Consider the following 139,237-nt stretch of genomic DNA (forward strand, 5'->3'; position numbering starts at 1 on the left):
GGGCCCATAACTTGACGAACGCCATGAGCCTTTGTCGGTGGTTAATGGCGAAGCAATAACTAGCAATAATTTCGGATATCCCTGACATGTGGGTCCCATACCCACGGGGCCCACACGTCAGTGGGAGATTCACCCGGTTTGATCAGGGCAGTACATGAACAGGATCGCCAATTGTTAGCACACACCTACCACGAGACGACGACATTATTATCGGCATTTTCTTCGCTGATGAATTGATAGTACTCCGGTCCGGGACGCTCGCAACTCGCAAGAACAACGTACACGAGTGCCAAGGCCAAGAAAGCATGGCACCCCCTACCGCCGCCGCCGCCCATTGCCAAGACCTCCATGGCCGCGAGCTGCCTCACGTCGCCGTCTTCCCGCTCATGGCGAAAGGCCACACCATCCCGCTCCTGGACCTCGCCTGCCTCCTCCGCCGCCGGGGGCTCGCCGCCGTCACGCTCCTCACCACCCCGGGCAACGCGGCGTTCGCCCGCGCCGCGCTGCTGGCCGGCGGCGTAGGCGCCGGTGGTGACGCGGCCGTCGTCGAGCTCCCGTTCCCGGCCGGCCACGCGCCCGCGGGCGGGGAGAGCGCCGAGGGCGTCGCGTCGGCGTCCTCCTTCGCCGCGTTCGCGGAGGCCACGTCGCCGCTGCGCCCGCGGTTCGAGGACGCGCTCGAGGCCATGCGCCCGCCGGCGGGCCTCCTCGTCGCCGACGGCTTCCTGTACTGGGCGCACGCGTCGGCCGCCGCGCTCGGCGTCCCGAGCGTGTCGTTCCTCGGCACGTCCGCGTTCGCGCACGTCGTCAGGGATGCGTGCGTGCGAGACAAGCCGGGAGCCTCGGCGCAGGGTCACGACGACGCGTCGACCACCGGTGGTACGTACACGGTGCCTGAGTTCCCCGACCTCCGGTTCTCGCTCGCCGACCTCGTCCCGCCGCCGCCGCCGCCGCTGATGGAGCTGGACGCCAAGATGGCGGTGGCCGTCGCTGCGAGCCACGGCGTCATCATGAACACCTTCCATGACCTGGAGGGCCGCTACATAGAGCATTGGAACCGGCAGATTGGACCCAGAGCCTGGCCCATCGGCCCACAACTATGCTTGGCCCGTCAATCTACCTCCGACGCTCATGCCAGCAGGCCCCCATGGATGCTCTGGTTGGACGAGAAGGCAGCTGCTGGAAGGACTGTACTGTACATCTCGCTTGGGACACTAGCAGTCATCCCTGAAGTGCAGCTGAAACAAGTGGCTGACGGGCTGGAACGGGCTGGAGTGGACTTCCTATGGGCTGTGCGGCCCAACAACGCCGACCTCGGCATGGGGTTCGAGGAGCGTGTGGAAGGGAGGGGAAACGTGGTGAGAGAATGGGTGGACCAACGAGACATACTTGGCCACTCATGTGTTCGCGGGTTTTTAAGCCACTGCGGGTGGAACTCGGTGTTAGAAAGTGTTGCTGCGGGTGGAACTCGGTGTTAGAAAGTGTTGCTGCGGGTGTCCCTATAGTGGCATGGCCAATTGAGTTTGAACAACCTGTGAACGCAAAGTTCATCGTCGATGAGCTAGGAATTGGTGTTAGGGTCCATAGTAGTGATCGAACAATTCGGGGTTTGGTAAAGAGTAACGAGATCACAAGGGTGGTGAGAGAGTTGATGTTCGGGGAGGATGGAATGGCGATGGCATCAAAGGCGGCAAAGTTAGCAAGACAAGCTCAATTAGCGGTGTCCGAAGTCGGATCATCGTGGAAAGCAATCGAGGACATGATTAGAGAGCTCTGTGCGACGAGCAAAGCAAGGAAATCAGTGGATGGGTAAGTTGTGTACGTGATATGGTAAATAGATTGCATTGTGCCTTTGAAAACCATTTAGGGACAAATAAAATTCTATGTGTGGACCTTGGATGATCTTTGCATTCGTAATTTCATATCCAGAACTATGTTGTAGAAGTATTAGAATTGCGGTGGGTCGATTGACACCCATTATGTTTAATGGAATTTATGGTTTAAATTTTCCTTTGTTGGGATCCATTGCGTACTTCTTTTTTCTCGATACAAGGGACCTCACATTGTTTCCGGGCTGATCAAGTTAGTTACTACTATCTTGGGTCACAAAAACTTGACAACCTGATCAAAATTTCGTTATCAGAATATTAGTCTGTGAATATATAAACAACATATGCATAGATTTCTTCCTGCAAAGTATTTTTCATAATCTAGTATATTCATTAGATATTTTATTTATATTTAATGCAAATTAGTGGGATAAACTAGGTTAAAGATAAACTGTCGGATTGGGTTCGTGCTCTAAAATCACCATATTATCGATCTTTATCCATTCTTTTTGCTTACCTCTTTTCTAAAGAGAAGTCCAATCTGACAGATCCAGTCATCCTCTTTTCAAAGAGAAGTCCAATCTTACATATCTAGTCACCTTGGTAAATCTTTTTTTATGAAACAGTAGGGGTAATCCCCTAGTGATTATGCATTAAAAGGTAAATAAATATAAACCAGTAGCAAGTTCATGAAACAAAGAAAGAGACGAAGAAAATAAACAAAATTACACATGGGCTGCGAGCCATGAAGACATAGAATCTTTAAATCGGATCTTTGCTCTTAGTATAACTAAGGCAAACTCTTTCTTGAAATGCTGGAAGCAATTGACAGTAGTCTGTTGAATCCCTTTGAATATAAAGTCATTCCGTTGCATCCAAATACTCCAACTCATTAGGACAATGATTTCCATGAAAAATGGAATAACAAGCTGATGCTTAAATTGATCCAGGTTGTCAAAAGGGTCATCTGTGCTCACGTTAAGACCAATCGAAGCCCAGCAAGCCTGAGAGAAAGGGCAGTGAATAAAGAGATGGGTTAATGATTCCTCAACTGTAGAAGGGCAGAGAACACAGTTGTAGTCCGGGAGGATCATATTTTTCCTTTTATACAGTTCTCTCGTGCTTAATCTGTCTTTCATAACTAACCAAAAAAAGACCTTATGTTTATTTTGGCAAGCTGATTTCCAGAGCCAATTGAATGCAGCATGTATGACTATATCCCGTGAGATGTACATATGCTTTTGTAGATGAGAAAAATGGAGTTCCCCAAATGTAAGTCCACAAGTCATGTTCCTCAGAAATCTGTAAGCTATTCAGGTCACCAACAAGATCAATTAGTTGTTGCAGGGCAATATCCGAAATTGGCATATGAAATAAGTCTTAGGGCCCATTGCATCTAGAACTGTTTTAATTGAGAGTCCTTTTTTCTTGGCAAATGAGAAGAGTTCAGGAAAATATTGCTCAGGCACTTTGTTAAGCCAGAGATCCTCCCAAAATAGACAAGTGACTCTATCTTTAATCTGGACCATGGCTAAACCTTTGTAAGAAACTAGCAGCTTTAGGATGTCCCTCCACCAAAAGGAACCTATTTTTCTGGCGCTGGGCAGGGTTCCAGAGCTATAATGTTTTTCCCAGATTAGCTATACCCAAGGCAAATCTTAACGGTTGAAGAATTTATGAAGGTGTTTCATATATATGTCTAAAAGGCCCGAGGCACAACAGCCCGGCCCAAGACCCGATTTTTTAGCCCGGTCCAAGCATGGCACGGCCCGATGGTTACCGTGCCCGGGCCGGCCCAGCCCGGTATGGCGTGCCGTGCTTGGGCCGCAAGTACAGCACGGCAGGCGGCCCGGCCCGGCCCGATATTTAGGACCGGCCCGTTAACAGCCCCTATCACTTCAATCCCACTAGCCAGCAAATATCTTCTCCCCAAACTTCTCTTTTTTCTCTCTCTCTCTTTCCGACTCCCCCATATCCTGTTCGTCGCATCACATACGCTCCGCCATTGCTGCCTCGGCCGATCGGCCCCCTGCTCACCGGCCCGGTCCGCCCCTCCCCTCAGAGGCTCCGAGCTTTGGCCTTAGGCGCGACACGGAGGAGGCAGGCGGCGGCCAGCGAGCGTGCCCCGGCGGCGGCGGCAGGTGGGGGCCAGCAGGCACGAAGGAGTGGGGGACGGCGATGAGCGGGCGTGGGGGCACGACGAGCACAGGCATCCGGCAGCGAGCGGGCGCCACAGGCGGTCGGCAGTGGGCCCGGAGGAGCGCAGGCGCAGGCTGCCGGCAGCGGGCGCCGAGGTGCGGCCTACGACGGGTGTAGCTGGCCGGCGGAGGTCGTCGGTGGGCGCGGCGGCGTCGACTGGCGCGGCCGGTGTAGGCAGGGACCTGCAGGCGCGGCCGGCCGGCGGCATCGGCCTAGGCGGCTGGTGCAGGCGGGGGTCGGTGGGCCCGACGGTGACGGCTGCCTAGAACGAGCGGGCAACGGACAACCCGAGCACGATGGAGACGCCGTGCTTTTCGGGTCGACCCGACATGAAATGGTCTATGGGTTCGTGCTTGGGCCGAGAGCGCGGCACGACGGGTAGCCCAGCCCGCCCGATAGCCTGGTCGTGCCGGGCCAGGCCCGACCAGTTCGTGCTTGGGCTAGCCCGGGTCCGGGCCGGGCCGGGCCGGACGGCCGGAATGGCCATCTATAGTGTTTTAGTAGTAGAGCTTCATTCTGTGTTCTTAAATTAAAAAACTTGACCTGCAGGGGGTAAGACCGCCCCACGGCATTGTTTTGAGAGGTAGAATGACCTTCTCACAGCAGGCCAAGAAAACCCCCGAACCCCTGCCCCACCCGTACACGGGGGCCCGTCGCCTTGTGAGTTAGGCCGGGCTCCACAGTGCTTTGGACATGAGGCAGGCGAGGGGATTTTTTTAACCTCAACCTGAAATTCGCTCCCATGAGGAGTCGAACTCAGGATCTGAGGAGTGCTGCTGGTTCTCCTAACCAAGTCAGCTAGAGGTCCTTTGGCCTGTGTTCTTAAATTAAGAACCCCCAAACCTCCTTCCTTCTTTGGCAAGCAAACCATGCTCCATGCAGCTTTAGGAGGCACCTTGGTAAATCTGGATGCCATCTTGGATTCTTGGGACTAAAACTTGTCTCGTCATATCAGATATTTGGACACCACTTAGGAATATTGAATATAAATTAATTATAAAACTAATTGTATAAATGGAGTCTAATTGATGAGACAATCCATTAAATCTAATTAACCCATAATTTGACCATGTTGTGTTATAGTAAATATGTGCTAATGATGGATTAATTAGATTCAATAGATTTATCTTGTAAATTAATATCTATTCATGCAATTGGTTTTATAATTAGCATATATTTAATTCTTCTAATTATTGTCCAAATATCTAATGTGACATGACTAAATTTTAGTCCCACGGATCAAGGTTCCTAACATTTGTTATGGCCTTATGGGCCATCCCGGCCCAACTTTTGACCATCATTGAAAGACACTGCAGAGTGCAGGCACTTCTAATGTGAGACTTAGAAATGGTCACTTATTCTCAAAAAAGAAAAAGAAGAAATGTTCACTTTCAGCTGGGTAGAAATGTGATCGTGAACAGTGTAATAAAGCTTCAATTTATCATCAGAAGATACAGTATCAATACCAAAAATACGCGAAGCCCAAATTTATACAGTACAATGCAACACTAGCTAGGTTAATACTGCTGCTCGTTCCACAGCCATGCCCAGTTGCTGAGCTGCGCCCCGTCCTCTTGGGCAGCCGCGGCGAGCAACGTGTCCGGGTCGGGGAGGTAGAAGGCGCCGCCGTCACCATCGCCGCCACCGCAATCGTCCTCTGATGACGACGGTGGTGAGCGCGCGCCAGCCAAGTAGGACTCCGGGCTGTCGCCGGCTCCCCCCGTGTCGTAGCCCGCCGGCGGCGCCGCGCCGGCCGTGGTCGCGGTCTCGGTGCAGAGCTGATCTTGTTCGAAAGGAGCGTAGGGTGCTGCCTGCAGAGCAGCGGCTGGCACCGACGACTCCTTGGCTTGCAGCTTGTCAGCCAGCGTGATTACCTGACATGAATGCTGATGTGTATCTGTAAATCTGACGTATATGATTACATAAAAAGATTTGTAAGGTTCGTATTTCTTTGGCCTGGTCAGGCCAGGCCATGATACTGAAACGTACAGTACATCAACAACAACTGCTAGTGACATGTGAATTAACGCAGTGTCTGCCTCTGCCAGAACACGCAGTAGTAGTGGCCCTACTAATCAATGTTGGGTTCTCTTCTGCGATCGATTATTTTTGGCGGCTATTATGATTAGCGAGGTTGACTAGAGCTCTTATCATCGTGGAATCTGCTAGCATATTTGTTAACTACCCCTCCTAGAGCCTAGATGCTAGCCTGCGACCCTACTATGTCACCACGAGAATAAACTTGCGCGCGTAATTAAGTCGTGGGCACTACAAAAGCAGGCAAATAGTCCATTTTTTGCGGCGTCCCTAGTTGGCATCATCCAAACCACGTTCTAATATCATATTTTTATTCGAGGGATTCAAAAGAATATATAAATCTAAGCCATTTTTAGTTTAAACAAATAAGCCTAGTTCTTTGATTTTCATACATAATTAAGTATATAAGAAATTTAACCCCCCCCTCCCCCCAAGTCTCCCCCAATTCTATCCTCTATTACACAATTGCAATGCAACGAGAACTCGTACAATGGTGTGCGAGGGTAGCTCTAAATTAGATTATATGTGGTTGTTGTTTTAGAAAACAACTATTTTTTTTCTCCCATCTCATTCTCTTTCTAATGAAACAATCAATAAGACTATTACAATATACTTGTTCTAAGATGGGTTGTTTACCTATCACTCACGTATTGGCTTATATACAAAAGCCACATCCGAATTATGTGAACATACGTTTTTTTAAAAAAGAAGTTACATGTACCTAGATCATAGGTGTTTTAAAATTAAGGTATTTTAGAGAAGTTCAGCACAACTTTTAATGATATCAATTCTCTCTAGAAGTTACAACAAAAGGAATTTCCATAAATTTAATATAACTTAACCACAACCCTAAGAATAAATTAATGAAAAATTCCAGTTTACACCCTCAAACTATCACAAAAGTCCAATTTTCAACATTCAATTACGAAACCGGATAACAAAGGCCATTCAACTGTTGGACCAGACAAATTAAACCCCTTAGGTGGTTTTCTATTTTGTGAGAATTAAAAATATTCAAATTTAAACTAAAAATAAAACCCATAAATATTCATTTTAAATAAAAAATACGGAATGAGTATCAAATGTTTTCTAAAAATATAACCTATCTATTGATATGATACTTATCAGTTATTCAAATCCATTTTTCCCATGTTCATAATATTTGGTTGCTTGTAGTTATGCCTATTATTTTTTAATAACTCACATTCAAATAGAGCAATAATAGATGGATAGATTACATTTTTAGAAAAATTTGATACTAGTTTCATATTTTTATAATTTAACTAAATCATTTTTGATTTTTTAATTCTAATTAGATTTTTAAAAATATTTTCTATAAATAGAAAACCACATTTGAAACCACCTAAGGGCCAAATTTGCCGAGTTTCGATATTTGGATAATCTATGTTATCCGTTTTTATAGTTAAAAGGTTGAAAATCGGACTTTTTCAATCGAACAAGACTTTTCCTATAAACTAACTGTAACTAACTAGAGATTCAAGTGCTAGGCCCTGAACACATCTGAAATTTATTTCCTTTCCTTCCGTTCATGCTACTACTCAGGAAGAGGAAAGAAGAAGAAAAGAGCAAGGAAAATTTCTTGTGCCGGCAGTCATATAACAATCAATCCTGTTCCAAAAGTTTATTTATTTTTCCAAAGAATTCCTGAAACTGGTCGTTAAATTACCTGCATGAGAGTGCCTAACAACGGAGTAAGTGCAGGTTAAAACGATGGCCCGCCGGATTGATGACCTCACCTGTGACCGGAGGCGATCGTTGTCGGCCAGGAGCGCGTCGCGGCCCGCGAGGAGCTCGTCGTGGGCGGCCCTGAGGCGGTCGAAGTCCTGCTCGAGCTGCTTGGCCTTCCAGCGCGCGCGGCGGTTCTGGAACCACACGGCCACCTGCCGCGGCGCGATCCCGAGCCTCCGCGCCAGCTCGCTCTTGCGCTCGGGCTCCAGCTTCCGCTTCTCCTCCTCGAAGCTCAGCTCCAGCTCCCGCACCTGCTCCGCCGTCAGCCGGCGCTTCGTCCGCTCCTGCGCCCCACCGCCGTGCAGCTCGAAGTCGAAGCCGGCCAGGTCATCGTCTCCGAGCTCGAGCTGGAGCTGCAGCTCCTCGTGCGCCGCCGTTAGCTGGAACGGCCGCTTGCCGCGCCGCCAGCCGTTCGCCGCCCCGGCGGCCCCCACCACCGGCGCGCCTGCAGACCAAGACATGAGCAACGGGTATATTCCACGAACTAGCTAGAAGGAGAAGCCGTCACGATCACTGACCTCGAAGGAAGCCCCCGCCGCCGCCGCCGCCGCCGCCGAAGAGAAACACCTGCCCGCCGTCTTCGCCGGCGGCGCGGAATGGCACCGCGGAGCTGATCATGTTGCGGCCGGAATCCATGTTTGTGCCAATTTACTACTAACAACGAAGTAAAAAAACAACAACGTATCTTTGTACGCGCACACTCACGTGAATCGGTGCACGTATGTATGCTCCTCCACCTCCTCTAGAAACACGGAGGTGTGTCGCCGGCGGCCGGAGCTAGCCTGATCAGAAGGAGGCCGCGGTGGCCGGGAACTTGTGGCGGAAGAAGCTGGTGCTCCACGGCGCGCGCGTCGACGACTTGGTGGGGTACAGCAGCGTGAACGCCATGGCGCCGCCGCCGGGGAAGGACGCAGCAGGCTTCGCCACCGCAAGTTTTGTGCGACGACACACACGGTGACCGGAGAAGCTGGCCGCGGCGGTGTCGTCCACGAGTCTGATGGGACGCGGACCCAGTGGGTTGAGGACCGGAAGAAGGGGAATCGTCTTCAATGGAGGGAATTTGTAAGGAAACCGGGTAAACTCTGAAGCTTGGAGGAGGATGGAATTTATAGGAGTAAAGGGCATTTGGAGGGTGGGGCGTAGTGACAGAAATACCCCCTTAATTTTGGGTTAGTAAGGTTCTTTGCCCCTTGATTCCGGGGATTAAAGGCTATACGTCTCCTTCTTTATTTGGTGAAATATGTTTTTTAGCTGGTTGATTTGGAGCTCGTAAAATTCGTGAATTGTGCAGACAGTAGTTTGAAATCCTGGGAGACATTTTCATAAGATGTCATTGTCATGTGCTACGACAAAGACCAATCAACTACATCGATTTCATAAAAAAATATTTAAAAATAGCAGCATAAACTGCAAGCTGTTGACAGTTTACTGCTGGTCCTATTGTGTTCTGTATATATGAGCATATCCATCTTTTTTGTGACACCGTTTCGTGCAAGTAGAAGGACAAGACACCCGCTCAAAAAAAAAGGACAAGACACCCGCTCAAAGAAAAGAAAAAAGGACAAGACACAAGCTCCACACATCATAGCACCCTTTGGAAACCTAAAAAGCTAGCTTACAAATGTGGTTCTGGTAATGGTACACCACACACTGAATTTTTCATGCATTATTTTAACAAGTTAACGAGCTTACAAAACACAGTTATGCCAGCTTCATGACTGGGCGACACGTATAATTAAGCAGCTAAGGATTCAGTTGCGGTGGCATGACCATGACTATCATTTGAGGGCGTGATGGGATCATGCGACATGGTATTTGTGGCAAGTAGCTGATGAATTTGTTGGCCCAATTTTGAACACGTACTGGACCAATATGCAATTTGAGAATAAGTTTATCTTATTCTTGATTCGCTCTTATGCCTTTTCACCTACAATTGGGAAAACAAAGGTTGAATATGCTAGGAAGTCAGCTCAAGATGACATGAGAGAAGCAACAAGTTCTCCTTTTCATCTCCTTCTCCAGTTGCGTGTGTTTGGCGATTATATATAATAAGACACGTGAAATTCATCTTAGTTCGGCCAATAAACTGTTTCTGAAAATTTTCTCCAAAAGTTCATATGAATTTCAGAGTCTTACGCAGGTAGCAGGGGTGGATCCAGTTGTGGGTGAGCCCCTCCTATTTCTGAAAATCCCATGAAGCCCCCCCCCCCCCCCCCCCCCCAAGCCCCCTACAAATTTGAGGATGATGATGTAGGGAAGGATAGGCGCGAGGAGGAAGAAGAATAGAAGCCCCCCACCCCAGGCTCAATCCAGCCTCCGCTATTGGTAGGTAGTTACGTGTGTTGTTGAGTGTTGGTGATGAACGGGGCTACGAGCACAGGATATGGGTAAGTCTATTGGTGTATGTTGATCTGGCTCCGTATAAAACTCCTATGGTATATTCGTGTTTTTAGGAAAGTTGTGTATTCTTGTGTAAGATGATTTTATCAACAAAAGCTGAACACGAAACCATATATTTCCTATATTAACTTTAAACTAGAATGATACCGATATAATTTAATCGCACTTTTGATCATTAGGTAGATAGATTAATGGAACATCTAATACTTAGCTTTTCTAGCTCATAAATATGAGAATGGGAGAAACATTGTAGTAACTTGTAAAAGGAAAAAAATTCATTTTGTGACTCAATTTCCTTTCTAATTACGTGTTGCCACCATTTTGTGATTGAATTAACATATAAGCTTCAAGCAAAAGAACATGGATATATCTCGAATAAGCTCAATCTCTTCACCAACTGGTGAAGATAATTGTGCACTTCTCCAGAGTATTCGCATCTAATATGCTTTCTCCGTGATAATTAGCAATAACAGCAGTACAGTGCAGAGTATCACAAGACATATTCTGCAAGCATTTCCGTACAAGATTAGAACCAACGCTTATGTTCACATTTAGTGCAAAACATAGCATCTCAACAAGTTTTTAGATGAAGGAATGTTAATAACAAAGTTCCAGCCTATGTACTAAACTTGTACACGTAGCCCTTACTACGATAAAAAGAGAGAAGAAATAAAGATAATGTGACTCGGAATAAATATAGACTATTCATAAACTTTAGTCTTGTCACATCGGATGTTTTGACACCAATTAGAAATATTAATATAGACTAATTATGAAACCAATTGCATAGATATGGACTAATTCACGAGACAAATCTATTAAGTCTAATTAATTCATAATTTGACCATGTTGTGCTGCCTTAAATGTGTGTTAGTGATGGATTAATTAAGCTTAATAATAGATTCAGCTTGTGAATCAGCTCCGGCTTATACAATTAGTTTTATAGTTAGCTCTTATTTAGTCCTCCTAATTGGCATCCAAACATCCGATGTGATCCGGACTGAAATTTCCCTGGATCCAAACATCTTCTATGTTCCGTAGTATATGCTTCTGCTGCAGTGGAAATAGACCTAGACGACAAATCAACGATGCGGTTATTCCCATCGTTCACCTCTTAATATCAGATACCCTAGATAGGAATTTGATCCTTACCAATCTCAGTTAAACAATGCAAGCACAAATGCTTCTGTATTCCTATCTGATCTCACTTTAGCATTTGCGGGCGTATGTCCTCCCATAAGGAACCAAGAAAGAATAACTTCACTCTTATCTGAAGAAAAAAGAATATAATCCAGATGTGTAGGTGTGAGGAAATGTAGCTTTCAGCTAGTACTCAAATATGCCCTTTAGTTGCATTGCTTTGTGCCATGTTTCACATGGCGCTAGCTAGGAATCCCGTTAGTCTAACCCTCAGCTGCCGCCTGATGCTGCCACTCAGGTGTCAGGAACACTCGTGATCTGACCTTTTATATCATATATTCTTCAGGCCAGATTCAGAGAATTAGATGGACAAATGTAATGTTCTTGGCCAACCACTTGTTCCATGCGGGCTGCAGGCTAGCAGCTGCAGGTGGCGTTGCAGTCAATTCTGATCCCCACTATATTATCCTGAAGCTCAGAGATACCATATTTTTTCTATATTTTCTTGCTGCTTTTTAATTTCTCGTTGATTCTCATTGAGTGAAGTTTCTGTTCTTAGCAGGGCGGCATTTTGATGAGACTAGAGGATGCTCAACACCTGTGCAAGTACGTGTTGCCCTCACAGGAACTGGTCTGACTTTCTATAGTTTTCTGCTGCCTGATCAACGACCTAATGAAATGATGTGTCACAATTAGCTGGTTAATTAAACTTATCTGTTTGTCATAGTTTTTGGGTTCTTTTGCGCCATTTGTCTGCTTACCCAGTGGGAAGTAGGCAGCTGGGTGTCGCATATAAACTGGGAGAGAGAAAAAAAAACTCAGGATAAAAGAATCATGACATAACTTTTTTTTAAAAAAAAACTCGACCGGGTGAACGGACCCCACCATTTTTCATTAAGAGGAAGTAACCCGGCTTCTCCCAGCCGACAAACCCTCCGAACCCTGGCCCATACCCGGGAGGGCCAAGCCTCGCGGCGAGCACAGCGATGTAGTTTTTTTTATCCACGGGCGGAAATTCGCCTCAGCTGGGGTTCAAACCCCAGATCTGTGGGGTGCCGCCAGAGTGACTTGACCAACGGTCTAGCATTTTACATTAAAAGAATTGATCTGACATCATGGTTCCTGAGAGACTCATCTAATTTGTGGGAGTGCTACACTACCGGAATCTAGATGTTTGCCGTGTGCCTGGGACACACGGCAAAAGCCCAAAATGCACACTGCGAAATTTTCGCCGTCGGCCGCCCACGGCGAAGCCCCGACGGCAAGCAGGCTGACAGTCAAATGAGCTCAAATAAAAAAGTTGTATACTAGAACATTTTAGATCTCATCGAGCACTATAACTTTCATATATAACTTATTTACATCCGAAGTAATTTGAACATTTTAAAATTTAAAATTGGAAATGGGAAAGATTATAATGATATTTTAAAGAACAAAACAATTTCAAATAGAAAAGTTTATAACTCTAAAGTTTAAATTCTTGTCGATCTCTACAACTTTGGTATGGAACTTATTTACATCCGAAGTCAATTGAACGTATATAGCTCAATTTCAACGTATATTACTTTATACGGGTTTGTTTAATTTTTTTTTTAAAATTTCAAAAAGTTCCAAAAAATTAACTCAAATTTGGGATAGAACAATTCTGGTTATCTGATGCACATACAAAAAAAAATTGATGTATAACATAAATTATAGAAAAATTCAACTAGAAATGTGAAGGACTCATTCTCAACTCTACTTATCTTCTCCGGAGATTCTTCAGTTTGTAAGCAGCCTGCGTGACAATTTGTGCGAAACCTTCTCAAATTTTTACCACAACATCCACATTTGAAATCAAGATATCATGACAAAAATTATAATTTTCAGACTTCGTTTGCTTTTTCTAGAATTTTAAAATGATTAGAACACACGGTCATGTTCACGGTTCCTGACTAAGATATTCAAAATTGCTTACCATTTCCTTGAAACAAACTCAAAATGAACTCACTAACGTAAATATCATTTTCCAATTCATTTTATTTCACTATTCGAAACACTTACAGTTCAAATTTGCCTTATCGGTAAAAAATCTGTTTAATGAAATAAAATGACTAAATATACTAAACGAATAGAGTAAAATACGAAAACTTGACACGGAACAGCTATAATAGTGTATGTGTAGAAGAAAATGTTAGGAAAGGTAGAATTGAAGTTTTGTGCAAAAATTTGCCGTGTGTCGACCATATTACACACGGCAAAATGGCATGTTTGCTGTGTGCCAAGGAAGGCACACGGCAAAGCACCACCTTTGCCGTGTGCTAGTAGGGGCACACAGCAAACCATGACGGCTGACCAACGTCCGTTGGGTTGTCAGTTGTTTGTCGTGTGCTTGGGTTAGGCACACGGCAAACAAGACTTTTTTGCCGTGTGTGAGTGTAAGCCGTGTGTTTCATTTCTTAGCACACGGCAAAAAGGTTCTTTAGCTTCCACTGGCAGAGTGGGTTTGCCGTGTGCCCGTGAATTTGCACACGGCAAAATCGCAGGCACACGGCAAACTATCGATTTCGGGTAGTGCTAATCCTTGTGTTTCTCATTTTAGTCTCGTTTTCTGTTCAAACAGGAGGGAGGGCTGTAACGACAACACAATAAAGGAAACGCCACGAAAATTAAAAGTTCATCAGCGGCATTTTTCAGACTTTCGCGGTGTACCTGGCAGGCTGAGGTCCCAATTCTCCTGTAAAGCCTTATATTCTTCTTTCTTCTGCTGTAAGATATCGTCGTAGGGTTCAAAATAAAAACAAAAAGATAAAAGCAATATCGCCTCTCTCTCAGACCACTGAAACGCATGTGCATCTCACGATCATCAGAAACAGACTAGATAAGTCACATTCCTGTGATTGGTTGTTGTCAGTGCGACTCTTTCAATTCATAATCCGCTGAGGTTCTAATCCTATCCGTGCACCAAACAGCGACCATTTTTTTTCCGTGTGTTGCAAATTGCAGTGTCATCCATGACATGATCTGACGTTCATGTCAACATGACTACAGGAATGTGACAGGTGCAGTGGTAGCTAATTGCCTAATTTCTGCTGCATGTTGATTTAATGAGGCATGTAACACAGACAGTCACTTATTTTTGACATGCGTGAGCCAAGGCTGATCCGTCTCCTCACATGGTTAGTCGTAATTCATTAACCTAAAGGAAGATACGAGAAGCTAAGCTTCTGCCGGAAAAGAAGACCGGGGAAAGATCCACCACGGAAAACCTGCAGCCACACACGGCCGCTTTAGACCTCAGCCCATCCCGTTTAACCCCTTTTTCTCCTCCAACCGGCTCCCCACTACGCCCTGCATCACAAGCTCGCAACCGAACGAGAGGTTAAGGCAGCTCATACATGCCACGCACACTCCACCATCTTCTTTGGCATGGCATGTGAGGAACAAGGCGAAGTGGCCGTGGTTGTTGTTGCATGCCCTGGTGGAAAACGTCGCCATTAGCTAGCTCGGAGGTTCAGTCAATTAATCAGATAGCACACCAAGGAAACTAATGGCTAGACAGATCGATTAGATGGCACAGCAAACTAAGATTGTTACTACTCCACCAAAGTGCGTGGCGTTTACAATTGGCAATGGTTCACGCACAAAGAAACGGCGCCGCTTTGTGGCTTCCACTGGCAGTTTGACAGCAGAGTGCGGAACGCAACGGGTGCAGGTGTGGACTGTGCTTTGCACTAGGGGTCGATACAGGATCGAAGGCCGGCCGGAAAGAAAGAAAGAAACTGGTAGCCTGGTGCGGAGAAGATCATGATCGATCTGGATTCTGGACGATCTGAGGGAAAAAAGGAGGGCGCAGCGCTCAAGACGATTAGACGAACATGACATGTTGGGACTAGACAAGACGGACAGGCTAGCTACTGAATCTCGCTAGTGCTTGAGGCTGATTCAGGGGGTACGTTCGGTGTCGACCGTCGAGGTCAAACAGGAGTTGCTCTGATCCTTTTCTTGGGAGCTTTATTTTGTGTCCATGGAGAAAAGAGATGGCTAGAGAGTCAGCTCTTGGTGGTGGTACGAGATGCTGGTGGTGCTGTAGCTTCTGCCCCAAAGGAAAACATGCTTAAGTTTCTGCAGAAATTATTCTGAGGCAAGAAGAGTGTCCTCGTGCAGGCAACTGATTGTTTTCGCTCTTAACACTTTGTGTAGCAGTGCATACTAAGAACCCTTTTATGATGTAAACCATACTTGGGTACTAAGTTCAATCTCTCTCTAGATATGGTTTGTTTATACATGGTAGCTCCTGAGGTTTGCAGAAAGCAACTTTGTACTTAAAGCTAGAGAGTGACCGGATTGCACAGCGCTGAGGCTGATCAGTTACAAACCAACCTCTCCGTGCAAACCGTGCAAACTCTAATCTGAACCATCAGATCAACATCCAAGGAGGGGGCGCATAGGAGTGGGAGGGGGAATTTGCAAAAGTGTGATTACCCAATTCAAGGGTGGGCGGCTAGTTGTAAAATTATTCAATCCCCTTATACCCCTTGGATGTTGATCCGGTGGTTCAAATTAGAGTTTGCACGGTTTGCACGAAGAGGTTGGTTTGCACCTGATATGTTTCCAAACTGAAAAGCTACTGCCTTGCCAGATTGCGTGATTAACGACAGTGCTAGCAACAATGGAAAGAGATCCACAAAGAAGGTTTGCTTTATTTTTGGAGCCTGGTAATGATAAATTTACCATTAGTCCATCATGGCTTCCAGGGGTGTCTTGATAACGAAACAGCACAACTTTCTTGATAGAAACTCTTATCTCCATGTGAAGATATCTATTAATATATTATTAATTGGAGGCTCCTTTTCAAACCTCCACCTCAAACCACCTAAGATCCTAGGTTGATACTTTAAAGAAATAGAGAAATTCTAGAAATTCTCGTAAAAATTAGGAACATCTGGTCATCAATCTGTAACTCTAATCATAATAGCTATTGGACTTGTTATCTTTTGTAATGAATTACCCACATCTGGCATTATAAAAATAGACCAAAATAACCTCTAAACATGCATCTAAATTTTCCACCTCTGCCATTTTTTTTAAAAAAAACCTAAAGTAACCTCCTAATCTTCGTGTCAATTACCCACCTATTCCATTATAAAAAATAATACAAATAATCCTCTAAATTTGTATATAAATTATCCATTTCTACCATTATTAAAAGTTAAGGTAACCCGTAATTATAAATATAAATTATAAATCATAACAAAATATTAAAGTGCACCAATATGAAATTCTAAATTAATATTTATCATTATTATATTATTTATATTATTATTTACATAAAAATATTGCTCACGGTATGTGTCGCCATGTATTCATGTATTATATAAGAGATAAGAATACTAATTCATAAATAAATAGTTCAACTAAATATATATCAAACACACATGGAGGTGTGATGCAAAATTAAATCTATTGCAACTAGTCAACGATAAATATAATTTTTGAGTATGTGTTAGAATATTTAATAGATGAAAGAAAGCATGAGATAGATAATTATGATTATTAGCTATAAGTTTTATTTTTATATTAGTTCTAATTAGCCTATGCGGGAGCAAAGGGTTGATAGGCTAGTATACACTTAATTTAATTAGATTCTTAGTTCGAGATACCACTATGCTTGTGTCGTATTTTAGGGACATACTCCTATATAGAACTGCAAGTTAATAATTGAGAGACTTCAATAACAACTCCAAACAAGGATAGACGCTGTTGAACATTTTACACGTGTCAAAATTATGAAGTGCATAAAGTACTTAAATATGGAATTAAGAGGATGTAGAATGCAGATTTAATTTGGCACTGCGACCAAAATTGCCAATGAAATGCTAGACTGAAAGAACAAAATCGGACCTCTATTCTGCTAATTTTAGCTTATTCTCTCTGGAATTCTAGCTTATTTTAGCTTATTCTCTCTCATATAATTCTATTGAATCAGCCGAACAGAGGGCTCAGCGGAATCCAACTCAGCCCGGCTTGCTATACCCATGAGCCGGCTCCAGTCTAGGTCCACCGGAGCCCAACTAACCAAGATCTCAGACATAGTTCAACTCAAAAAACTAGCATGATGGATGAGGGCTACCCCACCTCATATGTTGTGCTTCCCCAGCATCAACCCCATGTGACCCTCCGGGAACATTCACGGGCTGCCCCTGTTACTATATGATTCCGGAGATATTTCAAATTTTCTTACCTTCAGCTTTGATATCACTTGCTAGAGTGGCGGTAAACTAGGCGTTGGTCCACTGAAGCCCTACCAACCAAAGCCTCAGGCCAAAAATACTAGCATTGATGAGGGTTGACCCACCTTATGTGTTGTGCTCCTCCATTATCAATTTCCAATATGAGACTAAATCTAGCCCTACCAACCAAAGCCTCAGGCCAAAAATACTAGCATTGATGAGGGTTGACCCACCTTATGTGTTGTGCTCCTCCATTATCAATTTCCAATATGAGACTAAATCTACACCTGAGGTGTGGAGATGCAATGGTGAGATGATGCGTGCAGTGCTGGCGGTATGTGGTGGTAGCATGGACAGAGGACTAAACCCAAATTTGGTTTTGCGGTCAACCACGCGCAGCACTCACAACGGTCGAAACGTTGTTGGAGCGCATGTGGGTGGACCCCAAGGCAACTTCATTCCCACTATTTTCTCCTTCAGGCTCCTATTTTCCTCATTCCTTTCCCTTCCTTCTCCTTTCTCTTTTTTTCTCCGAGCAGATCTACAATCGTGCCAGCGGGAGCAGAGGTTACGATGGAGCACGTCACTGACGTGGTGGAGCTCATGGGGGGGGGGCAGGGAGGGGGGGGGGGGGGGGTACGATCTGCGAGCTTCGCTTCCCATGGGAACAGATAGTAAGGTGAGTGCTGCCCACGGCCCCTGGCAAGGTCTGTTGGACCGAATCGCCTCAGGAGAGTGCGGCGGCGGCCCCTGGCGAGCTCTAATATTAGCTCTCCATTTTTTCCATGAAATTTTATTCTCCTTTTTTCATTCTAAATTTTGCTGAAACGATTCATTTTTGAAATTTTGTTCACAATTTTTTTCTTCCAAAATATTGCTGCCAAATTTCCCAATTTTTCCCTATTTTTTCTCTAATATTTTTATTTTGATTTTTCTTGCAACTTTTTTGTTCTTTAATTTTTATTTGCTTGATTTTATGTTTCTAAACATTTTTGTTACATAATTTTGTTTCATTTTCATCGAAGACTAGATAATTTACTAGATAGTTTTTTTTTGCAAGTTTATATTCTTTTATATTTTTCATTTTTTTCTTAAAATGATTCTTTTTTAAAATATTTTCATTAAGTTCAAGCAGAAATCTATAATTTTTTTGCATCTTGTTTTTTAGATGCCATTTTTTTTTTGGAATTTCAAGAAATTAAATATTTTTTCATGTTGTAAAAGTTTCTCTATGTACAATTTTTTAAAAAGAAATCAGGAACCTAAAAAGGTTTTATATATCTATTAATTTTTTATTTACATAATTTTTTAATTTAGGTTTTTTGTTTTTATGGGCAGAGTTTGAAACTTACTTTTATTTTCACTCCCCCACCCCTATTTTACTCCCAACTTTTCCACACCGCGAAAAAATAGTAGGTGTCTGAAAGAAAAAGAAAGGCGGGTGTTAGCAGGGATTTTGTCCGGGGTGGCAGCGGAAATCAAAATCCTAATCGCGGCTCACACGTTTGTGGTTTTCGAAAAGAGAATGCGTGGGAATCTACAGATATGCTAAAAGAGGGAAATTGATGGTTGTCATCGACCGTGCGGACTGAACTAATGGGCCACCGTAAACTAGAATTGCCCAAGACTAGATCATATGGGGATTAGAAGAGAGTCAGAGGGTAAATAAAGTGTATGGACAAGGTTAGACGCACCATTGTTGTTTACGAGGGATCAACAAATAACGAATGACACTAAGGCACCTAACTGAAGTTAAATATCACGGGTGACGTTGCAGCGCTAGCCCGTCACTATTGTTTTGGCCAGGGAGATCCGTCAGCTATGAACGAAGTTCAGGTAATAAGGTTCATCGCTTGTAGTTGTTAGTGACGGGTCATGGCAAAACTAGGCGGCAAGAGAAGCAAAACCCAGCTAGTCGGACAGATCCTCGCTTAACATTATTACTTGTGTACTCATTGTATATTTACTAGACTCTTCTTCCTTGACCTTGTATGCATCCTTCGAGGGGTGAGTTTGCTTCTCTCCATATCATCTACTCCTACGGATCTACTCATAAAAAAAAAAACTACCATTCACGGACAAAATCTTATACACTAGTAACGGACCCCGTCATTCTTACTCACTATACTAACTTATTAACAAGTAGTAAAACCGCATGATTAAAAGAGACCTAGCAGCAGCAACCTCGTACTGCACAACCGCATTGTACGTATTATTGCTCTCGCCAAGGATGGACAACGGGAAAAGAAGGGGCGGAGGGCGGCCCCACGCAGCACGACCGAGCTCAGGGTGAAAGAAAGAAAGAAAAAAAGAAAGTAAGAAAGAATCTGCGAGGGTGCGAAGAAAATTATGATCTTGAGATTCTGGACAGAAAAAAAAGGTTGTGTAGTGCGACGACTCACCGGCTCACCGCACATGGAGAGTTGGAGACGGAGTGGACCAAGCCAAGAAATCGGGTTTCTTAAAGACAGGTTGCTCCTTCTTGCTCGAGAGCGATTCACGCTACAGCAGATTCCTTTTCCTGGCTCGGGAGCGATTCACGCTACGGCCTCCGAGCGGATCCCAGAAGGCTGCCTCATCTCATCAGCTACTGAATGGTCTGGTCAGCTCCTCGATTCACGCTTCCAATCAACCATGAGAGCGGTGAAGGGGGAAAGGGTGTCGTCAACTCTGTAGATGCTAGAACGAGCTACTGACTGGTGGACCTCCCGTTACTATTGCCCCACTGTCAGCTGCTATGACTCAAGTAACATATACCATGCGCTGGATTTGTGGAAAGGGACAGAGGACGGTGGATAGGGTCATCGCCCTCTCCACCTCCTAGCTGGTCGATCTGTCATCTCCCTCGCCGTTGTGTTCCATCCGGTCCGACCAGACCACACAGCGTGCCGCGCCGCTCCATTGCAGCAGGCGCGTGCGCTCCCTCCTCTGTCTACTGTGCGGCGATGCCCCGCTCCCATACAAGCGTGCGCCCCCTCCCTCTCTGTCAACGCCATGATGTTGAGGCCGTCTCATTGGAGCAATTGGCGGAGCTCGTGCCATCCCGTCGGCGCCTACCATCCTCGTCCTAGTCCTACGACGGTCACCGAGATAACCCCTCCCTCTACTGCTTCGTCCATCTCGTCTCAACCCCAAACCCTAGCAGCAGCTTTGATTTTTTCTCTTCTTCCCTCTGCTTCCTCCGCCTCCCAAGACTGAAACATGGAGATTTGTGAGCTCCGTATCTTTCTTGTGCTTTTTCCTCTCTCATACAGTCCTACCCTATGGTGTTTTTGGTTCCAATTTTGCCTTAACCTAATCTACAACTTCTTCAATTTTCGCCTTGGCCCAATCTGCAGCTTTTCGATGTGGCTGACTGTAGGCACCACGATGGCCTCAGGTGACCTAGGAGGGCACGGGTTAGATAGCAGCAGTTGGATTCAAGCCTTTTGAGGTGGGTTCATCTCATCTTCTTTGATCCAGTTTTTTTCCTGTCCAGGTGCTGCAGCCCTTTACTGAGCGTGATTATTGTGTATTTCCCTTTGCTTACAGGTTCAGCTAGCCATGCAGAAAAAAGGATGAGCCCTTACTGAATCAGGTTCTTTTTTTCCCTTTAATGAGTTCGCAGTTTCTAGCTTCTTTGTTTCATTTCCCCCCTACAGATGCTCTATTTCTTACCTTAGTCAGGTTGATATGTTAGTAATTTTTAGTTGCAGCCTACAAGGCAATTGTTTATAACTTTATATATCATAAATGTATGATTTGGCTACCTTACTTATATTGCCTCATGTTTTACGATATCAGTAGGTTTGGAAAATTAGCTCTTCAATAAAAAAAACAAGTTGAGTTTGCCATGAAAGCTCTGCTTAGTTTAGCATCACACATCTGGTATTATAAAGTTACAGTAACCATATTCTTGAAAAGAAATGTTTATTTGCATGAAAAGAGACATTGACCATAATTATATGAAAGATAGCTTGGTTAGCTTGAAAAGGACTGCTGCTTCGAATTGACCTGTCTGGAACATGTGTTCCTAGAATTTGGCGGGTCTGAAATAAGTTCCTTTGCTTTAACTCGGTATGTTTGTTTGCTCTAGCTGAACTGCAGTTATATAATCTTTATTCCTGTTGCAAGGTAAAGAGTTTATGTCTGTTGTTGCCTGAATTTTCGTGTGGTTGTTGTCTTGGCATTGCAAAGGTGAATTTTTGCTACTTACCACAGAGTAGTGACCAAATATTCTATTTTTTCGGTTATTGGCATGAGTAATCATCCAGTCAAAATGTGCAAACTCTTAGAAAAATAATAGTGCCATATGGCTGGCAGTTTTTATATGTTTTACCTATGATTTTTTCAAACATTTTCTTTAATTCTGCACAAGCGTCTAGGTTTATAGCTTTTGGGGTCACAATCTCATAATGTCACCAACTTAGTTCTATTAGTTTGTGTTAGTTGTGGACTTGTTCATACTGCTGCTATCATATTTTACTGAGATTGTTTTTATCACACCTTACCATGAAAATTCCTTCATTGAGATTTGTAAAGTGACTGTTTCAGTTTAGAACCAACAGAGGAGCAACATACAAGGTCCGTCAATGCTCCAGCTATCCTTATTCAAACTGCAGTTGTAGCACCAACAGATACACCACACAAGAATGATGACACCATTTTGGCTAAGATAAACTATAATCGCTTAATTTGATTTCTCTCCTTCACTTATCACACTGCAAATAGTATTGACCTGATAAAATAACAGCACTTCCCTTTTCAATAAACCAATTTATCCATGTCCAACTATATTCCACCTATATGATATTTTGCATCATCTTGCTGCTCCATCCTGCAGTCTACTATTAATCCAAAAGAGTCTAAGGATGCAGTTGGTAGTTCTGCAACTAAGATACAAAAGACTATCGTAAGAAAAAGGTCTGTATTGCTAACACAGATTTATTTTTTTAATATCACATCAAATAAAAATCTCATATCTAACATGTCTAATTTTTAGGTCCCGCCCCTCACCTAGCAAAAAAATTGCTAAAAAACTGTTGTTTGATGAACACGCTGAAAATGAAGATGATGGATGTGTCCATGACATAGCCAAGCCTAGGTATGCTCTTGCTACAAACTTCAAATGAAACAAATAGATCAGCTATAAATAGCTATACTTGAGCCAAAAGTAATATCTTTATTAGTCTTCCCCAATTTATGAGTTTGCTACGTCACAATATTTATTAAATTAAATTTGAATATAAATTTTCTTATTAATCCAAGAATCTTTCTGCGCTTGACCTTGCAAAAACATTTTTGGTTTAGGTACTCCAGCCATGTCTACATGTCCTCCTACTTATAAAGTAGATATCATCGTTGCTATTTTCTTCATATATGATCTTTGGATATCATACTTGCTATTTTCTTTACATATGATCTTTACTATTCTATATGCCTTGTCATTACACCTGTGCGAGGTAGCCACTGGTCACGTACACATGCTTCTAATCACTTTTTTTTTATCATCATCAGATTCTCATCCAAACATACCAACCTCCTAAAAAAATATTATAATCACCGTAAACATATTGAATTGTTGTTTCATGTTATCTTCAACTATTTTATAACTAACAATTGTTCTTGATAACTACATTTGCAGCGCCGATGATTAGAATGAAGATGCAGATCAGCTCATTTTGTGTTTTCCCAGCTGCAGGCATGCCTAGACCTACATTTGATGAATTACTATTACACGCAGTGTATTCAACTATTTTAACCTAATGCTCGGCATTAGTTAACTCTCTTTTGGATATTTTATGGCTGCAAACTGTGCTATTTCTAAGTCCTCTGTAATTTATTAGTAATCGTTTTTATTTGGATTAGTATTTTGAGCTACCTACAAAAATGTTTGGTAGCTACTAATGCTGATCCTCAATTATAATATATGGCTTCACAGAACCTATCGGCTGCACATGCCATTCAATTGCTGCTGGTGTTAAGATATATATTTTCCTGAGACAATTGCTATTAGTTTGTTTGTCGTTCAAATCATTGTTGTACTATATTCCTAATATCTGAATATCTAGACCTTATTATCTATTATGCAAAGCTACTATGTCCAGTTCCAATATTTCTATTTTTATATTTGCTATCTTATGCTATGTTTACTCATGTATATATATGTGTTATATTTCTAATGAAGAAACTGATGCTAGAGCGCGCAACACGCGCGTTATGTTCTAGTTTGGTGAAAAGCCGAGTGCAGTTGCAGAAAGGAACACCAATCGTATAGTAGTTGCAGAATGGAGCACGCCGCTGCCGCATGATGAACATGGCATGTCGTCCCCGCCTTCATGATTCTTCGTCCTTGGGGACTGATGGACAGCCGCCGTGCGTCGTGCAACTGATCCGGAGTAGTGGATGGCCACAATGCGTTCGATCAGAAAGGAGTTTCACTTGGCTAGGTCCCACTATCCTTGCTTACCACTTCAACAATATACATTGCTCATGCCTTAAGCCAAGTGCTACCAGACATAACAGGGCCGTCCCGACAAAAATGGAGGCCCTGTACAAATGTCTAGAGTGGGGCCTACTTACTTGACTAGCAAAATATAACATAAAATTAACGTATACATTGTAATATGAAATAGCATCAGGAAACATCAAGTCATACCTATTTAATCTTGCCTGCATAATCTTTACTTGAATAGCATCATTCTTTTCGTATTTCTTGAAATGAAATTTTCAATGATAGACTCATAATCAATCTTTTCCAATATATCACTCTCAAGTGCTATCATGGCCAAATCATTAAGCCTTTCTTGCGTCATTGTAGAACACAAGTAAGACTTCAGTAGCTTCAATTTTGAAAAGCTTTGTTCTGCTGATGCAACAGTCACAGGAATGGTCAATAGAACTCTATAAGCGATAGTTGTATTGGGAAAGCAACCATGTCGCTTCAAAAACTTCAAAATTTCAACAGGGCCCATACTTTCTCTAGGAATGAAATCTTGAAGAAACTTTAACTCCAAATACAGTTCATTAGCATCAATATCAGATTTTCCATCACTTGTAAGGACAGTCTCAAGATTTTCACAAGAAGATTTCAAACTATTGTTATCCAATGACTGCAATGTGTCAGAAGTAAATAGGAAGCCAAAATTTTTCTGATACCCCTGATATTGTTCAAATCTTGTTGTAAGGGAGGTAATAGCTTGATCAACAATGGATAGAAAATAGTTGATTCTAAATGATTCCTCTGCAGACTGAGTGGAAGCTGCATTTGTTTCATCTGGGTTCTCATCAAATTGCCTCTTTCTTTTAATTTCACGTTTCTTACGAAAGGTTGTACCAATATCCATGTCAAAGGCAATTCCTTTAGCTACCTCCAGTGCCTCTAAGAAACCTGTTTCTCTGTACCTTTTGAAGAAAGAAATTTGCCCTTGCACTTTCTCGATAGCAACATCTATAAGCATATCCTTTGTTTGTAAACTTTTGCTTACTAAATTAATAGCATATAATACTTCATACCAAATGACCATTGCCACTATAAATTCATACTCCCCAAGTTCATTATTTGCTAAACCTTTAGCCTCACTGCTTGTTTTCACATCATTCTCAACATCAGATACCTGAAATTAGAAGAAACAATGTGTGTGTTAAAACTAGATATTACCGAAGGAATTATGTCATTAACAATAAAACATTATCAATAGCAAATACTTGAAGTAGAGCTTCTCGAATGTCTGCACACTGAAATCTAATAGCTTTAACACTTTCAACACAACTCTCCCAACGTGTAGCTGATACTGATTTGAGAGTCCATCTTGTTATGTTATCTTTTAGAATTTGCCATTTCTTAGTAGAATTAGCAAAGGTTGTGTAGATGCGCTGGATGATCCCAAAAAAATCTTTAGCTCTACCACAATTCTTGGCCATGTCACAAAGTGCTAGATTAAGGCTATGACAACCACAAGCAAAATAGAAAGCTCTTGGATTTACCTCCAAGAATTTTGTTTTTACCCCTTTATTGCATCCTTTCATATTTGATCCATTATCATAGCCTTGTCCTCTCACATTATCTATATCAAGATCAAGTTGCTTTAGCTCATTCTGTATTGCATCAAAAAGTCCTTGTCCAGTCGTATCATTTACTTCTAAGAATCCTAGAAAAGATTCTTCAATGCAAACACGACTTGAAGATACATCCACATATCTTATAATTAAAGACATTTGTTCTTGGTGGCTTGCATCAGGGGTACAATCAAGTATGACAGAGAAGTACTTTGCACTCTTTATTTTCTTAATAATTTCAGACTTAATAGCAGCAGCAAGCATGTGTATCAACTCATTTTGAATCCTAGGACCAAGATAATGAACCTGAGTTTCTTCATTTGTAATACGACGAACATGCTCTTGAATAACTGGGTCAAATTCAGCCAACATCTCTATCAAACCCAAAAAAATCCCATTGCTATCATCGTACAGTTTACTGTTACTACCATGAAATGCTAGATTATGCTTGGCAAGAAATTTTACAATGCCAACAATTCTGAACAAAACTTTTCTCCAATGGTCCTTTTCTTTCTCAAGTTGCCGCTGAGCAGTTTTATCAATAGTTTGATTCTTTTGCAATCTACTACGCAACTCATACCAATTGGTCATATTCAAAACATGATCTGCACTTGTCTCATGCTCCTTAAGTCTAATACCAAGATGTATCCAATCATTGAACCCCTCATTTGCTAACTGGCCTTTACGGTACCCTTTTGTAAATAATTTACAACCAAAGCAAAATACTCTATCGAGTTTCTTAGAATAGACAAGCCAATCCCTATCACAATGCTCTCTATTTGGAAGAATTCTTGTATAGAAACGTGCAGAAAACCTTCTCCCATACCTATCCTTAGGACCTTTTTGAAATAATGGGTCTCTTTTAGGGCCTTCTTTTGCTAAAATGTCAACTTGTTTAGAATCAAGGGAATCCCTATATCTTGGATCAAATATATCAGGCTGAAAAGAATCATCATCATCTGCAATGGGAGAAGTATTCAAATTATCACCGTCATTATCCGTTTGCATGTTTGTGTTATCAGCAGGAGCTTCCTGACCCGCAATATTATTTTCAGTCTCTGCTGCATGACCATCTACTATAATATCATTGTCAACCGTACTAGCGGGTGCAGGACCTTGATCAATAGTTGGATTATCGAGGACCACTTGCGATTCTTTTATAATAAACCTATCCATAGCTCCTTTCTGAGATTGAGTTAAATCTTCAATTCTTTGCTTTCTTTTACGCTTTTGAGAACCCAAATCATATTTTCTAGACCGATTTGCGGAAGACATGATTTGGTCTTGAGACAATAAACACCTAGATCAATTGGTGCACACATATACAAAACATCAATCAATTATCGATTCATTCATAAATCATAATCATCATTTATCCATTAAACAAAACTACAAAAGAAGTATAATGACGTGTGGTTGTGGAAGACTAGCATTAGTAGCAGTAACCAGAAAGTAGCAGTGACTTACGTTACGTAGAGTTAGAGCCTGCGGGCATGCGGTCGTGCGGACTGCGGAGTCAGCCGGTCAAGTCGTCGAGATGGTGTGCCGTCGTTGCGTCGCGGCGATTCCCAATTACCCTACGGCCTGCGCTGCGGAGCCGGCGGCAGCCGGCCCTAATCGCGACGATGCGACGATGTGCGAGCTGCCGAGCTGTGTGATCGAAGGCGAGACGTCGCTGCGGCCGCGGAAAAGGCCAATCGGCAATCGAGCACCAGCAACAAGGAAACATGGGCTGATTGTCTAATACCAAGAACCTGCTGACCTAATGGGCTGTTGCCTGAGAATTTGGGGGCCCCTTGGAATTGGGGGCCCTGTTCGGTCGAACCTGCTGCACACCCACAGGGACGGGCCTGAGACGTAAGGCATATTGTTGATAAACAAGGGTGGAACCTAGCCAAGTAGTAAATAATTAAGTGAAACTTCACAATGATTATGTTTTGGTGCCGTAAGCAAGGTGGGTCCTGCTGAGCTAAAAAAACATCCTTCTCCAAGCTTCATGGTATTTTTTTATTCTAGATGTACAAAGCTACAACAAATATATTATATTTTAATCTTTTGTTGCCGTCAATAGTAAGAGCATCTCCAACAGTTTCCAATGTCTCTTCCCCATCTTTGTTTTTTTGTGAAAAGAGAAAAATATATCCTCCAATAGTTTCTCATTCTAGTTTTCCATCTTCTAATAATTGGTAAATTAGTCTTTCTTGTGCGTAAAAATAGGCACCACTTCTTCCCTCCCAATCACCCCTCCCCCGCGGTGTTTTCCGAGGAATAATCCTTATGGGACCATAACTTCTCATTTTTAGAGTAAAAATGAGAAATTATTGGAGATGAATTCTTTTTTGCATCTCTATACTTATTTGGGGAGTTGGCAAACAACAAATTTTGAGAAAAAAAATTAAAAAATATGGGTCTGTCTACACATCTGTCGACAGATATTTGAACCTCAAATCCATCAGATTTTTGGGCCAATCAAAAGAAGACAGCTCAGCTGGAAAAAACTGATAGATACTATACAAAAAAAATCTGTCAAACAATATAAACAGAAAACAACCCATAACGAGTTTTCCAAACCCAAGATCCACTAGCAGAACACACTACACGGTTGTGAACCCTGCATCATAGACGATCTTCTCCTCAGGCTTGTGATCAGCCTCTGATTGGGGGACCTGCCCGGATTGGGGACTTGGTGCTCTTCTCCTTCGTCAGCACCCAAGGGAAATCCATGCTTCAAATGAAACTCTTTCCTCAGTGGCCTCAACTTTGCTTCCTCCTCCTTCAGTTTCTTCTGCTGTTGCCTCAACTTCCTTTGCGCTCCTCTGTCAACTGCATGAGACAGGTTCCTTTGCTCCTTCAACAACTGAATGAGATGGGCTCCATTCTCTCCTTTCTCCTTCAGCTTTGTTTCCTGCCCCCTCAAGCTTTGCGAGCACCTCTCTCAACCTGACCAGCTCAACCAACATGAAGATTATGATTGCACACAAAGAGTTTAAGCAAATTAGCAAAAAAAAATCACACACACCAGAATTACATACGAGATATGTAGATGAAAACTTTAAAAGCAAAGACATCATATATAGCGAAGAACTCAGAAAATAACAGCTAAAAAATTCAACTCAACTAACTTCAACTCCAAACCACAACCCCCCCACCAAAAAAAACCGCGTCAAACTTTAAAAGCAAAGGACAACATACACAGAGAAACACAGACAAATAGCAGCTACATATACACTCAGCTCAACTAAAATAGACAAATCAAAATTCTAAAAAAAGAAAAATAAAAAATACAGCTACAAAAAACTAAATAGACAATCACAACTAAGAAAAATAAAGCCAATGGCAAAAGAAAAAGAGAAAAAATAAAATACACTCACATATACCACAAAAAATATAACTGAACAAAAGAGAGAGAGAGAGAGAGAACTCACATACACAGACACAAAGGCATCAGCGGTTTGACATACCTGGACAAACCCAAACGCATTAAGAAAATTATGTTAGAGACCAAGAAGGAGCATGATTCTTTAAAGCGGTTTGAAAGTAAGTATTAGTTTTGGAGATAGAATAACTTAAATGAAATATCTGAAGGGCTGTCCCATGCACAACTCTTTTTAGTAGCAGCAAATTCAGGTTCATTCCTGTATGTATTAAACTAGTTGGCAAAAAGACCGAATTTAGACATGACACTGTACTACCAGAATTGTAGGATTTTTTTTAGTTTCAACAGCAAACCGTACTCTAATAGAAGTTCAGTACCATAAAAAAGAAAAATTAAAACTCACCAATTTATCGGATAACTCCCTGTAAATCAGAAGTAGCATCTAATATCTAAAATGAACAAAAAGGAATGGATGACAACCCATACATGAACTTGTAATTGCAAACTACTTCTAGTTGGCGACCCATAGGCAGTGCTACACTAACAAATACAATATTACTGCAGGCCTAAGCAATGGGCACCAAATAAGAACATGTTGTGTATACCGGGAAAGAAAGCACAACAATCTGACAGTCCAGTGTTTTAGACACCGGGCAACAAGGAAATAACAGGAATATCCATTTGTTCATCATCTGAATGTTGTATATCCTAGATAGAATACACCACAACTTATATCATGTGGTCTCCGGTATGAGCACAAATAGAGCACACACTCAAACATATGCACAGACCAAGCAGCACGAGTAATCAGTGCATACTGCTGAATTTTTCTACTGGTGCTCCCCTCTCACTGACAGGATTTTTAGGACCCTAAGGTCTAAACTAACTTCATTCTTTTAGCTTGATCAAAATAAAATGCAATGCTACCATAGTCACAGTGGTACCAGTATTCCAATGTCTGGACCTGTAGATGTTAAGACCAACCAAGCATACTAGCAGACAGCAGATAACAAGCTACAACTGATGGCATACAAACATTGACAAACCTGTGCCTCCTACACACACAAACACACAAGCAAATAATTGTGCTTTGCGCTCGCTGCATCATCAGCGCTCTCAGACAACTACCAACAGCTAGCACATCTGCAGAGCCATATCTACAGAACAACAAAAAACTGAAGCAGCAAACGACCTCAACCTTAACATCACCTGAGCAAGCACCATTAGTCAGCTTAGCTACGAATCAAGTTCTTATAGCATCCCAATCTGAAAACCCCCAAAACAAAATCAAATAGCACCCAATGATCTAGCTATGAATCAACTTAACTGTGGTTGGAGAGTCCTCTGTGGCCGTCGGCACGGGGAAGCGACCCTGAAAATCCTGCTTCCGCTCCAACCACCGTGGCCGCGGCACAACTCAGTGGACGGCATAGCTCGATAGGAGGCTCCAACAACAGATCACTCACTGCGGCAGAGCCCACCCATAGCCTGGCGCCGAAGGCTCCGCCCATGCTCAGAGGAAGGGGCAGCGGCAGCAGCAGCGACTTGGGCACCGCGAGGGGCCTTGCTGCACGGAACCCACCGCCAGCGCCACCGCGTGTCGAGCTGAAGACGGAAGAAGATTGGGGAAAGTGTGCGGTCCATGGGAGGTTGAAAGGCCCTTGTTTGGTTTTGGTAATTGAGTGACAACTTAGGTGGACTAATAAGTGTTTATGTCGAGATACACAGGAGATTAGTCCACACAAAGACACTAGTATGAGCGACATGTGCCATGGAGGAGAAATGGCTAAGGGTTGATGCTATACTCATATAGTGTGATGGAGGAACTCATTGCATATGAGACATGACATGAAGTTATGTGACCAAAGTGGAGAAGATCAAGACAATGCTTGACTTGATGGACCGGTTGCAATGGAGAAGGGCAAGTCAAGACTTTGAAGCGAGGGACCGCGAGGCGGTGAAGCTTGGGCAAGATTTGGCGCCGATGGACCGAGACAACGGTGAAGAGCGAGCAAGGTCAAGATCGATGGACCAAAGAGGTCATGTGATGATATGGAGTGGATCATATCATTCAAGGAAGATCAAGCCAAGTGTTGACTCATGAAGATGATCAAAAGGCTTGATGGAGTTTGGTGTTTGTGTGGCATCAACATTTGGGAAGATGAAATGGAATGCGCAAGGCAAAGGTATGACTTGTAGGGCATTTCATTTCACCGGTCAAAGGTTGTGTAGAGAAGTGCTGACCGGATTTAGGATAGATGGCCGTACTATCAAGAGGGGCAAACTTGTTTGCATATCGGTCATCTAGTGCCACTTGAGCGATCTAACATTGCGATGTTGCTAGGATCGAGTGGCGTTGTGAGATCAAGTGAAAATCCTTTGAAAATGATTGTGAAATGCTAACACACATGCACATGGTGTTGTTCACGTGGTGGTGTTGGCACATTTGCAAAGGAGAAAGAGTTGGAGTTGATGTTGATCAACTTGAGGGAAAAAGAATTGACGGGCGGACGGTCCGGCCCTGTTGTGCGGACGGTCCGCTAGCTTAATTCTTTTTGTCCAGAGAGGTTGCAGCTCTGTTTGGACTTGAAGGCCGTACTGCGGACAGTCCGAAGGTGTTTTAGAGAAATCGTCCAGAGAGGTTGTTTCTCTGGCTTGGGCTGAAAGGTTGGACTGCGGACGGTCCGGCCCATGGACGCAGATGGTCCGCAGGTCACTTAACTTTTTTACCAGAGACGTGTTGGGTCCCTGGTGGGATTTAAGAGTGAAGGGCGGACGGTCCGCTATTGGGGAGCGGACGGTCCGCCGGTCAATTGAGAAAATGACCAGAGACGTTTTTGCTCCTAGTGGGTTGCACGATTGTGAAGGGCGGACGGTCCGCTCAAGGGATGCGGACGGTCCGCCCATCAAACTTTAAGTTTGTCCAGAGACGCTGTCTCTCTGAGTGCTCGGAGTATCTGAACGGCGGACGGTCCGCAAATATGGCGCGGACAGTCCGCGAAGGGCTCTAACGGTCGACTCTGACACATTATCATTACAGATCTAGCCGTTGGGTTTGAATGGCAGACAGTCCGGTTTTTGTGAGACGGACAGTCCGCGAAAACTCAGTTTTCACGGGATTTGAGTGTAACGGCTAGTTTGGGGCCTCACTCTATAAATAGAGGGTGTGACCAGCCATTTGAGGTGGCTGAGCACCTTGGGGACTTGGTGTCCATGTGTGAGAGTGCTTGAGAGCCCTCTACTCACTCTAACTTGATAGTAATCATCCGATCGAGTGAGAGAGCGATTCTAGTGCGATTGCTTTGAGAGATTGCATCGAGTGGCACTAGGTGATCGTGTTGGAAGCCGGTGTGCTTGTTACTCTTGGAGGTTGCCACCTCCTAGACGGCTTGGTGGCAAGAGGCTCCGTTGAAGCCCGCAAGAGGATTGTGCGGTGCTCCGGAGAAGAAATTGTGAGGGGTATTGTGCTCACCCCGCGGGAGCCGCAAAGAGCAACTCTAGTTGAGCGAGACGTGAAGAGCAACAAGTGGTTCGGCCGGATCATGTGCTAGAGCTCGGTGTGAGCACTCCACGTGGGAGAGTGTGACTTGAGAGTCACCACTAGCAAGAGGATCGGCGGCAACCTTGGAGCTTGTCTCAACGGGGATTAGCTTGGTGGCAACCAAGTGAACCTCGGGATAAAAATCACCGTGTCAATCTTGTCTACTCTTCTCGGTGGTTTGCATTCTCCAAATCACAAGCCTTGTATTTACATTTATCTATTTCTTGTGCTTGTGTAGTTGCTCTCTAGTGATTAGTTAGCTTGTGTAGCTTGCTAATCATCTTTTTGCTTGTGTAGCTAGAAGTAGAGATCTTAGTGTAACTAGTTAGCTTGTGTAGCTTAATTAGTTGCTCTTGCTTAGATTGTGTAGCTAAGCAAGTTGAGCTCTTGGATTTGGATTGTGTATCCTTGTCCTTGAGCATCTAGTGAGCTTAGGTTTGGCTTTGTGCTTTTGCTCATTAGAATTGTGTAGGAGCTCCCCCGGTTTGTGAAGTACTAGTGCTTAGGCATGTATGACTTGGCATTAGAATTGTTAGGAGAGCTCTTACTAGCTTGGCACTTCATTTGCTTTGTGTAGGATATTTTTGGAGGTGCCTTAGAGTCATAGTTAGAGGGGTGAAGTCTTGGCTAAGCGAATAGTTTCAATTCCGCATAATTTTCGGTTAGCCGGCGCAATTAGTTTTAGAAAGGACTATTCACCCCCCTCTAGTCCGCCATCTCGACCCTACAGAGGTGAAAGAAAATAATGGCTTGTTTGGATGCGCGCTAGAATCCCAGCGCTAGAAGAGAATCTTTCCCGCATGAAGGACTGAACGAAGTCTATTTGCAAAATCTTTTTAGGGATGGGTGTAACTTTTCGCGACGAATCTAATAATGGTAATTAATCAATGATTTGCTACAGTGATACTACAGTAACCATCCTCTAATCGCGCGGTCAAAGGCCTCATTAGATTCTTCAGGTCACTAACGTGGGGTTCTGGAGTTGGTTTTGTAAACTGACTTTGTTTGACACCGTAATAAGCGGTCAAAGTGTCACTATTCACTAGCGCGCTACAAAACCAAACGGGGCCAATAGATGGGTACGGAAATGTCGGGTTGCGGGTTTCGCAGAAGCCACCCGTTAGCTGTTTTATACGCCCAATAGATAGCACAAATCTCAAAGCAAAATCAAAGGTCCAAAAATCGACAGATAAATAAATGGCAAAGAAATCTGTTGACAGATAAATAGCAAAACTCAAAAAATATTGAAGACGCTCTAAGCTAGTATTTGTTGCTTACTATCTGGTTTTTATTGCATCGTGGGTGCCGGTCAGAAGTGGTGGTTCTGGTCGGATGTGTGCTTGCCTGGGCATCGGCTGGCTATGGTGTTGTTTGGTTCGATTTTTTTTAAGTCCCTGAAACTTTTTAGTATTTAGAAGTATTAAATAAATATTAATTATAAAACTAACTGCAGAACCCTGGGGCTAAACTGCGAGACGAATCTAATGAGGTATTTTAATCTATGATTAGCGAACGGTTAATGTAGCATCACTGTAGCAAATTATGAATTAATTATACTCATTAGATTCGTCTCGCGAAAAAGCACTCAGCTGTCAAAAAATATTTATAAACAGATTTTATTTAATACTATAAAATAGTAATATTTCTTTTGATGTGATAGGGACTTCTGAAAAAAGTTTGGTTCCAAACAGTGCCATAATGTTTTTCAGCTCCCTTCGTAGGGAATGTAATGTCGATTCTATTTTTTTTTCGGAATGTTTGAGTTCCTCGTGCAGGCCATGCTGAATGCGGGGCGACTATCCATCACTTGAGGTGATATTTCGCGGAATCATCGCCTCCAGAGCATGATTATAGTTTGGGTTGGCCCATTTAAATTGGATTACTACGCTTATTGATAGGTAATATGTGTATGCATGCAGAAATGGACAAACATGATGACATCACCACATGCATGTAAATCTAAAACTAAAAAAATCTATAACTATTAAACCAAACACTTGGATTAAATTTGAAATGCACCATTATTTTTCTTACGACAAGATCTTTAAAACAAGACCACACTTGCCTATGTTTGCACGATATTTTTTAAAAATATTTTTTAATACTAAATAGTGAATTTTAGATTTTGGGAACAAATATTTTAGAACACAAACAAATGATTATTTTCTACGAACAATAAATTAAATGTAATGAACAAATGATAATGTACAACGAACAAAATATTACACACCGCGAATATTTAGTTGTATAGAGTAAATAACATCGTGAACAAATGGGTCAACATCACGGAACAATTTAATCTACACAGCGAACAAATAATTTAGCATTGCGAACAAATTAGTTACACGCAGACAAATAATTTTACGTGAAGACAAATTAGCATATAAAAAAGAACTAATTTTTTTTTCACATACTAATGTATGAATCTACAATATATATAAATTAGTCTACATTGAGTATGAATCGCTTTTAAATGTGAACAAAAGAATATGCAGGCTTATTTATATATTAAAATAAATCTTTATATGCAGGCTTAGAGTAAAAAAGGAAAAAGAAAAAAGAATGAAGGAAAGAAATAGAAAGAGAAAAGAAAAGGAAACAATTGGAGCAGTATAGTGAAAAAATAATAAACTAAAAAGAAGATAATGTTCTGCCATGCGTATGTGCATGTTGCATGCAACTGGCCAACTAAATTGTATGCGGATGCAATTGAAAGAGAAAGTAAAACCTGGGCATAATACCTGCATGTGATGTTATTGGGCCATGAAATTAAAAACGGCCCAATATGTGCTTCGGGCGATGGATCTGATATCTGTAGCCTAGGCGATATATAGCATTTCCGGCTGAATGCTGCGGCTGCGGAGATGCTAGTACCCGTACCTCCCCGCCCAAGATGGTAGGCGGCCCATCAACACATGTTGTCAGCCCACTTACGCCCGCGCAGGCCGTCTGGCGACAGAAATCTTATACAAAACAACCAAACAGGGCCCATCTTCCGCTAGATTTTTAGTCTATATACGTCTTCTACTGTTTGAGATCCGTGCGGCAGCTCTAATTATACCAGAATAGCCTAGCACGTGTGCAGAATGGGACGTGCACACACAGAGGCCCTGTTTGGTTTTCTTTGCTAGGGAGTACTAGAAAACTTTGACTACTAATTACGGTGTTAAACAAAGTCAATTTACAAAATCAACTCCAGAACACCTACGCTAGGAACCCTGAAAAATCTAATGAGGCCTTTGATCGCGTGATTAGAGAATGGTTACTGTAGCATCAATGTAGCCAATCATCAATTAATTACCGTCATTAGATTCGTCGTGAAAAGTTATACACATCCCTAAAAAGATTTTACAAATAAACTTTATTTAGTACTTCATGCATGCGAGATTCCTTTCTCGACTTATGTGCACTAGGGTTCCTTTATTATTTTTTTGGCGGTACCTTTATTGTTCGAATAAAAGCGATTTAAGCCAAGCATCGTGATGGTCGCGCAACAGCCTCCGCTGCAACCATTTCGCAAGCAGCAAGATACTGGCGCTTTTTGTACCATCGCAACACGCGTTTTTTCCTATAATCCTATGCATTGCACGCATCGCCAACAACTCAACTCACGGCAGTATAATGACTTTTATTTCAAATATAAAAGTGTGTACCATCGTGATGCGTGCGTGGACACAGCATCGTATGACTTTTCAACGTATCCAACACTCTCCTCAGTCTCTCTCTCTGCTCCACGGACCACCACAACGGGCATGCAGAGCAGGCAACGGTCACCCGCTGGCCCTCAGCCACCGGTCAGATGTCAGTGGCAGTACTGGCGGTACCAGCAGCAGCGTCGGAAGCCGTCGCCTCCGTCCCCGACGACGCTGCCGCGGCTGTGGAGCCACCAGAGCAGGTTGGTGAGCGAGTTGCCGTCGTCGTGCCCCGTGAGCGCCCGCGTCTTGGCCAGCGCGGCGTCCCGGTCGTAGACCCCCTCCAGCGCGTACACGAACCCCTTCCACCCTTCCCCGACGCCGTCCCGCGCCAGCGCCGGCTCCGTCCACGCCACCAGGTCCCGGACGAACGCCGCGTCCGGGAACAGCGCCTCGCTCACGGGCAGCAGCGGCAGCAGCTGGATCCCCAGCCGGCACTCCCTCCACTCGGGCGGCGCGAACCACAGCCCGCTGTCGCGCTTGTTCGCCCACAGCACCCCGACCACGCGGTTCGCCGCCGCGAAGTCCTCCTCGTAGATGCCCTCGCCGGCGCGCACGTGCCACCACGTCTGCGCCGCCAGCGCCTCCAGCGCCGCCAGCGTCGCGCCCAGCGACACCAGGTGCGCGTCCCCGTAGCTGAGCCCCACCAGCGCCGCCGAGTAGTAGGCGCCCACGGCCTCGCTGGTGCTCTCCTGGTTGCGCCCGTCCGCGAACTCCGTCAGCCCGCCCGCCCACGAGTGCAGCTTCCACAGGTCGAACATCCGGAGCCGGGTGAAGCTGCCGCCGGCCCGGTTCCGCGACAGCGTCATGAAGTCGGCCACCATGGCGTAGGCCTGGGGCATGTGCTTGCGGCCCCAGCACGGGTCGATCTTGGCCAGCACCGCGATGGCGTAGAGGAAGTAGCCCAGGTGGTAGTGGTGGTCGTTGTAGATGCCGAACCCGAAGTCGGCGCCGGAGTCCCGGAGCCCCTGCAGCGTCACCAGCCCGCCCCACTTGGCGTCGTAGAAGAAGCCGTTGCCCTGGAAGCTGCCGTCCAGCCACGGCGTGACGGTGGCCCGAAGGAAGCTCTGCACCGCGGGGATCAAGTCGGGGCACCCGACCTCCTCCGCGATCAGCGCCAGCCGCGCCGCGCGCGCCACCGCCTTGCCGTAGAAGTAGGACGACGTGGTGGTGATCGGGGCGGACGCGAGGCCGGCCACGTCGCCGCGGAGCGCGGCGGCCACCTCGGCCACGCCGTCCTCGGCCACGCCTCGCGTCGAGTGCCACGTGGGCGACACCGGGTCGGCGCGCAGCGCCCACGCGTCGCCGACCACGCCCACCAGGTCGCCGTCGATGCTCCGGTACCGGAAGTCGCCGAGCACGCGGGCGCCGCAGTCGTCGGAGAGCAGCCGCAGGTGGAGCGGGTGCGCGAGCATCAGCAGCTCCCCGTGCCCGGCCGTGCGCCACGAGTAGTCGACGCAGAAGGGCCGGTCCAGCGCGGCGTGCCCCGCCGTCGGGAAGCAGCCGCTGTAGCGGTCGAGGACGGGCTCCATGGACGCGTCGGGGAGGTAGGCGACCCGGATGGCGCCGGCGAACCCGGGCGCCGAGAGCCGCGTCGTGGTGCCGGCGTCCTGCGCGAGGCGGATCGGCGCCGACGCGTAGAGGAGGAACGTCTGGCCGCTGTTCATCCCGAGGCGCCACTTGGTGCCGGCGCCGTCGCAGGCGGCGACGTCGACGAAGGCGTGGACGGACGCGACGGAGACGTCGACGGGCCCCGCCGTGGTGACGACGGTCACGTAGGGGCACCCGCGGACGAGGTGCGCGCGGAGCGCCGGGGAGACGTCGAGCGTGACGGAGAGGTCGTCGAAGGCCGCGACGCGGTGGCGCTCGCCGCCGCTCCCCGCGGCGTCGGAGACGGTGAGGTCGGCGACGAAGGTCTGGATGTCGAAGGACGGCGAGTGGTTCCGCGACGGGTAGCAGACGTCGAGCGCCGCCCCGCCGGGGGAGCGCACGGAGTAGGGGTGGAGGTACTCCGGCTGGTCCCCGTTCTTGAGGACGAAGTTCTGGAAGAAGGAGTTGGTGGGCAGCGGCGCGGCGAGCAGCTGCGGCGCGAAGAAGCGGGACGGGTCCGGGAGGACCGTGGAGGCGGCGCGCGGGAACACGTGGCCCCCCGGGGCGTGCTGCAGCGGGCGGTGGCTGCCGTGGTGCGGCATGGTGGGGGAGGGGGAGGGGAGGAGCCCCGGCGGCGGCGGCTGGATCGGAGGCGGAGGGGGGAGAGGAGGAGGAGGAGCGGGAGGGGTGGGCCTGGGCCGGGAGAAAGCGAAGGGGGGCCTGGAGGTGAGGAGGCGGGAGAGGGTGTGGCCCAGCTTCTTCGTCCACTTCCGCATCTCGCTCGCTGGTGGTTATATAGCGCTGCTGGATTGGGCGGGCTGGGCTTGATCTGGCAATTTTTATTTTTCTTCTTCCTGATGTTTTTGCTGTATTTTCCCTTTGGTTTTGTGCCGGTTTTCCTGGTATTTTTGGATCTTTTTCGTGCTGTATAGTTTGTCTAAGCTTTGACAGGGCCACAGCGGTGATCTGTCTGACAATATCCGCCGGATGGATGCGAGGCGACACGTCGGCGCGCGTCGTGGAGATCGTGCAGTTCCTGCGTGCAAGAATAAACAAACACTAAAAATCTTGTGATGGATCGGTTGATGGACAGACAGAGACGGCTAATCACAATTCACAGCGGGCGAGTGCTTGGGTGCTAAGCATGGAAACCACGAGGAACGGGAGGCGGTTTCAGTCTCGGCCAGATCACTGCGCATGCGTGGACACGGAGGAATTTAACGCGGCATGGAGGCGGAGACCGCGTACCTTCATGGGCCGGGGGTCGGGATCCTATCGCCGGCGGTGGTGCGGCGGCCGCGCGTGAAGAGCGTGTCGTCGTCGTCCGGTCGGTCCCTGCGTGCGGGCACACCAAACAACAATAAAGATAATAATAATGCGACGATATATACTAGTCCATCCATTTTTATTTATACACTGTGTTATATTTATCCTAAAACAGATTTAGCTAACTTTAATCAGATCTATAGAAAAACAGGGCAACACTATACTAACCGACAGATTCACTATCAACATATATTTCATGGTGGATCCAGTGTAATAAATTTAGTATCGTAAATGTTATTATTTTTCTATAAATAGTCAAAGTTGATCAGATTTGATTTAGAACAAACCTAATGTGACATGTAAGTAAAAATTAGAGTAAGTAACTGTATATGTATAATGTTAAATTTGATTGATGGGCACGGCATGGAGAGGCGATGAATTAGCGGCTAAGCGTTGAAAATGCGCGCAATAATGACACACGCGGCCGTTTGCAATATAATACAGATCCGGAGGGGCGGAGGGACGATGGAGAAAAATGGGTTTTCTCTGCACAATCATTGTACTACTAAGAGGTTTCTATAGTTTGCAATATAATACAGATTGAAGATTTATAGTTTGCATGAAAAGATTGGTTTGCACCTGATATGTTAAAAAAAATACTAACTAGCTGATTTAAATCAAAGCGGGGAGAGGAGACGACGACTGGGAACAGGCAAAGAGATCGCCGGCCGGCCGGCCGGAGCAACCAAGCGGTTCCGGCGGTCTATTACTAACTGTTCCGGCGGTCTATTACTAACTTTGTTTACCGTCTGAGATGGATCAGGGACGCCGTCCGCCGTCCGGCAGGCCGTCCGGGCCGGCTCGAAGCGGAGGTGGTGGACGTCGTCGATGGTGGAGCGGTTGCGCTCGAGCTGGGGGCTGGCCGATTGATTGTCCTGGCAAGTGCCCAGAGCCAGAGGGATTACCCGCGGGCGGGCAGGTAGTTCGGTGCCCGGCAGGCGTCCGTGTGTCGATCACTCGACGCCCGTCCCGTCGGGCATGGAGGGCGCACGCAACTGCCGAGAATAAGGGACAAGGAAGGCCATGTATGGCAAGTTGTCCCGCGTCGTAAGATTGGCACCACCGGGCCCGGGAGACCGGGAGGGTGATTCCCGGCCGGGGGAAGCAAGCAAGGCATGATGGGCGTTGGCGCGTTGCCGTGGCGGCGACGGCTTGCCGGCGAAGCGATGGAGGGGGGCATTGGCAAGGCAAAGCCGGCCGGCCGGCCGGCCGGGAACGCCAGGGGACCTGCTGCTTCCCGCGATGAAGGGAGCAGCTTAATTAGTTTTCATCTACCAACACCAATGGACAGAAACAGATTAGCGCCAAACAGCACGCATAGCTTAGCTTCATTCCCGCGGCGTTTGCTTGCTCGCAAAGCGAGCGCAAAGCCAGCCTGCCACGGCAAGGCCCGTTGGTAACTTGGTCTTGGATGCTAGTATTGCTTCGTTTACCTCGGTCGGACACAACTGCACGGAGGAAATTAGTCTTTTGAAAGACCAAGGGAGGGAATTATTCGTTTGAAAAAAAAATCGTTTCAAAAAAAAGGGAGGGAATTATTTAGGCAACGTTACCCTCTCTGGGCTCAATTAGTGAGCTAGGTCTTTCCCTTAGCACACGCTCTCACGGGCTGCTGGCAAGTGGAGCTCGCTCTCAGCCAGCAGACCAGGGATCGAGCCCTACTACATACTTCTGCTAAGCGCAACGCGGAAGGCGGTCTGCCCCTTCCTGTCTCATTTTTTTAAGGTCTTCCCCCTGTTCATGTCTACAACACTGTGAGAAAAACTAATTATTTGTGATTTGTTGGCACACCCTTGAAGTTTGTATTTCTTAGTAGTAATAAAAAATCTTCGTTCATCAAAGAAAAGCTCAGATATATTGTTTGGGCATGTATCTTTGTTTGGGTAGGCCTAGGGGCGGATGCACACCCCGGGCCACCCGGGCCGTGGCCCGGGGTTCGGCCCAAATTTTTTTTATTTTACAGTAGCTTTTACCTCTGGATTTGGATCAATTGATGAATAAGAACTTGGATCAATTGTTGAAGAAGAATAAATATATTACTTCGCAATGACGCTTTTTGTATGTTATCTATCTTTCCATTTATATTTTCATGTATCTTTTGAACTGTGAGTTTGTGGACGTCTATACTTAAAACTCGGCCCGGGTTCGACTCAATCCTGGTTCCGCCACTGGGTAGGCCTACCGCCCCGCCACCGGGCGGCGGGTACTTGCCGCCCGGCTGCCGGGCGGTAGGCTCCCCCAGAGGCCAAAATGTGATTAAAAATAAATTTTATTTACATTAAGGTCCCTACCACCCTGTAGGAGGGCGGCAGGGGCCGGCCGCCCCGCAGCCGGGCGGTAGGGGTATAAATCTGTAAATTATGAAAAACGCGGAAGGCGGTCTGCCCCTTCCTGTCTCATTTTTTTAAGGTCTTCCCCCTGTTCATGTCTACAACACTGTGAGAAAAACTAATTATTTGTGATTTGTTGGCACACCCTTGAAGTTTGTATTTCTTAGTAGTAATAAAAAATCTTCGTTCATGAAAGAAAAGCTCAGATATATTGTTTGGGCATGTATCTTTGTTTGGGTAGGCCTAGGGGCGGATGCACACCCCGGGCCACCCGGGCCGTGGCCCGGGGTTCGGCCCAAATTTTTTTTATTTTACAGTAGCTTTTACCTCTGGATTTGGATCAATTGCTGAATAAGAACTTGGATCAATTGTTGAAGAAGAATAAATATATTACTTCGCAATGACGCTTTTTGTATGTTATCTATCTTTCCATTTATATTTTCATGTATCTTTTGAACTGTGAGTTTGTGGACGTCTATACTTAAAACTCGGCCCGGGTTCGACTCAATCCTGGTTCCGCCACTGGGTAGGCCTACCGCCCCGCCACCGGGCGGCGGGTACTTGCCGCCCGGCTGCCGGGCGGTAGGCTCCCCCAGAGGCCAAAATGTGATTAAAAATAAATTTTATTTACATTAAGGTCCCTACCACCCTGTAGGAGGGCGGCAGGGGCCGGCCGCCCCGCAGCCGGGCGGTAGGGGTATAAATCTGTAAATTATGAAATCGAAAATATATTTCTGTAAAAAATGATTTTGAAAAATATAAAAATAAAAAATGCACTATTTCAATTTTGCAAATGGGGCCGGGTTTACACAGTTGGGCTAAATGGTTATGCCTATATAAAACAAACACGAACAAGAATCGACCCCACAACTCTACTGAATCCCCGAAAGAAGATGAGCAACAGAAGCGCGGGGTTCATACAAGGCCTCCAAAGGCACCTCTTTCGGCAAGGTTAGGCCAGAGGCCCAGAGCCCTCAGCCATGTCCACAAGATCCTCCCCAACTCTTTCCCAATCGAAGCACTGGATCATAGTTCCAAGAGCAAGGCCGACCATCTGCATTCACAAGTTCTCTGCCGGACATCGTCGCCTTCCCATGCCAAACGGGATGAACATCTTGCCTTCATCACTCTTCACATTCTGAAACCTACGAAAGTGAAAGGCACATTATGCTACATGGCACCAAAATAGCATTTCTATAATATATTGTTAGCAACTCTCACGGATCTGGGAGAGGAAGGGATCGGAGGGAGAACGGAGGAGGAGTTCGGAGGACAGGTTCATCCATTCATCCGAGTGTTCATGTTCTTGTTTTCCCAGTTGAACCCCTCGTCGCCATCTACTTGTACTCAAGCAACAGACAACGCACGCACACACGCCGCTTACACGGGCCGGCTCCACTCCGGGCCCGACACACGCACGCTTGGCTCTCTGGGCCGAGAAGACCGACGAGGCCCAACTGATGGGGTACCTGGGGTAGTAACATCCCCCCTGATGAGGAACCGCTTGTCCCCAAGCGGGTGCTGCTGGGAAACGCTGGCGCAGAGCTTCCAAGTCCTCCCATGTAGCCAGCGATGGAGGCCACCCCGACCATTTGATCAAGGCTTGCTGAACTTGGTGAACGCCCTTGGTGAGGAGACGCTTGGAGAGTATCTGTTCAGGGAACTGTAAAGCAACATCTGGGTCAGGTAGAGAAGGGGAAACCTGGGTGTCGGCAGAGAGCGCCTTCTTGAGCTGGGAAACGTGGAACACGTCGTGGATAGCAGCTGACTGGGGCAGCAGTAAACGATAGGCCACAGGACCAACTTTACCGATGATGGAGAAAGGGCCGAAGTACTTGAAGGCCAGCTTCTGGTTAGCACGAGGGGCCAACGAGGACTGTACATACGGCTGTAGCTTGAGGTACACAGAATCACCCATGGCAAAAGAACGTTCAGACCTTTTCTTATCCGCCTGCATCTTCATGCGGTTCTGCGCGTGGAACAAGTGTTGCTGGAGGAGACGGTTCATGAGCTGCCGATGCTGAACCCAATCTGCAACATCTGGTGATGTGGGCTGACCAGGAATGGTCAAGCCCAAGCTCCGGGGAGTGTATCCATATAGGGCCTCGAAAGGAGAGCAACCAATGGCGGAGTGAGCAGAGGTATTGTACCAAAATTCTGCAGAGCTGAGCCAATCGCACCACTTGGATGGGCAAGAGTGAACAAAACAACGAAGGAAGGTCTCAAGACATTGGTTGACCCGTTCGGTCTGGCCGTCGGTCTGGGGGTGGTAACTTGTGCTCATGCGCAGAGAGACCCAGGTCAACCTGAAAAGCTCTTGCCAAAAAGCGCTGGTGAAGACCCGATCGCGATCAGAGACAATAGACTCAGGCAGGCCGTGCAGCTTGTATATGTGATCAAAAAAGATCCTAGCAATGCTGGCAGCTGTAAAGGGATGAGAAAGAGCGATGAAGTGGCTATACTTTGTGAACTTGTCGACGACTACAAGGACACAAGAGTGGCCCTGAGACTTGGGGAGCCCTTCGATGAAATCGAGTGATATGATTTGCCATGCCTGAGAAGGGACTGGTAAGGGTTGGAGAAGGCCCGGGTACTTAGCACGATCGGGTTTTGCCTGTTGGCAGATGGAACACTGAGCCACAAATGACTTGACCGCAGACTTCATTGCAGGCCATGCAAATAGCTATTTGATTCTTCGATAAGTCACGGGGAACCCGGAATGGCCGCCAGCTGGTGAGGCGTGCAAGGCAGACAGGATCTGAAGCTGTAACTCCTTGTTATTGCCCAGCCAAATTCTCTTTTTATAGCGGAGGAGACCATCTTGTAGAGAAAAATGGGGAACGGAAACCGGATCAACTGTCAGCTTGGACAGTAAGGTTTGTGACGCTGAATCCAGGTCATAACCTTGAACAATTGCAGAAGTCCACGAAGGAATAGCAGAGGAAGCGGCTAGGTAGACCTGGGCAGAAACATGTGGCCGCCGGGACAGGGCGTCGGCTGCACGATTATCAGAGCCCCGCTTGTACACAATCTTGTATTGGAGGCCCAGTAATTTAGTGAAAACCCGCTGCTGCCACGGAGTGTTCAGTCGCTGATCAGATAGATGAGTCAAGCTGTGCTGGTCGGTATAGATGGTGAACTCTACGTGTTGCAGGAAGGATCGCCACTGCTCCACCGCGAGTAAAATTGCCAGGTATTCCTTTTCGTAGGTGGAGAGGCCAGCAGACTTGGGGCCGAGAGGTTTGCTAATGTAGGCAATGGGGTGGCCAGCTTGTAACAGAACTGCACCCACTCCGTTGCCACAAGCATCAGTCTCCAAGGCAAAGGGTTTATTGAAATCTGGCGCGGCCAAGACCGGAGCTGAACTCAAGGCGGCTTTCAGAGCATCAAAAGCTGCTTGGTGAGCAGGGGTCCAAACATACAACACATGTTTCTTGAGTAAGTCCGTGAGGGGACGGGCAATAACAGCAAAATGACGAACGAACTTCCGGTAGTAACCGGCCAGGCCCAGAAAGCTGCGAAGGTCCTTGACATTGGTTTGGGGGGGGGGGCAGGAAACCATGTCCTGCACCTTCCTAGAATCTGTGGAAATGCCCTCTGCGCTGATAATATGGCCCAGGTAGGATATTTGACGCTGGGCAAAAGAGCACTTAGATAACTTGACACACCAATGATCCTGAGAGAGCAGCTGAAGGACCTCCCTGAGATGGACCAGATGTTGGGCAAATGAGTGACTGTAAACTAGAATATCATCGAAGAAAACCAAGACACATTTACGAAGCAATGGCTTGAGGGTACAGTTCATAGCCCCTTGGAAGGATGCAGGAGCTCCACATAAACCGAATGACATGACCCTGAACTCGAAATGGCCAAAGTGTGTCTGAAAGGCCGTCTTGAACTCTTCACCGGCCTTCATGCGAATCTGATGGAAACCGGAGTTAAGGTCGAGTGTGCAAAACCAGGAAGCGCCAGCAAGTTCGTCCACCAGTTCGTCAAAAATGGGTATAGGAAACTTGCCACGGATGGTCAGGGCGTTAAGGTGCCGGTAGTCAACACAAGGGCGCCAGGAACTGTCCTTCTTCTTAACCAACAAGAGTGGAGAGGAAAACGGATTGCTGCTCGGTTGGATGAGTCCTTTGTCCAGCATATCTTGCACCTGATGCTCGATTTCATCCTTGAGAGCCGGAGGATAACGATAGGGGCGTGTATAAACCGGCTTGGCGCCCGCAACCAAAGGAATAGCATGATCACAAGCTCGCTGGGGAGGAAGGCCATCAACTGGAGCAAACACAGAAGCAAATTCAGACATAACCTCGAATACCTCAGGCTGAATGGAAGAGGACATGTTTGCCAACTGATCAGCCACTGATACGGTGAAGATCTGCACCAATGTGAGAGGGGGAACTTGATGGAGAATGCCCTGCAGCAGGATGGTAGAATTTTGATATGGAATAGATAACCATTTCAATTTCCAATGTACCTTCATCGGGCTAAAAGATTCTAGCCAATCCATCCCCAAAATCAAATCGAAGTGCTGGAGCGGCAGGATCCGCAGGTCTGAAGAAAAGTGGTAGTTCTGAATCTTCCAAACAACAGCAGGTAAATGAGTAGAGCAGAGCATAACATTGCCATTGGCCACTTGTACTGAAATTGCATCAGATAACTTTTGAACCCCCGGCAACTGAGCAGCGACAGCAAAACTGAGAAAGGAATGTGAACTGCCCGAATCCACTAAAATCAGCAAAGGAATATCCAGAATAGTGCCCTCAAAATGCATTGTGTGGGGACCATCAGAACCGGCCAACGCTTCTGCAAATAAAGCAACGAACAACTGCCCCTCGGCTAGAGAACCCCCATGATCTGAAACAGCCTCTGTATGTGGCGGGGAGAGGTCAGCGTCAAGATTTGATACCTGGAGCAAGTCGATGAGTTCCTGCACCACGTGGAGCTGAACGGACGGGGCACACTTGTGGCCGGGCCGCCAACGCTCAGCACACCGATCGCAGAGACCGCGGGCGCGGCGGTATGCCTTAAGCGCCGCAAATTTGTCAGCCGCTGGCTTGTCCGAGTCGATTGGATTGCCGGCCTCCGGCGCAGCGAGAGCTGACGACGGCTGCTTGTCAACGCGGGGCGGAGCCGGGAGAGGTAGTGGCATCCGAGGAGGCGGCGGTTTCCACTGAAATCCGGCCACGGGACGACGAGGGTCGCGCGGCCGTGCAGGGGAAGCCACCTCTTCCTGTAACAGGGCAAGGGAACAAGCAGTATCGAGTGTAGAAGGACGCTGAACAAGTATAGTAGCACAGATATCAGGGCGTAAACCATCTATGAAGCGAATTGTGTAGTACATGGGATCAGTAGTGTATTCATATGCTATGAGTTGATCGACCAATTCCGAGAAACTATCCACGTAATCGGCAACGGTAGTGGTTTGTTTGATGTGGTAAAGTTGACGGATCAAGGACTCTTGTTCATCACGGCCAAAGCGCTCTAAGAGCAGAGAACAGAACTCAGACCAACCCGATTGTTTCAGACGCTTGGACACTGATTGGGACCAACGTGCCGCAGGACCATCCAATTGGTTTAGCGCCAATCGGACCCAGAAATTGGAATCTACCGAGTACATCTCGAAGTAGTCCTCACATCTAGAGATCCAAAGTTTGGGATTATCGCCATCAAAGCGGTGGAAATGCAACTTGGGAAGTTTACCGAGTGAGGGATTATCGCGGGAAAAACCAGATGAGGTGGGAGGAGGGGTAGATCGAGAGCACGCACCCTTGGCCGGGATGTGGGTATGGATCAGTACCGACCCGAACCCATCATCCCGTGTAGTCGGAGCAATGCGGTGCCCAACGGGGCCGTCGGCGCCATGAGGAGCAGATGGGCGCTCCGTCGCCGACTGCGGAGATGGGAAGATGGGAGGCTCCTGGACCACGCGCTCGCGGAGGGAGCGGTCCCAGAAGCGGGTGACCTTGCCGAGCTCGAGCTTCACGTCGTCGACAGTGGCCTCGATGCGGGGACGCCATTCATCGAACACCTGAGCCGCGTCCTCCAAACGGTCAAGCCGGGTGCCCTAAGAGTGCTCGAGGTCGAGGAACCGACGGTCCCACTTCTCGTCGTGCTCGGAGAAGCCCTTGCGGAGCTCGTCGGAGAACCGCTGCTGCATCTCGTCGAGGATGATCTTGACAGCAGGATCCATGGCGCCCTGGCGACGCTGAAGCGATATATGTCTACAAACCAAGAGGAAATAAGGAATAGTTTGATGACCCAAGCAATACCTTTCAGGGATGAAGCTTTCTGGTTCATCCCATAGCTCAGGATCCCTATGGATTGCAAACGTATTCACTAACAGCATCGTCCCCTTGGTGACATGGAACCCGGCCACTGTGCAGTCCGTGGAGGATTCGTGAGGAACGAGGAGTGGTGCTGGTGGGTACAGACGAAAGGTCTCCATGATGATGCACCGAAGGTAGTGCAGCTTCGGCAGATCAGTCGCCTCGATCAGGCGTGCTGGTTGCCCTATGCATGCGTCGATCTCTTGCCGAGCTTTTTCCAGCACCGGAGGGTTGTTTAGCAAGAGCGACATAGTCCATTCGACTGTGTCTGCTGAAGTACTTGTTCCAGCTTCCAGGGAGCTCTTTAAAGAAACATAGGAAAAAGGCAGGTTGAGTACCTCCATTTGTATTTTCATTCGCTAAAACTAGAAACACACAACAATGCATGTAAAAGTTTCAAAGAAAACAAAAGGTGGAAGAGTATAAAGATCAGCGTGCAGGAAATTCTCCAAGGATGACATTTTTGCTAGAAATTCTTAAATTGTAAAGATGTGTACTATAAATCACAAAAGAAATATGTTACTCTTTCACAAAATCGGCATCTGTGATTTTTAGCAAGTAGAACTTCTTCAGAAAAAAAAAACTCTAGCAAAGCTTCTACTCTCTCCGTTCCAAATTATAAGACATCTCAAGAATCTCGGAGAGTCAAAGTAATATCAAGTTTGACCAAAATTATAGAGAAAAATATAAAAATTTATGATATCAAATTGATGTACTATGAAAATATAACTAGTAACAAATCTAATGGTACTTAGTTTATATAATTAATATCATTATTCTATTATATAAATTTGGTCAAATATAAAAAACTTTGACTCTCCAAAATTGTTGGAATGCCTTATAATTTGGAACGGAGGGAGTAACATATAGCCAAGAATTTGCTGAAGGAACAGGAAATCAACAAATAACTGTAAGTTGCAACATCTGCACACCCAACCATACTCAGCTAGTCTGCATTACTGCAAGTCTATTACATTCCATCAGAGGCAAATGTGCATTTCTGACATTGATATGGCTCGTTTCTTTTTTAACTCCAAAACCCCGGCAAAATATTGGTTTTAGCTTCCAGGACATTTGTGAGTGATAACCAGATTTTTCCACCAGATTTTGATCCCGACAAGTGGCACAAGGCATGCTTTCTATAAAGAGTCCACGTGTGACCTAGTACGACAAATATTAGTTCGGTTTTGATAAACATCAGCTGGATAAAACTCCAAAGTCTGACATGGATCCAGAGCATGATTCCAGGCAAGTTGGCTGCCATGCCGTACGTGCACGTGAGAGAGCGGCTCAGCAGGATGCATTGGAAATGAAACTACTGCATTCGAGTTAATCAGATGTAGAATTTTAATTCCAAAATCCCCGTGCACGCATTCAAATTTCAAACGAGATCGAATTTTATTCAGAAATTTCCTCAAAAAAAATTGTTTTCTGGTAGAAATGGAGTGATTATTACTCATACTCACAATGCACAAGGTACGGATGAGCTGGTCCGGGCAGGCCTCGGGGTCCTCGTTCTGCAGCGTCAGCAGCACCCCGATCATGGTCCTCCTGGCCGGCGCGCCCTTCTCCATCTCCTTCCTCTGCTCCTCGATCAGCCCCTGCAAGAACCTCGTGCGGCCCTCGCGCAGCCGCCACAGCCGCCGCCCCACCCCGCCCACGTCCAGCCACCGCGCCCACGCCGGGAGGAAGTCCCACACCGTCGACGCGCCGCCGCTCAGCTCCATCGTCTCCTCCACCATCTCCCGGAAAAACCGCGCCTCCTCGCTCACCTCCGCCGCCGCCGCCGCCTCCTCGCCGTAGTACGTCCGCGCGCACATCATCCCCATCATGGCGTTCATGAGCAGCTCGAACAGGCGCGACTTGAGCTCCACCCGCGCGCGGCCGCCCGCGGCGGCGCGGTAGACGACGAGGCCCCGCGCCATGGCCCGCGCCTCGCGCTCGTGGACGTCGGCGAACTGCTGCACCCGGAGCACGGAGAGGATGTCGGTGACGGCGATGCGGCGGACGTGGCGCCAGTAGGGCCCGTAGCTGGCGGTGCCCATGGTGGTCCAGTCGTAGGAGAGGATCCGCCCCGACGGCAGCCGCGGGCGGTCGGCGAACGCGACGTCGCGCGGGCCCAGGCACTCCTCGGCCGCCTGCGCCGACGACACGACGGCGACGCGGCGGGAGCCGAACCGGAGCCGGAAGACGGCGCCGTGGCGGGCGGCGAGGCGCGACAGGGTGCGGTGGAGGGGTTTCTTGAAGAGGTGCAGGTGGCCGACGACGGGGAGAGCGACCGGACCCGGCGGGTTCCGGCGGCGAGACCCGCGTCGTGAGGCTTGCGACGCCAACGCGAGCAGCGGTGGTAGCAGGAGGACAGCGATGACGGCGGCGGTGGTCAAGGTATCCATGGTGGATTGGGCTCAGTCACTCCGATCGGACGATCGGTCTGCTGCTTGCCTGGTGGTGCGGTTCGGACTGTGGTTGCGAAGCATCTATAGGGCTCGACATCTTATTTATTGTACGGTGGACGCTCTAATTGATTTATTTTTCTTCAAAAATCCATCGTAAGTGTTATAAAAGGGCGAACCAGAGGAAATTTGAATATGAAATGATCTGGTTTACGAAATTAGGGTTGGATAGATTATGATCTTACTCAAAAAAGAAGAAATTTTATAGGGGGGAAAAGAAAATCAATTCATTCGGGCGAGCGAGGTATGAATTTTGGAAATTCGAATATGTTGGGTTCGAAAATAAAAAACAAGGGCAATCTTGTCTTGGGCTTAATTTCCTGAACAGCTGGGCTGTTAGGAAGATAGTGGGGCCGAGAAGAGAAAGAATTTGACCTAGTTTGGTCTAGTTAGCAGGCCCAACATGTTATTCTATCGAGATAAAATACCGGCCCAAAATATCAATGTTTGGGAACAATCGGAGGTGGCTTAAATCGTTTTCGTTTCTGTGTTTCTTTACCATTTCCGTTTAGCCCCCAAACTGATAAAATCTCAAAAGGCACACTTTGTCTACTATAAAGAGTTCACTAAATCGTCAAGTGCTAATTAGCGGCTAGCAGCCAAGGTAATCAAGTTTTCTTAGCTCTATATTTTTGGCGAATTTTGCTTGGCGACCTACCGCCAAAAAACTTCTCCTTCACGGTTTTGGTGCATTTCTTGGCGGTTTTTGGCCGCCAAGGCAATTCCATTTTTGTTTAATGTAAGAGCATCTCCAAAAGTCTTCGTGTCCTTGATGAGTTAGCTAAAAAAAAAGAAACCCCATCAAAAACTGGATCCGACAGAGTTTGCATTTTCCTTAGATGGCTATCCTACTCGGTATCACCCCTCTCGCTTGACAAAGATGCCTAGCCTTTTCCGATCGCCATCACATCCTCCGTGCTCCCGACCCCACCCTCTCGCGTCGGGCCCCACCCTCGTAATTTTTTTACAGTAATACTTAGGCTCTGGTGTCCAACGCGTAAGCTAGCCATCGGACGCTACGAAGGCCACGTGACGATATCCCTTGTCCGCGCGCGGCGCACCATGCTTCTTGCATTTAGCACCACTCATCTTTGACCTCTTAACTCATGCTGCTTTCTCATCATGCTCAAGCGAACGAGCCCCAATTAGCAGAGGCGCTTTCTCATGGGGGAGCCTACTCCTCATTGAGCTCAAGCAGAGCAGACAGAAGTTGACGGCTTCGGTGGAGCCCAGGGTTAACCATTTCGGTTTCCGGTCAAATCCCGGTGTTTAACGGAAACGGAATTCCGTTCCGAAATTTCGGTAAATTTCGGCGAATTTCGTTGAATTTCGGTCGAAATTTGTTGAATTTTGAATTTGAAAACGAAATATACCGAAAAATACCAAAATTTCGGATCCCGGTAACTAGCGGAAACGAAAAATTTTCCGAAATTTCGGCTAACCCTGGTGGAGCCTCGCTCGACATATGCGAGTTGAGCACGGTGATGCCAGAGGACCGCCTGGTGATGAGAAGTGCTGGGGCATGTTGAGCAGGCGTCGTGACGCGTCGGTAACATGATGTGTACTCCAGATCCGAGGAAAACCAAGCATCGACATACACTTATCCATATCAGCATGAGTCGCACAAGGAGATGATTGCCGCATGGTCGCCAGCTGAATAGGACCGGAGGTCAACGAGGAGGGGGGAAGGTGGAGGAGGACGCAATGACAGCAGCAGGAGGATAGGTCGGCAGCGGTTTCCTGCTGGCGACGTACAACGCCATTAGCACCTTTGATGCCTTCTTGTGCATGTTGCAGAAGCATTTATACTGACGCTGCAATACTTTCAAAATTTTGTTTCACAACTTTTCTGATTTGTTGCATAAATTTTGGTGGCATGTTGCAATGCTTGGATAATTTATTCAAGTAGTTAATCATGTCAATAGTTTTTGCAAGTCTAGGAATTTGTTGCAGTAAGAATTCTTATTGAAATACGTCGGACTATATGTTTGTATTAGATGACCTTGGTATTGCAGGGTTGATTTATTGTTTCATCTATTTATTTTCAATGTTGCAACAATTGGTTTTTGATGTTATGCTTAGTGAATAGAGATGTTGCAAGTTGTTTTGTGTCATGTTATGTGTTTTTGTTTCAATTTTGCTGTTTGGAGTCGGAACGTCTGTTCCTGATCTTCACACGGCCTCTCTACTGCCCAGCGCACAATATTTAATCTGATAAGAATCGAGAAGGAAAACTGATCTGATAAGAATCGTGAAAGAAAATGAATCAGAAAGGAGAAGACCGAATGGTGGATGGTATGTCCGATGCTAGGCCCAGACTTCGGACTTCTAGGTGCTAGCAGTTTCAAAAATAATATACTACAAAATATCGAGACATGTGATTGTGCAGAATTGTGTGCAAATTTGAATGTACTCCCTAAGTTTGCCCTTATTCTAAGTTATAGTTCTTTAATTTTAACTATGTCTATAGAGAAATTTACAAAAATCCACAGGGACCATATCTTGTGAAAATCAAGGTAGCTGTATAAACGTGCAAACTTTGGATTCAGACCACACACACTTGCAAACTACTAGTAAATATGTCCGTGCGTCGCTACGGAAACCCATAAAATATAATTAGCATATGAAAATTTATATGTTATATACCATATATGTTTTATAATAACATCGTACGAGAATTGTATAATCCATATATTTTTATATATGAACCAATATATTTATATGGCTTTCCGTAGAAATACACATGCATATTTACTAGTAAGTAGATTAAGCTAAGGTTCTACCTCTAGTCAATTAGATCTAACAAGAAGTATTCCCCTTCATCAAGACCTCTAATCGTCGAACTCTCACCTAACCTTCATCTTGCCACGGAGGAGTCGTATTTAACCAAGTACAATCCAACTATCCTCACGGTTTCATTATTGAAATCTCAGTAAAGGATATTAGTTTTTTTTTTACAGATTGAAATTTCGTTACTCGTCAATCGACGACGTGGTTCGTACGATCTGAAGCGGACGTCGATCCTGGATCCTGTGTTATTTTGTTTTCGGGCCCTCACCAAAGGCTCCCACGTGCCTGTTACTTTTGTTAGCGGGTCCAAATTTGTGGTCGGTGAGACCCGTGATGGATGCTGCATTAATTATCCGGGCAACAACGTTCTCATCATTTCCCCCACCCACCCCACCCTTTCGACTTCTCAGTCAGAGCCCCCCCCAGCCCACTCTTGCGTCTGATAGAATGAAGCCAAGGGGCGGCAATGGTTCCTGGGCGGGCGCCTGCGTGATTCTGTGCCCAGATCGCCGGAGCCCCCATCGGCGACAACAACTAGTGCGAGGAGGAGGCAGCGGCTCCCTTGATTGTAAGTTACTCATCCGCGAGCTTGTCCTCTGCGATTTTCTTAGGTTTTCCACCTAGATCCCCCATGATTTTTGTGTGTGTTTCATTTATACTCCATTTCATGGATGGAGGGGGAGGGATTTGAAGGGGCACAAGGAACGCAGTGTGTGTGAGGGTTGGGGTGAGGGGATCAGCACATGCTTGTCTAGGTTTCTTCACACGACGAACTTTTTGAGATGTATTTTCATGTTTCTGTTTAGGGATTTGGGGAAGGACTCTGTGGGGGGAAGGGATTATGACTGCACGCACTTGAGGGTAAGCGCCGACCCGAAGCCTGTGTGTTGGCCGGTGAGAGCTCAGGTGAGCACGCTGCCGCGAGTCCCGCGCCGATGGGGGTGTGTGGAGCCGGCGCTAGCCAGGTAGGATGCAAGGGCTGCAAGCCACGGATTGAGACACCAGCAGGCTACGAAGGGGATGTTTTTTTGTGAACGTGTGTGAGGGAGGGGGTTGGGATTGTTTTGTGAAGGTGTGGTCGATCCTTTTGATTTGGCACACAGTTTACAGTTTTAAATTGGCTGTTGTGTGCGGATCTACTATATAGGTGTTAGGGTTTTTAGTTCATTTTTGCTTGCTCCATTTTTTTTGCAGAAGTCAGATGCATATCTAGCACCGAAAAAAAACTACCTTTTTCCCATGTTTTGGTTGTTCGTATGGAATACAGACCACAGATCGTGAACTCAGTGTATTTTAAGTCATGGATAAATGGTAATCTAGGACCTTATAGGTACTAAAAGAATAAAATATTTATGGCTCATTTTATTGTTGATGTCAGGTTCTATTTGTGTTGGCTCACCATTTCCCTCTAACCAACTCACTTTGATACAGTTTGCTTGGTGCTTCTGACTTTTTGTAACCACACATGATTTTTATTGTCTATTATATGTTTCTGTCTGTGTACACAACACGATTAGTTTTAGGTATGTTATGAATGATATCCAGTAGGGCTACTAAAGTTGGGTCATTTTGATTTCAGCCCATTGGTTGGTGGGTTACCATCGTCTAGTGTTTTAGTAGACCTTGTTTTTTTGCCTTACCATATTAAACCATTTGTCAATTATAACTTGGGTATTCTTTTCAATTAATGATCTACTTTAAGTTACAGTTCATAACTATATAACTTACATTATAAAATTTGATTATTTTTGTCATATGGGTTACTATTTGCTTCTGTCATATAGTTTGATGATTTCTAACCCTTTTATTATTCATTTTTGTTGTATGTTCATGTTGAAGAAAGATTTCTCCAACAGCTAGTGCTTCTAGTTATGCTTCTCGCTTGCCACCTAGTGCTAGCAGGTATTTGCTTTTTCATTTTTTTTCTTTTTATGATTTTTGGACAGTTGCTCTGAACTGGATATGAAATGGTGGTGGGGTGTGTGTAACAGCCCACGGGCCAAATGGGTCGGGCCGAATCCCGGGTTACTGTAGCTCGGCTACTGTAGCGACAAAAAAAACTGTGGTGCCGGAGGTTTAGTCAGGAGAGAAGGAAGCCCAGACCAGCTTAAATACCAGGCCCAGGGTAGTTGAATAACTCCGGTTGCAACCTTTTGCGCGAAGCGAGGACGAAAGCGCAAGAGAGTTATTTAGTAGGTGTGATTTACTCAATGTGCAGAGTAGATCTTAGCCGTTATCCCGGGTCGGGTCGTTACAGTGGTATCAGAGCCGATTCTCGCGGTTTCACGCCACATATGGGCATAAGTGTGCGGGCATGAGCACGGGTGCGTGGTCGCAGATGCCACCGGCATGTGGGCGGGCGCGTGTGGGCACAGATGCGCGGGCATCGAGGATGCGCCGGCACTGGACGCACGGACGTGGCACAGGGACCGTTGGCACTGGACGCACGGACGTGATACATGGGACCGTTAGCACTAGACGTATGTGACGTGGCCAAGAGAGGAGATCCTGGTGGTATTTAGGTTGGTCTGGTACTCGACGAGGACGTCGAGTCCTAAGGGGGGGTGATTGTAACAGCCCACGGGCTAGATGGGCCGGGCCGAATCCCGGGGGGGTTACTGTAGCTCGGCTACTGTAGCACCGAAAAAATACTGTGGCGTCGGAGGTTTAGTCCCATACTGAGGAGAGAAGGAAACCCAGACCAGCTTAAATACCAGGCCCAGGGTAGTTGAATAGCTCTGGTTGCAACCTTTTGCGCGAAGCGAGGATGAAAGCGCAAGAGAGTTATTTAGCAGGTGTGATTTACTCAACGTGCAGAGTAGATCTTAGTCGTTATCTCGGGTCGGGTCGTTACAGTGTGTCTGTGGGAGGAGGGTGTTGGGGGATCCTAAATGATTTTATGATATCTTTTATGTTATACTCACTCCGTTCCAAATTATAGGTCGTATGACTTTTTCAACCCCAAGTTTGACCACTCGTCTTATTCAAAAAATTGTGCGAAATATCACTTCTTTCATTGTGGCTTGCTTTATCAATATAAGTATTTCAAGAAGGAATTAAATTTGATTATGTTTGCACAAATTTTTTGAATAAGACGAGTGGTCAAACTTGATGTCAAAAAAGTCAAACGACCTATAATTTAGAACGGAGGGAGTAACTTTTAGCACCTTATCATAAGATGGACATCTGATTCTTGTGTTTGTTGCCTCATGGGTGGCATTAGTTGAACTCAATGTTAAAAAAAAGCGCTAGTCGGTTTCTAGGCGGTGACCCACAGCCTAGAGCTTAGGCGAGCCTAGGCGAGTCTAGCCGTTTTTCTAGGTGTTTTGCCAAATATGCAAATTATATAAACATAGTAGCTGAATAACAATATTAGCTGAATAATCATAGTAGCTGATCCAGGACATACCTTAGTTGATGCAAAAGTGATGTTCCTACATACCAATTCAAGTGGTCTGCAACCATAGCAACTAAAATATGAACCATATGAACAGTTCTGCAGTTAGATATCAGTAATACAAGGGATAGAAAAACTGAAAAACATACTAGCAAGCAAGGAAGATACTTATCTAAATTATCTCAGCCATCTCCCATCCATGAGACCATATCAGCAGCAAGGAATAAACAAGATGGACAGCAGTACAAATTTTACCACACAAGTTGGACATCAGTGCATTAAAAAAACAGTCACACAACAGGTCATAAGTTTAAGACACATAGTTCACATGAATGCATCAGAAATCAGAAAACATAAAACATGAAATGATAAAGCCCCAGTGCCATATCTTCTTCAATAGGGTTCCACATCATCATCCTCATCATCTTGAAACTCTTCTTCTTGAAACTCTTCTTCTTCGGAGTCAAATTCTTCTCCTTCATACAACTCTCTCACTCTTGCACTTCTGCGCAGCTCAAGTTGTTCCTCTGCTCCCACTGCCTCTCCAATAACAGACCAAGGTACCCCTGTACCTTCCATCTCCTCATCTTCTTCATCTCTATAGATAACAAGTGCACACTCATCTCCATCCTCATACAGAAAACCTTGAGCTTCTGTTGTTTCACTAGACAAGAGAACATCACTGATCCTCTTTGCCTTAATCTTTTCTTTCTTATTAATCAGCTTGGTGTTGAATTGAATAAATGCCAATTTGTTGAGGCGAGTTGTAGTAAGCCTATTTCTCTTCTTAGTGTGTATCTATAAATTCAAAATGAGAGCATTTTCAGTTCTGCATATTAATTGTAATGTTGCTGAAATGTTGACACTAGATAGGTTCATAGGTACTAACCATTTCAAACCCGCTCCAATTTCTTTCACAACCAGAAGAGCTTGATGTCAAAGATAAAAACCTTGTAGCCATCTTCTGTAAAGCTGGTGTTTCAGTTCCATACAACCGCCACCAAGATGCTGAAATAAATGAAAACAACTCTTTTAGTTAGCAGTTAAAGCAATCTTGTTAGATGACAAGTCCTTGCAAGCTTTACCTGGGTTGTAATCAAAGTTTTGACAAGTCCTTGCAAGCTTCTTACTAAATGATCCTTCTCTATTCTGAAGCTTCCTTAGTTCAATGTTGACAGCCCGATCTTGCTTATCCTCATCATGATGATAAAAAGTCTCCACACAATTGATAAATCCTTCTATTATTGTGGCATCATCAAAGATTGATGGGTCACCATAACTATAGTATGTATTGAGCAAATAAGGAGTCAAATGCAATGGAGAATCAAGTCTTCCTTTCATCTTCTTCTCAATAATAGCAATGACATCCTTGTAATGGGATTCAACATTTCCAAAGGCCTCTTTGATCTCTCTCTTTGGCTTTAGTAGTTCTCCAAATAAGAAACCCATGGATGGCTTCACATCCCCATCAACCAAACGGAGAATTTTGACCAATGGCTCAAAAACACTAATTGTTAGCTTGACATCCTTCCAAAAGGTTGGATTCAATATAATAGCAGTGGCATCTTTTCCTTTCTTTGATTTCACTTCCATCAATGTGTCCCACCTACTATGAACCACCATCTTTCTTAGCTGGTCCTTCTTCTCTTGCATGCTGTTCAAAGTGAGGAAGGCTGAAGCAAACCTAGTCACTCCTGGCCTAATTATCTCTTTCCCCTCTGTGAAGTGTCTCAAGCACTCCAATGTTCTTGTGTGTCCATAGACAAATATGGTGAATGCCTTTGCTCGGTCAATCACCTTCTTGAACCGAGCCATGTTGCTAATTCCTTGGAGCATCAAGTTGATTGTGTGAGTTGCACAAGAGGTCCAAAAGATCTGTGGTCTCTTCTCAAGCAATAGCTTCTTTGCTCCCATGTTGTTAGAAGCATTATCTGTCACTACTTGCACCACATTATCCGGACCAATATCTTCAATTGCTTTGTCCACTAGTTCAAAGATGACTTCACTTGTGTGTGACACATCTGACATCTCTTTTGAGCTGATAAAACTGGTTCCATCAGCACAATTAGTGCACAGGTTCATTATGCTTCTCCTCTTCCTATCTGACCAAGCATCAGTCATAATAGAGCACCCACTCTTCACCTTCTCAGCTTCACGTTCTTGCAGCAAACTCTTGGTTCTTGCATATTCTTCTTCCAGCAATTTCTCTCGCAGATCATACTGAGATGGAGGTTCAAATCCAGCTCCAAACTGTCCAATTGCTTCACACATTTGCTTGAACTCATCATTGTCACATGCATTGAATGGTATTGCTGCCAATGTTACAAAAAAAAAGAGGCATCAGTGTTCAATACAGGCATAATAGCATCTAATGAATTCTGAAATGTAATTATAGAATAGTAAACTTGAAAATTACCATGTGTATAGACCCATCTTGCAATATATTTATGCACCTCATGTGTTCTTTCTTTCAAAAGTTCCTTGTTCAGCTTCTGTTGCTTCAAAGATTCACTTTTTGTTGCTTTAGGGTCAATGGCACGTACCCATTTGTCCATGGGTCCTAATTTGTGAGGCTCTGAACTTCCAACACAAGTCACTTCCTCTTCCTCTCTACCTCCAACCCGAGAAATATTCACCTCCTCTCTAAGTTCTAGCTCACGGATAGTTTTCTCCTCCCTCTTCCTTTTTGCTTCATCTAGTGATTTTTTGCAATTGGCTTTAGCCTCATCTATGTTGTCCCTGTATTTCCTCACATTCTTTCCTTCATGGGCCACATGTTGCTTCAACCGATAAATCCCTCCTTGAAAGACCCTGTCACAAAATTTGCACTTCACCTTGTCCTTGTTGTTAGCATCAACAAGAACCCCATATTCCCATCCCACATCATCTGAATTCCTTCGCAAGACATTGGCTCCCTCAGTTTCAGTTGCAGCTGCAGCCTCCTCTGGTGTCGACATCCTACTAGTATACAAGCCAAGAATATAATTTCAGGGTTGAATGACCGCATGAGCAAGTAACAAGTGACATCTACAAGCCTAGAATATAGGGATTCATGAACTTAATCTATGCTGCATATATACTAATACTAGTATACTCAGTTTCAGAAAGACTGTAAATTAATATTAGAAAAATAACTAGTCGCATTTTTGCAAATTGCAGTAATATGCTTTTGTAATATTTTTACTTATTTTAGAAAAATAACTAGTCGCATTGAATATATTAATATTATTGAAGAATTTATATCTTTTTATTTCCTTCTTTTTGTTAGATGAGTCAATCAGGACGTGGAGGTAGCTGTGATGTCCAAGACAAGCCTGAAGAATTGGTTGAATCTGAGAGCGAAACCGAAGATGAAGCTTATGAGCCCCCTCAAAATGAGAAACCACCCAATGAAAGATTTGGCCAGGGGCACCTGGGTTCACTTGATGATGTTGCACTTATTGATATGCTAAAGAAATCAGTAAGTTTTCTTTTCCTTGGGGTTTTCATGACTATGTTCTCTTCATTAAACCTTTGTTTTTAAGTTTTCTTTTATTCTTGTGAGTAAGTCTGTTTCTCTATTTTTTTAAATTAGGTTTGCACAACAACAACAACAACAACAACAACATAGCCTTTTGTCCCAAGCGAGTTGGGGTAGGCTAGAGATGAAACCCAAAAGACACAAATGTCATAGTTCAGGCACGTTGATAGCTAGTCTCCAAGCACTCCTATCCAAAGCTAACTTCTCAGAGATATCCCAATCTTTAAGGTCTCTCTTAACCGACTCCTTCCAAGTTAGTTTAGGTCTACCTCTACCCCTCTTTACCTTATCAACACGCTTTAGCACCCCATTACGCACCGGTGCCTCCGGAGGCCACTGTTGGACATGTCCAAACCATCTCAACCGATGTTGAGTAAGCTTCTCCTCAATTGGTGCCACCCCTACCCTTTCCCGAATACCTTCGTTCCGGACTCTATCCCTCCTTGTGTGCCCGCAAAACCACTGTAACATCCGCATCTCTACTACACTCAGTTGCTGGATATGTCGCCTTTTTGTATGCCAACATTCAGCACCGTATAACATCGCCGGGCGAATCGCTGTCCTATAGAACTTACCTTTTAACTTTTGTGGCACCCTCTTGTCACAGAGGACACCAGAAGCTTGATGCCATTTCAACTAGCCAGCTGAGATTCTATGCCTAACATCTTCATCAATGTCGCCATCCTTTTGTAGCATCGAACCTAAATACCGAAAAGTGTCCTTATGGGCCACCACTTGCCCATCGAGACTAACGTCACCACCCTCATGCCTAGATGCGCTAAAATCGCACCTCATGTACTCGGTCTTGGTCCTACTAAGTCTGAACCCTTTTGAATCTAACGTGCGTCTCCACAGCTCTAACTTCCTATTTACCCCTTCTCTACTCTCATCCACTAGCACCAAATCATCAGCAAAGAGCATACACCAAGGGATATCACATTGTATGTCCCTTGTGACCTCATCCATCACCAAAGCAAATAAATAAGGGCTCAATACCGACCCCTGATGTAGGCCTATGTTAATAGGAAAGTCAGTGGTGTCGCTACCACATGTCCGGACAAACGTCATCGCATCCTTGTACATATCCTTAATGAGGGTAATGTACTTAGTTGGGACTTTGTGCTTCTCCAAGGCCCACCACATGACATTTCTAGGTACTTTGTCATACGCCTTCTCAAGGTCAATAAAAACCATGTGCAAGTCCTTCTTCTGCTCCCTATATCTCTCCATCAATTGTCGTATTAGGAAAATCGCCTCCATGGTCGACCTTTCAGGCATGAACCCAAACTGGTTTTGGGTCACACTTGTCACTCTTCTTAGGCGGTGCTCGATAACCCTCTCCCAGAGCTTCATCGTATGGCTCATCAGCTTAATCCCACGGTAGTTAGTATAACTCTGAAGATCTCCTTTGTTTTTGAAGATCGGTACTAATATACTTCTTCTTCATTCTTCAGGCATCTTGTTTGACCGAAAAATAAGGTTAAAAAGCTTAGTTAACCATACTATCACTCTGTCACCTAGGCATCTCCACACCTCAATGGGGATACCATCAGGGCCCATCGCTTTACCGCCCTTCATCCTCTTCACAGCCTCCCCAATCTCTGCCTCCTGAAATCTCCTCACAAAACGTCTGTTGGTATTGTCAAAAGAGTCATCTAGCTCAAAGGTAATGCCCTCATTCTCCCCATTAAACAGCTTGTCGAAGTACTCTCGCCATCTGCCCTTGATCTCGTCATCCTTCACTAGAAGTCGATCCATCCCATCCTTGATGCATTTGATTTGGTTGATGTCCTGTGTCTTCCTCTCGCGGATCCTAGCCATCCTATAAATGTCCTTCTCCCCTTCCTTCGTGCCTAGTCGCTGGTACAGGTCATCGTACGTCTTACCCTTTGCTACACTCACAGCTCGCTTTGCAGTCCTTTTCGCTAATTTATAGCTCTCGATGTTGGCTGCACTCTTGTCAAGGTGGAGGCGCTTGAAATATTCCTTCTTCTCCTTAATAACCCTTTGCACCTCGTCGTTCCACCACCAGGTGTCTTTCCCTTCTTGTTTGCCTCCCCTACTCACACCAAGCACCTCTGAGGCCACCTTCCGGACACATGTTGCCATCTTTTGCCACATGTCGTTAGCATCTTATCCTTCTTCCCAAGGCTCCTCACCTAGCATCCTCTCCTTAAACGCTTGCGCCGCTTCCCCTCTAAGCTTCCACCATTTCGTTCTCATAATCTTGGCACGTTTGTCCCAGTGGACACGTACCCGAAAATGAAAGTCCGCCACCACAAGCTTGTGTTGAGGGACAACACACTCCCCAGGTATCACCCTACTATCTAAGCAATCCCGTCTATCCTCCCTCCTCACAAGGATAAAGTCGATCTGGCTCGAGTGTTGTCCACTACGAAAGGTCACAAGATGGGATTCTCTCTTCCTAAAAAGGGTATTCGCTATCAACAAGTCGTAGGCCAACGCGAAGTTCAAAACATCCTCCCCCTCTTGACTCCTGCTACCATAACCAAAACCCCTGTGCACCAGCTCGAACCCTACATTAGTCGCACCCATATGACTGTTGAGATCTCCTCCTATGAGAAGTTTCTCACTGACAGGCACGGTACTGACCATACTATCCATATCTTCCTAGAACTGCTTCTTGGTGCTCTCACTAAGGCCTACCTGAGGGGCATAGGCACTGATCACATTCACAGCCGAATCTCCAACTACTATCCGGACCAGGATAATCCGGTCGCCTTGCCTTCTAACATCTACGACTCCATCCTTAAGACTGAAGCATCTGGTTGTGTTGGTACGAGCTCCAGTTTTCCACCTGGTGTTAAAAAACAAGACATCATAACAGTCAGGGTGCTGCTTTGAAGGCTACCACAAAGCTTAGTATTCCCTATTTCTCCGAGGTTCTTGATTCATTAACCCCACAAAAGTGTAGTGTTATTGAATCCTATGGGTTCGGATCACTTCTGCTTTTTGATAAGTGTGCAATACCCCTTCCATTTGCTCGCTGGGTAGTAGACCGTATTCGTGTCAGTAGTTGGGACATTGTGTTGAAGAACAAATCCATTCTTATCACCCCACAAACTGTCCATGATGTCCTAGGCATCCCGATTGGTGGGAAAACAATCTCAAAATCAAGCCAAGAGTGTGGAAAGTTTGCATTCCTAAGGTGTATGAACATGTCTAGCTTGCCATCTGTGAAGGTTTGCAGTGGCAATCTGCAGAAAGATAACATTTCCGATGATGACCTTGTTCGTAATTTTCTCACTGTTGCTCTAGCTACTTTCCTATGCCCAAACTCCTGTGTTTACCCTAGCACAGAGTACCTCAAACCCCTTGTTGATATTAAGAAAGCCAAAGGGTGGGACTGGGGCAAATTTGTGCATTACTGGATGTTCAAGCAAATCAAGAAGTACCACGGGGACATTAAGAAAAAGAACCAACCAGCATCACTATGGAAGGATGTTTGTATATCACTTCTGTAAGCTCACTGTATTCATGTATTCTTTTTGCACTATTAGCTATTTATATCCAAATTTGTGTTTGTATGATATTTTCATTTAATGAACGTGTTCCAACTATTTTTTATATGTAATTTTTTTGTTTTTTATTTACAGGTTGTGTATCTTGATTTCTTGAATACTGGCTTGCAACAATTACCCCCTAGGCTACCACGCATTTCTGTTTGGAAAGGGGACATGATCAAGGAGAGGTCTAAGGCTGATTGCGTACAAGGTTGCACGTATGGAAAATGTCAAGTAAGGTTTTTCTACATCCTTTTTTGTGGTAAATTTGTTGCTTTCTCCTTTTATTTAGTGTTCATTTCTGTTCACTTTTTACATATCAACACAGAGGTGGTGGTTACTCATTTTTGGTCTTTTGTGTCTTAGTTTAATATTTATTATGTGCAGGTTTTACCTCTGAAATCAACTTGCTATTACAAAAAATCTGAGTCAAGAACACCATCCCCAACTTGTGTTATAGATGGTGCCACTTTTAAGAAGACACTGTCAGAAACTGTTGATGGGACTATGTCATCTAAGGTATCCCCCTTTTTTTCATTTGATGCCGACATTTTCTTTTCAATGTTCCGGCTCACTTATGTTCACACAGTAAGCTTTTTTTTTGTTTTTTCCACAGACGATCAATGATATCACTGAACTGTATATGAAGCATTCAGCTGGGCACAATGAGTCTGCTTCAAAATCTGCTCAAAATATTATTGTGGATGTCATTGGTTATTTTTATCAGCGAGCTCAGCATGATAAGAGATCTAGTGGTAGTGATTGTGGATGATAAGAGTCGTAATGCAGATGGAAATAATGATCACATCCCAAACATTCAGGAGGATACTGGCTGTGAAAATGATGGCAGTGTCCCTACAGGAGAAGAGCTGCCTGCTGATAATGCTCATGATGATGCTGATGGTAATAGGGAGACTTTAGAGGCACATGATGATGGTAGTGGCAATACTATGATTATTCCACGCAGCAGCGGTGATTGTAGCTCTGCCCCACAGAGCATCACAGAGACCGTCAAAGTATCAGATCAATTCGACTCGTCCCAAAGTAATGTATCAACTTTTCTCAACATTCTATTTTTTCTTTGTGTTAATCCTTTTTTTCATCTATATTGTGTATTTTTTGTGTTTACATATAAGTCTTTAATATTTTAGTTAAATTTCTTTCTTCTTATTTCTTTTTAAAATGGCCCCAAAGCTTCTGGGCCATGGGGGGAGATAGTTGTATCAATTTTTTTTCAACAGTAGAGCAGCTTCATGTTTATTTTTTTATGTTTACTATTTTGCTCCTTTACAATTTTGTCATTTTTTTGTGTGTGGGTGGGTGTGGGGGGGGGATAGGTGCTGGTTCTCAAGCAAAAAGGAGGTTATCCACATCCTCCGCAAGTGCCAACAATGAAGGTGGCTGTTCTACTATCGCTGAACGCACGCGGTCCCGCCGTGCATCATTTTCACCAGAATCAGCAGCTCACGCGCTAGGTCAGCATGATTTTGTCAAAAATCCAAAGGTATTGTTTCTTTCCTTTTTTTTACCTCAAAATTGTTACAGATATCTTTTTTCCTGCTTAAACATTTTTTATGTCATGCCATGTCTAGTCAATATTGAGGAAAAAGAATACAAAGCGTTTGGCTTCACGTTTTTCACCCAGAAGCTGGCAAAAATGATGATGATATTTTTTGCGGGGAGTTCTTCACAACAGGCGTGCTCCAAGTCATTGCCTTTTTTGCGGCGGGATGGGGCTTCTGAACACGACAAACAGAGACATGAGTCTTTACAGGTATCAAATATTTTCCATTTGTTCAAATTGCACACACATACTATACAGAACACACACATATTTCTGCCTTAATATATTGTGTCTTTTCTTTTCTTTTTGACCATCGGGTTGTAAACAAATCTCTGAAGGATCGACTGTCCAAACATGGAAAGAAGACTCTAGCTGACAGCAATATAGATGGCCAGGGTGTTCATGATGACAAGCTGCAACTTGGGGCAAATGTTTTTGACAGCAGTCCAGATGATGCCTTGCAAAAGGTTCAGCAACAACTTTTGGAGGCACTATCAAATGTATGCATTATATGCAATGTTCTTAAGGCGTCGCCTAGGCGACGCCAAGGCTTCAAGGCGCTCAGGGAGGCCAAGGCGTCGCCGACGCCCAACTAGAAGAGAGGAAGAGCAAGGGGAAGGAGCGACTGGGAGATGAAAGGAGGAGCAAGAAGGTTACCAGAACTAGCAGGCGACGACCTCCGCCTTCCTCATCCTCGACGGCACCAGCGCCGGCGAGATCTGGCCCCCAAGAAACTGGGGAGGTGCGAGGACTTGAAGGGGGAGCGGCTGCGGTTCTCCATTTGAGCAGCTGGAGGGGACGCGGGGGTTCATTGCTGCACGGGTCTGCTACGGCTGCAGTCGATGTGCAGGGGAGCGCCGGCGGAAGGGAGGAGAGGCATGCGGGGCGGAAGGGAGAAGCAGCGGCATTGCTGCGAGGGAGGAAGAGAGGAGTGGCGCTGCTGCGAGGGAGAAGCGGCGGTAGTTTTGGACGTAGGGTTACGGGGAGGATGGGGTAAACATAGATAAGGTGGTCATGGGCTTGTTAGTGGGCTGGGCCTTACCTTCTCCTTGCCCTTTTCTCCCTTTTCTTTTTCTTTTCTCATTTGTTTTCCCTGACTATGGCGTCCCCTAGGCGAGGTGAGGCGTCGCCTAGGCGTTGTGGCGGGGGTAGAGCGCCACAGCTCGCCTCAATGCCTTAAGAACATTGATTATATGCTTCTTTTCTAAAGCCACTATTAAATATTTGTTAATTTATTTTTTCTATTTTTCATTTTTTTTCACTGTTCAGGCCCCTGGTTCTTCTGGGAGTTTTCATGACAAGGCAGCGAGAGATGGTAACATTGCTGCTCAACAATGTTCGGAGAAGAGCGCTAGCTTCAATCATATGCTGGTTCAGATATATCCAGTCACAAATCGAGGAACCTTGATCCCCATCTGTATGTATTTTTTGTTCAATCTAATTTGATTATAGTGGTTTTCATGTATAGTTTATTTCTATTTTGCGACATGTGCCTCATTTTTCTGGATGTAGGTTAATCTGAGATCTAAACGTTCTAAACCTATCAGTATGATGGACGCCTCTCCTCCATCATTTCATCTGCTTGAAGAATTCGATGACAATAACAATTTCATTACCAACCCACACAAATGCAGAGCTGCTGGCATATCTTGTGATGGACAAACATTTTATGATGATCCCACTTGTTTGCCACATCCGGATGAGGTTCACTTTTCTTCATTTCTTTTTATGTTGGTCTCAATTCAGGATTATGCAATTTTTCTAATTTTTGTTAACTTATGATACGCAGCAACAGAGAACAATTTCTTCACCTCAAGCTCCCAACCATAGCACAAGCCAGTCGAAGCACATGTTTGACTCAAGCCCCGGTGATGAATCGCCTGACGCAAGCATTAATATTGATAATCAACAGGACAACCCTGTTTTTGACAAAACACCTGAAGCAGGACTGAACGCAGCAGCTCCACTGGCAGCTACTGATATAAACGGTCGGTTATTAGTGCTAGTATGTATCTTTTTTTATTTTTGCTGTTTGATTTTATTCCGATTATATTCTATTTAAGCTTCTTTTTGTTGTTTTTACCTATCATTTCTCCTGCTGTTTGTTTTTACCTTTCATTTCTGCTGCCAAAAAGAATTTGTTTTATATGTCCAAAAGTAAAGTGTGTGTCTGAAACTCCATTATATGAATCTTTTTATTATTTTCGAATCTACTAGTTGCTACCTCACTATGTTATATTTATTTTTATATTTTTTCTGATATTAACATGTGTGCAGAGCTCCCAAGAGTCACCCATAACTCCTGAAGTTGAGATTACTGGAGTGAAGAATTTCAATGTTTCTTGTAGCAAAATGGCTAAGGATGTTGATAGTATCTATAATGAGACAGGAATTTCGTGTTTCACGAAGTGTCAAAGGATTGGATTTAAGCTTGGTAGTTCATCAACAGGGAAGGAACCAAGGCGCCCCCGACGTATAATCCAGCCCAACTCTTACTACAGGAACTTTCAAATCAATCATTGCAATGTAAAATTCATTGTTACACCTGAAGATTTACTAGCCTATGACTGCATCCTGTTCTACGCCTCTCACCATGACTATGCAAGGTTACTACATTATTTCTCTCCCAGAAAGATGCATATGTTTGTTTACCTTAATTTTTGTGCAATTAATTTTCTATTTTCTCACTATTTTGTAAGAATAATAATATCTATACTTTTTCCTATCTGCAGCAATGAAGTAATCAATTACGACAATGTTCGTGTTTCTTACCAACAACTAGCGACCTTGAGACGGTCTAACAAAGTATCAATTGACAAATTTGTCATCAATGCTTTATGTCGGAAGTTATTCAAGGATAAACACCCTAAAGATTCTCGCCGTCATTTCTTCTTCTCAACAGTTGGTGTAAGTGCATCTTCCCCAAATATTTTGTTTCACAGTTTCTTTCTTGTTCTATGTAATTTCAAATCTTTTTTTTACATTCTCTGGTCTTGTGTACATGTTTATTTTCAGGATTTTCTTATGAAAAATGAATGGAACCATTCTTTTCTATATGACATTTGCATGAAATGTTTTAACCTTGCAAATGGTTGTTTCAAATTCGAATCATCAGACTATGTAAGCAATGTTTTCACTCTACATTCTTTGCTATGTTATTCTATGATTTTTTTCTTCTATAATTTTCTTAAATCCTTATTTTTTAAATCATGCATGTAGCTTTTGTTCCCTATTTTCCACGACAATCACTAGTTCGTGTTTGTTGTTGCTGTACAAGATGGTTACTTTATTTTCCTTGACTCATTCTTTGGTGAGGATGAATTATACCAACAGAATGTCAGGAGCATTGTTGTGAGTAATATTTAACATTTTCCATATACCTTTACACTTTTTATCTATTTTCTTCTCTTACATTTTTATCTGTTAATAATCATCTAGATACCGAATTTCGTGAGATCGTGGGATCAATTCATTGGTGTAGAATGGAATTTTCATGAGTTTGTCATCCACAATGCACCTGTCCCAAAGCGCGACTTAATTTTTTTTTCTAAATATGATGATGGAATTTTTGTGATGAAATATTTGGAGTTGTGGGACCCACACATCAACATGATACAAAAGTTTACTTCAAGCCACATTCCAGATATCAGAGTGCAATACATGAACTCTATGGTTTTCGGCCACCACAAATGCAATAATGATGCAAAGGAGATGGTCAGCAATCATAAAGCAATGGTGAGCTCCTTTAATTTCTATGTTATTTTTTATCATAATAGTCAGTTTTATTTTATGAAATCAGTTTTTTTTAACTCATGTAGCTGGAGCTGAAACGGAGATCTGGATTCCAGCCTGCTAGCTCTTTGCAGTTCTAGGACACGAGTGTTGTGTTTGTTTGAGTGTTGAGTGTGGGCGGTGAGGAGAGGTGGTGTGGTGGCGGGGTAGAATAGGCTAGCAACCTTTTATATTTTTCTTTTAAATGTAGAACTTTTATGGTACATTTGATGTATAACTTTTTTCTATCCCCACGTTGCTGAACTTTTTGTCTCATGAGAACTATATAATATGTCCTTTCATTTATTTCATTCATTTAATTTTTTTATTGTAGTATATTTTTTCTTGTTGTTCTTGTGTTTTTGATAAGCTTAATCAGGGGTATAAAAGTTTCAAGATAATTTTGCATATATTCTCCAACACAAATACTACAGGTACATTTATTTTCCTTGTTCAGCAAATTTTCTTTTATTTTATATGTTCAGCATATATTTTTGCATGTTTAGACAATTTTAACATATTCAGCATATATATGTTTAGACAGATTGTAAACCACAATTAGTGTTTTTTTTATATTCCAACTCTAGCACCATCTTTTTTTGGGTGACATTATTTATTTTGCTGAAACCTTTTAATAGTGTTTAATGATTACTGTTTTTATTCTAGCAGTGTTGGTTGCAGTGTCTAAGCTTGAAATATCTTTTTTATTCTGAAAACCCAACTTTCAACATATATTAGCCACCACTTATTGTCACTTCTGCTATAGGCTCACCTTTTCAACCAACCTTTCAGAACTTTCCAAAATTATAAAGTTTACATATAACTATATCTCACAACCTCGTAAGAATGTCAACTGACCTATGTAGCACAAGTGTTATAGTTGATTGTCTTTTTCGGTACACACAATCATCAGAAAAGAAAACAGTTACAAGTAATGTCTTTTTGCTGCTTTTTGTCTCAACATTACATTCATCATGCAGTCTTTAATAAATATTTTAACTCAAATACAGTCTTTTTCAGCATGAGTAATCATGATCCTCCTTGCTGCCTGCCACCTACACATAGAACACAAAGCATAATTTTAAAATTATTATACACATCATTGTTTTAACACACATTTTTCTACACTATAAAAAACTTAGTAATTTTTTCGCACCTGTGCTATTTTGCAATAACTGTGTTTTGTTGGCTGTTTTTTTTTTGCTGCTGCTTTCTTCTTTACAGACTCTACTCCTAGTTGCTTGCTGCATGTTGCTTTGTTATGATCATGAGATCCATAAGTGCTTCATGTAATTTGTTTCTTAGTCCGTACCATCTCTCCATATGGAATCAGCCTTATACCTTTTTCATATTTTTTGGTCTGCCTTTTCTAGGTACAACATCTTGATTCTTTAATAAATTTGTGTATTTGCTCAAGCCAGGGAAATCATTTTGCTGCGCTGTAGCCATTGGCACTTCATGATCTGTTATATCCCTAGTACCATTAATTCTTTGTTCACCATTATAGATCATTGATGTTGATTCATGTCTGTTATTTCTTTGCTGCAAATCTTCATCGTTTGTGCAACCGTCCATCTCACTTGCATTTTGATTTGTAGTCATTTCATGCTGCAGTCCATTTCTGATGTTACCATTTTCTTCTCTGACTAGTATCTTTCTCAATTCAGATTGGATCCTTCGAAGTTCAGCTAGCATGTAATTTGTCCTTTCAAGATTCAGGCATCCTTTTGAGGCAACATCAACAAAACATTTTGAAGTAAGTTATATCTGAGAGTGCAGTTGCTTCCTGTCAGCTCAGCTGGTATAAATGTTGTTGCATTTCTAACTTGCTTCTTTTCAACTCGTCGCCACTGATCTATGAAGTACTTTTCAGGGAGTGTGTACTTATTCAACTGGATCAGAGTTCTCAGTATGTGGACACAGAGTAATCCATCTTTCTGAAATCGTGCACAAATACATACATAGTTCTCTTGTGCCATATCAACTAGAACCAGGTATTTCCTTGGCCTTATCTTGTCCTTTGTGTGTTCCTCGGATTTATATATCACATACACCTTGCCTTTGTCCACCTCATCTGCTAGATACCTTCCCATAGCTTTCACTAACTGTTGGAATCTGTAGAATATTTCTGTATTGTAGAAGTCTCTTGCCTGTTTCTCAAATGTATACGCTGAGTTCAACAATGCTACTTTTTGCGCCTTATTCTTGTCTCTTAGGTTTCCCTTTTCATCCATATTTGCTATAATCCTACCATATTCTTTCACAAATAAAATCAAGCTACTAGTCGGCCCCACATTCTCTTTGAATCGAGCATTCATGTCTTCGCTGCGAGATGTTGAACATATGAATGGGAAGAAGTCGTTCTTGAAGTAAACTGGCACAAATCTTTTTCTGTTTTCATACATCGCTTGCAAATACTTTAAGTGATGTACCTTGTGCTCGTTCAGCATGTATACCCACAACCTTTCAAATTCTTCTTCTGTCAAACTATTAAATATGATGTCGTACAAATCCCTTGCAAACTTTGGATTTTTTTGTTAACACAGCTCCCATTAGGATTTCTGCCTTAGACATAATATGGAATAAGCATTTTTTGTGTATTGTTTCTGGAAATTCCAATGCAATCATTGTCCTCATCACTGCATCTTGATTAGTAATGATAGATTTTGGTGCTTTTCCCCCATGCAGGTTAGAAAGGTGCTGAATAGCCATATGAAGGTTGGAATTGTTTCGTCACTCAGAATCGCACCAGCGAATAGAAGGTTATCTCCATGCCCATTTATCCCAACGAATGGTGCAAATTTCAAGTTGTATCTATTTGTCTCATATGTTGTGTCAAAACTTATGATGTCACCATAATGTTCATAGCATTTCCTACTTGTTCCATATGACCAAAATATATTTCTCACTTTTGAGTCTTCTCCTGCGTCAAATGAGAAAAAAAAAACATAGGATCTTCTGCTTGCTTCTGCTTCAAAAACTTTACCACTTGTGATATGTCATTTTCTCCGCACTCCCTCATAACTCTTAATCTGTAGTTGCTAATATCTGTCTTCACCAAATTTGTGTTTTTCATACCACCTCTTAAAAATGATAGGAATGCTAGTATTTTCCTGTTGGGCACGTTAATATCTATAAAAGATCATATCATAGCTTTCTCTTGCTCCGTGAAGAACCTATGTGATCTCAACAACTTAGCTAGTGCTGGAACAAGTAGATTGTGGTTGTGTTCAAGATTCAGTCTTGTAACTGTCCAGACATCATTCTTCTTTGTTATTGTCATCCCTGCTTGACAGTTTGTCTTGTCAATCACTTTGCTCCGTCTTTTCCTTGCTGCTGGTATAGGCTGAGCTTCATCATTGTTTATTTGAAGTGCTTTTCTTTTCCTTATCTCACTGCTTATCTGGACACCTGATTCATGCTGATTTTCCTATCTAGGAATGGATCTGGAAGCCAGAAACAACAAAAGAACAAGTGGATTTTAGGGGAGAACAAGATTTTTTACCTCCATCCCTGTAGCCTGAGGGAAGCCAGAAACAACAAAAGAACAAGTGGATCTTAGGGGAGAACAAGATTTTTTTTACCTCCATTCCTGCAGCATGAGGGTTCGTGATGTTGTCTTGTGCCCAGATACGCTCCATCCTTTGCTTTCTTTTGCTTTTAGGAAAGGGATCCTCGACCTCCATGTCACATGTGAGTTTTGGAAGAAAGATTTGGTGGAGGGGGGGGGGGGCGACGAACAGATCTGTTCTCTCTTTCTTGTTTTTTTTCCTCCTACTTATATGGACAGTCATGGGCGGAGCAAACACAGAAGCTCTTTTTTTGGGCGGGCTTTCATGAAAATATTTCCCGCCACCCGTATCTTTTTTCTTGTGTTTTTTCAGGTGTCAATTATGTGATTTGTTTAGTTGGGCCTCTTGTTTTTTCTAAGCTAATTTGGGCCTTAAGAATTTAACAATTTTTACCACAGGTACAACAAAAATATATTGTAATTTTTTATGGGACCATCTGTAAATATGTCACACATCCCACATTTGCTGGGCCAATAGTAAATAAGGCCCACAACCAAAAGGCACAAAACACAAAGGCGCACAGCCAACAGGTACAAAAAAAAATACGACCTACAGCAAACAGGTACAAAAGATAAGGCCTACACTGATAACGGGTACAACAAAATACTTGCGGGCCCGTTTTGCTGTCACAAGCATCCCGAGTGTTAGATTTTAACTGGGCGGTGGAAACACAAGTGATTGACAAATATTTAAATATCAATCAACTGACAAGGAGACATATTTTTTTTAACGCCGAGCGTGCCAGCGCAAGGTTCAATTCACTGTGGTCTGTAGACAAATTGCGAGATACCACAAGCGAGGGCCGAGGGGCCTGGTCCGTGTACATTGTGCGGCCTCGCAGTTGCAGCGCATGCAATTAAAAATAGTTGGGAATGAACAGAAACAATTGAAAATCAGATGGCAATCATATGGAAGAAAAAGGATGGGGACAGATGATCATACACACGTCACACCCTCTTACGCATACTAGTCCCCTTTGAGCAACGGCTGGAAATTATCTCATGCCCATGCCCATGCCCTGCTCGTGCAACGCAAGGGCTTCGGGATATTATATTTTGGCGCTGTTTAGATCACACCTCATAAACTTAAACACAAAAAAAAAACGTCATATCGAATGTTTCAACACATGCATAGAGTAATAAATGAGTCTATTTACAAAATTTTTTGCATGGATGAGCTGTAAATCGCGAGACGAATCTAATAAGCCTATTTAATTCATGATTTGCAACAGCGGTGCTACAGTAACCATCCACTAATTATTGATTAATCATGAATTAATTAGCATCATTAGATTCGTCTCGCGATTTACAATCCATCTGTACAAAAAATTTTGTAAATAGACTTTATTAAATACTTCAAATTAACAAAATTCCAATGCAAAAAATTTTGCGCTTGTAACTAAACACGGCCTTTCTGCCGCTTGATTGGTTGGCTTTGCCCGACAAGAGCTCCACATCAGTAGCCGTAGGCGTAGCAGCGCGGGAAGTCATGGCGGCCGCGTCGCACAAGCCCCTGGCCGCGATCACCGCCGGCGACCTGGCCGCCGCCGCGCCCGGGACGGACGCCGCCGCGCTCCACGCGGCCCTCCGGCGCGCGCTCGGCGCCGGCGACGGCGACGCGGACCCCGCCGCCGTGTGGGGGGAGATCTGCCGGTCCCTGCTCCGCCCGGACGTCCCCTTCGCCGTCCACCGGATGCTCTACTACGGCTGCTTCGCCGGGCTCCCGTCCCCCACGCGGCCCGCCTGGACCCCCGACCCGTAAAGCTCCGATGTTTCCAACAACGCCTAGCTCGCTCGCTCGCCTCGCCTCGATGGTTTCGCTTCTTCCAAGTCCCTTCTAACACGCTGATGTTTTGGCAAATAAAATTCAGCGAGGAGGCGGCCTCGACCAATGTCGGCCGCGTCATGGAGGCGCGGGGGAGGGAGCTCCTCGGAGGCGCGTACACGGACCCCATCACCAGCTTCCCTGACCTCTACAAGTTCTCCAACGAGAACCCAGAGGTGGCTGACAGAACGCGCCTCTTTCGTTTGCCGTTCATTGCTTCGTACTGCTGCAAAGTGAGCTTACTGTCTTCAGTTCGGTCCGTGGGTTCTGTGAACAGGCGTACTGGAAGATGGTCTTTGAGGATATGGGTGTTGAGTTCAATGTGGAGCCGTTTTGCATCTGGAGAGAGAGCCGTGCGTATCCCGGTGGCGAGTGGTTACCGGGCGCTGAGCTGAATGCTGCCGCCAATTGCCTGAGGGCTAAACCTGGGAGAAGCTCCGAGGATGTTGCCATTGTGTGGAGGGATGAAGGGAAGGATTCAGAACCTCTCAACTTCATGACTCTTGAGGAGCTGAGGAAAAAAGTTTGGCAATGATATCCTGCTCTAAACAGTACTGATAGTTTATTTTGATCATAGATGTGATGTGATTCATTGCAACCTGGTTGCATTACTAATTCGTCTTGCTTTGCCTAGAGCAGCCATGTGGCAAATGCACTTGATACACTGGACCTGCCAAAGGGATCCGCAATTGCTATCGACATGCCTATGAACGTGAATGCAGTTGTGATTTACCTAGCGATTGTTTTAGCAGGCTATGTGGTTGTCTCAATTGCAGACAGCTTTGCTGCACCGGCAATATTGACAAGGTTGAAGATATCGGAAGCAAAAGCAATTTTCACTCAGGTAGTAACCCTGTGCTGCTACATTGATGTTTACTTGTCTCATACTGTTTTTTATAAGGACTTTGTACTTAAACCAAAGCAATGATTTGCTGGCGCTGATAGTCTTTTCCTTGCTAGGATTACATCCTTCGTGATGACAAGGAACTGCCATTGTACAGGTGTGTTTTTAAGTATAAAGGCTTCGCCAATTACTTACAGTATCAGAACATATTGCTCACATTATATCTTTGTTTCTACAGTAGAGTTGTGGAGGCTAAGGCTCCTAGGGCAATTGTGATCCCTGCAAGGGGATCATTGCCGATAAAGGGACTGCGTCTTAATGACCTATCCTGGCAGGATTTCCTTGGAAGGGTTAATGATACCAAGTGAGTTCTTTTCTATCATGTGCTGAAATTTGGGGATGAACCCAAGTTGGACAACAGTCTTTCCTGTGTTAGTTGAACACTCAACCGTCTCTAGAACAATCTCTAACACACTCTTCTAACTGCACAGTAGTTTTAGAACCATTTGCTGTGGCATGTTCATAATGCTCAATGTTCAACAAGCTTACAATTTTTTTGGTTAAGTAGTAGCAGTATGGAAATAATTTAGTCAATCTCTTGAAATTAACCTAATTTACTTGGAATAACTTGATACTACCTGACATCCACTGACAGGAAATGTTTTTTTTGCAGGGCGGGAAATTATGCTGCTGTTAATCAACCTGCCTACGCATTCACCAATATCCTATTTTCGTCAGGGACCACAGGCAAGATAATATTTTGATAATTTTATCAGTTCTGACATGATTTGCCCATATGCAATGATCAGCGATACAGCTGTGTACACTGTGCAGCAAAATCGGCCAGCAGCAGATCCTATTTATGATATCGAGTTAATTAAATAGTGCTCTTTTAAAAATATTCTACAAATTTCCAACATTTCTTCATATTCAGGGGAGCCCAAGGCAATTCCGTGGACACATATAACCCCCCTAAAGGCAGCTGCTGATGGATGGTGTCACATGGATATCCGTAAAAGAGATGTTGTTGCGTGGCCAACTAATCTTGGTTGGATGATGGGTCCCTGGCTTGTCTATGCCTCCTTACTGAATGGAGCCTCCATGGCTCTGTATAACGGCTCCCCAAATAGTTCAGGCTTTGCAAAGTTTGTACAGGTACAAATAAAAGACACCTCAATCAGTTCACCAAATTAGTATCAGAAATTGAGAACCACCTCATAATTGTGTTCAGATACATCATGCTAGAAGGATAAGACTTGTACCGAATAGCAATGCCAAACACTTTTTTTTTTTTGAAAGCTAAACAATGCCAAACACTTGAAAACAAAAACTGAATGAGCAACAGCATGCTTTACTAATGTTTGTAGATCCTTAGGAAAAATGAATATGCAGACAGGAAACTGTCCTATTTGTTCTGTTTCGATTCGATGTATATTGCTCTGTAATGTCTGCTTTTAATTAAAACTTTAGCTTACTGCTATTCTGTATTCAGTCATGGAAATGTCATTCCTACTTATCATTACATTTTCTTCATTTCACTGCAATCTCATGCCGACTTATTCTTACATTAATTTCCAGGATGCTAAGGTGACAATGCTTGGACTGGTACCCAGCATCGCTCGTACATGGAAAAATACAGATTGCACAGCTGTATTTGACTGGTCCACCATCCGGTAATTTTTTAAATGCTCCTCTCTAGAGTCCAGACCCTTTCTGCCTTAACTTGCATACCTTGTATTTTAGAGAAAGTAAATTGTATGCCACACAGTTTCTCTTTCTCAGCGGTTGTGTTTTATACAGGTGTTTTAGCTCATCTGGGGAGGCATCCAGTGTGGATGATTATTTATGGCTGATGGGAAGAGCTTGCTACAAGCCAGTAATTGAGTATTGTGGAGGCACAGAGATTGGTGGTGGATTTGTTACTGGATCTTTGCTGCAACCTCAAGCATTGTCTGCATTCAGCACTCCCGCCATGGGTTGTAACTTGTTCATTCTTGACAGCAGTGGGAATCCCTTAGTAAGTATATCATGGAATAGGACTTTCCTTGCTCTCACTTCTCATTTCATTTTTTAAACATGTCCAATGTAAATAGAAAGAATGTGTTCCTCGGTAAGTTGGTGTGCCACAAAACCAATTTAAACAACACTGTCATTTACATTTTCTGTCAGCATTGACATGACATTAGGTCTTACTCCATCTACTTATTGCAAATTATGCAAATAATGCTTGTTTTTGTGACAAATGAAAAGGAACTTTCTGAACTGATGTTGGTTATAATCTTCAAATTTGCAGCCACAAGATTCTGTCGGTATTGGTGAACTTGCGCTTGACCCAATTTTATTTGGATCATCAACAACACTACTAAACGCTGATCATCAGGAAGTTTATTTCAATGGAATGCCAGAATGGAACGGGAGAGTACGTATGCGTGTTCTTGGCTCCTTTTATGATGTTTAAAGGTTTAGACTAAACCTCTGCATTACATGCAGATCCTCCGCAGACATGGAGATGAATTTGAGCGTACTTGTGATGGATATTATAGGGCCCATGGGCGTGCAGATGACACGATGAACCTTGGTGGCATTAAGGTATACCATGCATTGTGGTAATATGCAACTGCACATCAAAATGTGTCATATCATGGTCCACTCATCGAACTTTATGGTCACTTTCAGGTTAGTTCCATCGAGATTGAGAGGATCTGCAACAGAGTAAACGACGCCATCCTCGAAACAGCAGCTATTGGGGTTCCGCCAATAGGTGGTGGCCCTGAACAACTAACGATAGCTGTCGTTTTCAAAGACCAGAGCACACAAGTAGAGGACTTGAACCAGCTGAAACTAGCGTTCAACACGGCCCTGAAGAAGCTGAACCCCCTCTTCAAGGTGCGTCCATTGTTCATGTGGATTTGTCGCTGACTGCATCAAAGTTTTATGTGGCAGACCACACAGACATCACCTGAACTTTCTTCGCTTCCTTCTGTACGCAGGTTTCTTCTGTAGTCGTGGTTCCATCACTCCCTAGAACCGCCTCGAACAAGGTCATGAGGAGAGTCCTGTGCAAGGAGTTCACCCAAGCAGCACAGGCAAAAAAGTCAAAAATCTAGATAGTTAGAAATATATTTCTTCCCTGCAAATGTACCCCGCGAAAAAAGAGCTATACAACAAACTGTGCATATCATTATACATAGGCCCTTCAGAATCCAGTTGTTTATACCTCTAAAAAGGAGGTATGGGGTGTATCTATATTTTTCGAAAGAAAAAAACAAATGAGCTGTATTTCCTGCCAAAGGATTTCTTCACTTCATGCCAACTCTCATAGATGAGGTGCTAATAAAACATTCATGTTACCATTTTCCCTTGCACGAATTTTACTTCGAAGATCATCGGAATTTCTGCTAGCCAAGTAATATAAACACTACAGCTCATATATCTTTTTTTATTTAAAAAAAAAAAGAAAACACTTTTGGAAGTGCTCCAGAAGATGCAACGACCAGCGGCAGGTGAAGAGGTCATTTCAAAACATGGAGAGGACCCGCCGGAGATGGCAGGTTGCCGGCGGTTGAAGGGCATCACCGTACCGCAACAGGCTCCCGTGCTGTGCCGGCAAATGAAACATTGAGCTTGAGCGGAGGGGGCATGTGCCTGACCCGGCGGTTGTTTGAAGCAGATAAAGTCTTCTGATCATTGATACTCCCTTCGTTCCAAATTATAAGTCATTCCAAGAATCTTGGAGAGTCAAACCATCTCAAAATTTGACCAAAATTATAGAGAAAAAATATAAAGATTTATGACATTACATAAGTGCACTATAAAAATATAGCTAATAAAGAATCTAATGATACTTAATTGATATCATAAATGTTATTATCTTATCATATAAATTTGATCAAACTTGAAAAACTTTGACTCTCCAAAATTCTTATAATGACTTATAATTTGGAATGGGTGGAGTATATATAAAAAATGACTTCTGATCATTCGAGACGAGTATTATCATGCCATGAATCCATGATTCAGGTGCAATAACCCTACCTATTTCTTGCTCTCTTTTTTTTCCCCTCACGATTCAATAGATGAAATGTGCCAATAAATTTGTTCCTCGGATTAAACAGCTAGTAGCTAGGTTCGAGCGATCTGCCTCGAATTGCTCAAGGCCCAAAAAATCGAGACTCTGGAATGAAGCACCCGCTCCACTCCCCAAGTGTGGCTGGATCGTCGCCGTCGTGCGAACTCGAACCTGGGATCCGGGGCCACATGTCAGCCAGCAACGGCCTCGCGAGGGACCTGTTCACCTGCGCCGCTGGCAAATTGACCCGGCACACGTAGCAGCGGCGAGTCAGCCAGGCCTCGTCAGTAACCGCCACCCGCAGGAGCGGCGCGGCTGCCTGCGCGTGCGCGGCGTGTGGGAAGCTTCGCCTCCTTCGTCCTTACTCCTTCGGTCCTTCCCCTCCCGAACCCAAGTGCATTTAAACGCGGCCGCTGCTTGACCGGCGGGCCGCCGGCGCCCTCGCCAACCGCGCATCTCCCCAGTCACGGGCCCTGCCGTACGTGCGTGGTACCTACAGTTCCCCGGCGGCGGCGACGGCGCCTCCCCGCGTTCATCCACGGATCTTGTGTCAAGCGCGCGCCCTGTGCTTTGGTGCAGGAATCTGAGAGGGAGCGGGCGGCGGCGATGGGGAAGCTGGCGAGGCTGGTGGACGGCATCAAGGAGAAGCTGGCCGGCGGGGGCAAGGCCGGCAAGGCGGTGTGCTACGACAAGGTGGACAAGACGGAGAGCATGAGGGTGGAGATCAGGAGCCGCCGCGCGCGCCAGCTCATCGACAAGAACCTCGCCGTCGCCGACGACATCGCGGGGTGCCGCCCCCGGGCCGGCGCCGGCGGGGGCAAGAAGAAGAACAAGAAGACGCGGTTCTTCGGCTTCTGATCGGCACGATCGCCGCCGGTCGGTCGACGCTCGGTTCCGCTGCCTTCGATCTTGTCGTAAATAATCTTGTCGATCATCCGTGTAGGTGTTAGCTAGCTATAGATTTCCAGAAGCCAGCATTCTCTCTGCCGATTGGCACCCTCTCTCATGGGAAGAACTAAAATCCTCGTCCGTTCCTGATTAAGAGTGAATTGAAATGGATTGTGCAAATTTCTGCGGGTATAGAGAGGTGTAGATCATGGGTAGATTTGGGTACATTTATGACTGTAGATAATAAATGTAGATTGGCCGTCTATTTTGGTGAAGTTGTAGATGTTTATGATGATGATGGCACCACTTGAACTTCCGACTTTGTTAGGGCGCTTACACATATTTAGACCACTTAACAACTCGCGTCTGCAGTGGCCCCGTAGCAATGCCCGCGGTTATACCCTTCTGCTTGCACAAGGAAACAAGGAAACCCCGGACACTATGTACAAGTTGATGTGGAACGAAAATGCGAATTTTGTACTTCCTCCATCCAAAAATATATGCATCTATCTAGTGTTTAGAATTTATCAAGAAAATGTAAGCATTTCTGAGTATCTTGCGAGCTAATGCATCTTAATCCACTCTACAGCTTCCTCTCTCTTTCCCCTCCCATCTGATTAGTACCTGCCATTTAAGGCCTGGGTTAGCCAAATAGTCGGCTAGAAAACGCTTCAATTGGAGCTGACTCTGCCAGTTTTTATGAGAGGATGAATCACATTTTTTCTTCCATGAAGAGTTTTATGGCATTAAACTCTATGCCATATCATCAATTTTGCTGACGTGATTAAGAGAGAGAATGAGAGAATTTTATGGAATGAGAGAGAAGTTTCAGCCACATGAAACACAGCCGACACAGTTACTTATTTCTCAGTTTTGGTAACTGTGCACTGTACACTGAGATTAGCACCAGCCTAAGACTGCTTAGTTATGCCAGTCTCAGTGGAAGTGTCATAAGAGTGTTATGGACATTAAATTTGTTAACATGTACAAATAGCATGAGGAGAAAGAAGAGAGCAGTGCTATCACCATGACACTCCACTGGCACAGTTCTTAAAATTTCAGTCTAGGTAACTGTGTCGATGACACTCCCACTGAGACTGCCCTTATTTATGAACAAAGTGGAGTAATTATAATTTTTCTTTAAGTGGCACAAAAAGCTTTATACTCATTTAATTAATACAGTAACTATCCGCTGCATAGTGTGCAATGCTTAGGTCAATCTGCCGATATCATTTCAAATTATAAGTTGTTTTAGCTTTTTCAAATACATATATGTATCTAGCGAAGTATATACGTAGAAGAATAGCATGTATTTAGAAAAATTAAAAAAATATATACTTTAAAATGGATGGAGGTTTTAGAAACTCGAACGCTCTAACTAATCAGCTCAGTTGCGTCTGTTTTGCAAGAGAGGCGAGTTGTCACATGGATAAGCCCATACTTTTTTTTCAGAGTGGATAAGCCCATACTTGCTGAAAGGCGCACTAAGTTTAGGCTGACACACGTCTGAGAGCAACTCCAGTTCTCTCTAGCAAAAATTGACTACCATATAAATATTTAGTCAGTGGATATTAAAAATCAATCTCTAGCAGAGAGAGCGAATGAGCTGCTATTTTGATAGGCCTTTCAAATTTCTCCCCCACCCCCTTAAATTTGGTGGCGCTCTATTTGTGCTGCCAACTGTGGAAGCCCAATGTACTCAGCCTGCTGGAGTGGATGATATTTATGGTGATTAAAATTTAGAAGTGGGATTCTAAATGGATATTTGTCCATCTAAATTTAACAGCTCTACTGGAGTTGCTTGATAAAAGAAAACAATCGAACACGGCCCACTCAGAGTGTAAAAGCCCAGCTCAGCCGGCCCAGTAAAACCCCGACCGGCCTCACGACCCACCAACCTGCTCGGCGGCCTCCCCGTCTTCCCCGTCGCTTCCTATCCAATCCTCTCCTCCCTCCCCCCGCGGCGGTCGCGCTCGCAGCAAGACAGCCTCCCTCCCCCTCGCCGCGGAGGCGCCGGAGATGCAGGCCACGGCGGCGGCCTTCCTCGCCCGCCCGCACCCGCGGCTCCTCCGGTGCGCGCCCCCTGCCTTAAACCATCCTCCTCTCGCCCCCCTCCCTGCCGCCGCCTCTTCCCGCGGGGGTGCTGACACGGTCTCGTGGCTCTTTGTTTGAATTCAGCATCGGACGATGGGGCCCGGATGGCGTCGCGTTGGTGCGCGGCGGGATCCTCGCGCTGCCGCCGCGGCTGCGGGGCCCGCGGTGCTCCATGAGCGTCTCCATCGGCGGTGGCGCCGGCGCCAGCGAAGACCGCGGGTTCAGCTACGGTAGGAGGCTTTCTGCCTTGACTTCGACGGGATGGTATTGTAGGCTGGCTTTTGGGTTGCCGATGCATGGATCAAGGAATAATGTGCGGGTGGTGTAATGGTTTGAGGAGTGGGCTGGCCCGTATTGTTTAGTGTGAGCAACGCTACAATGCACAACACTCGGTGTTATCGTGATGCATTTGAGGTTGCTAGGCGGTGAGATACAGGTTGGATTGGTGCGACCTGCGTAATCTTTGCTGAATTTTGCAGTTCAAGCTTTGTAGTGGTAATTTTAGAAAGGGTTAAGATGTTTTAGGGTCACAACTAGGGGGCACTAGTTTGTAAGGGCGCTATTGCAAAATCCAGAATGTGGCGGATGGCTTAGCAACCAGCACCATATCATTGTCATTAGGTTGTCCACATTGAAGGGGCCATGCTTTTAGGAGTGTTTGTTTAACAAAACTAGATGTAAAGAGCGAGAATATTTCTACCATGTACTTTAAGGAAACTTGGCTGATTGATTTCAATTGCATTTCTCTAGTATGCGCACATGCTGTTGCTAAATCAAAGGCTTGTGGTAGCTAAGTAACTTCTTATGCAAGCACCTGTAACTGGTAAATAGTGGGATTTCTTTTAGCTTAGCTCTATCAATGCTTTGTACCTGTCCTTGCACCTGAAAATCAGAAAGCACGTTCTTAGAAAGATAATAACCCACATTCATTTAATTGTAGCAACATATATATATGTCTGAATCTAGTTGTTTCCACGGTTCTGTTTCTTACCATGCCCAGTTTATGTTTTGGTTTCTTATAATATAGAACAGTCTAAGACTCCATTTGTATTATTGAATTACGGATAACCATGTTATGTTGCCAAATTTTCCACTTGAAGCTTTTTTTTCTTATGAAGCCACTTGAACCTTTTTAGTGGAAAAATTCCAGAAAGGGTAAAATGATTTTTGATGATTGAACATGAAAATTGCTAGATGTTGCTTCCGATTAATATACCTAACTAGTTCGGTTCGATTGCATTCCTCTCTAGTATACACACTGTTGCTTAATCAAACACTTCAGTTTACTATAATTTTTTATGGAAGCACCTATAGTTTGTAAACTGTTGGACATTCTTGTAGCCATTGGGCCATTGTTTTGTATCAATATTGGCCTGGCTGTTCCTTTCTTGGAAGGAAAGCAATTTATAGAAAGACTGAAAGACCACTTCGATCCGATTATTTGTCACACGTATACTGGTGTGAATTCAGTTGGCTGCATAGTTCCATTTCCTAAGAGTCTCAGGCTTATAATATAGAAGGTTTTTAGATTCTATGGTTTTGTTCAGTATTGCTTGACAACAGTCAGCTTATATGGTATCCACCTCCTTTGTTTGGTTTATTAACAGAGCATGTTCCAGTGTTCCCAAGATACCGAATTCGAGATCCCTACAAGCTTCTTGGCATTGATCGTGACGCATCTGAAGAAGAGATCCGAAGTGCAAGGAATTTTCTTATTCAACAATATGCTGGGCATGAACCGAGTGAAGAAGCTATTGAAGGCGCTTATGAGAAGATAATTATGAAGAGCTACCAGCAGCGGAAGAAGACAAAAATCAATCTGAAAACCAAGTTAAAGAAGCGAGTAGAGGAATCCCCATCATGGGTCAAGGCATTGCTTGGTTACTTTGAGGTTCCATCAATGGATATCATTTCCAGAAGATTGTTCTTCTTTGCTTTCATTGCTGGGTGGAGCATAGCAACTTCTGCTGAGAATGGACCTGCATTCCAGGTATATACTTTGGTTTTTCCTGACATTCTACGGTCTATCTTTTGTTGTTTGTGGACATGTTTAATTCCATGGATTTCTGGAAGCTGGGGTTGTAGGTTGTGAAATTTCACATTACCTGTTGGTTTATTTGTCACTAATCACCTTGGCGTTAAATCACAGTTTTGCCATGCCTATGTTTGTTTATTTTCTTGTCTAACATCAATAGAACTTACTAACCTGATGAAATTTGTAACATCCATTTGGTGAATGATTGATTCTTCAAGAAAGCATTGGCATCAACCATCTTGTATACTATGGAAATACATGACCTGATAAATCCTAGATAAGTAGATCTGAAATACTTCCCATCTTGAGCTTCACTGAACTGGTGAATGGTTTTCATGTGCAGCTTGCAATATCACTCTTCTCATGCATATACTTCCTCAACGACAAGATGAAGAACCTCCTCAGGGCCTCAACCACTGGGTAGTGAAAGTTTCTTCCATCAAAATGCCTTGACTGGTCATCAACATCTCCATGTTTACTCACTCTTTGTCCTTCCAGGTTTGGAGTACTTGTTGGCGGCTGGATTGTTGGTTCTCTATTGGTCCCACTGATCCCGACATTCATCATCCCACCTTCATGGTCCCTAGAGCTTCTCACCTCGCTGGTTGCTTACGTTTTCTTGTTCCTGGGATGCACATTCCTCAAATAAAACTCTTTTCAATCTTGTAACCCGAAACCGTAGAATCGTTTGAAAAAATTTTGTGATGACTGACACCCCTGCATCTGAGTTCCAGAAAGTTTCCACGCGTGCTAGCGTTACTTTTGAGCACTAAATCTCGGCTTTCAACCGCCTGTTCGAATATTTTAAGTCAGCTCATGTACACTATTGTTTTCTCCATAGTGACAGTGCATGGAGGAAGGTGATGTTCTGTCCTTCCAGCAGTCAATTTTGTGCTTTATTTAGTGAACTGCTGGGAGAGCACAGATCTGCTAGTTTGTATGTGCTCACATGATGCGAGCATTGAAGCGAGATCTGCCTAGTGCAGCATTGTCTAACGGATTATGTTTAATTGGTGGCACTCTAAATTTTGTGCTTATATGACATTTACAATCCTTGTACAGCTATCAGTGCTCATCATATTATTTTTATACTGCTTAAGTGTTGGAATTCAGCTGCATTCTCTGTGTGGGGAGCAGCATGTGGAGGTAAGCCTTCAGGTAGAACAGAAATCTCGCGATCTAGCTCACCGGGCCTCATTGTGATGAGAGAAAATTCCTTATTTGCCATTAAAATTTATAGTGGTTCCCTATTTGCCATTGAGAAAATTTTCTTTCCCTATTTGCCATTGAGCTAAACTTCGTTTCCCTTTCTGCCATTTTCGTCTGTCTGTTAGAATAACAATGTTAGAGAGCAGATGAAAGGACCATTTTATCCTTAGAACAAACTCTGTTGTAAAATTTGGCAATCTCTTCACTACTCTCATATCACTGTCCACTCTTATTTGTCAGAAGTGCTACAGTACCACATTACAACGTTTGGGGCCTGTTTAGATGTAAAAACTTTTGGATGTAAAATATTGTAACATTTTCATTTGTATTTGGTAATTATTGTCCCATCATAGATTAACTAGGCTCAAAAGATTCGTCTCGCAAATTACAAATAAATTGTGTAATTAATTATTTTGTTTAGCTATATTTAATACTTCATGCATGTATTGAAAAATTCAATGTGATAGAGAATTTTATAAAGTTTTGGAATTTTGAAGGAACTAAACAAGCCTTGGCCTTCTGGCCGAAGTTACAGCAGGCAGGGCCCTCCCCTGACAGCAGGTGGTTGCTGCAGCGTTGGAGTAGTCCGTGCACGTCTACAACCCTTTTTCTGAGATTGCAGTACACAAGTAAAAATTGAGGCAGTGGGCAAAAGCAGAGGGATGGGAACAACAAACTTCTGCTGCATGCGGATGCGGCAAAGCAGCTCATCTGGATCCTTGACGTAGGGGCAAGAATGCCATCAACTCAGCAACTTAAGAGATACAGTTAAAAGCGTTATCTGAAAATGAGAATTTTGGGGATGGATGCATGACCACAATTGAAAAGTTGGAGAGGAGGTCACTGGAATCAAGCGGCTGAGGCGAGGTCAATTCAGTTATTCCTCCAAGCTAACGGGAGAAGGAAAAAAAATTATACAGCTGGACAGCGATTCGCCCGGCGATATTATATGATGCTGAATGTTGGCCCACAAAAAGGCGACATGTCCAGCAACTGAGTGTAGCAGATATGCAGATGTTGCGGTGGTTTTGCGGGCACACAAAAAGAGATAGAGTCCGGAACGAAGTTATTCGGAAAGGGGTAGGAGTGGCACCAATTGAGGAGAAACTTACTTAACATCGGTTGAGATGGTTTGGACATATCCAATGGAGGCCTCTTGAGGCGACAGTGCGTAGTGGGGTTCTAAAGCGTGTCGATAAGGTAAAGAGGGGTAGATGTAGACCTAAACTGACTTGGGACGAGTCGGTTAAGAGAGACCTTAAGGATTGTAATATCTCTGAAGAGGTAGCTTTGGATAGGAGCGTTTGGAAACTAGCTATCAGCGTGCCTGAACTGTGACCTTTGTGTCTTTTGGGTTTCATCTATAGTCTACCCCAACTCACTTGGGACAAAAGGCTATATTGTTGTTGGTTAAATATGAGGGACCAGTGGTGCAGGGCATCAACACTTTGTTCGCTACATCTAGTCAACAGTGTTTTTCTCTCACACCAAACCAACACCAGCCAGCAGCCATCAGCCAGCCAGCAGTACTTTTCTCTCACAACAAATCAGCACCAGCCACCGGCCAGAGATCAATAATTCAATATGCGAAGGCAAGCTTGTGGAGACCTTGTGGGGCCTTAGTTATCATGCTTACTAAGAGTTAGAGTTCTAATCCTTTTATGTATTAGAACTATAAAAAACTTGGCTTGCTTTCACTTCTTAAATGGCATAACAGTGCTCCCATGTACTCGTGATGCTCTCCCATACTTCACGGATTGACTCATTGGACATCTGCTGCAAGCTAGAAATCCTTCCATGAAGTCCTGGTACACTTGTCCCAAGAGTCTAATGCACTTCAGTTGGTAGAGAACCACTGCTTCGCTTTCCCTAGAACAAAAATGGAAACAGTTAGAGCCGGATCGCATTCTAATTGATTCCCTTGATCACAAAATCACTGCAAAATTGCAGTAACTGCTGGAGATGTGCGCTAGTAAATGTTTGATTCTTTGCCTTGCTGCATAATGGGCGGGCCTAAGCCCTAATGAGAGCTGACGGGGAGCCGAGCCGAGCTGAAGTTTTAGCTCGTTCCCGTAACGAGCCGAGCCAGCTCGTTGGACGAGGGAGGATTCCCTTTCCCCTCTTCTACCGCGAGCACTTGTACTAGCTCATCAGCGCCGGCGACCTCACCGCCCGCGACGGGACGCATCTTGCCGTCGGCCCACCTTCCTTCGGAGACATCTCATCGAGCGGTTGATCCGACGCCCGCGCCATCTCTGCTCTATGCTAGCACCGGGCCGGCGCTGGAGAGGGGGTATTTGGACCTAGCTTCACTTGTCCGGATTGTGCTTCTGGTTTAGTTCCGGTGAACCTTCTCTCGATTCCAAGTCTCCCGTTTTCTTTCGCTGCATTACTCGCGGATTTGGCTAACCTAGTATCCTATTCCATCATCCATGGTGCCGTCAGACTCTTCCTCCTCGCCGCACGAGGCGAAATCCACCTGAGGTGCGGTCGCAGTTTATTTCCCAAGAATTTGTGGGGTTCAACTGAACCTCTATGCCCCACGTTGAGTCCGCCGCTGCTTCGGACGGGCCGCCGCCACAGGACGCATGGCACGCCGAGTTTCAACGCCTCGTCCCGCTGTGGGAGTCGCTGCGCGAGACATCCAAGGTGCAGATGCGTTTCCCCTGTGTTCTTGGGGTGGTTTTGTTGCATGGCGCTTGATATGCTACATAATTTCTCGATTGTATGGGACTTGAAATCCCACACAAGCATACGGGGTTTGCAGTTTTGCTGTTCTGGGCTTATGGTTTTGCATATGAAGTACTCCCTCCTTCCCCGTTTATAAGGCATACACGTATATCAAGATTCAAACCTTCTCATCTTTGACCAATAATTTGACTATTAAATTTTTGTTTTTATAATGCAAATTTCATATGATTGGATTCATAATCAAATATAGTTTACAATGATTATAAATTTATAATAAAAAAATGATATAATATATGATAAATAAATGGTCAAAGTGTTGTTTAGAAGACCGTGTCATGTTCCACCATGCCTTATAAACGGGGAAGGAGGGAGTACATGTACGAAATTTTGCGGTGATCTGGAGCTCTCAAAAGCATATTTATTGATTGCAATATTTGTTGTTGATTCTTATGTAGCTGTTGGTTCCTAGTTCTTTACCAAGAGAATGCTTAGTGGCTGTTAAATAGAAGAGAAGTTTTGTGATCTGTCTGTCAGAATGGGCATGATGATTGCAGGCATAAAAGTTTAATGTGGGATGGAACCTCTTTTTCTTGTGCAGGTCATTATACCAATTTCAATATCTAGGGTGAACCAGTTTGATGCTGCAAGGCTAGATGTTGAGATGTCTGCCATGTTGAAAGAGCAGCTAGTCAAAGTGTTCTCCTTAATGAAGGTGCTTTCTTTACTGATCCCAGTGATGTGGATGCTCTTTTCTGCTTGCATAGAGCTTAAGTGCACTGCTAGTTGGTGCTTTCAGTATTCATGCTTTTTCTTAATATCAGCCAGGACTCTTATTCCAATATGAGCCTGAGCTCGATGCTTTCCTCGAATTCCTCATCTGGAGGTTCTCAATTTGGGTTGACAAGCCAACCCCAGGCAATGCACTGATGAACCTAAGGTATAGAGATGAGCAGGCAGCACCCATCACTGGAACAGAAGGTATTTTTTCTATTAACTTTATGTCAATTGCTGTCAATTTTTTCATATGGTATGCACTTCATGTCTCTTTCTTCAACTAATCATGCTGACTAGGTGGAGGTGGTTGGTCTTCCTGAACATTTTTGCCGAAGATACATTGTTTTGCACGTTTCCTGCACATTAATATTCTCTTTGCTTGCATGCTTTGGTTGAGGCACCTAGCTCTTGTAGGTCTAACTTTCCATGCAGAGGCTGCTTCTGCAATTATGCTCATCGTCTGTCCTTTTCTTACCCACAAAAGATTTAATCTGTAAATACACGGTGACCTTTAGCAATATATTCAACGTCCAAGGTCTCACGTGAGATGCTATGTTCTAAAATCACCACAGATTAAAAGTGCAAAAAGCATCTTTCCTGAGAAATCTTAGGCTCTGAAAATTATGATAACTATTTTTCTAATATTCGTATGACTACTGTAGTTAAGGAAACTTATTTTATTTGAAAACCCCAAGTCCATGTTGATATTTTGGATCAACAAATTTATTTTGAAACAGGGTAATATTTTGCTGTTCTGGATTACGGTCAAACCTTAGGCTTTTGCATGATATCCCCACCTAGTATGTTCTCATTATGAATTTCATGCCCAGTTGAGTACAAGTGGTTGCTTATATAAAAACCTAATACAAATACACAGTGGAGTGGTGTTCAATTATGATCATCTTATTTGGAGCAACCAGTTCCATATTTTTTGGTTATTTTTATAGCTTTTTTTTTCTCTGAACTGTGTTGATGAAGGATATTTCCTTGATTAGCGAATGTGCCTCTAGATGAGTTAGTTAGAGGGCTCTAGTAGCACCTCCTCAGGTATTCCCCTCGTCTGTCCCACGGCAAAGAAGAGCCATCCTGACTCACACAGGTTGCGGTTCCCTGTGTAAGGGTGGGGTAGGGTTTGTGGGTTTATCTCGGTCTGCGTAAGAGACCTTCTTTCACTAACGTTTGGGGCACAGCTAGCCCCTCACAGACCGATTTTTTTTTTATTTCCTTGGTTATATTTCGATCAAAGGAAAATCGCCCAGCTTTATATTGAAAGCTTAGCAAGCGTTTTACATCTGACTGAGAATGCTGGCTGCTGGGGACTCCAGCAGCGTTACAGAGGGGCCTAACTTGCACCAGCTTTAGGTAGTATATTTCCTTGACTATATGAGGGAAAATAGCGAAGTATTAACTATTTGGATGAAATAATTTGTCAAACTATAATCTGATTGTCAAATAGTGTGATAGATCTTATAACAACTACTTTCCGCAGCCAGCAAATGGAAATTGGTTATGCAATGGAACGAGTTGGATATCATGGATTTGTGCTAGTGCGGACACTGTCACTAGGCATGGCATGCATGCTGTTTTGCATATTATTGCATAATTAGAATGTTACATGTGTATCTCATAATCTGTTAGTTTGTTGTGACTCATTATTAGTTACATATCTTTAGTGTTTCATGTTTATAGATATAGATACATCTTTTCCACTATCTGCAAAAAGGATAGGACTATCACAACCGTATCCTTTACGTTTAAACAATTACTTGACTAAGCATCAGGCTTCACCTTGTCTAAAGCCTTCTTTATCTATGCTCATCCTATCCTCTTCTAGCATGTTGTCCCCTCAAGATGTGCCCTTCTGGCCCCATTCCACATGGTGTTAAACCATTCAGGAACACAGTCTATCATATTTACATGAACACATAAAAAATTATAGCTTGGTTGGAGTTTTTTTTTCAGTGCATGCTATAGACAATCTCTTTTTCTTTATCAAACCGAATTTGAGGTCAAGTTCTTCAAATGGACTGAACAGCACCAAGGTTATCTGACATAGCAGAATAGCAGATATAGTTCCACCTAAATATCTATTCAGAGCATTGATATGATTTACGCTCCATCTGTTGCTTATCTTTTTCAATCCCAAGTTCATATCATTATCTTAGCCAAGTTTAGCTCATTTGCCATATTCACAGGAGTCTGCTTTTTCATACTTATTTGTTTTGTTTGAGAGAGTGCTAGTATATTTAGATGGGTATTTCTGAGCTACATCTGATGGATTCATTTTGCATTTTCAGTAAGAACAGGTTTGGAAGGACCTGGGCTTTCTGTTTCTCAAAAGATACTTTATTGTATTAGCTTTGTCGGTGGCCAATATATATGGTCAAGATTGCAGTCTTTTTCTGCTTTCCGTCGATGGGGTGATTCTGAACAGGTGACCCTCATATCTTCTTTCTGAAAACTAACAATTCATTTTCACTCTTATAACTTAAAATATCCATTTCATGTTGTAGAGACCACTAGCACGCCGCGCCTGGGGTTTAGTGCAGAATGCTGAAGGATTGTACAGAGCCGCTTCATTCTGTAACCTGTTATTGTTCCTTTATGGTGGAAGGTACCTTCTTGTGCCTATTTGATTATGGGCATTTCCTCTTGCATCATGAGGATTGCAGAAATTATTCATGATTAACAGGATCCAGACATGGGATCAGACCGGTTTTGTGATTTGTTCCTGCTTCTTAATATAATGGTGGGTAGGCCCCTAACAGGTGGCACCTAGTTTGGCATTGCTAACCATCTATCTAGAAATCTAACATATAGAACGTGTACAGCATGTACCCTACACTGTGATAATAAATTGATAAATAATGGCATGTTGTATTTGAATGAGCTAGATCAACATACCCTGTGGAAAAAATGGAAAGCTATTCTTTTTTTAAAAAAGAAGATTATTGTCATGTTCACCTTTTAATTGTTATGAAGTCCACATGACACACCTATATTTGAGCCTTTCTTATGTGCTTGTACAGGTACAAAACTATTGTAGAAAGAATTCTGAAAGCAAGACTTGTTTACGAGAGTCCCAACATGAATAGAGCTGTTAGCTTTGAGTACATGAATCGGCAGCTAGTTTGGAATGAGTTTTCGGTAAATCACTTTCTTGCAGCCCTATTGTTATCTCACAATCTGTTGGTACCTAAAAAGTTGCTAGTTTACGCAGTTATCAATTTTACAGTTTGATCTAGGCTTTTGATTGTGTATATAGTTATATACTGATATTCCTAATGATAAGTTTAGCCAATGTGGATCGCATATATTCTTGATGGATCATAACACCTACCAGTTTTCTGAATAATTAGTTGTCTGATATCCTTCACTGTTTGACATTGTAGACTGCATATGTTTGTGCACTTCCACATAGTAGGATGCAGATTTGGGAGGTTGAGGATACCTTGACTGCACATATTTCAATTCCAAATGAAAAAAAGATCTCTATTAGACTATTACATTTCCTTGAAATAATAATTTTACCAAGTCAAACATGTTGCCTTGTTACCACGGTTCAAATGCAGTTTGCACGACAGTGGTGGCGTAAAAACTGTATGTCCTGTAAAGAAATCCTTGTAGGTGTAGTGAAATGTACTCAGGACTATCTAGTTAGGCACTTGCGAATAATGGATTGGTAATGTGGCTTTTATTGTAGAGTGACCAGGGGCTGATGTGCAGGTTTCTTTAGTTAGTTCTGAGATTTCGCACAAAAACTATTGGTGCCATTTGTGTCATGGAAGCTGGCTGGCCAGCCATGTGGCCCGAGGAGTACTACGGCAGCAGCAAGAGTTCATCTAGCGTCCAGTAGTTTGTTAGTATATCTCTTTACTTAGATTTCAAGGTAGTTGGATTAGAATGTTATCCCTACACTACTTGTCAGGAAAGTCAAGTTAGTAGATTGCATCAGTTAGGGGTGGCTATATATGCAGGCTGATCTCATCTATTTGGAATGAAGGAAAGAGTTATCAGGAGAGATCCCCATCTACTCTGGGCCTTGAGTTTCAGAGCAGCCGTCTCCGGCATGCCTGATCTCAAGTGTTCGTTTCGACATCCATTCACCTCCCACCCTCAGTCCCCATTGTTCTGCACAGCCCCTAACAATGTTCAAGAAAACGCTAGGCGCTAGGCATGCGCTAGCCTATTGACTAGTGCCTAGGAAGGTTAAACGTAGACATTAGGCCTCCTTTTAGCGTTTAATCTCGATTAAGCGATGTTTAATAACGTTTTTTTTTAACCTTTGCCTCTAATCCTGGCCATAACATTCTTCTACATTCGAAAACCCTGTATGTGTCACGTAAGATAAAGTTTCCCGTAATATGCATGGACAGCAGTGAGTTTTGTAATTTGCAAGGTCATAGTAGCCTAATAGAATGTAAGTAAATAAAATGGGCTGGTAGCTCCATTTCAATAAATTTGATAGTATATTAGTATAAGAACTGAAATGTAACGAAACGGGTGAAAGAGGCTTGACTGCACTAGACCACATTGTATATGGGGTTTCTAATGTGATTTGTTATTTTTTAAGCTATTTAGGTTTATGAAAGCTAAGTATCACAGGTAACATTACTGCTGTTCATTAAATTCACCTTATTGCAAGATGACAAGATAAAAACCAATGAATTTATATTCACTATTTATTTAAGCAAAAGTGTCATCCAGTCTGAAATTTGAACACATTTGAAAAACTAGGCAAGTATGTTACTACAAAGCAATCTCAAGCATTATTCGTATGGACATTGCTGGATGCTGATATTTATACTCTGGGGAACGTTTGTGTCATATCAGAGAGCATTTTTCCTATGTTCATTGATATTTTTGCCAGCATCTTGATGTTCATATAGATTTTATTTAATGTACTGTAGATAATAGAACATCAAATCCTGAACTCTGAGCTATGCATGACACTGCTTAATTCTGCAGGAAATGTTGCTTTTGCTTCTTCCACTCTTAAACTCATCCTCAGTAAAGAAGTTCCTTCTCCCCTTCTCCAAAGATAACTCGGCAGGTTCTTCTGGTGATGAAGCAGATTGCCCTATATGTCGGTCCAGGCCTAGCATTCCTTTTGTAGCTCTTCCATGTCAACACAGGTATGTTGCTTCTCATTGCCCTACCTTGGTCATATCCCTTCAGTAGGTTCCATCCTAACATTTTGCACAACAACGGAGCATGTTAGAAAAGGCACATTTCCGATAACCATTCTAGATTAGTATTACTGGGATGGTTTTGTTACTCTAGCTCAGAGTAGTAGATATAAGATCAAAACAAAAGAGAGGTACACAACTACACAAGGAAAAGCATGTTATGAAATGATAAGATCCTACCAGGGTTTCTAGACAACTGTTATTTGTAATCATAGTTCAGTCTAATATCTGTCTTCTAAGGCCAGTCTCAGTGGAAGTTTTATGGGCACAGATACCTAGACTGAAAACTAGGTAACCGTGCCAGATGAGTTTCATGGTGATGAAACTCTCCTCACATCCCATGAAACTCTATCCTTCTCTCTTCTTGCCACATCAGCAAAATTGATGATATTTAATGTCATGAACTCCATGAAACTCCCACTGAGACTGGCCTAAGAAATTAGAGTGTCTAAAAGTTAGCATGAGCTGTGCATGTGCGAGGTGAATATGTAGTATCTGGCTACTTGTTGGTTTCGGACAATTTTGATTTAGTGCTGACTTAATTTCTTCCTTACCTACTATGCTTTGGTATTTTATCTAAGCTTGGCTATGTCGATGCTTGCGATAGACAAGTTCTTTGTTGTTTTCAGGTACTGTTATTATTGTCTACGCACACGGTGCTCAGCTACGAGTTCTTATAGATGCCCACGTTGTAACGAGGTGGTTCTTGCAATTCAAAGACAGGGATCAGTTTAGTTAACTTAGTCGGGTTCAAGAATTCTTGCCCATGTACACAGACTAGCCCATTGATATTCGTACTAAGAAGTTTAGATGGCCCCATCGAGAATATGCATCATGACATGTACATGTTATGGCCCAAGTATGAACAATTTTGATGCCATTAAATGCTGGTTGTACATAGAATGTCACGTTTGTATTTTATGAGTAAACTCTGCAAATTGTTAGGCAGCTGTCCGCCAAGGCTCAAGAGTTTTTCTTTGGATAAGGAATTTCTTGTATTCTTAGTGTTTATAGCCTGGTCTTCGGAAAAAGAAAAGTAGGGTGTCTCATGCACGTGTGTAAAAAACATTTTGATATAAAAATCATAATTGTGGTATATTTTTACTTTTGATTGTCGTATACCTCGCGGTTTCTAAACACAACTCCAGCATGGCCAGCACAAGGTATTTTAAATGAAGATGCCTAAGTCAGAGCATCATCCAATGAACTAGTCTCCACTAGATCAAAAACCTCACAGGCTTGTGGGAATGTTGAGTGTAGCACGCTACGAACTGTACGCAGTGATTCAAATGATGTGGGGCCTCTCACGTAATTAACACATGCAAAACCTCTCACCTTCAACAGGATAGCTTCTGACTCTTAATGGTACAGTGCTCAAGAAACTCTTTGTACAATAGCTTTCTTGCATTTGGCTGTTCCATATTCATTCTAAAATATTTTGTAAGCATGGATCTTTGAGATTGAGAACACAGTACCACATTATTATCATTAAAGGGAAATATGCATACCAAGAAGATGTACTTGTATCTGTAAACTGGTAGAGTACATCGGAACACGATACAATATATATATATATATATATATATATATATATATATATATATATATATATATATATCTTCAAGTGGATTAAACATTAGTAATTAGAGAAACATTAAAAGCAAAGATGCATATGATTGAGATTTCCCGATTAATGGTTGATCATCACAGAACCATACATTCTTCTTCTTCTTTTTTTTGCCTTGTATATGTATCATTTTTATGAAGCCAATTTGCATCATCATCATGCGGTACAAGCTTAGTGAATAATTATGCTAGTTGTGATCCTCTGTTAACAGAACGGGTGTGATCATCCGGTCAGTCAGGCGTGCCTGATGTCCGATCTGCCAGGTGAGACGTCGGCCGCGTGCCGGGTGTCCGATCAACCGGTGAAATGTCGGCAGAGCCGTAGAATATAGGGGTGGTAAAGAGCCTTAGAATTTGGCCTAGAGAAGGGATGTACCTTAAAAGAGCCGGACTCTAATCCTATACAATTTTGAGCTAAAAAATTTAAAGATCATGTTGGACTGTGAAGAGACCATTAGGACTATGACCCATTACTACGACCGGGACGAGGCTAGTCACACTTGTGTATAGGAAGGAGGCATGGGAAGGAGGCGATATCTCATTGGAGTGATGAGGAAGAAGCGATTTGATTGAATGTTTGTAGATGGAAAGTCAATTTTACCTTGGACTTTGAATTAGACATTTCCATATGGCAAATGTGATCCGCGCGTGATATCAGGGGAGGGGCTGGGTATAGGTAACTTGAAAGAGGGGGATCGGTTGATTAATTGTCTGATGATGCGCAGGTTCCAAGTTTAATTCATTGATTGGTTTGTATCACTGAGGGATGGGTACCATGCGCGGGTACGAGGTTCTGCACGGTGAGAAAAAAGAAACATTATGAAATGACAGACTCATTTCTCTTTGCGCGGTTTTCACTCCTTTCCAACACTTTCCCACCTCTACTAAAAAAACACTTTCCCACCTCTCTCGACCTGTGAAGTGGACCCAGCGTGAGAGGTACGGAAAAATATATCCTGGTGAGAAATATTTTTATTTATTTTGGATCTTTATAGTATAAATATGAAGAGATTAAATACATATATTCGATAAAAAAGTATATTAAAAAGTACCTTCTTATGTGGCTAACGTGTCATCATCCAGTTCCCAAATACCATCGTCAAAAGCTGGTCTTTCACAGTATACACCTACTCACAAAGCACGAACCACACAAAATGGCTTAATACAATTGGATATTATAAATGTAACAATCTAATGTATACTATAATTTATATCTATACTATAAAAGTTGAAACAATTGAAATATTTTCTTACCAAGCTTAGGTTCACCGTACCCCTCACGGAGACCCCACTTGTCGGTCCAAAAGGTTTGACGAAAGAGGGGGAGATTGATTTCGTCAATGTTTTCCACCAAAATCCTAATATTTTTTACACCAACAATTTTCTATACCCACCTCTTATATTCGCGTATTACTTTCCTTTAGCACATATTTTTACTTTCTTTTCCACATGCATTCACTAATAATTCGTGTTATTATTTATTTTAGAAGGATAATAATTGACATCATTGTTTATGGAATAAAAAGAAAGACATATATTATTTTTGGAAGAAAAATAAATATCATCATTGCTTCATGGAAGAAAAATTAAATACGTGCCTGTGGCACGTACATCTCCGCTAATTATCAATCTATAAAAAGTTGAAACAACTGAAACCCTTTCTCACCAAGATTAGGCTCATCGTACCCCTCACAGAGGCTCCACTTGTCAGGCCAAAAGGTTTGACCAAAGGGAGGGGGAGATTGATTTCATTAATATTTCCACCAAAATCCTAATACTTTTTACACTAGCAATTTTCTATACCCACCTCTTTTACCCACATAACTTTCCTTTGGCACACACTTTTACTTTCTTTTGCACATGCATTCACCTATAATTCGTGTCATTAATTGTTTTGGAAGGATAATAATTGACATCATTATTTATGGAAAGAAAAAAATATGTGTATTGTTTTTGGAAAGAAAATAAATGACATCGTACCCCTCACAGAGACCCCATTTGTTAGGCCAAAAGATTTGACGAAAAAGGGTGTAGACACACGAAAATGATAGAAGGAAAATATTTCCACCAAAATCCGGAGGCGTCTATTTCTCGCAGCGTGCGATTGGAATCGATCCAATCGCAGGTGTGAGCGCCCCCACCTCCCCGCCTTCCCCAGCTCCGGCGCCACACCCGGCGCCTCCGCCGCCGCCCTCCACCGCCACCGACGCTAACCAAGCTCGCCGGCGCGCTGTCTGTCCAATGCCGCCGCCTTCTCCTCGCCCCCGCCCCCGGCCACCGCTCACCGGTTGTCCGACCCCGGCCGGCCGGCGGCGCTCCCGCACCGCCGCGCCTCCGCCGGCTCCGCCGCCGGGGCTTCCTCTAGGTCCGGGAGACATGGAAGCCCCCACCCCCAGCAACCCGGAATCGTAAGGTCCGCCGCTTCCCACGACCACCCCGGCTGCCGGTGACCTCGCCGGTAGCTGCTCCGTCCACTTCCCACCCCTTGCCGGCCACCCCCTTCCCCACCCCTCCTCCTCATCTGGCTTGTCAGTGGCCACTTCCCCCTCCCGTGTCTCGGGGAAGAAGATGAACAGGGGCGGGGCGCTTCTGCGACGCCTCGGCTGCCAGCCGCGCACGCGATGAATAGCCTTACCCCAAAATCCTAATACTTTTTACACCAACCACTTTTATCTAGCCACCCTTTGTACCCACTTGTTACTTTCCATTGTATAGAGATGAGGCAACCATAATTTTTGGAAAGACATCCTAAAATCTCTCCTTTTATTTTCTTTTTGTTGTGAGCTGATTAATTAACCCTCTTTTGTTTATCTTCCTTTTGTGCTGTGCGCTGGTTGATCGAGTGCCAAACCTTCCATTTGTGTTGTGCACTGGTTGATCGAGGGCCGCCGCCTGGTGCATCGCTCCCACGCTCGACCGAGATTGGGCAGCAGCCGTCACTATCGTCGCAATGGCCGACTGCCCTTAGGCAAGTGCTGACCTTCATCTTTGATCCGTTAAATCAGTACACGGCGGTGAGGATGCCACCCCCTCCCCCCGTTGCACCTTGCCCATATGGTGCGTGTTTTCTCCATGGCGTAGGACGCGAAGCAACTTCGTCCTGGGATTTGTCTAGCTATGTTTGTTTTTTGTTTTGCTAACTGCCATCACGATCGCTGACCTCCATCTTTGTTTTTTTCTTCATTAAATCATGACACTTCTATTAAATCAGGCCACTGTCAGGATCCACCTATGTTTCCCCATTGTGGTACCCCATCAGGTCCTGACCCCCCAAGTTGCATGTTGTATCAAGGTAGGACATCAAGCAACATCGATCGTCTAGGGATTTTATCTAACAATGTTTGTTTTTTTTTTTGATTTGCTTGCATGCGTCAAGCGATGAATTCTTAGAGCACATCTTGGCAAGCTTTTTAGCACCAATCCCCCGGGTATAATTTTTTGGTGCAATTAGATGTGTAATTAAATTGTATATGCCCGAAAGCTGTTATCCATCATTCATGGAGAAGTTCACTGCAGATGTGATCCCTGTGAACTCAAGGGTGGTGGTGGATCGGAATGCAGTGACCAGCCAGGGTCCAGGAACAACAATTGAGTTTGCTCTTGCTTTGGTGGAGCGGCTATATATATGACAAAGAGAAGATGGAGGAGGTTGTTAGGCCTTTTGTAAGCTATAACTATAAGCCATAAAACTCCTCTGTTTCTCTTTGCTGTGTTAAAAACATGAGGGTTCCAAATAGCTAATTGTATGCTGCAATGATTATTGTTCACAAGGAAGCTGACTTTTGTTAATTTACACATATGATAAATTGGTATTAAGCAGTTATGTTAGTACTGTCACCTGTGGCTTAGTGACATCCTTTTTTCCCACTCCCCTGAAACAACTATCTATAAACATATATTACGATATATGTACTATGTCAGAATGGTTTTGCTGCACATTCTATTGCAATTTATTCGGTTGTTTTCCATTTTTCTTTTTTTGTCATATTTGATGCGCCATCACTAGAACAAAACATCGCATATTTGTTGTAGTATCTGCTTCAGTTATACCAGATATTGTTGAAGCTGAAATCATGATGACCAGTGTCATTACTCCCGACGATGAAGGCGATGGGCTGCGGAGAAATGATAATTATCTTAGGAAATGTACAATGGATCCTGGTTTGAGTATAGATACTCTACATTGCTTCCCTTTTAGATTTTTAGATAGCAAATATAATTGGTTATTCCATCACGTAACAAATGAGAGTTTTTAGTAGTAGTTCCATGCAATCCAATTATTTTTAAACAATTAGACTTTAAACACGTGCTTGTGGCACGTACATAGAGTTGAATGCAAAGAGAGGCAAGAGAGTTGTCTTTTAAACACGTGCTATTTTTAATATAGTTGTCTTTTAAAAACGTGCTTGTGCCACGTGCACCTCCACTAGTGATGGTAAAAATATATATAATAAGTTAATAACCTCTGTTCGCACTCTTGGTGATAGGGCGTTTAGGAACACTGGCCTCATCAGTTTGTGAGCAAGAGTTCTGCAATCTTTCTCTGTATGCTTCATCTTAATCCTGGATATGGTATGTGTGATGTTCTGTTTATAAAAATTCTATCTTGTTTATCACTCGCGGACATAGCGGCATATAGTTGAACACTCAGGTTCCTACTGATGATGATCAAGATATCCAGCTATGGTCGCACATTTATGCAGTACAAACTTGTGTAAAACTTGCTTGCTTTGCTTCCTTCTGAAAAGGAATCAGCTGCGCGCGGGGTAGTCGAACGGCAGCGGCAGCACGCTGTCATTGAGCGGGGCGGCGTGGCGGAACCCGTACACGCGTAGAACCTGGTCGTCGGCGAACAAGAGCGCGCGGCGCATCCCGTCGTCGCAGCTCTCCTTGGAGTAGGTCGGGTTCCGGCCGCCGCTGCAGGGCTGGCAGCCCGTGAAGTGTGTGATGAGCGGCCGCCGCCACCCCGTCTTCCCGCCGCCCGCGGGGCCCGGCACGGCTCCCCTCACCGCCGCGTTCCGCGCCGCCGCGTACAGCAGGTGCTCCCGCTCCACGTGGCGCCGCCGGAGCCCCGGGGCGCGCCGCTCCACGGCCTCGTACCTCGCCGCGACGCCGTCGAGCCGGTCCATGATCTCCCCCCACCAGCCCATGAAGTAGTACTCGGTCTCGATGAAGGTCTTCTTCCCCAGCCTGTCCCAGTTGAAGAGGAGCAAGTACACGAGCGCCGACTGGTCGCACGCCACGTCGGAGTCCTTGTCGCTGAGCTCCTCCCGGAGCACCTTCCCCCACCGGGCGTGCTCCGGGTAGGCGGGGCCCATGCGCGCCCACTCGTCGAGGAAGTCGAGCGACCACTGGCAGTTGCGGATGAGGAACACACCGGCGTTGATGCCCAGCCACGACTTCCTCTCGATGTCCTTGCGCACGCCGTAGGCGACCAAGTTGTAGCCGCCGTACCTGGTGGCGAGCGGGAGGGAGAAGTCCATGTCGGTGAAGACGGCGTCCGAGTCCACCCACCAGACCCACTCCGCCTCCGGGTGCGCGAGCATGGCGGCGCGCACGATGGGGATCTTGGCCCAGTAGCTCGACATGGCCGGCTGCAGGAAATCCCGGTTGTACAGGAGCTGGATGCCGTGGAGCCGGCAGTAGTCGAGCTTGTTCTTGAGGAACCGCAGCAGCAGGTGGTCGCCCGCGTCGCCGGGGCACGGCTCCGGCTGCGACCCGGACACCATCACCACACGCTCCGGCGAGCTCCGGCGGGCGACCCCGCCCGACCGCAGCCACTCCGCGCGCTTGGCGTCCCACCCGGTGAGGCGGCGCCCGCCCACGGCGTCGTACGAGAGCTCCGGGTCGTCGTAGAACGTGCGCGTCCCGTCCTCCGGGCCGGGGACGGGGAAGGCCACCAGCAGGCTGCTGCTCCCGGGCGCGAGGACGGACGCCGAGCCCAGGATCGCGAGCGCCGCGGCCGCAACGCCGGCCGCGAACACGAGCGCGTCGCGCCCGCGCCCGCGGCCCGCGCCGCCGAGCTGCTTGCTCGCCGCCGGAGAGGCGGAGACGCGGAGCGGCGCGGCCTCTGCTGACGCGGCCATCCCGTGTCACTCGCGTGCCGTCCGCGCGCGCGGCGTGGGCGGCTCGCCGGTGGTGCGGCGCTAGCTGCAAGGTGCGGCGCGGGCAGGCCGCGCGCACTCTCGCTCTGGTGTCTGGTCTGGGTGTGAAGTGTGAAGAACTGCCGTCTCCCACTCTCCCTGCTCTGAGTGTGGGCCGGCCTTGCCGTTGCCGGCGTTGGAGTTGGAGCTGGGTGGTGTAATGTTCACGTGAGGGGGCGGCCGAGGAAGCCTCAGGCCGGCGAGGGGCCGCCGTGCAACGCGGGCTTGGGATCGGCGTCACCGGGGCGCGGGCTCATTTTTTTTCATTTTTCTTTTCTTTTTTCATTCTCGGTATCTGCAGTGGAGATCTCACAAGATCAAAAAACTACTCGTAGTAGTTTTAAACTAAAGTCCTATTTGTCGCGGCTCCAGCTAGTACATACATAAATTTTATTCTATCACTAAAACACATGCTTGAGTATACAGAACTTCAACCCCACGAATTTCTGGAGCTAGGAATACACAGCTCCAAGAATTCTTCGAGCTGGAGCTGGCGCACTGGTTTGACAGCTCTGGAGCCAGCACCACGAGGCAAGACAAAAATAGATGCACATTCAGAACAGAGATATATGTTAAAAATAGCCTAACTTCATGAAGTATGCAGGAGCTAGATCAACCTAGGACCAACCATGTGGCTTCATATTATATACGAAATAGGCACCGAAATTCACCTTGGCAAGGATTGATGAACTGCTTGGTGTGGATAACATCCACATCCTCAACAAACTGAGCCAGTCTCAATTATTCCTTGTAATGTGCATAACACTTATATTTCATGGTCTAGTATTGAGAGCATTTATTAAGCAAGATATTGGATGTTACCAGTCTTGTTGTCATTGTTCGTTACATTGGCCTCGAAAATGCTTCCCATATAGCAAGGGTGCCAACCTTCAGCTTTGCTTTCTTTCGGTCTGCACAGAACTTCAGTACAAGAAAGAACAAGCAGTAGGCATGGACATAGTTCAAGGTCATGCTTCTCTGACCTGCACATTTGTAGACAAATAAACTGTATAACAAATGTGCTGTTAATATTTGTTTCTTCTTTTTCTGTACCCCATGCCTGTAAGACATATATAATATATGAATAAATCGTGAAGCTAATAAGGGCATGTACAAGGTGGGTCTGTATGCCGTCTGCAGAAGGGAAAGTTTGCAAAAAAAAAAACTCCCCGGCGCAGCGAGGCGAGGACACTCAAGACGATGGCCCCGGCTCGTGCTCTGATGGCTTGCTGCCCGCTCGTCGTAGTACGGCGCTGCCTCCACTTGCCGACGGTGCCTGCGATCCCATGCTCCAGCCTCTGGTTCCCCAGCAGCGCGTGCCAAAATCCATCCTTGGCGGAAATATTCCTGCTCACGTGTCCTTCTCTCCCCTCTTTCCATCCCCTCCCCCACCACCAAATCCCACACTGCAGCGGCGGCAGAGCAGAACAGATGGGGATGGGGATGGAGCAGCAGTCGGTGGCGGCGCACGCGGGAGCTCCTTGCTGCGTCGGCGGCGCATCAGCAGAAAAATGCGGCTGCGCGGGCCACGACAGCGGCGCGGGGTAGGAAAAGGCCGCGACGGCGCAGGAGGTGAGCGGAGCTGTAGATGGTAAAGACCTCCCCATCAGCGCCACGCCTTCCTTCTTCACGACTGGGAGTCAAAGCCTCGCAGAAACTGTCTCCCCTGCTTCTCCCCACCTTCCTCTTCCTCTGACCTCCACCGCCCCCTCATCCACAGGCCCGGCCAACGGCTCCTGCCGCTGCGCCACCTGCCCACCCACCACCGCACCGCTCGTCCACCCACCGCCGCGCTGCCGGCCTTCTTCTTGCCTCCGCTGCCGGCCTTCTTCTTGTCCCCGCCGCTGGCCACCGGCCAAAGGGATCCAGCCCCGGCCGGCCGGTGGCGCTCCCATGTCGCCTAGCCTCCGCTGCTGGCCGAACCGCACCACCACCGCCGGGCCGCTGCTGCCCCGGACCACCCTTCTATAGTCGCATAGATGTCATGGTCTGCTAGTTGTTGCATTTGATATATATTTTGGCATTCTATTGTCGCCACTTTATTATTTGAGTAGTATATTATTTTGGGTATTGAAATAGAGGTATAACATTTGTTGATGTATTTATTATGGTGAAAAGAAGTGGTAAAATATTTTATTAGGGAGGATGGAGCATAATTAGTTGGACACTTAATGTATTTGTGAAATCATGAGGTGATTGATAGATGCAATTTTTTTTAAGGGAGTAGTGGTTATATTAAAATATGCCAGTTACTGTGGAGGTCGCATAAGAAGTCATAGAATAGTGGTAGTATAATATTATATTTTAAGCAAAATAAGATGTTATGTTAAACGAATTACAAAAATATTTTGAAATTTTTTGTGTAGCAAAGCTTTAGGTTTTGAAACTTAAAGCAGTTTTTGTATTCAAATTTTTTTAGAAGCATTTCGAATTTGAAGGACTTAGAGATTTTTTTACAAAATTATCGGGATTCGCATGATCTAAGCCGTTCTCCTGGCCGATCCGATGGTCGGGAATGGCCCGTGACGTGGGCATGCTGGGAGGCCTTGTTTTGGTTCAGGAATTATATACAGAGATTCGACTAGGGCAATAATTTTAGGCAGGTGGCCTAAACCTGATTTTCTGACTGATCCATTGCTCATCAGTATTAACAACTTGGTAAGTTATATAATTTTGTTGAGGCAACCCAGTATGTTAGTACTTTTAGTAACTTGCTAACTATCTTTTTATGAATTCCATTGCTCAAAAGTGTTTTTATTACTACTACTGTTATTATTAGTTCACAAGTATTGTCATGGGCCGGCCCCCTCTTTTTGGTTCTGCCCCGGGCCACCAAAATATAAGGACCGGGCTGTACGCCAATACTAAAAACCTGCAGACATACCAGTACGAGGGCACTTCTAGTTCTCCAATGGTATTAGTTGCTTACGTATCCAGTTTCCTAGCTGCCACCTGCTCTAACTTGTCATCTCGCTCGGTAGCAAATACATCTAATAGCCAGATAAGAAGACTATCTAACACGTCAAGTCGTCAACTAGTGCCATTGCGACATCCAGGAAACCAGAGCAGGCAGGGACATGCATTCTCTATCCCTCCATGCTCTGATCAATCGGCAACGGCAAAAGGTTGAATTTATTCTTTGAACTGTCTGCTAAGAGTACCAACTCGCCGAAACATTTTATATCGTGAACCGCCATGTGCAGCGATTTGGCATCTCTTACGATAGGAAATTTTTATCTAGTCCACACCATTTTCTCTTCAGAATAATCCCAACGACCGTGTCTCTATCTGTGAGCTGACCTACCAGAAATTCTGACTTGCTTGGTCTCAATCATTGTAAACTGGTCTCTCATCACACATTTCTGAACCAAAGATTTTATGAACAAGTCAAGCAATTTCGTTACACCCACAATATGTCAAGAAAGGAAATTCAACACCCGAATTCTTGCATTGGCATCTTAATCTTATTTTTTCAGTCACATTGGCATCTTGATCTTGGCATTCGATTGGATGTTTTTTTTTCTTGGAGCAAAGGATGCAAGTTATTACAAAGCTATAGATAGTACTTACTGGAATGTTGACAATTGCCACTACATGATATCCTTCAGGCACCTGTCGGTCTCGGCTGCTAAAGTGCTAATCATGGAAGATCACTCAAGAATGGAAAGATTCAGAATTCAGAAAGAGAATGTCCATGTAAACCAAATCTTTGGAACCGATCGCGCGAGCTAATTCAAGCGCCTGCTGGAAGAGGATGCGACATTTTTTCATCGGCAACAAACTGGTACTGGTATAGGTGGCCATGGCGTCGCTCTCTCAGACGATGGTGCAGGGGCCGGGGTACTCGTCCTCGATGGGGATGTGGCATGGCTGGCACTGCTTCATGTACGGCGGGGGGCACGGCAGGGGGCACGGCGGCGGAGGGCACGCCTTGGGGCATATCGGGCACGGCAGGGGACAGCAGCACTTCTTCTTGGCTGCTTCCTCCTTCTTCTTCTCTTCCTCCTTTTTCTTCTTCTCTTCCTCCTCCTTCTTCTTCTTCTCCTCGGCCTCCTTCTTCTCGTCGGTCACCGACACCACCTCCGCCGGGTGCTTTGCCTTGCGCAGCGCCGCCACGATCTCCACCACGTCCACCTCGCCCACAACCGTCAGAGTGCTCTTCTCGTCGTCATATGTCAGCGACTTGATCCCTGCCATCGTTATCATCAGTTCATCAGACATCTAGCATCGATTAACAAGGCACGAACACACATGAATGGTCACAGAATGACCAAGAAAATGCCTATAGAGAGCGGCCGCCCATGGATAGGGAGGAAGATGATCGACCTTTAATTTTTGATGAGATCCCCAGGACGCAGGTTTTGCACTTCTTGCAGGTGATCGCCACTTTGAGCACTATCTGACGTTGCATAACGAGGGTGATGAAAACCGATGGAAAATCACATGCTAGGTAAGGATTAAGAATGACAATTTAATTAAATGGGCAACAGGAGATTTTAAATGCTAACCTTCATCGTCAGATCACCACGAGATTGACCCTTTGGGCACTACTTGGTAACTAATTGGCAGGCGTGTCTAAAACTAAGCTCTGCTAAGAAGCCTCATCTCCTCTAGGAAGCTTTTATACAGGGTCCTTGACGTCGGTCAAGGGTCGTATGCAGACGCACCCCCCCCCCTCTCAATTATTATTTCCTCAAGGGAAAAATATAAAATATTTGGTTCAGAAATGTGTGACAATGATTGAGACCAAGCAAGTCAGAATTACTAGTAGGTGCAGCTCACATATGGAGACACGGTCGTTGGGATTATTCTGAAGAGAAAATGGTGGGGACTAGATCAAAATTTTCCCATCTTAAGAGATGCCAAATCGCTGCAAATGGCGGTTGACGATATAAAATGTCACGGCGAGTTGGTACTCTTAACAGACAGTTCAAAGAATAAATGCAACCTCTTGCCGGTTGATCGGAGCATGAACGGATAGAGAATACAATGCATGTTCCTGCCTGCTCTGGTTTCCTGGATGTCGCAATGGCAGGAGCTAGTTGACGTGTTAGACAGTCTTCTTCTCTAGTTATTAGAGTATTTGCTAGCGAGCCACATGACAAGTTAGAGCAGGTGGCAATTAATACCATTAGAGAAGTAGAAGTGCACTAGTACCGGTATATCTGCAGGTTTTTAGTATCGGTGTAATCAGCCCGGTACTGATGTTTTGGTGGCCCGGGGCAGAACTAAAAAGAGGAGACCCATAACACTTGCGAACTAATAATAACAATTTACATCGGACTCTGCCGTAGTCCCAGCCGGCCGGCCGCGGGGCCTTGCGTCTCGGCAATGTAAATGGGAAAAGTACATTTTACTCCCCTCACCTAATCACTTTGTCCGTTTCACCCCCAAACTAAATATTGGCTTAATTTACTCCCTCCTCCTATGCAGACCGGGTTAATTTAGCCCCTAAGCGGTATGTGCATCCGGTTTTGCCCACGTGGCCTGGTTTTGACTGGAGCAGCTTGTGTTTGGAGGCTGATGTGGAACTGAACCAATCCGAGCCATCATGCCTCACGCCACCAGAACCAACTCGCGCCATCCGTCGCTGAAGCCGAGCCGAGACGCGCCCACCAGAAGCTAACGCCAAACACTGATTCGCGCCCAGAAATCTCTCCCGCCCTTGTTCTTCGTTCGCACTCTGCAGGTAGTTCGCCAACTCCTCCCTCCGCTCTCCACGGCGCAAGAACCGAAGGTTGGAACGGCGCTGACGGAATCTGGACAACAACGAGACTGAGGTGAGTAATCTGAAACCTAGAGTATCGATTTGTTCGTAAAGTTGGGTTGGATTCAGGTTTATACGGGTGTAGGAATTTTGTTTGTTTGCTTGGTCCTGCCGAGTGCTAGACGTCCTTTGCGGCAGCCCTGGGTGTCGCATTTCTGATTGCAGGTTCAGATTTAGCATGTTGCCCTTGATTGTTTGGTTGGTTCATACTGACAGACCTGCATTTTGGCTCATGCTCTGGTTACTAATGCTTTTGTCTTTCTTTGTTCCTTCATGTATGAGGGGTGCAATACGGCTCATCTTCATAAGTGTGGCATCATTTGTATTATTTCTTTGTAGGTTGGATGGATAATGTCAATTACTTGCCAGTAAGGTTTCATTTGGGAGGTGAGTTCGTACGTTATGGACAGACCATTAATTTTGTTAGTGGAGATGAAGCCTGGTCATATATTGAGAGGGAAAAGGTATCAGTGTGTGAGATTATTGGTAATGTGAAAAGACACATGATTATCACTGATAAAGATTCAGTTTCTTTGCATTGGCTATTTCCCGGGAAAGATCTTGTTGATGGGTTGAGGCCTCTCAATGATGATAAAGAGTGCTCCAACATGTTGGAGTGCATAACAGATGATGGTGGTGTCGATGTGTATGCAGAGGTTGTTCATGAGAACTCAGAAGAGGAGGATGAGAGTGATTCAGAGTATCAACTAGGAGAGGAGGAAGAGTCTGGTTCATAAGGAAATGATTCCATCATTTCTGTTCCAATAGCTGTAGCTAGCCCTTCAATAGAGTCGGAAAGGTACAATGGTGACAATGATTGGGAGGGAGAAAATTCAAAAGAAGATGATGAGGCCAGGCATTATAGAAGAAATGCTAATATGGTGAAGAAAGGGATCATAGGAGGAGAGGCTAAGTATGAAGATTTAGTGCAAGCTGGCCATCTAGTACCGCAACCATATATTGATGAAGAATTGGATGCAGGTAGTGATACACCATATTTTGATTCAAGTGAAGAAGCCTCTTATGATGACGATGAGGAGCCTGAGATTAGTGGTTGCAGAAGGAAGAGCAAGTTCCCTAGGTTTGATGACACTGCTGCATTACCTGTTTTCTCAGTTGGCATGACTTTTAGGGGAAGAGAAGAGTTCAAACAAGGTGTGGTTAATTATGGCCTATCAATGAAGAGACATATTGCCTTTCCTAAAGATGAGAAGAGGAGGATCAGAGCAAAGTGTTCGTGGCCTAGTTGCCCCTGGATGATTTATGGATCATATAGCTCAAAGTGTGACTGGTTCCAAGTCCAGACATATATTCCTCAACACAGGTGTCCTCAAAGGAGAGACAACAAGCTTGTAACTGCTAGGAGAATAGCTGACAAATATGAATCACTGATAAAGGCTAACCCTTCTTGGAAGCTACAGGACCTGAAGGAAACAGTCTTACTTGACATGGGAGCAGATGTTACATTATCCAAGATCAAAAGAGCAAAATATATTATTATGAAGAGAATTTTTGATGCTGCCAAAGAAGAGTACCCCAAGCTATTTGATTACCAATTGGAGATCCTACGAAGTAATCCAGGTAGCACTGTGGCTATTTTCTTGGACCCTGATATCACCATAAAGCACGTATTCCAAAGGATGTATGTATGTTTTGAGGCATGCAAAAAGGGGTTCTTAGCTGGATGCAGACAAGTGATAGGACTTGATGGCTGCTTCTTTAAAGGAGCTTGCAATGGAGAGCTACTTTGTGCACTGGGTAGGGATCCCAATAATCAGATGTATCCTATTGCATGGGCTATAGTGGAGAAGGAAACCTCTGAATCTTGGTACTGGTTCATAGGGCTGCTGCAAAAAGACTTGAACATTGCTGCAAATGGAGAAGACTGGGTGGTGATATCTGATCAACAAAAGGGTCTTCTAAATGCAATTAGTGAGTTGTTGCAACATGCTGAGCATAGGATGTGCACAAGGCATATTTACGCCAATTGGAGGAAGAAATACAAAGACCAGAAGTTTCAAAAGCCATTATGGAGTTGTGCTAAGGCTTCAAATAGGGAGATGTTCAACTACTGTAAGGCTCTACTAGCTCAAAAGACACCTGAAGGTGTTAAAGCCATGATGAGCACAGAACCAATCCATTGGAGTAGGGCCTGGTTTAGGATTGGCAGCAATTGTGATAGTGTGGACAACATGTGTGAGAGTTTCAATAATTGGATTGTTGCTATCAGGGCTCATCCAATAATTACTATGCTTGAAGGCATAAGGTGCAAGGTCTTTGTCAGGTTACAGGAAAATAGATTCAAGTCAGAAAAATGGACTGGGAGGATCTGCCCTAACATAGTGAAAAAATTAAACAAATATATTGAATACTCTGGAAAGTGCTTGTCAATATGGAATGGAAAGGATGGGTTTGAGGTAAAACATGGAAAGATGAGGTACAAGGTAGATGTTCAACAGCGGACATACTCCTGTAGGTTATGGCAACTTGCTGGTATCCCTTGTTGCCATGCAATTTCTGCAATTCATCTTATGTCAAAGAATCCAGAAGACTACATTGCAGATTGCTAAACTATTGACACCTACAACAACATATATGAGCACTGTATGTTGCCAATGGAGGGTATGTCAAGTTGGCCAATATCAGATCATCCAAGACCACACCCTCCTGGATATGTGAGGATGCCAGGAAGGCCAAAAAAGGAGAGAAGAAGGGATTCATCTGAGCCTAGGAAAGGAACCAAGTCATCAAAGATTGGCATTAAGATGAAATGCAGACTTTGCAGAAGTGAAAAGCACAATGCAAGGAAATGTCCAAAAAATCCAGAAAAAGGGAAGAAGAAGAATATCATGAGGAAAAAGATGCAGGATGAAATAGCATCTCAGGTTGTTGAAAGTTCAAATTCAGTGGTGAGCATTAATAAGAAAACACTTTTGTTTTGTTCATTTTTTTTCATTGCCTTGTTTCTCTAGTAACTATGGTGGGTTTACTGTGACAGGTTACTAATAAGAGAAGAAAGAGTGCAACTACTAAATGGGTGGCTGCAAGTGAAAAGCGTTTGAGAGCAACTACAATATTCCAGGTATGGTGGCAGTAAGGTTTCATTATTAAAATGGTTACGTTCTCATCGTTCTTCAAGTGGAAACATTATTTAAACATACCATTCTTGCATTTCTATCTATAGACTGAAGCACATTCAGAAGGAGTCAACTGAAGGCATCAACTAAAAGTCTGAAAGCTGCGATTATCTTGTTATTTTTGTCACTTCTGTATGTGTTAGGCCCACATGTTACTCTGAAAGTTGGTGGTCAGACTGCCATCTGCAGGTGTCAACTGAAAGTGAGTGTTTCGGAAGCCGAATAAAATGTCAGTGACTGCTTATAGAAGCTGCAATTTATTTGTGATATTTTGAACTGCGTACATCCCTCTATTTGTGTTAATGTTAAATTTATTGTCAAGATCAACATTATTTAAGTGAAGTAGTTATACTCTGAATGTGTTTATTTTCATGAACTCATGTTTTGTTTGACGGGGTTTTGTTTTGTTGTCCCCTAGTGTTGACCTGGGAGCACTATGATACAACATGTTTTCTTATCTCTTAAGTATTCAACTGATGGCACTATGGTTGTATTTCCCAAGTGTATCAGAAGTTCTAAGTTAGGCGATTTCAAAATGCAAAAAATATAATGGTGTTTCTTCTTTAGCTTTGACAGTTTGGCTTCCTCTGCTTCCTTGCAAATGCAAAATAATGCAGGCTAGCTCGTCTGGTTAGCCTTGTTTGCCTTTTTGCTGAAGCTGCTCGTGACCTCATCAGCCTCGATAGCATAAATTCTGATCATGGTACGGTGCTAATCCTCCGATTGATGAATACTGACAAGAGCTCCCATAGCATCAGACTTTGAACGGGCGCCTGGAGTATGGTGTGTGAGCATTGGATACGCGACGTTCTAACCTCAGGTTCTTGCGCCGCAGAAAATGGAGGGAGGAGTTGGCGAACTGCTTGCATCGTGCGGGTGAAGAACAAGGGCCATGCGAGGGAGATTTGGGGGCGATGCAGTTTGGCGCGAATCGGCGTTTGGCGTTGGCTTCTGGTGGGCGCGGCTCGGCTCGGCTTCAGCGACGGATGGCGCGAGTTGGTTCTGGTGGCGTGAGGCATGATGGCTCAGATTGGTTCAGTTCCACATCAGCCACCAAACACAAGCTGGCTCCAGTCAAAACCAGGCCACGTGGGCAAAACCGAATGCACATACCGCTTAGGGGCTAAATTAACCCGGTATGCATAGGAGGAGGGAGTAAATTAAGCTAATATTTAGTTTAGGGGGTGAAACGGACAAAGTGATTAGGTGAGGGGAGTAAAATGGACTTTTTCCCAATGTAAATAGATGAATCGAGTTGTGAGCAAACGGCAATAGACGTCGAAGACGAGTCCCATGTGATGTGAGATTGGAATCCGATCCGGATGAGTAGGCAAACAGCTAGGATACGAGGAGTCTGCGAGTCGCGCGTGATGAAGTGACGGCCGACGGCGCGGTATGCCGCATGCGAATCGTCAATTGATCTGATTGATTGGCATGATTAGTTTTCTGCTTCTTTATGGTTTGGATTTGTTTCTCAATAGTTAATCTACAAGAAATACCTATGATGTGTGTATATACATATATTTTTGACAATTCATGGTATGTGCTGCACAAAATAGAATTTACAGTGTGCCACGGACAAATTTCCCCTATATTTTTAAAGGCTCCTACGTTTTGGGTCCGAGGTGGCTGCACAGCGGCTGAGCTCGTGTTATGTCACTGACGAAGACATGGGGCTTGTTTGGTTCCTAGCACGAGTTGTGCTATGAAAGTTTGACCGTTAATTATTGATATTAAATAAGGGCAGTTTGGAAAATAACTTCACAACCCTTGCGCTACTTCGCGAGACGAATCTAATGAGACCTTTTGACCGCATGATTAGAGGATGTGTACTGTAGCATTACTGTAGTCAATTATGAATTAATTACTATTATTAGATTTGTCATGAAAAATTGCACTCATATGTAAAAATATTTTGCAAATAAATTTTGTTTAGTACTCTATGCATATAAGATTCTTTTTGTAGCACGAGTAGCGCAACTCATCCAAACGGGGCCTGCTGTGAGCATGTCAAAGTTGTTTCCTAAGGTTCCTGAGAATCTAATAATATACTATTACCTTCGTTCTAAATTGTAGTTCGTTCGACTTTTTTAACACTAAGTTTGACCAGTTGTCTTAGGCCTTGTTTAACACGAGCCGAGGCCAGAGGGGCCTAGGCCAGCCGGCCCAAGGGGTGTAGGCCGGCCGGCCTGGGGCTTTCCCAGGTCGGATTCGGTCCGTCTTTCCAGTACTCCTTCCTTTCTTCATCCCAAAACTATGTTTTATACAACTCATGCGCAGGAACAGAACATATCCTCATAATTGGTTTGTGGTCAAGGAAGAAGATAATAAACAAGATAATCTCAGGTTCGGGTTTTGGAATCCGGTAGATTTCATGAGTTGTTCCAATGAGGAATTCTCATTACCGAATATTGACGGGGCTAGCAATTCAGAGATAAAAAATACGGACATGATCATTGCTCGAAATTAAAACTCCCAAGAGAAAGAAATCCTAACTCAACTCAATGTACATCCAATACTTATGGTGGAATGAATATAGCTTGTGGATGATATGATTTTTACTCTCAACTTGCCAAGAACTTGATCAACCTTATGTTTGTAGGGGTTTTATTATTTTTATGAAATTAAAGTCCTCCAAATCATGCCTTACTCGCAAGCGTAATCAAAACCAAGCGCTAGATCAAAGCTCAAGTGTGGGTATTAACATGGACGAATAATTTACTAAGCTCCACAAATAAGAATTAATTTTCATGACAACGCTCGTGAACAATTGCTTTAAAGAAAATAAAGTAAAACTAATGCATAAATAAAATTGCACGATCCGATAAAAAAAACAAAGACTCTTTTTATTTTGTTTTCATGACTCAACACTAATTTAAGACTCACTCTCACACATGCGAAAAATAAAGCACACAACGCTAGACTATGACTCTCACACAAACGAAATTAAAGACATGCACACGACGAACTTTCGACTAAACAAATACTAACAAAATTCAATCTACGAGCCGTCACACCTCTCCCCCATGCTTAGATTATGCGGCGTCCTCGTCGCAATGATATAAAAGACGGGTGTGACGCTCGTCGGTGTTCTCAACGGCACCTAGGGCAATTGAATCTAGGGCGCCCTCCTCCTCCTTACTTTTGTAGATCTCCAACCATCCCGAATAACTTCCTTATGTTGCGGAGAAGGAAGTTGTAATCTCCTTCGACCAAGCGCTCGATGTCGTCCATCCATTGATCCATTGCCACGATTCGATCGTGACACCTATCGATGGTGGCGTGGAGATCCGCGATTTCATTGCGGCACTTGAAACAGCACCCGAAGTGATGGCCGCCGCGGTTGGGGTCATCGTCCTCGGGCTCGTCGTCATCCTTCTTCTTCTCCTTGCCGCTATCACCTCCGGAGGGTTTGTCTTCCTCCCTTCTCTCCTCTTCGGCCCACCCCGGCCAATTATCATCGTAGTCACGACCGGTGGCGCCCCATGAACCGGGGCTCATGTAGCTCTCCCAATCGTTGTCCCCCGCATAGTCCTTCGGCTCCGGGGTGTGCTCGATGTAGTTTTTCCTTTTAACTCCGAGAAGGCGCAAGGAACGCCTAGGTGCGGGTGGGTCTTTGTCTTTTCTCGCCCTCGTCTTCATTGCTGATGACGACGACCTCCCTTTGGGCTTGAGCTAGCTTCTTCTTGCACCACAGAAGGCCCTTCCCTCCGACGCTCATCCGTGCTTGGGTGTTAAATTTCTTCGGAGGGGCCTTCGCTTCACATCGCTTTGCTTCGACAAGGAGGGGCGGCGCAACGGTTGCCAAGATGGGGCTAGGCATCTGTTGGTTTGGCGTGGGGGTGTCGGGTGCCATGCCCCTCTCCTTGATCTCTTGCGCTCGCTGGAACAGCCATTGTTGATGTCTCTCACGTGGTGGTGGTGTAGATTGAAAAGTATGAGAGAATAGATCTAAGCCGCGCATCTATTTAAGTCCAATATCTCTGTGTATTTGGCATGCGAAATTTATAAGACATGGGTTTAGAATTTCCTTATCTCGTACCTACCAAAAATCGAGACCGAAACACGCACGAGGAGGCTCAGGCCGGCCGGCCTAGGGGGTTTTTCGGCCCCCTGGACTCCAACTTTTTCCGAGGTGCCCACCAACAAATTATGAGCCTATGTTTTACTCAAAGTTCATCCAGAATAAAAATAAAACTACGAAAATAAAATCTAAAAGAGAATATTTACAAACTTACATTGCTTAACGTCATTAGGCTTGACGTTCCGGTTCCTCGTCCATGGTATATATGTCGATGTAATGAAGGAGCGCGATGTCGGGCTCCAAGAATACCTTTAGTCACTGTCCGTTCACCACATATTGGTCGCCTTTCACATCCATGATTGTCACCGCTCCCGTGGGTGAAACCGAGTGTACGACGTATGGTCCATCCCATTTGCTTTGCAATTTTCCTTTGCCAAAGAGTTTGAATCTTGAATTGTAGAGTACGACCTTGTCTCCTTCTTTGAATTCCTTATTTTGTAATCGCTTGTCGTACCATCTCTTCATCTTTTCTTTGTAAATTGTTGCACTATTGTACGCTTTTAATCTTAACTCCTCCAATTCGCTTATTTGGATTCTCCTTTTAATTCTAGCGGCTTCCGCATCAAAGTTCATCTCCTTCATCGCCCAATACGCCTTATGTTCTAGCTCAACCGGCAAGTGGCATGTTTTTCCATAAACAAATTGATAAGGAGTCATACCCATAGTGCATCATCTAGTCTCTTCGACCAATCTTTTCCTCCTTTTATCACGGTCTTCTTTAAAATGTCCTTCAATTGCTTGTTCGAAGTTTCCGTTTGTCCGTTTGTTTGGGGGTGATAAGCCGTGGACACTCTATGTTCAATTTCCAATTTCTTCAAGCATTTACCAAAGTCCTTGCCCGTGAAGTGTGTTCCTCCATCGCTTATCAAGATTCTCGGGATGCCATATCGAGGGAAGATAACCGATTTAATCATGTGTATGGACTCCTCCGTTGATGCCTTCCGACATGGCATAGCTTCAACCCACTTTGAAACATAGTCCACCATCACCAATATATGCTTGAACCCATGTGAGTTCACGAATGGTCCCATGAAATCGATTCCCCAGACATAAAATAGATCTATTTGCAAGTTGTAGTTCAATGGCATGGCATTCCTTTGCGAGATATTCCCCGGACAAGTCGAAACAAATCTTTTCGCGTCTTCATGCATCTCGGGCCAATAGAATCCACTAGCCCATACCTTAGCTTGAGTTCTAAAGTGCCCATAATGTCCTCCATATCCCGATGAGTGACACTTTCTTAGAACTTCTTCACGTTCCTCCCTCGGTATGCATCTTCTTAGGACTCCATCTTCTCCATATCTATATAAGTATGGTGGATCCCAATAGTATTTTCTTCTTTCCGCGATCATAAAGGATTCGGCAATTACAACTCAAGATCTCCTTACAACCCCATGAACAAACGAGGACTTTACCCCATGAAGCTAGGCGAAGCGTAGTCGATCATGGTGACGAAATCTCCGGCAAGGGATGGATCCCTTGCTGTCCTCCAACTTGCAGCGGCGCCGAGGGATGATGATGCCTCCAATGTCGCCTTTCTCTTGTGTCTAACTCGATTCTGCTCCTTGACGTCGTCTCCCTGAATGATCTCTGCGTGAGCCTGTGGGAGGGGTCTTTAAATAGCCTCAGGAAACCCTAGGTCGAAGGGGAGGCCGAGACTCCCTGGAAAGGGCCTGGGCCAGATGGCTCAATGGGCCCAGGCCGGCCGGCCTAGCCCATTTTCTCGCCACCTCGCGTCCTCCTTTCTCCCCAAGTCTTCTGGAGTCTTCTGGAGTTTATACCTTTCACGATTGCACCCCGTTGGACGTCGTTATCTTCGAGATTTCTTCGAGGGAAAGGATAGGACGGAGAATTCTTCCTTAAATCTCTATTTGCTTTGCTTAGCCCCGAAGTATCTCGATCTCATCTTGTGGGCTTTGTCCTTTGGGCTTTATTGGAGGGTGGATGTGCATGGACGGGCTTCTAGTCGTCATGGCCTTTGGTCCTTTGCTTGGGCTTTGGCCTTCGTCTTTCTTCATGTTATTGCATGATCATGGGTCTCGTCGAAACATCTCTGAAATTGTCCAATTTCCTGCCAAAATACACATGCTCCAAAATCCAGGACAAAATCGAAAACAGTCAAGTTCGGGTGCCAAGTGGCGGGTTAGTACATGAATCATCCCAAAGAATTTACCAAATCCTCTCCTAATTGTATAACAAAATGGGTACTTAAGGAGAGCCAACATAGAGCTGGTTTCCCCCTCTCTCACACACTCTTTGCTTAGGGATTGCATTCTTGTGAGTGTGAGAGCATCCTAGTGCATTGCATCAAGAGTTTGAGGTTTGTGGCACTATGGAATCTTTAAGCAAGCGTAATCGACTTGTTACTCTTGGGAGTTGCCGCTCCCTAGACGGCTTGAAGAAGTTGATTTCGTGGAGCCCTTTAATGAGATTGTGGAGGAGCCCCGAAATTTGTTGTGAGAGGTCTTTGTGCTCACCTCGCCGGAGTGGTGAAGAGCAACTCTAGTGGAATCGAGGTTTGGAGAGGTTCATTGATTCAAGCCGGCTCAAGATCAAGGGGAGTCTTGATAGAGGAGCGGTTGATTCTTTGAATCCACCTCAACGTGTATTAGGGGTGACCGGCAAGTCATCGATACCACAGGAAAAAATTCTTGTGCAAAGCTCAGTTATTTCTTTACTCATTTCAATTCTTGCAATTTACTTTGAGCAATTTACTTTCCTAGTGCTTGAATTGTCTCTTGTCATCCTAGGTTGCAAACCCAGCTAGTGATAGGACTTGCTAGAAGTAGAAGCTCTCTTGTTTTACTAATTAAATTTCTCTAGTGTTTGTGTTTGAAGTTTAAAACCGCCTATTCACCCCCCTCTAGTCGGTGTCCTTGATCCTACAAGTGGTATCAAAGCTAAGTACTCCATTAACAAGGATTTAATCATTCCGGAGTAAGGATAATGACTAGTGAAAGTGCGATTCATGTTGGAAAGCCACCTAACTTTGATGGGAACAATTGTGATTATTGGAAAGTTAGAATGACATCTTATCTCAAGGCCTTGAGTAGGAAAATATGGAGAATTGTGAATGATGGATATGTCATTCTTGATGAGAAAAAGTTGACACCTCTAGATGAAGAGAATGATTTACTCAATGATCAAGCCATGAATGTGTTATTTAGTGCTCTTGATGTTAGTGAGTTCAACCGAGTCAAGGGTCTCACTAATGCTAATGAGATATAAAAGAAACTTATGGAAATTCATGAGGGTACCTCAAGTGTGAAAGATGCAAAATTGTATGTGCTCAAGGGAAAATTTAGTGAATTTGCCATGAAGAAAGAAGAAAGTGTGTCCGAGATATTCAAACGGTTGAATGACATTGTGAATGATCTCAAGGGTCTTGGGTTTGACGTACCGGATGAGGATTTCTCTCATAAGTTCCTTAGATGTCTTCCAGAGAGATATGATATTATAGTGACTTTGCTAGTGAGATCAAATTTGAAGACCACAACTCCCACACAAGTTTTGGGAGAAGTGCTCACTCATGACAGGAATGCCTATTTTATTGAGTGGGATTCCGATGCAAACTCTGATGATGATGACAAGCCATCCAAAGGTATTGCCGGAATCGCCATCAAGGAGGCTCCTTCACTCTTCTCCACATCACATTGCCTTATGGCAAAAGGTGGTGAAAAGGTATTACAAGATGGTGAACTTGATGAACTCACTTATGATGATCTTGTTGAAATGCTCAATGATGCCAATGAATTCATGAGCAAAGAAAAGGCAAAGTTGAAGGACTTGAAGTTGAAATTCACCTCACTTCAAGCATCCTACGAGGAGCTAAAGATCTCTCATGAGAATCTCAAAGAAACTCATGAGAAGCTTGAGAAAGCTCACAACACCTTGCTTGCTCATGAAAACAAGGCAACATTGAGTATTGGTGTTAGTTGTGATTTAATCAATGATAAGTGTTGTGCTTCTAGTTCAACTAACTCATTTTGTAGCTCAAGTGACTTTTCATGCTCAAGTAATACATCCTCTTGTGATGAGTCACTCATTGTAGAAAATGAATTATTGAAGAAGGAGGTCACTTGCTTGACCAATGATTTGAGAAAATGCTAAGGTCAAATGGCTAAATTCAATCATTATTGGGGGAATAAAAAATTCTCAATGAACAAAGAAGGTTTTGGATACATTTCCAGGAAGGGAAGGACAACCTTTGTTCAAACAAGGACTACTTTTGTGAAGGCTAGTTGTATCCCTTTTTGTGAAAATTGTAAAAATCTTGGTCATGATGAGAAAAACTGCACAAACAAGAAAGCTATATCCTTTGATCCCAGATATGTTCTTTTTAAGAATTCTAAAGGTTGTGTTAGTGATAAATTTATTGGGATACCTATAAATGGTGCTAAAAAAGAATGCCATTTGGGTGCCTAAGGCTTTGGTCTCTAACATTTAAGGACCCAAGAAAGTTTGGGTACCTAAATGAGGATGATTTTCTTTTGTAGGTGAACTATAAGGCCGGAGGAAGACATTGGGTGCTTGACAGTGGATGCACTCAACACATGACCGGTGATCCAAGTATGTTCTCCTCTCTTGAAGAAAATATTGTTGGCTATAGTGACATAATCTTTAGAGATAATAGCCGAGACAAAGTTGAAGGAGTTAGTAAAATTGCTATCTCAAATGTGTTGCTAGTTGATTCACTCAAGTTCAATCTTTTGTCGGTTACTCAACTTTGTGATCATGGGTACAAATGCTCTTTCACTAGTGATAGTGTAGAAGTGACTAGTTTGGATGGTAAAGATCAAATTTTCAAGGGATTTAGACATGACACTATTTATCTTGTGGATTTCTCTTCCGATGATGCAAAGTTAACAACATGTCTATTTTCAAAATCATCTATGGGTTGGTTATGGCACAGAAGACTTGCTCATGTTGGCATGAAACAACTCAACCGGCTCTTGAAATATGATTTAGTTGTTGGGTTGAAAAATATAAAGTTTGAGAAGGATAAATTGTGTAGTACTTGTCAAGCCGGAAAGCAAGTTGGAAATTCATATCCCTCCAAAAGTACTATGTCAACCTCAAGACCATTGGAATTATTGCATATGGATTTATTTGGTCCTACTACATATAGAAGCATTGGAGGAAATTGTTATTGTCTTGTGGTTGTGGATGATTACTCAAGATACACTTGGGTATTCTTTCTAAATGATAAGACCGACACTTATGACATTTGGAAGAAATTCTTGACAACGGCCGAAAATGAATTTGATCTCAAAGTGAAGAAAGTAAAGAAGTGATAATGGAAGTGAATTTAGAGATACAAGAGTTGAAGAGTTGTGTGATGACAAGGGGATCAAGCATGAGTTCTCATCCAAGTACACACCGGAACAAAATGATCTTGTTGAGAGGAAAAATAGAACTTTGATTGATATGGCAAGATCAATGCTCTCCGAGTACAATGTTTCGAATAGTTTTTGGGCTGAGGCAATTAACACCGCTTGTCATGCTTCAAATAGGCTATATTTTCATAGAGTTCATGACAAAACTCCATAGGAGCTGCTAGTTGGAAGAAAGCCAAATATTTCTTATTTTCGAGTCTTGGTTGCAAATGCTATATTCTAAGGAAAGGAAATCGGTTATCAAAGTTCCAAAGAAAGTGTGCTGAATGATTTCTTCTTGGATATTTATCTTGTAGCAAGACTTATCGGGTTTATAATAAAACTCATGGCATTGTTGAAGAAGTATATGATGTGGAGTTTGATGAAACTCAAGGCTCACATGAAAAAAAAGATAACCTTAATGATGTGAGAAGTGATGGCTTGAGAAATGTAATAAAGAATATGTCAATTGGTGATATTCGACCAAGAGAAGAAGATAAGGAAGAAAATGATTCATCTATTCCTATTAGAGTGATTCCATCTACCTCTACTCCTGCTACAAATGATCAAGCTCAACCAATTGATCAATCTACTCATGATGATAATTCTCAAGCTCAAGATCAACCGGGCTCATCTACCTCACCATCCAAATCATCTCAAGAGCCCGTAGCTCCACCAAGAGTTCATCATGCTATTGCAAAGGATCACCCCGTGGATCAAATTATGGGTGACATTAGTAAGGGTGTTCAAACTCGATCTCATGTTGCTTCATTTTGTGAACACTATTCTTTTGTATCTTCCTTTGAGCCTAACTGTGTAGATGAAGCACTCATGAATCCGGATTGGGTGAATGTTATGCATGAAGAGTTGAATAACTTCATCCGGAATCAAGTTTGGGATTTAGTTGAGAGGCCCAAAAATTATAATGTCATTGGTACTAAATGGTTCTTTCGAAACAAGCAAAATGAAGATGGAATTATTGCGAGAAACAAGGCAAGATTGGTGGCTCAAGGCTTCACTCAAGTCGAAAATTTGGGATCCTAGTGCATTGCATCAAGAGTTTGAGCTTTGTGGCACTAGAGAATCTTCAAGCAAGCGTCATCGACTTGTTAGTCTTGGGAGTTGCCGCTCCCTAGACGGCTTGGAGAAGTTGATTTCATGGAGCCCTTCAAGGAGATTGTGGAGGAGCCCCGAAATTGGTTGTGAGAGATCTTTGTGCTCACCTCGCCGGAGTGGTGAAGAGCAACTCTAGTGGAATCGAGGTTTGGAGAGGTTCATTGATTCAAGCCGGCTCAAGATCAAGGGGAGTCTTGATAGAGGAGCAGTTGATTCTTTGAATCTACCTCAACGTGGATTAGGGGTGACCGGCAAGTCATTGACACCACGGGAAAAAATTCTTGTGTCAAGCTCAGTTATTTCTTTGCTCATTTCAATCCTTGCAATTTACTTTGAGCAATTTACTTTCCTAGTGCTTGAATTGTCTCTTGTCATCCTAGGTTGCAAACCCAACTAGTGATAGGACTTGCTAGAAGTAGAAATTCTCTTGTTTTACTAATTAAATTTCTCTAGTGTTTGTGTTTGAAGTTTAAAACCGCCTATTCACCCCCCCTTTAGTCGGTGTCCTTGATCCTACACACGGTTTCCGAACTTGGACCGACCGCTACATTCGCCGCGCCGCACGCTGCCACGCCCTCCTCCCCCTCGTGGTGCTCGCCGCGCGCCCGCCGCCACCACAGCCTCCTCCCTATCCTGCCGCTCGACGCCGCACGCCGCCACGGCCTCCTCCCCCTCGTGGCGCTCGCCGCGCGCCCGACGCCGCCACGGCCTCCTCCCTGTCCTGCCACTCGATGCCGCACGCCAGCACAGCCTCCTCCCCCTCGTGGCGTTGCCGCTTGCCGCGCGCCCAACGCCTCCACGGCCTCCACCCCCTCCTAGCGCTCGCCGCCATCTGAAAGGACCTTAAGATGCCTAGAGGGGGGTGAATAGGCAATCTGCAGCTCAAAAACACTTAAAAACATGTCAGACGCAGACTCAGCCCGGATACTCCGGGTATAAGCCCGAAAACTCTAGGTTTTGGGTCCGGAGTATCCGGAGCTCTATCCCAGAGACTGCGGGTATGAAATTACTAAAAGGAAACTCAAGGAATCTATGTATGAAAAGTAGATCGAGCTAAAGAACGAGTACCAGGGGTTCCTTAAGGTTGATATCCAACAAACAACTCTCACTAGAAACTCGTATATGAGTAGATCGAGCCCAAACCCTAGAAACAAGGTCTCACTATTAAATAGTAATGAAATCAAGTAAAACAACACAAGAGAGACAAGGATTTGTTTCCCGAAGTTCACACCCGGAAGAGCTACGTCTCTGTTGAGGAAGGATTCAAGAGACGGTACTTAAGAACCCCTATGTTCCTCTCCCAAGGGTGAGATCACCTCTCAAGCCCAAGGTCACTTACTATGGATTCCTTGGCGGGGAATGAAGCTTACAAACTTCTTGTGCAGCTCACAATCGAGGTCGAGCAATCACAAGCACGCCTAGCCGTCTAGGAGCACAAGGCTCCAAGAGTAACAAACTTGAATCCGCGGGCTTGACCAAAACCAAGTGCTCAAGAAATGGGAATGAGGCTCACTAGCACGAATTCTTACTCTTGCTTGCTTCTCACTCAAATCCCTCAAAGGAATCACTCAAGAATGGAGAGAGGGGAGTGAGAGAGCTCTTTCTAAGCTGGGAAGGTGTTCACCTCGTCAAATGGGCAAGAGAGAGAGGGCTGAAGGGGTATGTGGTGTATTTATACCCCTTGGCCCAGAAACTAGCCGTTGGCCAAGGGTTACCCGAAGACTCCGGGTATAAGCCCGAAGACTCCGAACCTGGGGAGATTTTCACTCAGGATTAGACACTCGGACACTCCGGGCACACAGGTCTGGAGAATCCGGCCCTATATCCGGAGAATCCGGATTAGGCGGGATAACCTCACGTTTTTGTCTCATTTGAGTGGTATTTGTGTCTCACAAATGTCCGTCTGGGTTCTCTTGAGCACTAGTTTCAAATCTAAACCCTTGAACCAAGTCCCTCTTGATAGTACGATGTTCCTATACTCAAATTTCAACATAAAATCTAATTTCTTGAGTACGCTTGAACTCTGCTTTTCATTTCCTTTTTGAGGGGTCATAGATCATCACTTGATTCACCTGTTCAAACTTATTACCTGCACACATGCTTAATTACATGATTAAATACACATGTGTTTTGTCACTAAACACCAAAACCCACTTAGGGGCCTAGATCACTTTTAATCTCCCCATTTTTGGTGATTCCACATGTAGCTCATTTGAAAAACTTAAAACAGTAAACAATTAGCATATAAGAGCTCCCCCTTAATGTATGCTATGAATTCGAATTTCAAATTTGACCTCACAAATGTCAAAGTTTGGCATCTCACATAAGAGAAGCACGGAAGCCCTTATATGTTTTACAGTGGGGTGAGCAAGTGTGTGCAAAAGCAAACGTGATGCATATGCCATAATATCCACACAAAAAAAATGTGTGTTTGGCAGCAAGACCCGGAGACTTCGGGTAGGAGCCTGGAGACTTCGGACAGGGTAGTCCGGAGAATCTGGCCTGTGGCCCGGAGTATCCGGCTCCTAAAGCACAGAACACAGAAAAACAATCATCATATCAAGTGGATATAACTCAAACTAACACAAATTTCCTTAGAACAAAGTTAAAGATGACAACTAGGCACAGAGTAGCACACATTACAAAGAGTTCTCACACCACATAGTCCTTACAACGAAAAGGAAATGAAAAGTAGCACGGAGACCATCTACTCATCATCATCTTAGGCGGCGTCCTCAGAGGTGTCCTCATCTTCATCGGAGTCGGGGTGCTCGTGGTTGTTGAGGGGCTCTTCTTCCTCGGTCTCCTCATCCTCATCAAAGATCTCTTGGCCACGAGGAGGAGCATGGCTAGAAGAAGTGGCAACATGGCGACGAGGAGAACGAGCTTGACGATGAGCATGGGGAAGTGGAGCATGTGCAGCAGCAATGGCGGCCTCATCGGCGGCATCCCACTCAACAAATGGGTCATCAAACTCTAGTAGCTCATGATGTGGATCTAATGGAAGTCCCAAATGACCTCTTATCTCATTGATAGAGTGCTTGCTCTCATGGACATCTTGAGCAATATTCCTACACATCCCAAATAAGCTGCGGAGTGCTCTCTTCACAAAGGAGTCATGGTGACGGTGGCGAGACGAAGAAGAGGCACCCAAGGAAGATGGAGCAGGATCAAATCTTGGGTTCCTTGTTGAACCAGCATGGGATGGAGGAGGAGGAGGTGCATCCCCAGAGCAAGCACAAAGGTGAAGTGGTTCATGCTTGACAGTCTTTGGAAACGTGACCTTTGTCACCCTCTCAATCATATACATAATGTAAGGCGCAGCAGGGAGTGACTTCTTGGCCTCAATCATGGTTCTTCTCAGCTCATTCCAAATGAAGTCCATGATGCAAAAGGGTCTTCCACCGGGCAAGGTGCGAGCTAGAAGATTGATTGCATAGTATCGAAGTGCAGCCGGATCCCCATCCTTTGCATCAATAGTAGCCCTGAAGAACTGATTCATGGCATAGTAGACCGGCAATAGGGTGCTTGCATTTCCTTTCTCGGCAAGGATAGGGTTGAAGAACAAAGTAGACACTTGATATGGCTTGAGTTGCCACTCAACATGAATAGGATCACGTGCCTCATCCCTAGTGCCAAGTCCAAGAATTCTAGAAAAGGTCATGTAATCCACTCCATACTTGGCTCCCTTGGTGGTCCAATAGAATGCAATTTCCCTTTCATCATAATACAAAGAGGAGTGAAATTGAGCTAGGATCTCCTCATTCCAATCATATCGAAAACCCATGATGTCATAAAGGCCCATCTCCTTGCACTTATTCATAGCTTCATTGAAGAATGGATCATTCATCTTTTCATAGTAGGTCCAATCCACATACTTGCAAGGAACGATGGGTGCGCGAGACTTACGCATCACAACTGAGGAATAAAAGTCTTCATGAAGCTTGCACCAAAAATGCCTCTCAGGTCCTTCACACTTCTCATATTTATATACTTCTTCCTTGCGAGCCTCCCTAAGAGCCACATCCTACTTGTAATAGTTTCTTGCCATCACAACCGCAAAACCAGGAACCACTCCAGGTCGCATGAGCCTTGGAATGTTTGGATAGTTGCGCTGCTCAGGAGTGAACTCAACTTGTAGACGAGGAGGAGTACGAGGGCATATGTCATGAGCAATGCCCCTCCTTGTTGGGCTTGCTCGGGATGGAGAAGGTGTGGGTCCACTTTGCAAGATGTAAGGAGCTTTTCTTGGCTCCTTCCTTGAGCTGCTCCCAGCAGGTTCCTTGCTGGCACATTGACGGGGACGCAGTTCCCTTGGAGGATTTGGAGGAGGAACCTCCCTTTGAGTTTGAGGATCATGGTGGCGCTTTTGCCTCCTTTGCACAACATCCTCCATGGTCTCACCAGGACGTTGTTTCACCATGCCTAGATGAAAGTGTACAAGATCAAGACCAAAACTAGACAAGATTTGGAAGAAAAGATGTGCCGAAGTGTGTTCCAGTCCGGAGACTCCGGGTATACCCCCGGAGACTCCGGCCCAGAGGGTCCTGAGTATTCGGGTCTATATCTGGAGTATCTGGGCAAGAACACACTCGAAACCCTAGGTTTCAAAAACTGAGGATTAAGCCATGGGATCAGCGTGAAACTTGAGCCACATGTTCCTACAAATGCTAGGAAGGGGTGCCCTAAAGATCATTCCTAGAAACCTACGGCATTAAGAGATCGAGCGATCCGAAGTTCAAAGTACCTTGAGAGCCGTTGAGAGCATGGGTACTTCGAATCCAAGCTTTTCTTGGAGTTTCCGGAGGGGAGATCCACCTTCCTTCAAAGATTGACGAATTTTGGATGGTGGGAAGGTGAAAATTGCCCCTAGGGCATGAGAGGAGTTGAGGAGGAGAGGAGAGGCGGCGGCGGTGGTAGAAAATGAGTGTGTAACGGTTCACCCCAACCCCTCGCAGTATATATACTAAGATTTTAGCACCCGGAGTATCCGGGCCCTGGGCTGGAGTATCCGGACAGTCCGGAGTTTTCGGGCCCTGGGCCGGAGACTCCGGCTCCTCCTGAGACAGAGCAGATATGGCATGTGGCGGACTTGATCTAGATAGAGATGGATGATATCGATAGATTTTGAGAGATCTAATGGTGTGAGAGAAAATTACTTGACTTGAGACCAGCCAACAATCAATCAAGAAGAACAATGGTCTCAAGAAAGTAAAGTGAAAATCCAAACTTTTCATAAAGCAAATATCCACACATTTTGAAAGTTTTCAAGATCTTTTCATTTTGAGAAACACTTAGTTTATGATCACACAAGTGTATGCAATAGTTCAAGCTAGGTTACAAGAATCCAAGATATTTAGTTCACTTCTCAAAGCACAAAATCTTGACTCATCTATAGGTTTAGTAAAGATATCGGCAAGTTGCCCGTCGGTGCTTACATGTTGTGAAGCAATATCTCCCTTAGCCTCATGATCCCGTAAGAAGTGATGACGAATATCTATGTGCTTTGTTCGGGAGTGTTGTACCGGGTTGTTTGCTTGCTTGATTGCACTCTCATTGTCACAAAATAGAGGAATTGCATCAAAATAACAACCAAAGTCACTCAACGTTTGTCTCATCCACAAGAGTTGTGCACAACACGCACCGACGGTGACATATTCGGCCTCCGTCATGGACAAGGCAACCGAATTTTGCTTCTTAGAGCTCCAAGCTACTAATTACCGGCCAAGGAATTGACACGTCCCCGTAGTGCTCTTTCGATCTACTTTGCAACCGGCATAATCCGAATCGAAATAGCCAAGTAATTCGAAAGATGAGCCCTTGGGGTACCATAAACAAAAGTTAGGAGTAAAGACCAAATATCTTAGAATTCTCTTAACCGCCATCAAATGACATTCTTTCGGATTAGCTTGAAATCTTGCACACATTAAGTATAATATTGGGCATAGATGCACAAAGATAAAGAAGGGATCCAATCATAGAGCAATATACCTTTTGATCCACGGCCTTGCCATCTTCATTGAGATCAAGATGTCCATTGGTTGGCATGCGAGTCTTGATGGGCTTGGCATTTTCTATGTCAAACTTCTTGAGCATATCCTTGATGTACTTGGTTTGACTAATAAAAGTGCCATCCTTGAGTTGCTTAATTTGAAATCCGAGGAAGAAGGTCAACTCATCCATCATAGACATCTCAAATCTCTTTGTCATAATCCTACTAAACTCATCGCACCAAGTTTTGTTAGTAGAACCAAATATAATGTCATCGACATATATTTGGCATACAAAGATATCTTAATCAACTTTGCGAGTGAAGAGAGTAGGATCGGCTTTGCCTATTTCAAAGCCTTTTCTTAAGAGGAAATCCTTAAGGCATTCATACCATGCTCTAGGAGCTTACTTGAGCCCATAGAGCGCCTTATGGAGCTTGTAGACGTGGTTTGGAAACTTGGGATCTTCAAAACCCGGTGGTTGCTCAACATATACCAATTCGGAGATTGGACCATTAAGAAAAACACTCTTCACGTCCATTTGATATAGCTTAAAATTATGTTGAGTAGCATAGGCAAGTAAAATACGAATTGACTCAAGCCTAGCTACGGGAGCATAAGTTTCACCAAAATCCAAACCTTCGATTTCTGTGTAGCCCCACACATCCAACCTAGCTTTGTTTCTTGTTACCACACCATGTTCATCTTGTTTATTTCGAAAGACTCACTTGGTTCCTATAACATTTTGTTTGGGTCTTTCAACCAAGGATCAGACTTCATTCCGAGTAAAGTTGTTCAATTCTTCTTGCATCGCCATCACCCAATCCGGATCATCTAAAGTTTCATCTACCTTAAGAGGTTATAAGGAAGAAACAAACGAGTAATGTTCACAAAAAGTAGCCAAACGAGATCGAGTGGTTACCCCTTCACTTATGCTTCCAAAGATATTGTCCACGGGATGATCCTTTTGAATTATGTGATGAACTCTTGGATGTGGAATGGAGAATTGATGTTGTATTGGTTCATCTTCTTTATCATCTTGAGATTGATCTTGACGTTGAGTTGTCATTTCGGCTTGAGTGGCCCGGATACTCCGTCTTGGTGTCCAGATACTCTGGTCTTGATGTCCGGAGTCTCCGGCTTCATATCTAGCGGATGTAGAGGTGGATGGCCCTTGAAATATCAACTCATCATCATCATCATCGTTGTCCACTTGTTCTTGAGGCTTTACCTCACCAATTGCCAACTTCTTGATGGCTTGACTTGATGGTTCTTCCATTCCTACAACATTATCAACTTGCTCCCCTTGAGAGCCATTAGATTCATCAAATATCACATCACACGCTATTTCAACACAACCGGAGGTTTTGTTAAAAACACAATAGCCATGAGGATTTGAGGCATAACCAAGAAGAAAACCTTCATCAACTTTAGGTGCAAACTTAGAATTCTTGGGCTTCTTGTTGAGAATGAAGCACTTACTTCCAAAAACTCTAAAGTAAGACACGTTAGGCTTTTCACCAAGTAGAAATTCGTATAACGCCTTGTTCAAGATCTTGTGAAGATATAGGCGGTTGATAGCATGACATGTCGTGTTGATTACTTCTGCCCAAAATTGATCCAAGATCTTGTATTCATCAAGCATTGTTCTTGCGGCTTCAATGAGAGTTCTATTCTTCCTCTCAACAATTCTATTTTGTTGACGAGTATATGGAACCGAGAACTCATGACCAATTCCTTCTTCATCAAGATATTCTTCTATGTTAGTGTTCTTGAATTCGGTGCCATTGTCACTTCTCACTTCAGAGTATTCCAAGAGTTATCGAATCCACAGGGAACGTGTGTGCACTCTCTTCTATTCTAATCGATCCAAGGACACACCAAGGTAGGTAGAAGGGTAGAGAGGATTCCTAAGATAGTGCTACTACTGAGTTAAAGGTCGATCTCTCGGACACAATACTCGCTTCGGGCACCGGCTTACAACTGGTCTGCCAGTCGACTCCAGCCAACAGCCCTACGCTATATCCGAATGTGGAGAATTACGAAGGACCAATAGGGCTGTCACCACCTATGGCCTACCTCCAACAAACCGTGGGATATAAGGCAAACGAAGGATAACCCTTAGCCTAGACACCACGCCTATGCTACTGATTACTACTGCAGTCTAACTACGTATGATATCTCGTAGCAAACTACCGCACTCTATATGAATACAGAGCGACGAACCCGCGAGTAAGAGAACTGATCTCACTCAACTACAAGCACTACTAGCATCTACTAAATCAAGTAAAATACTAGAGATAGGAACCACGAATACTTACTAAATACCGAAGAATGTAGCAGCATCCATAGAGGTACAAGCTGGGAGCAGAATGCCGACACTCTGGCACTTCTCCCGAGCTACTCCCTCACTCTCGTAGAGGTACAAAATGGAGAAGAGCGCCGAAGACCGGCGCCCCTCCTGAGTACCTCTACCCTCTCCCTAAGCTAACACAACTCTAAACACAAGAGGAGGCTTGAAGTTGAGCACTTGATGGATGTGAACTCCAACTTGGTGGTGTGTCTCAAATGGAACCCCTCCCCTCATATATATATATATATATATATATATATATATATATATATATATATATATATATATATATATATATATATATATATATATATATATATATATATATATATATAGGAGGGAGCCATGGTGCTTTCGGCCAAGGATTGCAGCTCTACCCCTTGGAACTGACCTTGGGAGCCAGTGAGGAGCTGCCACGCGTTAAAGATGAGGCGGTGGGGCCCATGCTCTAGGTCGGCCGACCTAGTTGGTCGGCCGGCCTGCCCGGGGCTCCAACCGTCCCCAAATTTGGTGATTGGGCTGTCCTAGTATCCCTTGTCCTAATCCCATGGGGCATGGCCTATCCTACGCTTGTTTGCTTGGGTATTTGGGCTTGTTTTGATCTGTTTCAGCCTGATTCTCATGCTCTGGTTGGTTGCGCATTTTGCCTTGATTTGTGGAGTGTGTTTTCCTGCTCATGAAGTGTGTTTTCTCCCTTAATTCACCTACACACAAATATTTACCAACACTTGTGGAAATGGTCAGTAATAAACCCCTACTACTAGGTTGATGCTCACATTTTATGTATTTATGCAGGAGTTGACGGCCTAAAATTGGTACTTAAGAGCCATCAACAACTCCCCCACACTTAGCCTTTGCTCGTCCTCGAGTAAAGCAGAAAGGACTAAGGTGAAACATGAATTCCGAAAGTATGAAGGGAGCATAAGAGATATTCCATACCATACCTTGCACTTGTGAACTTTGAAGTGTCTATCATGCCATCTTGGGTAGTTGAGACATGGAACGGTATTGAATCAAGTCACTTCTGCTCCTGATGTCAAGTAGCTTGGGATTTTTCAATAAGTTTTCAAAACAAACCTTGCTTAGCTCCTCATTTGATTCTCTCAGGTCGCTCAATGTGTATGTGTCCTCACCAAGGCATTTGACTTGCCTTTCCTTCATCCTAGCTCTAATAATGGCTATATGTGGAGCTCAAGGTAGAGTATGGAGGATAAGGCATACTTGTATCACATGTATTGCAAAGTTAAAAACCGGATCTAAAGAGAAAAACAAGTCATACAATAAGATCAAGATGTGCACGTGCATGGATTATGGTGGATGGACGGGAAACTCCTTTTGTATGATCTCTCTCCCTGTATAAATTCTTTTGAGAGCATGGCTATCTCTTTTTTTTCATGGACCTTCATGTGCCCACATTTTTTCTCTTTCTCTTTTTTTTCAATACTTGGACCTTAATGTGTCCATATTTTTTTCGATAGCCCATGCCTCTCTTTTTTTAACAAAAACTGGAGAGGGAGAGAGAGACCAACATATATTGTGGAGCATTTATTTTGTGGAATGAGTGGATGGTACAATGCTAACTTCTCAAAGAAGTATAGCAAGGGGGTATATGGTGTGCACGTGAATCTTGATCATGAAAGCTTGAAAAGAATTCTCTCAAGGGTCACAACAATTTGACAAAGCTCAATGCAAAAAACAAGCAGCATATGTGTATATGGTTTTCAAGAAGTATCTTCATATGACTTTGGTATGACTTTGGCATATCAAAGAGGAGCTTTGCAAAGATTTTACAAATTTTCAAATAAATTTCCCAAGTACTTAAACAATAAAGAGCGAAGATCATATCATCCAAACCATATCTCAAACATCAACTACTTAGATAAGCATGGTTTCCTAAGGATTTTTGTTCACGAGCATCAAGGTGATAAGCATGGAATAAAACATATGCAAGCCAACCACAGGAAACATGTAGAGCAGGTGCAACACACTGATTCACTTTGAGTTTGATTTTAGTCAGTCGGATTTAAAAAATCATTCAAACTCGTGAATCAAAGAGAGTTGAGGGGTAGAGGATGCACATACTATCGCTGTTTAAGAAGGTGGGGATCAAGGCAATGGTGATTCAGCCAAACCACTAGGTGGCTGGCTGAATTTGGTGTCCCTGCCTTGTCCCTTGTCATGTTGGTGCGGACGATGATGTGCAATACATATGTGGGAGATCTCGAACGTGTACGGCACTGATGATATTGAGAGATCTCCCCCACACTTGTTCTTGTACCTGGAGCTGTATTCAACAAGATTGTGGAAAAGAAATAATGGCTCTACTAGTTTTTAGAACCAGGGAGCTCTAAAATTTATTCAAACTAAAATTTACTCTCACCGTGAGACTTACTCAAACAAGGCTGAATTAAGGTTGCAATGACATGAGTATGCTGTGCAACATTAATCCAGAACCTTGGCTTACCTTCACATTTGAATTCGGATCAACGCCTCACCCATTTGGAATTGATGAATTTCCTGCAGGGGTTAGTCCGCATATACAACCAATGTCTTTTCCAGCATGAACTCTAGGAACATCAATCAAACTTGACACCATGTCGGTTTGACTGAAGAAGACTTTTTTAAATTAAGCACCACACTTAATTTAAAAAGTCTATGAATGTGTTGCATGCTACACATTCAAACCAAAGCATACAAGAACAGATAAAGGAAGCATGATTAAGCTTTATTCAAAGGGAGACAGGTATGAGTATGAACCTGGCGATCCTCGGGCGACCTCCCGACAGGGCTTTGTTTAATGTCAAAAGCAGGACATTGAGAGTACTTACCATGGTGTTTTGTTTATAAGAACTCAATATTGTCACCATGACAATTCCTCTCATTTTTTTTCTTTTTTTCTTTTATAGAGCAAGATGCGAGGACTAGCACCAAATCAAAGACAAGATATGGATTGAGAAAGAACTTACTTCGGGGCACTCACATACCTCCCCCACACTTGGAGTTTGCAAAACTTCAAGTGTATGGAGTTCAAGTCTCCTTCTATAGTTGTTCCTTCATCAAGGCATATCGAGGGGTTGTAGTTGGTGTAGCCAACATGTTCGTAGGTGTTGTTTGTCTATCATTCTTCTTGATCTTCCCCTAAAAAGATTAGCGACCAAAAATACCCGAAGGAAAAGTACATCCTAGAACATGCTCTTGCTTTTATTAAAGGGAAACAAATAAATGATAATCCGGGCTATCTCCCAGCAGTGTTTTGTTTTTGTGGTCATAAGCTCGACCATGGGAACATCCTCTTGCAGCTTATTGTTAATGATGTGTTCCCCTTTTCATCACCAATTGTTGATGTGTCATGAAGGTTATAGCTGCATGGTTAGCACCACAGAGCATCCACGAAATTTACAATGTTTATGGTAAACATATGCATCTACAACTAGCCTTCTAAAGGTTTTGCAAGAGAGGACCTTAAGGCAGTTATAGTCCATGTGTGTGCTCTGGGCACAAAGCGTGCCTGACTCTGGAGAGATATTGAAAGAGCATGGTTTTTGAGGTATCACTAGGATGAAGCTCCCTTGCTCATATATGGAATCCTTTTCTATGGACTCCAGAGTCGGCGCCTCATAACATTATGTGGCCTGTCGGTTCTTCATATCATGAGATTCATCGTGGGAAATCATAGTTGAATCTTGATCGTGGTCGAGAACAACTTCCTTGGAACTAGAGGAAAGAGGCGCAAACTCGCTCAAGAGAGATAATGATCGTTCATCTTCACAAAAGCGAAGGATTTCTTCCGAGTTGTTCTCTTCAGAAGTGGTAGATTTTGCAACCTCGAAGAGAATGGGCTTAGATGATGTGAATGGAGATTCATGCATCATCTCCTTGAAAGGGTTTGGCTCGGGAAAATGCTATCCCATAGAATTTTCTAAGCAAGAGACAGTGGCAGAAGCGGTTTTCCTAAGCTTTTTATCTAGACTCCCTTGAGATGTGAGAAGTTTTTCAAACGGGGAGCCTAGGAGAAGATCAAAATCGAGGATATCGAAGATATGGAAATCTAAATTGACCTCAATTTTGTCTATTATAAGCGGCATGGCATTTGCAACCCCCCGACATTTAAGAATGTGTCCTGAGGGACAACTCTTTAAGAGCGTGTCGGATGGTCTTAGCGTAACATTGCCCAAAAGTGTGTACGCTAAGTGCCATGGCAAAACATTAACCTCCATGATGGGGTTAATATGGGCTTCTACGGTGGTTCCCCTTATTGAGCAAGGAGTGATCATGGAGGGTGAGCTAATCCAAATCGCTTCAGAAAAGCATTTCTCTCCATCTGACCAATCCTCCTTCATGGCTTCCTCAAGATGTGCTTCATTACGGGGATCAGGAGGAGAAGGAGGTACCGTAGGCCTAAGGGAAGGTTCTGTCAAGAGATCTCTAGATTGATCGGTGTGGACAGAGGAAGGTTCCTTCCCAGAATGGGCATCTATGAGATTCGAGGTGTTTCTATGGTTTCCCATCGATTCATCCTCGAATCTTGAAGAGAACTTTGGGGGGTGAATCTCTTCTCCCTCCGATGTTCCTGGTTCGAGCGAGGTTTCTAGAGCTGAATCAAAGGATATGGAAGATGAAAGATTGGATTTAACTGCTAGAAGATCCTCTTGGTTCGACTTGCATATTTTCCGGAGGACTTCGGGCATGATCGTGTAGGCGATAGAATCTATGATATCATATAAGAATTTCCAACCTTCTGCTAGAGTCATACGAGAAAATGATCCTCCAGAGACAACGTCGAGATAAAAGGCGGAGTACTTGTCGAGGCCCTCATAAAAGTTTCGAAGCAACAAGGATTCGGGTATCGATAGTACAGGTCCTGATTCTATCAAACTCAAGAATCTATACCAGGCCGCTCTAATGCTTTCCCTCTCATTCTGTTGGAAAGAGCGGATATCCCTATGTAGAGCAATGATACAGGACATCGGGAAGAACTCAAAGCAGAACTTGTCTCTAAGCTCATCCCAGTTGTCGTGTACACTGCCTATGGTATACGTGTACCATTGTTTGGCCTTCTCTATGAGAGAGAAAGGGAACAATTTTCACTTAAGGGTATTGTTGGCGCTCCTTAAGTACCCCTTTTATCCCTTGTTTATCCTTGATAATGGCATGAATTTAATATCAAAATCACTAACCGTCCTAACCCCGGCCTAATTATTGGTCATTTTCACGTTTGCACATATATTTTGGAGGAACTTCGTTTTTGCAGGTTTTTGGCCTATTTTGGAGCATGAAATGACGAGGCCCATGATCGAGCGCTAACACGGAGAAAGACGAAGGCTAAAGCCCAAAAGGAGGACCAAAGCCCATGTTGATTCGAAGCCCATTCATGCACATCCATCCTCCAAGAGAGCCCAAAAGACCGAGCCCACGAAGATGAGATCAAGATACTTCGGGATTAAGCAAAGCAAATAAAGATTTAAGGAAGGATTCCCTATCATATCCTTCCCTCGAAGATATCTCCAAGATAACAACGTCCAAAGGGGTGCAATTGTGAAGGACAGAAACTCTAGAAGATGCGAGGAGTCTACACGTGAAAGATGAGACCGAGCCGAGCCCGAAAAGGGGTAGGCCGGCCGGCCTAGGCCCATGGGGCCGACCGGCCCAGCCCGTTTTTGAGTCGGTTTGGCCTCCCCTTCGACCGGTGGCTTCCTCGGCTTATAAATATCTCGCACCTTATTCAACTCGGAGGGAGAATCTACCCAGAACTCGACGAAAACCTAGGGCCAAGACCGGAGGAGGCTGACGGCCGCCGCGAGTCTTCGAGGGTACCTAGGAGATGGCTTAGGCCACCCCTAGCCTCCATGGCCTCCCTGCGAGGTTGTGCCATGGTGGAGTTCAGGAGTCATCCCCAACATTCGTCGGGGTATGTACACACACGATGGTGATATCAATCTACTCTTTATTCTAGTTGTCTCGAGTTTGGTCTACTTCTATGCATGCTTTCTTTCTCATATGTGATACATCCATATGTTCATAGTAAGATTAGATCTATTCGTGGTGATTAGTCTATATCTTGCGGATATGTTGAGGTAGCATGTTTTAGCTAGTGGTTGATTACCCTGGTGTGGTGACAGCATGGCGGAGGGAAAAATTCTAGCGACGACATGATGAGATGATTTTGTGTACCTTTAGTTGAGATTCAATCTATGTTTTGATCACCTTTTTGACTAGAACTGTACCTAGAGACGATAGGCCCTAGCTCCTTGGTTGTGTTATCTCATATACGGTTGTGGGTGTGATGAACACTTATGCTTCATTCATATCTATCAAGTGTTCAGTTTATATGCAATCTTCGCTTCATGTTTAGGATATGTTCGATAGATTAGATGGTAAACCCTAGTCGGTTCGCTTCCGATCCACAGATTGATAAACCTTGGGGGAGTACTCTAAGGGAAAAGCTACCACGATCCGTGCGCTTGCGGTACGTAAATTGGCGCTTTAAGAAGTGTCAACAAGCTTTTCTGGCGCCGTTGCCGGGGATTGGCAACTCGAACCCTAGGGCGATCTATCTAGTTTTTTTGGACTAACCCTAATTTTTATTATTGCATATACCCTTGTTTTCTTGTTTGTGTCCTTGAAAGCAGGTGGAAAAAGTTAGACACCAAACTTGGACTTCGAGAAGTCCATAATCCACTTCAACAAATTTCAACAATCGGCAACAAGATGATCGAGGAGCCTCGACATGGAACATCGACAACGTCCAAATCGACATGACGGCAACAACATCAAGATTCGCTCTTTAGCGGTAGGTGCTAACTTTTGTTAGTGGCCCAGCATCCACTATTGAGTCCCCACTCCCCAAAGCAAAAGATGATAAATAAGGTACGCCGCCGTGTCAATTGATTTTAAAGACTGATGTTTTTGGGAAGAATTGTTTGTTCAAGCAATAGGTATGAAGCATGCCCGCGAAGAAAATCGTGCGATCATCATCATCTATGAAGTGTTACTGTTGTGATGAGATTTTCGTCCAAGATCAGAGAAGTAACATGAGCAAATAATAGATTATTTTGAAGCTCCATCAAGTCTTCTTTCCAACGGATCAAGAAGCATCAACTTTGGAGATCGGTGTGAAGAGTTATGGTAAAATCTTTCAACGCTGCGCGTTCTGAAATCCTTCTGAACAGATTGCAGCGCCGTAATAAAACGAGCATAACTTCTTTATCCGGAGTCTAATTGGGGTTAATAAACACTTGTTGGAAAGATAATTTGATGCACCTTGCAATGGAGGAGAAGTTTGGTACATGTTATGCACTGGATGAAGGGGAATTCAATGAGGACAGGGGCAGTAGCAACTAACGAAGAAGGTGATGATGATGTCAAAGGATGATTGGAATGTTGTGTACACAAAAGATGATGATTTGAAGTTGACCAAAGCTGGAGGCAACAATATTAGAAGAACCACGACACCACCTATCTTCTCCAGTGGGATGCTCGATATACTTCTAATCGAGTGATGCTATCAAGGAAGAAAACTGTTCGGATCATCAACACGAAGCACAGGAGCATCTTCGATCCCGACACCTTAGGCAAAGCAAGAACCATGGAGATAGACCATTGGAGCCAAGATACTCGCTGGTGAATCAATGGTGATGACCTTGAAGCAAAGGACGCACGACACTACGCTCCAAAGACCACATGATCGAGATCATTGACATCTTCGGGCGAATTCACAAGAAGATATTGTTCTCATCAATGCCCAGCCCGACCTCAGAAGCAAAGAGCAGCATATTTTTGGATATTCAAAAGCTCCACGAAGTTCCCATTCCAACGAATCAAGAACCAAGTCAATCAGAGATTCCTACAAGCGGGTATGGCCAAAACATTGAAGGTTGTGCACTCTGAAAATTTCTAGACAGCACGCAGCGCCAAAAGTGATACGGGCATAATTCTCTCGTTTGGATTCGGTTTAAGATTAATGACTACTTGTTGGAAAGGTAATTTCATAAACATTTCAATAGATCTATATTTTGGTATATTTTCTGTTGAGTATACAGGAGAGATTCCACAAAGAAGAGGCAGGAGCAACGCGATGAGAACAAGATAGAGAAGATGACGATGACAACAATGAAGGGGAGCTTGGGCGATACTTTCATCAAGCGTACGTGATAAAATTCAGAGTCTTGGAGCAGAGGAAGAACCCCAATGACATTGGCAAATGAAGACACAAGCGGTCGACTTTCGACAAATGAAGATGTTGCAAGCAAACCACAAGGGATTACAAGAGGCGACATCAAGCTGCATGGACACTTTGGATTCTCGCACGAAGGACCATGGCTTCACATCAATGAGAAGGTATGTGAGAAAGTCAAGCTCTATGACTTTAAATGAAGCGCTTTGCGAGAGGCAACCCGTTCATTTTATTTATATATATTAATATGACCGTCTACATTGCACTCTTTAATCGGAATATCAAGTAACATTGTACCGTTGCTCTAACAAAAACCACAACTTCATGTTTATTCTAAATGTTATTGAGGGAGCACTTTGTTATTTGATCTTGGGAAACTTGTAGACCTTTTTGTGTGCCTATTAGTGTTTTGAGTCTTTTTCTTTGTGTCTTTTTAGAGAGATTTATGAAGCATTGCACCACCCTTTGATTCTAAACTTGTGGCTAGTTAACTTAGGCTAACTTTTTGTTTTGTTTTAGACCACCTCATCATGTCATATCATTTTGTTCACCCACCCCGTGTTGCATTGCATACCATGTTGTTCGTCTCACCCTTGCATTGCATTACATGTTGCATTTAAAAAAAACTTTTATAAAAACACTGACTAGCCTCGCTTTTGAGATCCTAAAACTCTTAGGAAAACCACTCATAGAGCAATCCTAAAACAATAGGTTATGTTTTTCATTCAAAAAAAATCTAACTTTTGTTTCTCTCTAGTTTTTTTGAAACCACCTTAGATAGAATTTCTATACCCAACATTCTCTCTTCAAAATTTTTTGTTTTAAGCGAAAAAAAATATAGGAAACCCATAAACCTACTTCTAAAATCTTGTTAGATCGGTTGCTTGGTCCTTTTTGATAAATAACCTTTTCATTGACAAAAGCCTCACTTCTTATGAAGTGTCGCGAAGGCTTTTTGTCACTCTTAGCAATTGTTTTTGAATAAGCTAGTTGCGGAACAACATCGAAAGGTCCTTTCAACCTTGCTAACGCTTGTTTTTGCTAACTTTGCATTTGCACTTTTCATCCATTCCATTGTTCATGCACTCATTTTGCTAGCTTGGTCTCAACTTTATTGATGAAAGCTTTCATATCCATGTTAATGCTTCACGTGAGCATTTTTCTTTTTGCAATCTTGTGTAAACATGGTGTTTAGACATGATTGAAGACCATCATCATTTAGTTAACAAGCTATGAGGTTGCATTTATTTGGTTTATAAGCTTTGCAATGTGCTTTATTTTTTCTTGTGCTATTAAGGCCTATTGATCTTGAGATAGACATGGTGTTTTGACCTTGGTTAAATAAGTCTTTTTGGCTATGGAGAAGTTCGGCAACCTAGTTGTAAACATGGTGTTTAGAACTAGGTGTAAACATTGTCTTTGTTTATATACATTCCTCTCATTTGCATTCACACTAGCACACACGTACACTCACTAGT

At 44.3% G+C, this 139,237-nt stretch overlaps 14 protein-coding genes and 3 long non-coding RNA genes across 30 annotated transcripts; 8 read left to right on the plus strand and 9 right to left on the minus strand.

The window, feature by feature from the left end:
- The first annotated feature begins 207 nt into the window (after positions 1-207).
- Positions 208-3,032, plus strand: LOC120678464 (UDP-glycosyltransferase 90A1-like). Its single transcript, XM_039959661.1, has 3 exons — positions 208-1,426; positions 1,459-1,806; positions 2,777-3,032. The coding sequence occupies exons 1-3, from the start codon at positions 306-308 to the stop codon at positions 2,832-2,834; spliced, it is 1,527 nt and encodes a 508-aa protein (XP_039815595.1). The 5' UTR covers positions 208-305; the 3' UTR covers positions 2,835-3,032.
- Positions 3,033-5,395: 2,363 nt separating this feature from the next.
- Positions 5,396-8,936, minus strand: LOC120678467 (homeobox-leucine zipper protein HOX25-like). Of its 2 annotated transcripts, none has more exons than XM_039959665.1 (3): positions 8,330-8,936; positions 7,820-8,256; positions 5,396-5,911 (listed from the first exon to the last, which is right to left on the minus strand). In XM_039959665.1, the coding sequence occupies exons 1-3, from the start codon at positions 8,445-8,447 to the stop codon at positions 5,543-5,545; spliced, it is 924 nt and encodes a 307-aa protein (XP_039815599.1). In that variant the 5' UTR covers positions 8,448-8,936; the 3' UTR covers positions 5,396-5,542. The 2 variants fall into 2 exon arrangements, with proteins under 2 accessions (XP_039815599.1, XP_039815605.1); XM_039959671.1 differs by having other exon boundaries at positions 5,396-5,899; positions 8,330-8,914.
- Positions 8,937-20,210: 11,274 nt separating this feature from the next.
- On the plus strand, positions 20,211-23,575 carry LOC120678475. 2 transcript variants are annotated; one of them, XR_005676605.1, is made up of 5 exons: positions 20,211-20,774; positions 20,902-20,996; positions 21,095-22,465; positions 22,545-22,646; positions 23,187-23,575. It is a non-coding gene; the product is annotated as an uncharacterized LOC120678475 (long non-coding RNA). The 2 variants fall into 2 exon arrangements; XR_005676604.1 differs by having other exon boundaries at positions 21,095-22,646.
- A 488-nt stretch (positions 23,576-24,063) lies between these two features.
- Positions 24,064-26,776, minus strand: LOC120695327 (zinc finger MYM-type protein 1-like). Its single transcript, XM_039978606.1, has 3 exons — positions 25,250-26,776; positions 24,201-25,158; positions 24,064-24,104 (listed from the first exon to the last, which is right to left on the minus strand). Exons 1-2 carry the CDS (start codon positions 26,774-26,776, stop codon positions 24,226-24,228), a joined length of 2,460 nt encoding a protein of 819 aa, XP_039834540.1. The 3' UTR covers positions 24,064-24,104; positions 24,201-24,225.
- A 1,313-nt stretch (positions 26,777-28,089) lies between these two features.
- LOC120678483 lies at positions 28,090-30,566 on the minus strand. The gene is made up of 2 exons (XR_005676608.1): positions 29,380-30,566; positions 28,090-29,061 (listed from the first exon to the last, which is right to left on the minus strand). It is a non-coding gene; the product is annotated as an uncharacterized LOC120678483 (long non-coding RNA).
- A 5,559-nt stretch (positions 30,567-36,125) lies between these two features.
- LOC120678488 (probable endo-1,3(4)-beta-glucanase ARB_01444) lies at positions 36,126-40,173 on the minus strand. 2 transcript variants are annotated; one of them, XM_039959696.1, is made up of 3 exons: positions 39,872-40,082; positions 39,048-39,134; positions 36,126-38,835 (listed from the first exon to the last, which is right to left on the minus strand). In XM_039959696.1, the coding sequence occupies exon 3, from the start codon at positions 38,573-38,575 to the stop codon at positions 36,320-36,322; it is 2,256 nt and encodes a 751-aa protein (XP_039815630.1). In that variant the 5' UTR covers positions 38,576-38,835; positions 39,048-39,134; positions 39,872-40,082; the 3' UTR covers positions 36,126-36,319. The 2 variants fall into 2 exon arrangements, 1 of the variants encoding a protein (XP_039815630.1); XR_005676609.1 differs by having other exon boundaries at positions 38,702-38,835; positions 39,863-40,173.
- A 2,059-nt stretch (positions 40,174-42,232) lies between these two features.
- Positions 42,233-50,292, minus strand: LOC120678497 (cytochrome P450 81Q32-like). 3 transcript variants are annotated; one of them, XM_039959724.1, is made up of 3 exons: positions 49,254-50,292; positions 47,731-48,089; positions 42,233-42,600 (listed from the first exon to the last, which is right to left on the minus strand). In XM_039959724.1, exons 1-3 carry the CDS (start codon positions 50,178-50,180, stop codon positions 42,516-42,518), a joined length of 1,371 nt encoding a protein of 456 aa, XP_039815658.1. In that variant the 5' UTR covers positions 50,181-50,292; the 3' UTR covers positions 42,233-42,515. The 3 variants fall into 3 exon arrangements, with proteins under 3 accessions (XP_039815658.1, XP_039815667.1, XP_039815647.1); XM_039959733.1 differs by lacking the exon at positions 47,731-48,089; XM_039959713.1 differs by lacking the exon at positions 42,233-42,600 and having other exon boundaries at positions 47,403-48,089.
- Positions 50,293-57,134: 6,842 nt separating this feature from the next.
- Positions 57,135-57,594, minus strand: LOC120678508. The gene is made up of 3 exons (XR_005676614.1): positions 57,513-57,594; positions 57,317-57,435; positions 57,135-57,225 (listed from the first exon to the last, which is right to left on the minus strand). It is a non-coding gene; the product is annotated as an uncharacterized LOC120678508 (long non-coding RNA).
- Positions 57,595-57,697: 103 nt separating this feature from the next.
- Positions 57,698-59,384, minus strand: LOC120695328. Its single transcript, XM_039978607.1, has 3 exons — positions 58,844-59,384; positions 57,793-58,739; positions 57,698-57,706 (listed from the first exon to the last, which is right to left on the minus strand). The coding sequence occupies exons 1-3, from the start codon at positions 59,382-59,384 to the stop codon at positions 57,698-57,700; spliced, it is 1,497 nt and encodes a 498-aa protein (XP_039834541.1).
- A 311-nt stretch (positions 59,385-59,695) lies between these two features.
- Positions 59,696-64,938, plus strand: LOC120695329. The gene is made up of 5 exons (XM_039978608.1): positions 59,696-59,887; positions 63,565-63,705; positions 63,838-63,990; positions 64,088-64,515; positions 64,809-64,938. Exons 1-4 carry the CDS (start codon positions 59,696-59,698, stop codon positions 64,241-64,243), a joined length of 642 nt encoding a protein of 213 aa, XP_039834542.1. The 3' UTR covers positions 64,244-64,515; positions 64,809-64,938.
- Positions 64,939-65,128: 190 nt separating this feature from the next.
- Positions 65,129-70,580, plus strand: LOC120678514. Of its 7 annotated transcripts, none has more exons than XR_005676618.1 (10): positions 65,129-65,245; positions 66,305-66,451; positions 66,541-66,739; positions 66,825-67,040; positions 67,313-67,641; positions 67,768-67,942; positions 68,051-68,155; positions 68,313-68,386; positions 68,474-68,770; positions 68,854-70,580. XR_005676618.1 is itself a non-coding variant. In XM_039959756.1 (10 exons), exons 4-10 carry the CDS (start codon positions 66,584-66,586, stop codon positions 68,487-68,489), a joined length of 1,071 nt encoding a protein of 356 aa, XP_039815690.1. In that variant the 5' UTR covers positions 65,129-65,245; positions 65,374-65,502; positions 66,305-66,451; positions 66,541-66,583; the 3' UTR covers positions 68,490-70,580. The 7 variants fall into 7 exon arrangements, 4 of the variants coding, with proteins under 4 accessions (XP_039815690.1, XP_039815683.1, XP_039815710.1 ...); XM_039959756.1 differs by adding an exon at positions 65,374-65,502 and having other exon boundaries at positions 68,474-70,580; XR_005676620.1 differs by having other exon boundaries at positions 68,255-68,386; positions 68,474-70,580.
- Positions 70,581-73,831: 3,251 nt separating this feature from the next.
- On the plus strand, positions 73,832-78,405 carry LOC120678547 (probable acyl-activating enzyme 17, peroxisomal). Its single transcript, XM_039959794.1, has 14 exons — positions 73,832-74,135; positions 74,249-74,378; positions 74,480-74,730; positions 74,842-75,046; positions 75,163-75,203; positions 75,285-75,410; positions 75,720-75,793; positions 75,981-76,201; positions 76,625-76,719; positions 76,847-77,063; positions 77,340-77,465; positions 77,537-77,635; positions 77,723-77,932; positions 78,037-78,405. The coding sequence occupies exons 1-14, from the start codon at positions 73,867-73,869 to the stop codon at positions 78,151-78,153; spliced, it is 2,181 nt and encodes a 726-aa protein (XP_039815728.1). The 5' UTR covers positions 73,832-73,866; the 3' UTR covers positions 78,154-78,405.
- Positions 78,406-79,533: 1,128 nt separating this feature from the next.
- LOC120696048 lies at positions 79,534-80,296 on the plus strand. The gene has a single exon (XM_039979209.1). It carries the CDS (start codon positions 79,722-79,724, stop codon positions 79,971-79,973), a length of 252 nt encoding a protein of 83 aa, XP_039835143.1. The 5' UTR covers positions 79,534-79,721; the 3' UTR covers positions 79,974-80,296.
- A 1,617-nt stretch (positions 80,297-81,913) lies between these two features.
- Positions 81,914-85,193, plus strand: LOC120678558 (protein CHAPERONE-LIKE PROTEIN OF POR1, chloroplastic-like). Its single transcript, XM_039959804.1, has 5 exons — positions 81,914-82,075; positions 82,182-82,327; positions 83,705-84,087; positions 84,476-84,552; positions 84,631-85,193. The coding sequence occupies exons 1-5, from the start codon at positions 82,023-82,025 to the stop codon at positions 84,779-84,781; spliced, it is 810 nt and encodes a 269-aa protein (XP_039815738.1). The 5' UTR covers positions 81,914-82,022; the 3' UTR covers positions 84,782-85,193.
- A 2,230-nt stretch (positions 85,194-87,423) lies between these two features.
- On the plus strand, positions 87,424-95,099 carry LOC120678565 (peroxisome biogenesis protein 2-like). Of its 3 annotated transcripts, none has more exons than XM_039959815.1 (9): positions 87,424-87,685; positions 87,787-87,990; positions 88,631-88,744; positions 88,854-89,010; positions 91,104-91,240; positions 91,320-91,420; positions 91,836-91,953; positions 93,775-93,941; positions 94,625-95,099. In XM_039959815.1, the coding sequence occupies exons 2-9, from the start codon at positions 87,877-87,879 to the stop codon at positions 94,728-94,730; spliced, it is 1,014 nt and encodes a 337-aa protein (XP_039815749.1). In that variant the 5' UTR covers positions 87,424-87,685; positions 87,787-87,876; the 3' UTR covers positions 94,731-95,099. The 3 variants fall into 3 exon arrangements, with proteins under 3 accessions (XP_039815749.1, XP_039815755.1, XP_039815763.1); XM_039959821.1 differs by having other exon boundaries at positions 87,424-87,674; XM_039959829.1 differs by having other exon boundaries at positions 87,424-87,634.
- A 5,090-nt stretch (positions 95,100-100,189) lies between these two features.
- LOC120696049 (probable glycosyltransferase 6) lies at positions 100,190-102,081 on the minus strand. Its single transcript, XM_039979210.1, has one exon. The coding sequence runs from the start codon at positions 101,705-101,707 to the stop codon at positions 100,373-100,375; it is 1,335 nt and encodes a 444-aa protein (XP_039835144.1). The 5' UTR covers positions 101,708-102,081; the 3' UTR covers positions 100,190-100,372.
- A 3,125-nt stretch (positions 102,082-105,206) lies between these two features.
- LOC120696050 (heavy metal-associated isoprenylated plant protein 4-like) lies at positions 105,207-106,423 on the minus strand. The gene is made up of 3 exons (XM_039979211.1): positions 106,273-106,423; positions 106,091-106,163; positions 105,207-105,954 (listed from the first exon to the last, which is right to left on the minus strand). The coding sequence occupies exons 1-3, from the start codon at positions 106,276-106,278 to the stop codon at positions 105,581-105,583; spliced, it is 453 nt and encodes a 150-aa protein (XP_039835145.1). The 5' UTR covers positions 106,279-106,423; the 3' UTR covers positions 105,207-105,580.
- Positions 106,424-139,237: the final 32,814 nt, after the last annotated feature.

Source organism: Panicum virgatum, chromosome 2K (assembly GCF_016808335.1).
Source record: "Panicum virgatum strain AP13 chromosome 2K, P.virgatum_v5, whole genome shotgun sequence".
Lineage (NCBI taxonomy): Eukaryota > Viridiplantae > Streptophyta > Magnoliopsida > Poales > Poaceae > Panicum > Panicum virgatum.

Coding starts and splice junctions, on each gene's coding strand:
- LOC120678565 (XM_039959815.1), top strand. CDS start 87,877: ATGCCCCACGTTGAGTCCGCCGCTGCTTCGGACGGGCCGCCGCCACAG. Junction 91,241..91,319: donor GATGGGGTGATTCTGAACAG/GTGACCCTCATA, acceptor TTCATGTTGTAG/AGACCACTAGCACGCCGCGC. Junction 91,421..91,835: donor TTGTTCCTTTATGGTGGAAG/GTACCTTCTTGT, acceptor GTGCTTGTACAG/GTACAAAACTATTGTAGAAA.
- LOC120678467 (XM_039959665.1), bottom strand. CDS start 8,447: ATGGATTCCGGCCGCAACATGATCAGCTCCGCGGTGCCATTCCGCGCC. Junction 8,257..8,329: donor CGGCGGGGGCTTCCTTCGAG/GTCAGTGATCGT, acceptor CTTGGTCTGCAG/GCGCGCCGGTGGTGGGGGCC. Junction 5,912..7,819: donor ACGATCGCCTCCGGTCACAG/GTGAGGTCATCA, acceptor GATACACATCAG/CATTCATGTCAGGTAATCAC.
- LOC120696050 (XM_039979211.1), bottom strand. Junction 105,955..106,090: donor GATCTCATCAAAAATTAAAG/GTCGATCATCTT, acceptor TAACGATGGCAG/GGATCAAGTCGCTGACATAT.
- LOC120678488 (XM_039959696.1), bottom strand. CDS start 38,575: ATGCGGAAGTGGACGAAGAAGCTGGGCCACACCCTCTCCCGCCTCCTC.
- LOC120695328 (XM_039978607.1), bottom strand. CDS start 59,384: ATGTCGACACCAGAGGAGGCTGCAGCTGCAACTGAAACTGAGGGAGCC. Junction 58,740..58,843: donor AAGATGGGTCTATACACATG/GTAATTTTCAAG, acceptor TAACATTGGCAG/CAATACCATTCAATGCATGT.
- LOC120678497 (XM_039959713.1), bottom strand. CDS start 50,180: ATGGATACCTTGACCACCGCCGCCGTCATCGCTGTCCTCCTGCTACCA. Junction 48,090..49,253: donor TCATCCGTACCTTGTGCATT/GTGAGTATGAGT, acceptor GTTTCTTTAAAG/AGCTCCCTGGAAGCTGGAAC.
- LOC120678464 (XM_039959661.1), top strand. CDS start 306: ATGGCACCCCCTACCGCCGCCGCCGCCCATTGCCAAGACCTCCATGGC. Junction 1,427..1,458: donor GGGTTTTTAAGCCACTGCGG/GTGGAACTCGGT, acceptor GTGTTGCTGCGG/GTGGAACTCGGTGTTAGAAA. Junction 1,807..2,776: donor GCAAGGAAATCAGTGGATGG/GTAAGTTGTGTA, acceptor AAATTGATCCAG/GTTGTCAAAAGGGTCATCTG.
- LOC120696048 (XM_039979209.1), top strand. CDS start 79,722: ATGGGGAAGCTGGCGAGGCTGGTGGACGGCATCAAGGAGAAGCTGGCC.
- LOC120678547 (XM_039959794.1), top strand. CDS start 73,867: ATGGCGGCCGCGTCGCACAAGCCCCTGGCCGCGATCACCGCCGGCGAC. Junction 77,064..77,339: donor ACAGCAGTGGGAATCCCTTA/GTAAGTATATCA, acceptor TCAAATTTGCAG/CCACAAGATTCTGTCGGTAT. Junction 77,933..78,036: donor AGCTGAACCCCCTCTTCAAG/GTGCGTCCATTG, acceptor TTCTGTACGCAG/GTTTCTTCTGTAGTCGTGGT.
- LOC120696049 (XM_039979210.1), bottom strand. CDS start 101,707: ATGGCCGCGTCAGCAGAGGCCGCGCCGCTCCGCGTCTCCGCCTCTCCG.
- LOC120695327 (XM_039978606.1), bottom strand. CDS start 26,776: ATGGATAGGTTTATTATAAAAGAATCGCAAGTGGTCCTCGATAATCCA. Junction 25,159..25,249: donor TTCGAGAAGCTCTACTTCAA/GTATTTGCTATT, acceptor TTCTAATTTCAG/GTATCTGATGTTGAGAATGA.
- LOC120678558 (XM_039959804.1), top strand. CDS start 82,023: ATGCAGGCCACGGCGGCGGCCTTCCTCGCCCGCCCGCACCCGCGGCTC. Junction 82,328..83,704: donor AGACCGCGGGTTCAGCTACG/GTAGGAGGCTTT, acceptor GTTTATTAACAG/AGCATGTTCCAGTGTTCCCA. Junction 84,088..84,475: donor AGAATGGACCTGCATTCCAG/GTATATACTTTG, acceptor TTTCATGTGCAG/CTTGCAATATCACTCTTCTC.
- LOC120678514 (XM_039959756.1), top strand. CDS start 66,584: ATGATGGACGCCTCTCCTCCATCATTTCATCTGCTTGAAGAATTCGAT. Junction 67,041..67,312: donor ACGGTCGGTTATTAGTGCTA/GTATGTATCTTT, acceptor ACATGTGTGCAG/AGCTCCCAAGAGTCACCCAT. Junction 67,642..67,767: donor TCTCACCATGACTATGCAAG/GTTACTACATTA, acceptor TCCTATCTGCAG/CAATGAAGTAATCAATTACG.
- LOC120695329 (XM_039978608.1), top strand. CDS start 59,696: ATGAGTCAATCAGGACGTGGAGGTAGCTGTGATGTCCAAGACAAGCCT. Junction 59,888..63,564: donor TTGATATGCTAAAGAAATCA/GTAAGTTTTCTT, acceptor TTTTATTTACAG/GTTGTGTATCTTGATTTCTT. Junction 63,991..64,087: donor ATGGGACTATGTCATCTAAG/GTATCCCCCTTT, acceptor TTTTTTCCACAG/ACGATCAATGATATCACTGA.